The sequence below is a fragment of the Apus apus genome, chromosome 4 (genome assembly GCF_020740795.1).
Source record: "Apus apus isolate bApuApu2 chromosome 4, bApuApu2.pri.cur, whole genome shotgun sequence".
NCBI lineage: Eukaryota > Metazoa > Chordata > Aves > Apodiformes > Apodidae > Apus > Apus apus.
In genome coordinates this window covers 7,078,963-7,186,873 of record NC_067285.1, presented here as the reverse complement: position 1 = coordinate 7,186,873, position 107,911 = coordinate 7,078,963, and the positions used below count along the sequence as shown (strand labels likewise).

Sequence of the window (107,911 nt, the reverse complement as noted above, 5' to 3'; positions counted from 1 at the left end):
TCAGGTCCAGGCTGTAAGCCCCACCAAGTACCTGAAAATGCCATGGGTTTCAGAGAACCTTCAGGGAAACCAAGAGCTCTGCCTATAAAAGATGTACTGGCTGTAGACAAGAGTCTTATTTTCTGCTGTCCCCATCACTTACCATTTCTCCTTTTCCCCCTTTCACCTCCTCTCCTGCCCTGCTTGCCATGGCCATCGTTTCCTTCTGCTACCTCAGAGGTGACCAGCCCTTATGGGGACACCCTCTGCCAGCTGCAGCCCAGATGTGCTGTCTCAGGAGTGAGTCTCATACCCATGTATGCAACTCAGATTCTCGCACTGGTTTTCTTAGCAGACTGACAACATGTTTTCCCTTTGGCTGGGCAGTACCAGCAAGCAGCTGCAATAAAATTACAGACTGGGAAATCTCTGTATTGTTCCCTCTGCTAGTGGTAAGGTTCTTTTAGAGCTGTTTCCCTTCTGGATGTGTAAACTGTGATCCCCAGGAATACTCCAGCTAACTCTACTCTAACCAGTCACTGTTAGATTATTTCTAGGCTTTAAAAGATTTGCTTCAAACAAACACATTTAGGATTTTCTAATAGCAGTTTAAACCTAATCTGAGAATGTCTGGAAGTGGAAAATGACTTCTACATGCTGAGGATAGTGTTCCATTACCAGTAATTTATTGTCTTTAAGAGCATCACTGGAACATTTATTGACACAACAAAACACAGACATTTCTGATTTATTGTGAAATCTCATTGCACTCAGCCATTTGTGACTAAGCACAGCAGTGCAGTTTATATTTCTGGGCTGGGCTTCCTATTTTTCCATGTGTGTTCAGACTCATAAGAAAATTTTATAGTCCAAAGGACAAAAAAACCCTCCTGTTGAAAACAAATGCAAACCCGAAAGCACTCTTGGTAGAAGAAAACTGAGTAAGATTTTTAGAAAGGAATTTGGCTGAAGAAATTTACTACAGCATTTCCAGTAGTGTATGCAGGTATCTGAGAGATTATGACACACTTGATGAGGCAAAATGTTTCAGTAATTCTAGGTCATGAATCATGTTTCTGTGTGCTAAGAATTAGAATTCAACAAGCTCAGCTAAAATATAAACGTAGTGTCTTATATTTTAGAACAGATATTCCAGAGAAATGGAACTACTATTCAAATAACATTGCTTAGCAAGAAACATTTCAAACAAATACTTAAACATTTATTATTAGTAGTAGCACATTTTAGGATCCAGTCCTGCAAAATCATATGTGAAATCAGGGAATATCTGTGTGAGTAACTGTTAGGGCTGTCAAAGTCCTAGAGTAGAAATCTTGCTTGAGTTTCATCTGTTAGCAACAGGGGAGGGAATAATCCATGGGTGGTTTTAAGTGACTTTAGATCCCCTACAACCACCAAGTTTTTGTTCCAGGTGTCTAAGGAGATCCTGTGTGAGTCACGTGTGGAGCTGAGAGGCAGACCTCCTGCACCCCACATTTCACTGGTGTCTTACTGCAACATTCAGAACAAACTCAGAACAAAATTTTGCAGGAATTAAGAGCTGGCCAATGTCAATTGTTAACCTTCACGTCTTTCAGAGACAGTAATGGGGATACATTTTGAATGTAGGAGGGTTTTTGGTACCTTTGAACAATCTGCCCTTCAACCTGATGTCCTTTTCAAAGGAAAACCCACTGACTTCCTAGGTTTGCCTGGGAGAGCCACATTGCTCCTACATGCAGAGCTGCACCTCCCTTGTTTGTTTGTTTTTTTGTTGTTCATTATCAATCTTTCTTTTTGTTTGTGGCCAGAGAGTTTTAAATAAAAGAAAACAAGCTGGTTATTCAATGACATTCATGGGAGACTTGGAAACATAACTTATATATATAAATTAGAAAGGCTGTGTGAGGCTATGGGAGATTGGGTAAAGACTGTCACACGTGGTGCTGAGGCAGCAAGTGATTATATTGTGATTTTGTGATTTGTCCCAAATCTTGAGGGTTAGTGTGGAGAGAGGTAGCTGCAGAGAGCAGTTCAGGTGGCATCAAGGGCAGCTCTGAAAATGCCTCTCACCCTTTTCCGAGTGCTCTTTTCTTCTGCCATCTCACCTTTCCCATCTGGCCAGGATATTTTATTTAAGGCCTTGTCATTATTTTCAAACCGATAGTGATTCCCTCCAGACCAGGCAGTTAACATTCCTCATTGACTGCATTTTTTACGTAACATATTCCATACAGGTCTGAAGAGATTTTATTGATGCCTGCAATATAAATAAGGCCACACAAAAGCTTTTCATCTCCTGGCTAATCGAGTACCTTTGTTCCTGCGCTACTGTTGTTTGTTTTCTCACAAGCTCTGAATGTTTCTTTGTGCTCTTATCCCATAATTATTTCATTAGGTTCCATAAGGCTATTGCATCAATGCAGCACGTTCAGCCCAGGTACTGCTAAAATTATAATCTATGGGAAGCAATCACAGTATGCAGCAGCCTGCAGGTCACGCCTGCTCTGTGCTGTTGCCTTGTTTTTCACTATGAATTTTCCACAGGGTTTCATCCAGGATAATATATTTAGATGCAGGTCTGGCAGGCAATTCATGGATTTTAGAGTGGATTCACTTTCTGCAATGGGTGGGATTTGCTCTTCAACATTCATGAGGTAGGTCAAGTTTTTGGAGCCGCTTCCACTAATGATAATCGCACGTTTAGTGGGTTCTACTGTAATGTCGTCCTTGCTGAACATGGCAAGCAAAACCTTGGTTTATTTTGTTGACACTCAACTCATCCTTTAGAAAGACAAGGTTACAGTTTGGTTTAACTTTTTTTTTCAGAAGCAGAAGCCAGCTGTACTCACACTGTGTTAAAAAATAAGGGGCGACTCCACAAGAAGTCCCAGGCATCCCACCACCCGGTGCAGCAGCCCTGATGTGCCTGTTGTGCCCCTGTGATGTGCTGTGCCACCAGGTGCCACCAAACCCACCCACCACATGGGAACTGGAGATCCCTTCACAACAGCCTCTGGATACAACAGAGCAGCCAGCAGGTCCTGAGACAGTTCATCTGAGTCACGCTAAAGGATTTTCTAGTGAGGAGTCTGTCAGGGAAAAACCACAAGAGTGAAAATCCTAAACAGAAGAATCCCAACAACCAGCTGGCCAAGAACTCTACTAATCTAAGACCCCTGCCATGTGTTCAGGGCCTTGCAGCACACCGTGGTTTATCTGACAGCCCAGCAACCTAACTGAGATGCAGTCAAGAGGTAGAAGTGCTTCTTCATATGTTTAACCCATCTTCCTCTCTTTGTGAAAGAAGAGGTTGAATCCACTTTCTGAGGTAGAACTATCTTGTGGCAAAGGCCTTACAATGTGCATGAAAGCTGGCTGGTCTTTTAACCCCTTGACAAATGTTAGAGGTGAACAACTACTTAAAACAAATTGACCTTAAATCTTCCTGTACACTTGGAGTTGCTGCACAGGCTGAATCCTGGGCTAAAAAGGCAGGAAAGAATTTGCCTCTGAAGCTCGGACGCTGAAGGAAAAGCTGTTGCTTCCTTTCTCCACAATCTGCTCACCCTCTGCTTTGCCTTCACAAGTCCCAGACCTGAGTCACTGGTGCGTGGTGGCATCTTACACCCACCCACCTCCATAAGGGGGCACACACATCTACACACACATAACTATTTATATGCATATATTTGTGTGTGTATAAGTAGAAACACACACCACATTCTTATTACTAACCATATTTCTTAATATATGGCGTTCACAGATTGTGCCTGGAGGGGACTGTTTTCTTGCAAAGCCACCTAAAAGGCACCAGCTTCAAAAGACATGTAAGAGGTCAATATAAACACAATTTGCATGCAGTGACTGAATTCCTCTGAGCTCCAGGGATAGGAAAGACTTTTTTGCCTCTCAGATACCTTTTAGTTTCAGACAGACTTCTGAAGAAAATAATTAGGTTTGGAAAACTGAGGCCAGCATGTCTTCCAATTGATCATGGAGTTAACAGTGGGTTGCCCTCAGGGTTGTGTTCACTGCAAAGAATACCAGCTTGGAAAGAACAGACAAAACAAGGTGTTTTTTAGCCTAATTATTTTCCAGCTTCTAATGTGCTTGGCAGACCTTCTTTTCTTGCAAGAGCAGTGAAATGTGTCAGTGAGACCTCACCATCACTAACCTGTGGTCAGTTACTCCAGAGTGGTTAGACAAAGCCTGTCACAGAAAACCCTAAAATTAGCTTCCCTGGCCACCTTGCAGTATGATGGCTCTCCTGACAGATCCCAAGGACAGTCACTATAAATCTTCACCATCGTGTGGATCTTGTTAGTGTTCACTCTCAGGAAGGAAAAATATTCTGGGTGCAAAAGGCCATCAGAGAAACAATGATGATCTGGGGTGTGGGACTAGAGGGGACAACCTTTCCCTCCTCTCATGTCACAGACAGGCAATAGCAACCTTGCACTGGAAGACAGGAGGAGAAACCAGGGTCAGTGCTGATATCTGACCTCTCCTTCATCAGTTTTGGGATTCTTTGGGTTAAATTTTCAAGCAAGTCTAAAAGGCAAGGATGCACACCTGAGGCTTAGCAGGAAGCCTTGGCACTGATTAAACGTTACTAGCATTACTTTTGCTATTACTTGAACTACTGTACCTGCATGTAGCTAAATATTTTCCCATCTATAGCTAAATATTGTTTTCATGTCAGATGCTAGCCAAAGTATTACAGGCTTTGTTTCCTTCAGGGGTGTAGCCAGGGAGAAGGGTAAGCTGTGATTAGTTACTCAGCCATTTCCCCCACTCCAGAATAGCTGAGTGCTTTTTCTAATCTGAATAGCAATATGGTTTAAAAAGTGAATTAAAGAGGGGCAATGTTGTGCTGTGGAAAAAAATTTCCTAGTTCTAAAACACTGAAATTTTCAAGCCCTTGCTGAAACTCTTATAACACTCTTTCCCAACCATCTCTGCTTTTGGATGTTTTTTCTTCAGTATGAAAGGCATGGAGAAAATCCAAAGGGCTTGCATGTCAGACTGCTGCTGCTACTTTGGGTCAGGCCTGTGTGTGAACAATATTTCAGAATAAGTGCTCTGACTTGAAAAACTTTACTTTTGAACAGGTTAAATGATTAACTGCATAGAGATAGACTGTATTATATTGTCAGCACCTCTGTGTCTCCTGATGTCTATCACTTCCCATAAATATCAAAAGAAAGCATCACCTAGTTATCTTCATCTCCCTTTCAACTCCTCTACCAATACAGGCTTCATACATCTCTAAAAAATATCTGTACCTCCTGCCACAGTTTCTTGGTGCATGGGGAAACAGTTGCCCTACAGAAAAAATAAAATGGGTGCAAAGAGGAGCAAGTGATGTTTTACTTCTTTTGCATTTCTCTTCTTCCCACACATACCCTTTCTCCAGCCTGAGCCTTTCTAGATCTAAAGATGAACCCCTCAGTATCAGACCTAGCTGTCACACACACAGTTGTCCAGCTAAATAAATATTTAGATGTATAGATTAGTTGACAAAAGAACCTCTTAGAAGCAAAATTTCTGCTTTTTTTTCTTTTTCTTCTCTCTCCTCTGAACGTTACCTGTCACAGTGATCATATATATAAATACATACATTCACACATGCACTTACTGTAGGTCATATTGCAGAAGATTAAAATACAATGTATATCCTCAATGGCTGGAGAAGAGGAGATGCATTATTCAGTGAAACTAACTACCACACAGCCCCACTACAGAGTAATTAGTAGCATGACTGTTGGGCATGAAGAAAAAAAAGTCTTGAAAGAGCTACAAAGGTTGAAAAAGCTGACTAAGTGTATGACTTGTTATTACTAAAACATGAGCTGCCAGGTACGTCTTCCAACTTAAATTGTAAGAATTATTTATAGCACAAGCTTTCCCCAGTAGCGATAACTGCAAATGATTAATTCATGCAGAAAGCTAAGATCATTATGAGTTACTGCAAATTAATCTCCAAGCACTAAAAATAAATGTAAATCTTAAAAAGAGACAGCTTTAAAAAGGATCATGTTTCCCAGAGAATCCAGCAAGGTAGCACATTTCTCAGCCTGGATGGTGAGAACCAAAAGTGTTTTTTCCTAAACTTCAGCATTTAAGGAACTTGCTGGCAAACCAGCCAAATGTCCCTTGTCCTCAGTGTTTGTAATGACATTGTTCCACATCCCATGGCAGCATCCAAGTGATCTTGTGGCAAAGGAACTTTCAGACGAGGTCAGAATTTTGACTGCTACTAAGTTCATTTCCAGACTGATGATCATTTGCAGTCTCATTGCCTGTGTGTTCTTGCTGGTTTATTTCTCTGCTTAGCTCACTTGGCTACGCAGGCTCCGTGGCACCACAGGGGTGACCCAGGAGAGTCTGCCAAAGCCTACGACGAGTCAGATACCACATTAAAACTTGTTTCTGATCACCAGCTTTATGATGCTCCATGTCTTTAAGCATGTGCCCTAAAGGCTTAGGGGTGTTTCACTCAGAGGGCAGTATTTATAGGGCCTCAACATTTTCATTCCTAAATAAATATATGCTTTTGGAACTAATTTGAGAATTCATAGTTATTTCTTATTTAAAAAGGAAAATATTGGGTAGAATAAGCACATGTACTTTAAAGAGTAACTACAGCAAATATAAGGTGGAGACTTAACATTAAAGTTTGCTTAGCTGTTCTATTGAAAGCTCAAATGACATCTTGAAGGAGTCCCACAGCTTTTCTTCCCTCCTTCTTGATGATCCTTAATTAACAATTATATAAGTAGTAAAAAGTTCAATAGGAAAACCAAATCATCAACAGCTTCCCAAAAGTAATTGCTGATTTGGTTGTAGTCCTATTCCTTTTCTGCGTGTTCTTCAGCAGACAGAAAGACGGTTGGTTAAAGATAAATTAATATTAGTGAATAAATTGTTACTTGTCTGAGTACAGTTTACATCTGCAGAGCAGCAATCCTGGCAGGTTCCTGACCTGCTCACTTCCTAGAGGTAACTACAATCTTATTGGCTAGGTTAGTAAAGCAATAGTATCTGTGCAGGAGCAGGCATCTTCATATGCAGATAATTCAAATGCTCTCAGGCTTATCCATGCTAACAGTGCAGCCTTGGTTTTGCATATTATAATTACCTATCAATCAATTGGCTGAAGGCAAGAGAAGCTAGGAGTGTAGAAAAGAGGAGTGATGTGAAGTCCAGCAAGGCAAAGTGGCCAGCTGCTCTCAGTGTGAGTGCCAGCACCTCTGCAACAGACAGATGGAGAGGAGAAATATTCTAGAAGAAATGACTGGGAGGGGGGAAGGAAGGAGGGACCTCATTACACAGATGACATCTAGAGAGGAGCAGGTTGCTTCTGCAATTATGTCCCTCATCAGAAAGGACTGGAAAAGCATTTTATTTCTCTCCACATCTGCTTTCTGACAGGTGACAGAAACAGTAGCACCTCTGTCAGGGAATGCTCCTGTGCACTGCCAGGAATACAAAATACCCACACCCTTGTTACCCTGGTAGCATATTGCTATTGACATTTCATTGACATGTGCCCCACATTAATGCTGCTTCTGCTGCTAGCAGCCCATGTTCTCCTTCTCCTACTGCATTCCACACAAGTTCCCAGCTGAGCAATGTCATTTGCTGTCTAAGTGCCTCCAGGATTTGATCCTTTGAAGATCAAATGTTTCTCCCCAGTCCAGTCCAGGAGATCATATTTTTCTATTTCTTCTAATTACAGAGAGAGAAGTTCTGTTTTGGAAATCCAACTTCAAACATGAACGTTCCTAACTCCTGAAGTTGCTGGTTGAAAAAGTTTGGAAAAGATGAACCATTTATGAGCCATCATTCAAGAACCAGTAGTTTATTATTAGCCTTGGGTGATATTTTTCAAGTACCAGCATAACAGATCTCATATAAAAATAATACGTGGTGGACATATAAAATCAAAGCTACCTGCATGTTAACAAAAGAGAGATGTGGTATCAGCATATCTTCTTCCATTTTTTAGTAGTATATAGCCACAACACACTGTCCTGAAAATTTATTCCCATTCCCAAGGCCTGTTAAACTTCACTCAGAGATGGATTCAAACCTAAGAGAGCAATTTAGACCAGAAACACGTGTCTTCGACTGTTACTCATATTGGCAACATTCCACAGTGTAAATGTCTTTTGTTATTCCTGAAACTGGGTGATTACAGCATAAAGTTAAGCACAGCTTCCTAGGAAACCTGCAAAAATCACACTGCTCTGAAAATGACCAACACGAGGCTGCTTAACATACACAGCAGGCAATCTAGTTAAAGTAATCAACAATTTGCATAATGATGATGTCATCAGCTGCAGTCTGAGGGTTGGTTCTGGGACCATTAAGCTCAGTAAGAGATCTCCCTCACATCCAGAGAGGAAAGTCACTACCAAAAGTGAAGCCCAGCGAAGACAATGAAGCAAAGAGGAATTCACAAAGTTCAGTGTTGGGTGGCTGCAAGAAAGCAGTGTATTATGGGATATGAAAGTCAACCTTTTTTAAAAAAAGAATCAAATCTCTTCTAAAGCATGTTCCTTGATCAGTTCAACACAGTTAATCTCTTTTCTAACATAGATGGAGAAGAAATGATGACGAACAAATGCCACAGGCTGGGTACAACGCTTGGAATTCCGTGCAAAGCAGAGAGATGAGCCATTTAAATGCCAAATGGCGTAAATTACGAATTTTAGGGGAAAAAAAATAATCAGTGGTAGGATTTCGATGTGGCTGGTGGAAGGGGCGCAGCGCTCGCCTATTTCAGCCTGGGAGCAGTGACTTTTTTTTCCCCTTTGTACCTGTTTCTGCACATCCCAGTGGGCACCCCGAAGTTTTGGCGTGGCCCGGAGCCCGCAGCCCTCCCCGCATCCCGGCCCGCCCGGAGCATCCCTGCCTGCCCGGGGGGCGGGAGCAGAGGGGAGTTCCCCCCTGCACCGCCTCCAGCGCTGCCGGGCTCACACGGTGGGGGGGGGGGGGACCAGAGGTGCCGCCTCCTCCTCCTCTTCTTCCTCCTCCTCCTCCCGGCTTGCAGCGTGAGGCTGGACGGGCAGCGGGAGCTGGGACCGGGTCGGGCTGTCGGTGGCTGGGTGCGGGGCTGGGGAGGTGCGAGGAGCGGGGCTGGGGGGCTGAGATTGCGGGGCTGGGGGGGGTGCGAGGAGCGGGGCTGGGGGGCTGAAAGTGCGGGGCTGGGGCTGAGAGTGCGGGGCTGGGGCTGAGAGTGTGGGGCTGGGGGCTGAGAGAGCGGGGCTGGGGGCTGAGGGTGCGGGGCTGGGGGGCTGAGAGAGTGGGGCTGGGGCTGAGGGTGCGGGGCTGGGGGGCTGAGAGAGCGGGGCTGGGGGGCTGAGGGTGCGAGGCTGGGGGGCTGAGGGTGCGGGGCTGGGGGGCTGAGAGAGCGGGGCTGGGGGCCTGCAGAGGATGGGAGGCTGCAGCGCCCCGGCTGGGAGGGATGCGGGTGCGGGGTTGCGGGTCTCCCGCGCCCGTGGCGGAGCTGCTCCCCCCCCCAGTCCCCGCAGCCCCTGATGGCCTTTGTCTCTGTGCAGCGTTGCGGGGACAGGGACCATGGCTTGGGGCGAGTTCAACCTCCTGCGGTGGCTCCGGGAGGGCCGGCAGTCCAGGAAACTCATCCTGCTGATCGTGTTCATCGCCTTGCTGCTGGACAACATGCTGCTCACGGTCGTCGGTAGGTAGAACGGGGCTTGGTTTGGCTTTTTTTTTTTCCCCTCCCGGCTTGTGCCAGAACTAATCTCCAGTGACAGATGTGCTCCCTGAATGCCTGATTAATGCTCGCAAACCAGACATTTTCAAGCACTGATTTATTTTTTGTTTCAAACAGGGATGATACTCTAGGTATTACAAACACGCTGCCGTGCACATGGAGGTCTCGCTTGGTTTCTGTGTTAACTGCAGGATAAGGGACTGTATAGAAAAGGTCTTCATAAGTCTCTTCTCCTACTAAACACCACGAATACTTCACAGAGGGGCAGATAACAGTATTTTTAGCTCATCGTTGCTTTTTCTCCTGTGGTCAAGCAACTGAAACAACAGGCTAGATAACACTGGAGATGCCTGTTTCCTTGAGATAGCTCCTCTTTCCTCCACATTGGTCTGAAAATGATAGATTAATAAGAAAACTATCTAGCTGGGTTTTAAGAAAAGCCCTTCCATTAGTTCAGTAAATTAATACCAGTTTTGATCAAAGTCGCAGGTGCAACTTTTACTGACTTCAGTGGCATAATGTTTAGATTTAGGAATTATGGGGCAAAGATTTATGAATCTACTCAAACAAAACACTGAAATATTTCACAGTGGTAGTTTTAGAAGTCCTCATGTTCAATTGTTTATATTTTTAAAATGTTTTTTAAAGGGCTCAGAGAAGCTAGTGGTTCATGAATGTGCATATACACAGATGAATGCACATGCTTCTGTGTGCAGAGCTGGCTCTTGGGTGATGCTGCAGTGTCAGCTTCTGAATCAGACTCCTGAATTTCTTGGGGGACTTGACCTTAAGAGTTGGTGCCACAATCCAGACCTTAGCTAAAGACATGTAGCTTTTTTAGCGAGTTGATTTTGGATTTTTTTCTACATGAATATTCTTTTTTATAAAGTTATTAACATTTAACTACTTATTTGGTAATAAGCATGCTAGAAGCATTAGAAATTGAAGATTGGAGGCCTGTTGAAAGAATGGGCATTTTCAGGAAGAGATGGAGGACAAGGAGGGCTGATTCTGTCACTAGTGTTAAATGGAATGAACCAGACATTTATTTTTACAAATTCTGAAATGTTTTTTTCTGAGATACATATTAATGCAATTAAATTGCAGCTAAGATCCTAAAGCATATAAAGAAGGTTTTTTCTGAATGATCCTTTCTTTGTACTTTAAAACAACAACAAAAAAAATGAGATGCAAGCATCAACACATCAGTTCTGATTACTTGATATAGGAGATGGATGGTTTTTTCCTTCTTATGGCTGTTGCTTACTGATATTTTTGTGGTTTATTTTAGAAATGTGTTTTATTACTTTTTAATATTTTGGTTTATTAATAGTTTTGATGCTTTTTTCACCTTTCATGTTTTCACAATCTAGTAAATGGGTTTGTGCAGTCATGTGCAACAAAGAGGCTGTTCAGACATGGGTTTTAATGCTTCTTATATTTTGCTTTCTGAATGATGCCTGTATAGAAAACCTTTCATTTATGAAAACTGGCAAAAAGAAAGACCAACGTAAAAGAACTTTTTGTTTTAAACTCCACTGCTGAGTTACGGGTGTGTGGTTTTTTTTCCCATGAGCAAACTACTATTTCAGTTCTTATTAATGTGCTCTGTAGGAAAACTTTCCATTTCCTTATCAATGGCAAAGGGTACAAGAAAATGTGGTGATTCCAGTTACAAATAACCTGAAAGTAAGATGCCAATATATTCTATTTGTTTTTCCAGTGCCAATAATTCCCAGTTACCTTTACAGCATCAGACATGAGAAAAATGCCACAGAAATCCAGACTCCTAAGCCTAACGTAGTCTCAACCATGACGGACAATTTTCAGAGCATCTTCTCCTACTATGACAACTCAACAATAGTTACTGGAAATGAATCTGATAAGGCACAACCCGGAGACTTGCATCATACTCAGACAGAACAAATGATAGTAAATGTGACTCCTTCCCCATCCGACTGCCCTAAGGAAGATAAGGACCTGCTGAATGAAAATGTTCAAGTCGGTCTCTTGTTTGCTTCCAAAGCAACAGTGCAGCTGATCACTAACCCCTTCATAGGGCCACTGACAAACAGGTATGTTGTTTCTGCTACCTCACTCAGTCAGGATTTTATATTGATGTTTCAATTCAGACTAGTGTTTCAAACAAAGTATTTTTAATTCTGTTGTGGCCCTGGCTTACTGGCCTTCTCGCTTTAGCTGGAGGAATAGTTTAGTGAAGCACATCTGGTGAACGCTTCTAAACACCTACATCCTTTCCCAAATGAATTGGTAAGCTGCAGGGGAGCCATCTTCCCCATTCAGCATCCTACACTTTTCCTCCAGCTCCTGAGACCTCAGGTTTTTACAGCAACCTTTGCTGAAATGGTGTTGATACACCTTCAGTACAGTTGTATGGGGCCAAAAGACACTATCATGTTGTATTTATGAAGCACTGTGAATTGATGATTTATCTGTTACACCTATATTAGGCAAATGTGACACTGAAACTGTAGGCAGGGTTTAGATCCCATCCCTTGGTCCCACAGAGATGTGCAGCTCTTGGTGTGATTTAGTATTCAATGGTTTGGAGTCATCTAAGGGAAGAATCAGTGAGAAATTTGTGGACTTCAGTGAAAAATGAGCAAGTGTTAAACTTTGCTGATGCCATGTTCATCACCAAGTTCAGTGGATCACAGGTTTCCATCAGTACATGATCTAGCCCAACCTTCACATTGTTCTCTCAAAATTCTTGTATATATATGACATCTTGAACAAAATATGAATAAATAGTACTTCAAAGAAAACTATTTGAGCCAGGATGAAGGGTACAAGCACTGATATCAATGACTTACAAAAAAAATCTGAGCATTGAGGATGTTTACATTGAGTTTTAAAGGTATTTATAATGTGATTTAATTTTTTTTAAGAATTAATTTGATTTGATGGTTAGTATTTTGTGTAACTGTTCCCCACAGGAGCAGCTGCAGTCCCCCTAAACGGAATATGAGATCGATCTCAGCAGGAAGTAAACTCCAAATTGTATTTAGTCAGGTCACTAATTTTCATATATTTTATTTAAGCTGGTTTTATGAAGAAGAATTTATCTTTTCAGAAAATAATATGGAGCAGAAATCTGTCCTTGTAAACCACTTTTGTTTAAGCAGACAATGCCTATCATACGTGGCAATACCCAAAGCAACCCACACACTTTAATGCTAGATATTCAGGCTTTAAGCCAAAAGTACATTTCATAGGTTTTACAGCTTACATACATATGTTGTTGGAGTGTTTAATTTCCATCTGCTAGAAGAATAGCCAGCTGAAGACTAAGGAGCAGTTTCACTCACAGTGTTAGGAACTCAAAACCTGTATTCAATCTGTGGGACTGATTTAAACTCCAAAGTTTTAAGTGAGGTAGACAGTTTCTTTTCTTTCTCATCTCACCTTCTCTCTGACTGCATGCCACCTATGCAGATATAAGTGTGCCACTGCAAAATTGCTTTTCCAGAAAGATTGCTGCAAGTTGAGGAGGAAAATGGATTTTTGTTACCTGGATTTTCTGTATTGCTTTGTGAGGATATTACAGCTCATCCATAGGCAAAGTAACATAACATCAAATAGTCTTTTCATAAAAGCTCTTTAGGCGTTTTTTCTAGTTTTTTCCTTAATACCTAAAAGATTGCCTTGTGGATATTTACATTTCTTTGCAAGTATCATCATTTCCACAACCTGCTAAACCTGGAGAAAGACCGTAGTAATAGGCTTCACATTGCCAATAGATTTTTCAACAGTGCAGTTCAGTCATACTGTAGATACCATCCCCACTCTTGTTTTGGTGGACATCTGTCTAAGTCAGAGGGTGCATGTTCATGCCAATTCCTCTCCATGTGCCCACACATCTCAAGATTGGAGCCTGGTGCTACCTGTGCCAAGGCAGGGGAAAGACCTGGAGCTGGTGGCTGGGACAGCTGTGATACATCCTTAGGTTTAGTGACAGGGCAGCAGATGTTCCTGTAGCATCTCCCTTTGTTAGGAGCAGGGTTGGCAACCCACCAGTGTGAACACTAGTACTGTGAGCTGAGATTTCCCCCCCAGAAACATCCTACAGGCTTTTGCACGTGGCTGAGTGTGTGATTGTAATGGCAGGGGCAGATCCCCAACAAGCGTGAGGAGAAACATCAAGGAGCACCTCATCCCAGTGTCCTGTGAGAGAAGCTCTCCTCTCCTCCAGCAGAAATGAGTGCCTTACTGGAAAAGTGGCCCTAAATTAGATTTAAGGATTACTGGTTTTCTTTCATATGTTATTTGTATCTTGGTATATTTGAATCTTGGTGCCTTTCTTCTGAGAAATGTTAAGTGGGAAATACCAGTTATCACATTAATCATTTTTACCATAGAAGTCACTGGCAAAAAAACCCAACACCCTGAATCTGACATTTCCTGAGAACGATGTATATAATCTGAGAAATCTGAGTTATCATTACAAAGACTCTTCCTTACCATTGATTAGCTGTTTAGTGATAATTGTTATTGTCCTTATTCTGCACAATTTCAGCAAAATGTCACAGCTGAAGCAGAACAGGTTGCTTAGTTCAAGATTAGTGCACACAGTTTAAGATGCTCTGTGAGTTTCTTTCTTTTTTTTTTTAGTAGGTAGCACATTGTGTTCCTGGTGTTTATTTTTCAATCAAATAAAGTCATTGAAGAGTGGTTTAGATTTTTTTATGGAGCACGGAATTCCTGACCTTCAGTAGGCTCTGGGTTTGAGTGCTTGAGTTTTTACAGAATGCAACAAGATGTTCTGTTCCTAGCAGTCTGTGCCAATAATTACTTTATTAAAGATTTTTTGGAAGTTTTATAGGGTTTTTTTCTACCTTTTTCTCTAACTACTGGAGGTGTAGATTTAAAAAAAAAAAAAAATTCAAAATTGGTTTAATTCAAGACGTAAGTTCTGCTAAAAATATTTCTTATTTAATGCCTCTTTCTGTGATAGGATGAGGGTAATGGTTTTAAAGTGAAAGAGGGTAGATTTAGATAAGATATTAGGAAGAAAGTTTTTACAGTGAGGAAATTTTTTACAATGAGGAAAGAACATGAATGGTCCAGGAACAAGGGACAGAATCATTGAATTGTTGGCTGCTACAGGTGCTGCCTCTCCTTTCTGTGGTGATCTATGTTAGGTAGTGTAATTGTTCAGGAAAAACTTCATTTCTGTGCTCTCAAATGTGTGTTGGACAGATCAGGGAATGCAGCTGCAAAGTCATTTGTGGTAGCAGAACCACCAGCTAATTAGTGATGCTATTTCAGGAAGAGGCAGGACTTGCTCAGAAGCAGGGGTTGCTAAGATTGTGCAGGAAAAGACAATCTCTATCTGATGACATGTCAGCTGGATGTGGGTAAGAGCAAGAGCAACCACAGCTTCTAGAAGTTCAGCAGTCTCATGTAGGGGCAGACCAACAGAATCATGAGTCTCCGAGTCGTGGGTGAAATTCCAGGTGATTTTTAGCTTTTTAGAGGTTTAAAATGACTTGTTTAATTCAACACAAATTCCTGTCCTGTGCTGACCTGTGTGCCTTGGCATCATGCTGCATGATGGATCCCTGGCAATGCAGACCTTGGCTGAAAGATCTAGCTGTGCCCACATAGACTCTGGTTCTGAAGTTATGAATATCCATGTGGAGGAAAAGGTATGTGTTAGACCTCAGAATGTGTGATAAAAGTCTCATGGTCTACTGGGCAGCAACAGTGGAACTGAGTTCTGCTCCAGTTCTACCCTCATCACCCTCTTCTATTTATTGCTTCACACCTTGTGGTGACTCTAAGACAAAGGAGGAATATCTGCAGCTGCAAAAATTATGAATGATTGTTGAGCAGTATTTCACTGAGCATTAAAAGTGACTTCCAAAATACTTGTTCTCTTACAGTTTTCAACCACCAGAAGCTTTTCAGGTGTAGGAAGCTAGTTGGAAGAAGTGAAACCTGTTTTAATTTGGTAGAGGTTGATCCTTCATTTAAGTTTACAGAACTAGTATGGTAGCCCTTCTCTTTGTTCAACACACTGATGGTTATGGAAGATCTCACAGCTCATGTCTTTGGATGATGGAAACATGAAGGTGGGACCTGCTTTGGGTGGCATTTGTCTTCATGCAAATAATTGAATTTTATTGCAGTGTGCTTGTAGCAGAAGCAAATTGCTGCTTTGTGTCCAGTCTAAGAGTTGCTTGATATCTCTACTAAAATTAGACTTCTCCTCCCACAGTGACTATCCTAGACAGCTCTGGGATGGCCTTGACAGACATAACTCTTCTTTATTCTGCAGTGGAAGAAGGCATAAGGACATTCAACTTCTGCTTTCATAGTCCCACAGATAAAGATGATTTCACTCACCACTAGCAGTAGTCATAGCTAAAAGGTGGTTTTTTAATCTGTATTTACATACATCTTGTATAAAAATTATATAACAAGAAAATAAATCTCAGAATAATTATTTTGGTTTACCTGTGTCACAACTGCTAATAATACAAATTAAAAGGGCCATTATAGACTCTTCCATTATTTGATTGACCTACATCAGCCAATGCTGCCAATATAAATGCCTGATGCTGTCAAAGCCTTGGAACTTGAAGTCAATCAATGCTCCTTTGAAAAGCATCATTCACTGTTGAAAAATTTGGCTGTTAAACAATGTCTTTGCAAATAGATTAGAAGCTCTGAATAAATTGTCCTGAATAGAGTGTACATAGGATATATATAGAATGTACACAGGATATGTAGACTGTACATAGAATATACAGACTGTCTTCAGATTGCCCTGGGTAGTGGTTTTGATTCTAGGGTAAATTTTTAATGGCATGCAAAATAGGATCTTGTGACTTTTTGGTCAAAAAATCAGTTTTAGCAGCTCAAAAAATGTATTTTCTTTCCAGACAAAAAAAAATTCTTTGTTTCCTGGAAACTTGAAAATACTTAGAGCACCAAACACTTCTCCAGGCTGTTTAAAGTCCTAATGAAGAATCTTTGATCCACCTCATTTTTAGTCCTAAATGCATGCAAGACAAAAACATGTTACCCTCAGGCTCTCTGGGACTCTTCCAGTGCTCCTGGCTGAGGCAGAACTCCCCACAAAGCTGATAACATTTTTTTTCCAGTAAAAAAGCCATTGGTTTGACCATGTCTCATTACAGTAATTGTCTCATGAGGATGGAAACAGATGAGCACTGAAACACTCCTGGGCTGTTTCAAAGCTCAGCATGCTCAGACAGATCTTCCCTTCTCATGTTCTTGGCAACCCCATGGAAGCCCAGTGATGTTTTATTGGGAACAATTATCGTGGAAAGAGAACAGGACAATCAGATTCTAATGAGAGAAGGATTTCTTCCAGGGATTTCAGCTACAAAGTCTGCTGTGCAAGATGAAAAGGCATTTGTAACATGGACAGATTTGACCATGTGGTTCACAATGAATAGTTCAAAGCCTACCAAGAAGCTGCAGGTTGGGTTTTTGTGGTGTGTGCACTCATGTGAGTAAGTCTAACTCAAAATATCAGTCAGACAATCCCAGAAATGTGAATGTTCATTTTGTTTTCCAGAATAGGCTACCAGATTCCACTGTTTGCTGGCTTCTGCATCATGTTTGTGTCAACAATCAGTAAGTGTCCACATCTTATTTGGTCTGGCCCAAGTGCAACTTTTAAATAAATGTTCTATAATAATTACCACTAGGAATTATTCTTGTTGACATAGAGGGACTGATCCCCAAGGAGAATTTATGGGTGGCTGCTCCATGTGGATGGTGGTGCTGATGAGATTTGACAAGTACCCTCTTGTGAACATGCTCTAAGGAATTCACCACTTTCCATCCCATCATGGCAGGTCTCTTCCTTAGCTGAATCTTCCTCTCAGTTTCTTGTAATCTGAAGCAGTGCTCAGAGAGTTTTAAACAGAGATTATCAGCCATGAGAGCTCTATCTTGCAGGGTCCTTGACAGCTAGCTACTGTTAGGGCTTATCAGAAAGATTGTGAGGCTGCAGTGGCTCGTGAGTGGAGTGTGAGTCAACAGGACCATCGCATTGCTAAACATTGCTGTGGGGTGTGCAAACAGGAGCAGAGCCTGCAAGGCAGCTGAGATAATTTCTCTGTTCTAAAGGCATGGATAAGGCTTTGGCTGCTGTTTTATGTCCAGTTTTGGCATGGCACTTAAAGTTGTGGTGCACATGGAAAGAGTACAGAGGAGAACATCAAGGATCATGAGAAGCCTGTGAGGAACGGTGAAAGAACCAGGTTTGCTTCACAAGGCAGATGTAGGACATATCAGAGTCTATGATGAAAAGGAAGGGAATAAACAGTTTTCCATGTCCACTACACATAAGAGAAGTTATAAAGACCTGAAAATTGTATCATCAGGGGGTCTGAAGTGCTGGAGAAGATTACCAGGTCTTAGAGTCCCTGACAACTCTGCATTTTAGGATCATGTTAGGCAAATTTTTGTTGGGATGGAGATAGGAGTAATGAGTCTAAATCATGGCAAAGAGGGGAACTCCTGATCTGCTGACATCCTTCCTTCAGTTTTCTTGATTTTTCTCTGTCCAGGTGGGTAGGGATTTTTGTAAGACCTGATGAAAATCCCAAGAGTCACAATGCCACAGAGCAGGTGGGAGAAGTGCACATGAAACTTGCATTTAGTTGGCATATCACAGCTTCCCCCAGGTATTTAACCTGTCTGGAAGAATTCCTTAGTTGGCCAACAGATAGGAGCTGAAAAGAGTTTTAAAAAACTCACTGTAGATTTAAAGATACTGATGCTACAGGCAGAGATGTGCTTGGATTTGTGGGACACTCCATTTTTCCAGTGTTGCAGATGGAGAATTTAGCCAGACTGGTGAGTGCAGCATCCAGGGGCTCTGTCCCAAAAGGCAGATAGTGGAGCCTAGGGTTAAATCTCTTGGGGAGAGATAGGGAGGCACCTCCTCTGGTGCAATTTCTCTGGTGCTTTGCTGTTGGGAGGATCAGGAACTTGTTTCAGCCCTTGAATGGGTGAAATTGGTCTCCCTGCATCTTCGGAGGTCTGTGCTAGACAGCATCTGTTACAGAACTGGCCACACCAGGGTAAACCTCTCTCCACTCATTCACTTATTGGAGGAAACATCAGTGTGTGCAAGTGCTTGTGTGTTAAATCTTTCTTTCCCTGGATGCCTGGAGCTTCAGGCTGGGCAGCTTTAAATGAAGCAGCATGAGGAGGCGAGGCTGGGAAGAAAGGTCTTGTTACTCCTGTGTGCAGCTGAATCAGAGCAGGATGTAATTAAATCTCAAGTAATTAGTTAAAACTGCTTATGTGCTTGCATTCTGTGTTACCAGGAGGCTTAGACACCTGAGAGCAATTCAACACTGACACATCTAAATGCAATAAGAGGAGGTAATGCAGTTAGCATTGAAAGTGGCACAAGTCACTGTAAACACTTGACTAAATTGTATGAAGTTTTTGTGATAGTTTCAAGAAATCTAATTTTTTAACCTAGTTAGAGTTAACCTAATTTTAAAAATTTACCTCTGTTTTCTCTGTAGTGTTTGCTTTCTCTGGAAGCTATGCATTGCTGTTTATTGCCAGGTCCCTTCAAGGAGTGGGTTCCTCTTGTTCTTCAGTGGCAGGTAAGAAAAGAGATGATAGAGTAAAATGCAGATCAGTGATTCTGTCACTTTAGTAATTTTCTGGATTGTATTTTGTCTGCAGTTTTTATAATGCAATAGAAATTATGCACTGTGTTATATATAATAATTAATAAAAATACTCAAATCAATATTTTTTTCTGTGCCTTTCATATAAAGTAGCTCAAAAGCAAATGTCTTTTCAGAACTCCTTGGTATTTGGGTTGCAGCAAGATAGAGCACTAAATGAACCACATTCTCCCTGGGACTTCTGCATGGATTTCTTCAACATTCTAAATTCATTTTTAGCCATTTTAAAGGTCATCGGGAACTTATGTTGTTACTTATTACAGTAGGGATAGCAGCTCTGTCTGGTACTGAAATTTCTGTTATAAAATGTTGTTTTCAAGGATTTACCAAGCTGTCTGCCAGTTTGAACTCATGTTACCTGCACCAGATTTCCAATAAGAAGTTGTAATTTCTAATTAAGTGAGTGAAATAGAACATGGGTTTTCAGCCCAAATTATTCAACCATTTCTGAGGCTGACACTGGAGAAAATATGTTGGTGTTTTTTTTCTCATGTTAGAACATTTTGCTGCCTTTTCATGGAAAAATTTCCCATGATGGCAGCAGAAATATAAGTCTGGCTTGGGAATGCAGAGTTTTGTCTAGAATGTGTCTTTGGGCTTCCTCAGCAAAATTCCCCCTTCCAAACTGGATGGTTCCGTAAACAGGGTTCGCATGAACTCCACAGAAACTTAACAAGGCTTTGGAGATTAATTCCTCCTAGGTTCCTTTTGCAGGGATTTTTCTCCAGCCTTTGTTTGGGCAGCTGGGGAGATGGGACACCCCAGCCTGAGCATTCAAACTGAGAGCAAGAAGCATTTTTTGCTTAAAACAGGCTTGAAGTTGCACCAGCAGCAGTAATTAAGCAGATGGATTTAAAACTGGATGAGTAGTGGGAAGAATGATGATATGGCTGAGGGAGCAGGCATGGATGGGAAGAGTAGCCAGGGATGGGGAAGGCAAAGAGAAGCAGGAGGGGTAGGGATAAGAAAATCCATCTTTTCTCCTTGAACCAGTGAATGTTATGAGTAAAACTTTCTATAAGATGAATGTCAGAATCAAAATAATGATCCAGCTTTAACTCAGTGCCTGTGCCAAGGTGCACCTGGAGGTACAGCTCTTGGGGGAGCACATGACTTTTTGCACAGACACCCTACAAAATAGAGCAGAAAAGGCCAAGAGATTATCTAGTCCACCCCCTTCCTGAAGGCAGGATTGGCTTTGCATCTGTCATTCCTCGTGCATTCTTGACAGGCATATTCTCAGAAGCCTCCAGAAATGCCCTCAGCATCTTTTGTGCTGAAGCACCTTTACTGTCAGGAAGCTTTTTCTGACCTCTCATCTCAAATCTCCCTACTGTCATGTAAACACATTTCTGCTTCCTGTACTTAAGCAAGCATGAAGAACAGTTTCATTTCTTTATCTTTGTAGCTCTTTTTCACATTGCAAGCTGACTACCACATCTCACATCGGTTTTCTCCCCTGGTTTTAAATTTGAAGTCCTGCAGTTGTGCCTCATAGATATTTTTCTAAGCCCTCGGACCCTCATTGCTTTTCCCTGGATAGTGTCCAGTCACCTCCTCTCTGTGCTGCACCTGCATTTGTGCATGTAACCATTCCTACCTAAGCAGAAAACTTCCTGTCACCTTTTTTGTATTGCCTCCTATATTTTTTTTCCCCAGAATATTTCTCCAGGTTGCACAAGTGCATTGTCAATGTTGATACCATCCTCTAACTTGTTCTTCAATTGCTCTTGCAAACTATTTGATGTCTTCTACAGTTTTGTTCTCATGTTCATTCACACAGGACCTCTGCTCTTTTGCTGCTTAGGATGTATTTGGTGCACATCAAGTATTCACTTAATGATCAGTCATGAAATATTTTGTGTTCTTTTTGTCTGGCTCACTGTTTAGCTGTGGACCCTATTTCCTGAGTCCTACTTAAGCCTTGGTTTGAAAACAGAATTATTAATTTCTGTGAGGACTCTTTTGCAGCACTTACCTCTACAGTGTCTGAATGCTTCTCAGAAAACAAAGACATTTGGCTTCATGTTTTTTTTTGTCAGTTGAAGGCTCATCATCAAAGTGAGAAGTGAGGCATGAGAATACAACAGCCAAAAGAATCCTTTAATTTTGAATTATGAACTCAAAGTACTAATTTTCAAAGTACTCAGCTCTGCATGATACCTCCTGGCCAGAGCACAGCCTGCACTGGCCATGGTTAGAGCTGGCAGTGGTCACCAGAGCTTTGTGCCACGTTCCCAGAGTACAAATAACAGGTAGTGAATACCTGGCAATGCTTTGTTTCACCTAGTTGAAAGGCATCTCTAAAAGCTCTGTGAGAAAGGCAGGGGAAAAAGAATCCAGCAAATGAGGGCATCATTAAGTTACCTGAGTAATCCTGTATAATAGAGACCATTTACATTTGCCAAACCTCCTTTTTGCTTCAAGGTGATTTCCATGTGCAGGGGATAGATATCTGTATTAATCTCTATCTATGTATTTGCATGTATATAGAGAGAAATACCTGCTGTCATATCTGTGGAATGTTTAGTAGGGCTCTCAAATGATGACCATAAATTACAGTACACAGCTGCCTGATGTTGTGTTGTGCTTTTTGTAAGTTTTCTTTTTCTTCTTATTTTAGGGATGGGCATGCTAGCCAGTGTGTACACAGATGATGAAGAGAGAGGCAACGCAATGGGAATTGCACTAGGAGGCCTTGCTATGGGAGTATTAGGTCAGTGAAATGGAGACAAGAGAAACCAGCCTCCAGCCTTCCCCAGAGCATCTACTTGTGATCTATGAAAGCAGCAGTAGAGGCTCATGGAGTGCAGTGTTATCGTGCCATCTCCAGATTAGATCCCTGGTGCATGTTAGGAACAGTTTTTCCCACAGCAGCACGTTTCTCGTGCAGATACAAATGTCAGGCCATAATCTCTGACATGTTTGGTTTCATTTACATGGAAGGCTATTTTAGCAAGTGAATAATATGATTATTATAATGATTAATGAGTTTTGTGGTTAGTTTGGTTTTGTTTCTAAGCTGAGCTTTTTGGTGGCCGAGTGCCAGGGGCAGGATGCCCAAAGGCTTGCAGAGAATGCTCATGCAGAGGCCGAGATGTGGCTTCACCACTGTGTCCTTTGTCTCTCCCTGGCAGTGGGGCCACCTTTTGGGAGTGTCATGTACGAGTTTGTGGGGAAGAGCTCTCCTTTCCTGGTGCTGGCAGCACTGGCTCTGCTGGATGGAGGTTGGTAGATACGAGGAGTCAATGTCCCCGTGTTACTTTCCCTTTCACGGTACTACCATCCAGCCCCTTCTTGAAGCAATGTAACAGTATTGATTTCTTTCCACAGCTGTTCAATTATTTATTCTGCAGCCATCCAGAGCACAAGCAGAAGTAAGTATGAAGGTAGAACACTCTGGGCAATGGATGACACTTTGCCTTTCCTAATCCCAAGCTTTTATTTCGTAGTGTCAGAAGGGGACACCGTTGCTGACCCTGCTGAAGGACCCATATATCATTATTGCAGCAGGTACCAGATCTCTTTTTCTTTTTTTTTTTCCTTAAACCACCCACTGGTGTTACACCTGGCATCCTGGAATGCCTGAGCCTGATTTGGTTTAACAATATTGTCATTGGCTGTTTGACTCACATAAAGCTCAAAGAAAAGAAGTATTATTTGGTAGTTCAAGTTGGATGCGCTGGTAGAAACATACCAGGCAGAAAGTCTGAAGTGTAGGTGTCTTTCCAGCTGAGAGGACACTAGTGGCTTGCAATTGCTGGCTGAGGCAATGAATTGCTGCACTGCACTGAGGTGTGGCCACAAAACTGTCCATGAGGCAAGTGAATAGGGCCAAGGCTTCCAGAGAGAGGGGCTGCCAGCACGGACAGGAGAACTGTCACTGAACTTTGTTTCCATTTGAAGAGGAAGTGAGTTTGTTCTCTGCCACCTGGATTATATTTCAGAAGAGGTGAATGGTGTTTGGTATTGCATATATTGTTTGGCTAACGAGTCTTTCTGTCTGGAGAGAAGTTTGTCTTTTTGCATTGCATTTGGTTGAGTGTTTATTCTGAAGTCTGTAATTAAGCCTGGCCCTTTTTAATGTTGATAAAACAGCTGGAAACACACAATTATTTTCACATTTTTGTTTCTTAGCCCTAGTCTTCTTGTCCAACAAAGCAATTCTTCCAGGCATTTTTTGGGTTCTTTGTTTCTTGGTGGCCTTAAAGAATTAGCACAACCTTAACTCTGTGACTAGACACTTGGTCATTCTGTGACTTTTGTTTGAGAAATTCTTGAAGCATTAAAAGGCCTTTCCAAAGAATAATGTTTGAAGGCAAAGCGTGGCAAAGTCAGTACCTGTCGTAAGAGATCAGCTCTATCATTCATCTAATTTGGTACCTTGTGTTTTGCAGTGGTTATAGCAGGGGCTTCGAGGTGAGACTCATCTAACATTACTTATTCTCCAGCTATCTGCTTCATGTGCAATCCCTGCCCAGGTCTAATCTGTGACAGAGCTTGGTTTACACCACCAAGTATGACAAGGGGGCTGATTTTAAGGGGCTGCTTTGCTGGACTAAGAGTTAGCTACTCCTGCCGAGCGTAGTCTTAGCCGAGGAACAGAAAAGGTACCAAGGACCATGGATCCCACTATTTTGACCATGTCTAATGTCTGCTAAGAACAAGCTTGGACTTTGTTCTGATTTTCTACTACATTGGCACGGCATTCAATTTTTGCAGCTATCCTTTCCAGCTGATGTTTGGGGGCTTCACTTCTGAAGCTGTTGCTTTTTTACAGTGAAAAGGTTCTGAAAGTTTCATTTGCTCTCCCCTGCCCCAAGGAGTTCAGTATTTTTCTTACTTTGTTTTCTAAGATGGGAACTCCTGATCCTGATGGTGAGAGGGAAGGGTGGGTAGGGGTTTGGTTGGAATGGCAGTTAGCTCTGTGCCCTCACACCTTGGGGCAATCAGCCAAAGGTCCCCTGCCACATTGCTCCATATCTAAGCCAGGATAATATGTCTTCTGCTTCACAAGGATGCTGTGAATGTCAGTGTCCCACACTGTGTATGATGTTCAGATACAATGATTAGAGAGGAGAAGGTAAAAAGTCCAATTGGATTTGTGCTGGTCAGGGAGATTAGAGGTTTTGAATGGCTTTTAAGGCAGTTACCTAGCTTATTAACAAATCGTCTGCATCTCTAGTGGGATGACTTGTTAATTACAAATAAAAGCCAGGGACATTTTAGGCATGCTGCAGAAGGGCTAACAATCTGAGTGCTTCTTGTACTCTTGATTTAGGTACACTAATTTCATGGTATAAATTCAGATTCAATCTCCTGAGCTTGTGTCATGCACTTGAGTCATAATTGTTTGTATTCTCCAAAGTGCAAGCACTTTCTGACCAATTTGGCTTGTCTGTAACTCAATATTGCTCTTTAACACAAGGTGTCTTGAACTGCAGCATGGAGTTCCAATCTCTCCTTTCAGAAAGCATAACTTTTCCCATGACAAACCCATGCTGCCTGTGAGTTAATAAGATTGGCTGTCACAACAGACAGGAGGCCAGTGCGCTCATCACTCACTGTGTATCACTGTCCCTGTGCCCAGTGCTGCTGCCTGGTGGCCTTCAGTGCCAGCAAGAGCTCTTGCAGGATGTCCTGTGACCATTCCTGTTCAACATACACTCACCAGCTCAGGTGGGGAAGTAACAAAGCTGTCAGAGGGACAGGATCAGGTGAAGCTGCTCACATGAAAACCTCTGCTGGAGAAAGGAAACGTGAGCAAATACTGAGTCTACCTCCTATGTACATTCAGTCAGAGGTGATGCTTCAAAGTCAGTGCCATCAGTGCTCACTGGCTCAGGCAAAAGAAACATTGCTGCTGCATTTTGTCACTGTTGGTAGGAGCTCAGAGGGTGAAGTCAATGGCATTCTTGCAGTCAGGCATGGCTGACAGGGATTAAAGATTCATTAGGTGCTACTGGCTGAGAAAGTTGCACAGACAGACAAGTTAGTTTATCAGATACAAAAAACAGAGTTGAGACAGTTATCACCATGAGCACATGGGTTCTTCAGAAGCTGTGCATCCTAAAGACCTGAAGCACCTTTCTTACCATATACCTGAGTACTTTGGTAGGCTGACCCAACGAGCAGCAGATGCCACACGTGTGCACCTTGTTTCTCCATCCTTTGTGAAGTGTGTTAAGAGTAGAATAAGACCTTGGCTATTTAAACCACCTCTGTTAGAATGGTCCTGCTTCCTCTGCCTGCACTTTATGTGGCCTGGAATGTTTTTTTTCCAGCATTGAGGAATATGCTTGAGCGTGGCTGGGAAGAGGGCAGCCCTGAGGTGTTTAGCTGGGGCTCTTTGCAGATGCTGTGCTCCTGGGAGTGGAAAGGTTAGCTTCAGATCTAACCTTCTGTCTTTAGGGTAAAGCAGAGCTGAACTGTTGCTCCTTGCTCCAGGAAGGGAGTGAGCCAATGAGCCAGCAAGTTCATTTTAGGAATCATGGCTACACAGTCTAATATATTCTGACAGGCTTGAGCAGAGAATGACATTGGTGCTCATTTTGCTTTGAACTCTGTGATGAGGAACTTTTTCCTGGGAAAGAACATTTCTCTGACCTCAGAAAAATTGAGCTATTTAATAAAAATTAAGTAAAATTTGGATGGGAAATGACTGTAAGAGTCTAGAATATTTTCCTAAATTTCAGAGTTTGTAAATATTAGGAAGAAACATGGAGATACAAATGCAAAGTTGTCACTTCTAGCAGTGACTTCCAAATTCCTGTGAAAGGCATTTTGGAAGGGAGTAACAGAGAGGATGTGTCCCCTAGCCCTGCATTAGGCTTTGACTGCCTTAGGATCTTTTGAGTAGGTGGGAAAGGCATCTGGAATACAAAAAATACCACGGGGGTTACAGATCCCTGCACTAAAGCTGAATTGCACTACTGAGGAGAGACAGACTTGAGAAACCCACTGGAGTCTGGATTTCAGACTAGTGGGAGAGGGCAGAGCTGAGCTGGGGGGCAAGAGTGAATCAGCACTTCCCCACTTGTTATCCTTTGTGTCAGGGTGACTAAAGGTCCAGAATTCAAAAGAGATTTGGAAGCATTTGATATTCATAGGGCTGGGCAAGCTCAGCCAAACCAAGCTCAGCTGCATGGACTTCCTGGCTGCTGGCTATAGGATCCTGACACGAAATTCCCTTTTGTAGGGGATAGATATATCTGTGGTTGTCTCTTGGTATTTTTAGGATAGATATATCTGTGGTTGTCTCTTGGTATTTTTAGGATCAAGACCTCCATGTCTCATCACAGTCATTCTCAGATGATGGAGGCAGAGGGTCACAGCCTGTGCCTCTTACACAACAGGGCTCCAGTTTTGCCCCAGGAGACTAGATGAAGACCAAAAGATTGTAGTTTAAGCTAATCACTTGTACAACAGTCAGACCTCATGAACTTTCTAAATGTCATCAAGCCCACTGAAAACTTTCACATTATGAAAACAGCTTAACCTTTATTGTAGAATTTCTAGGAGAATAGAAATATATAGAAAGTCAGTCTTCAGTGTTTTTACATTCTGTTCTAGTTAATATTAATCAACAACTGATGCATAACAAATAGGACTGTAAAAAGCACAATGTTTTATGTAAAATCGTCCAGTCTTTGGGTGGCTTTTTGTTTATATCCAAAAGAAATAATTACTATTATTCCTTCTCCCCCTCTTCCCCTTCTGTCTCTCAGGATCTATCTGCTTTGCAAACATGGCTATTGCTATGCTTGAGCCAGCTCTGCCCATCTGGATGATGGAGACAATGTGTTCACAAAAATGGCAGCTTGGTAAAGTACAGTATATTATTTACATCTCTATATTTTGTCTAATGACTATTTCAGTTCTGGTCCTGTTAAAGATGGCTGCCTTATATTCTTGAGGGTGGTAATTTCTTCTGCTGTCTTTAAGCTGTCACTGTTATACCTGCACAACTGCAAACATTGGTCTGTAAGAAAAGTAGGTAGTGGATTGATGTTATGGCAATAGAGGCTCCAGTAAGGGACAACACTGGCTTTGCAAGGAGGAATAAGTGTGGGCAGCCCCAGCACTGTGCTCATCCTAGCTCCTTTGGAAATCCATTTGGCAGTGAGTGTTGGCTGGGGCAGCTGTAAGATGCCCTGTGAGCTGCAGAGTCAGCCCAGCAGGGCAAACCAATTTGTTGTGTGTTTTTCCTCCAGGAAATCCTTCCTCAGGTCCTAGTTTGAGTTGCCAGGAGAAGAGATCCACAGAAACCTGCAGCAGGTGCAGGATGTTTGGTGCTGAGCATGCCCATGCCAATGTGTTCCTTCTAGGACTTCTCCTGGCAATGTGTTGAAGAAGGATGGGCTTCTCTTAAAATGTGGCCACCAAGGGCATGTGCAGCATTTTCCCTGGAATCTGACAGATCCAACACCCTTTCAGTGGTTACTTAGTCATCCCGCTCAACAGAAAGCAACAGGAGAACCCTAATTCCGACCACCTTATAAGCAGGAACAGGGACACAGTCTGGGGAAACCAGTGTCCACAGGCAAACTGGGAATTTGTCCCATCTACCAAGTTAGTCTAGAGAGTAAAACTGGGGCCGTTACTTTATCTTTCAGGTTAACAAGGAGGGGGAGGAGATGTAGAAAAATGGACTAACTTCCCCTGAGCATCAAACTGAGTGTAGAAGTTTAAGGTGAATGATCTTGGGTGTAGGAAAGAGTTACTGTTAAAAACACAATATATATTTGATATTGTTAGCTAAGGTTCTGTGCTGTGGCTTTTCATTGGGGTATTTTTAGATAGAATATATTTCCTCACTAGAGTTTTGTGTTACTGGTGCAATGGAAATTAAATTTACAAATCTCTTAGTTGTACAGAAATTCCTAGAAGGAAAATATCCAGTTTAAATTAAGAATTATTTTACCCCTTAATGATATAAGTAATTGATTCCATTACGCTTTGTCTGATTTGACAGCATTAATTAAAGTTTTTAAGCCTCTTAAATGGTATCTTGAACTGCAGGGTTTTAAGCAAATCATTATCCCATGCAATTTGGAGATCCAGCTGTTTGAAGCATGAGCTGAAGAAGGTATTACAAACCCTTTGGTCTGATCATTTAATGTTATTGTGCATAAAGCTTATTTAAAACAAACAAAGAAAAAAATCACTGTTCTGCTTCAATATACCACAGCTTACACACCAACATGCAAGTCTTATTTAACAAGCCTCTGCAGCATTCTTTAGCTTCTTGAGCTGTCCAGGTCTGCTATATGTTGGGGATAAACAGCTCCAGGCAGCACCCATGGAGCTGCAGCTACACAGGTGAAAATGTTTCCCCAGCGTCACCATTGCTTTTAATCCCAGGATATTGCTGGGCTAAAAATTACCTCTTGAGTAATTTTTTTTTTCTTCTTTCTTATGAATATCAGAGAGATAGGAAGGAGGATGGATGGGCAGGAAATGAGAAAATCTGTGCTGCCCAGGTGAAAGATGAGGAGCCCCTACACTTAAAAGAAACAGTCCGTGTACCGCAATGTCTCGCTGCACTCTGCATCCGAACCACCCGGTTTCACAGTGACCAACTGTGCTGTGCACTATTTTGTCAGACTTTCCCAGTTGTTTTGTCAGTTTTTCCAGTTTTATTTTTCTTAAGGAGCTGCAAAATTTAACAGGCTCAACAGCAAAACACTGTGCATTATTTCTTCTGAGGCGCATGAACCTCTCAACACAAGGATCCAGCCTCGGGCACAGCCACGCCGTTCTGCTGCCTCTCAGATATTTTTCACACTGAATCTTTTCCTGAAGGGCAGTCCCTGCTCTCACAAGTGCCTGTATTGTTCTCCCTGGTGCTCTCCAGGCAGCCAAGGCACTGGCACACCATGCTCTTTGGTAGCATTTCTTCCTTTGACAGTTTCCCTCCAGCTGGGTCCTGCCCTGTGACCTCCATGTGGGGAGAGGAGAAAACCTCAAGCACAGGCTGTCACTGGCTTCAAACCAGAGATGTTTCTGGCTGCTGCACAGGCCAGTACAGCCCCTGCTGTGGAAGCCTTGAGAGCAGAAAATAGTGCTGGTCCCAACTGTGTGCTTTTCCAAGTGGATGTGGGGGGTATGCAGGAGTCTGGGTACCCCTCATCAGGGTCAGCAGAAATTTACTTTGGTGCTCTCATTGGCAAGTTCTTAAAGATAAGGTTTTTAAAAATTTAAACCAACAACTGATTACTTTTTTAAATTAGTTTTTACTGTAAGTATGTTGGCTAAATAATTTCAAAAGCCTTTTTTCAAGGCTTTATTTGACTTTTAGATTATTGATACAGGCTTAACTTCAGTCACTGCTTGACAAGGGCTGTACAACCTCACCTGGAACATGAGGCCTCAGAATGGGAAGGTGACTTGCAAAGCCACAGCAGCTGTCCTGCTGTCCCCTCCTCCAGGGAGGGATTCACCCACCTCTGACTGCTCTGGGCTTGCTGCATGTGCTGAACACATGCTCCACAAGCCATGCAACTGCCCAAGAGCTGCTCTCCTTGACCTACCCCAAAGCTTATTGTAGCTGGATATAAACATTTGCTCTTTGTTGTTCTGTCCCACCTCACATACCAGTCCTTGTAGCTGATGCTGAAAAACTCTTATCAAAAAGTTAACTCCCATCACTCCTGCATTTCATAGATGATGTCCTTAGATTTCATGAGAAGGCTGCAACAAACCGGATATTTGATTCTCTCAGCTATGCACAAAGACTGTTTTAGATGCGTTCAAATCAAAATTGCAGTGTCTGGAATTTATTAGTTTCTTCTAACACTTCACTAAAATCTCTGCTGATAAAACATCTCATTCATATTTTTCAGGCATCGCTTTTATTCCAGCTAGTATCTCTTATCTCATTGGGACTAATCTTTTTGGGATACTTGCACACAAAATAGGAAGGTATGCTTCATTTAAAAATACTAATAATCTTCCAGTTTGTTCATGTACCATTTCCAGAGTTTTCCAGGGCAGTTTATTGATAGAGGAAATTATTAAAGTTTGTTCTCTGGTAGGAAAATAACATTTTGGAACATGTTGCTACTTTAGTGGTGTAACTGTGCACTTCAGACATAACTTTGAAATACTGAAGATCAGCTTTAACATCTCAATATCACCAGTCTCAGTGATGTTTCTTCTTTAATAGGTGGCTTTGTGCTTTACTTGGGATGCTCATCGTGGGAATAAGTATTTTATGCGTAAGTAGAAGATCGTGTATCTTCCAAACCATCTAAACGTGTTCATCTTCAAATGTGTGCTTGCCCCATGAGTTTTTGCTGAAGTTTCTGCTTTATGATACATTATTAAACAATGTGTAGTTAATAGGTTCCAGATCAGAGTTTTGAGTGCTTTCAGAGTTCAGTGCTTCAGTTATTTTAAGCAAGAATGGCTCTGAAAGGAGGAGGAAGGTCCTTCTCTTGAGCTGTCACTCAGCAGTTTATTCTTGCTCATAATAGTAAGTGTGTCAGTAGTTTAATGGCACAGTTGTCTGAAAGGGTAGCCCAGAACAAGGACTGAAGTCTCACATCTGTACAAAGTCTGCCATAACTACTTGGAGAATCTATCTTCGAAAATGAACCTCATTAGCACGTGCAGTGTGATGTAATTAATTGCCTGACATTTCCTTTATAGGTACCATTTGCTAAAAACATTTATGGGCTCATCGCACCAAATTTTGGAGTTGGATTTGCCATTGGTAAGAAAAATTACAATGACTTCTTACAGTCTGTTGTTTATGTAAGAATGATTTTATATATGCAGTTAGAGGGAAAATTAGTTTTGTTGTCACTCTGATCTGAGAGTAGTGAAGCCTGGGCTGTGGCTCAGACTTGAGGATGGTGCTCAGGCAGTTTGAACCAGTCTGCCCAGAATTGCTCTGTCAACCTAAATGGGTCTTTTATGGGTTGTTTTTTTTTTTTCAATGTCCATGAATGTATACGTTGTTCTCAGAAATAAAGCCAGGCACTGCCCAAACCCCACAGTCTTCCCTGTTGTGGAAAATAATTTATATAAACATTTTCATACAAAAAATAAACAGGTTTAAATTTTTGTTCATCCAGTAGGAATTCCCAAGCCCATGGGCATGTACTGTTCCTCCATGAATGTGTGTGAACTTTGCTTATGCTGGGCCATGCAGCTCAGGATGGAGTGGGGACCATGGCTTTGTCTTTAGCATGTGGCTGGTCAGCAAATGTTCTGGGGCACCTTCAGGCACAAGAGTTGTGTAGTTAAGGAAGGAGTTACAGGCACAACCACAAATCCCCAGCCCCTCAGCAGTTTTGTCAGCTGTCTTGTGCTATTCCTTGATAGTGATGAAACTGGCTCAAAAGACATGTTTAAATCCCTGTAATGATCTTGATTGACTGGAGGCTAATGCAAACTTTTAGGCCTACAGTAAGTTCATACAAAATAACCTTCCCCTAAATGAAGGCTACCCGGCCACTGATGTGAGATGGGAGCCTTTGCATGGGCAGCTGCTGAGAAGTTGATATGCTCTAAGCTTGTATCTCTTGTCCTCTGGCAAGTGTCACATGTATGTGTCTATATGTGACCTCAGACACAGTAAAGACCATATAAAACAAGCTTATACAGTCTCTTTTTACACAAACCTTTTGCATATCTAAGAATAATCATACTTCTATTTGCTTTTACATCCCTTTTTAGGACATAGTTGGCCAAGACATTAAAATAATTTTTTAAAAAAGCCATTCTTTTCCTGAAATATGTTTCTCTCCCTCACGACCAGGAATGGTGGACTCCTCCATGATGCCAATTATGGGCTACCTGGTAGATCTGCGCCACGTGTCAGTCTATGGCAGCGTGTACGCAATAGCTGATGTTGCCTTCTGCATGGGCTTTGCCATAGGTAAGTCCAGCCTTTTCCTGCCTATAATGCACAGTTAAGAAAAGAGAACACGCTACACTGCCAGGTGTGAATCCCAGAGGTGTTTGCAGGCTTTATGAGCAGGCGTTCTTATTTCCAATCAAAGCAGAGGGAATTGCGTTAGGCATCTGCTGCCCTTCTCTGCTGCGATGCCGTGCTCAGCTTCATTAGTTGGAAGAGGCTTGAAGGTGTCAGGCACTGCACACAAATAGGATATCCCTGGGAAAGGGGCCTTGGAAGATTTCAAACTAACACCACAGCTGTGCTCCTAATAGTCTGCAAGGGGGAATAGCTCCCTGCTGGCTCCCCTGCCTCCTTGAGTGCCTGATAGAGATGACCCTTGGAGCATCTCTAATTTCTTCAATGAATGTGGAGTGTGGAGCCAGGGAAGGTCTGTGCTGTAATTACAAACATGTTGTTGCATTCCTCAAATCAGTTTCTAAAGCGAGAGTTTTGCGGATAAAATTCCTGTTCTTTAAAAGTGACTGCTGCATATTTTGTGCCTGAGTGATCTTCAGAAAAGGGTTTTTGTCTATACAAGGTCCTTCTGCTGGTGGTGCCATTGCAAAGGCCATTGGATTCCCATGGCTCATGACAATTATAGGGATTGTGGATATCCTCTTCGCTCCCCTCTGCTTCTTCCTTCGAAGCCCACCTGCCAAAGAGGAGAAGATGGTAAGTGTAACATGGTTTCTTTCTTGTGTTTTAAGTTCAGATTGTTTGGTTTGAAGTGAAACAAATGCCAACTTATTGCTGCATCTTTTCCTCCAGCATCCCCAAAATGACACCAGCATGGTTTAATCACACTCATGTATAATCTTTGGTATGAACTCCCCCTTCTTTTGATGCCCAAGATGTATAAAGAAAAGCTTTTTATTAGTTAGGTGTTACACAGTCACAAATTTTATTATCATGGCCCAGCAGACATTCATCTGCAACAGCACACACTGCAGAGTCAGTAGAAAAGGCATTTTTGTTTTCCTTGCAGTGCCAGAGCTGTACTAACCAATTCAGTTTTATTCCTTTGTGTGCTTCAGCCTGGTTTTTTTCCATGGTCCTCTCCAGTTGCTGTTCCTACAGATTTACAGTAGATGAGGTCCAAAAGCCCTTTAGCTGCAGGAGGGGATCCATCACTTTGCTCTCTAGGTTTCCTCTGCTCTGCCAGAAAATAGGAAGCTCCCAAAGGAATCATAAAGCAGTATAGTCAGTAGTCAAAATTATCCCAGTTGTGATTCCAGGGCTGGGAAAATCCTGGAAAACAGGCAGCAATCCTTGCTGCAACGTTTGTCACCCTCTACAGGTGTAGCCCACCCAGCGCTCCAGCCTCCCTCACCCTGGGTGAGGTTGGTTTGGGCCCAAAATGTAGTTTCTAGTTGTTTATTTGGGTGAACAGAAAATGTAACTTTTCATGGTCGTGGTCTTGCTGTGGCAGCACCACAGGATGAAGGCAGAGCCTCAGTGTGTGCTGCTCACACTCTGCACAGGCACGGGCAGAACTGAAGGTGAAAAAACAAATCTTGCTGAAAGAGTGGTGCACGTGAGGCCAGACCTTTTGTCTTGCACATATTTGGACTGCAGAGTCTGAGAGATCCCAGTTAATCCCTAGAACCTTTGCAGACTGCACTAGGTTATGTTTTCTGTGATGTTTTCTGTTTGTTTTCTGTGATGTTTTCTGTTTGTTTTCTGTGATGTTTTCTGTTTGTTTTCTGTGATGTTTTCTGTTTGTTTTCTGTTTGTTTTCTGTGATGTTTTCTGTTTGTTTTCTGTGATGTTTTCTGTTTGTTTTCTGTGATGTTTTCTGTTTGTTTTCTGTGATGTTTTCTGTTTGTTTTCTGTGATGTTTTCTGTTTGTTTTCTGTGATGTTTTCTATGTCATATTCCCTAAGGCTGAGGAACAGAAAGAGAAAAAAAGCTGCTTGTTGTTTGCTAGAAATACCAAGTTTATCATGTGACTCCCTGGTTGGGGCAGGGTTTCACTTGTAACATGGCAATCACTGAAGGGACAGGATCTCTCCCCATAGCTATAACACCTCCCAATGCTGCCCTACGCCCCCAGCTTCCCCATGCCTTTAAATGCAAAGTGACTCCTATTCCCAAAGCAGTTTTTATCAGTGGACTGATGTGCTGGTCCACCTGGATTGGAAAAGAGTCAAAAGAAGGGTCACAAACTTCATCATATGCAACACAAAATACGCTGCACAACTGCTCTGGATACAGGCTCAATTTTTCCTAGGAAAAATTCTTCCCAAAGAAGGTAATCTTGTAGCTGGCCCTTAACTACAACAGTCACTTTTACCCTGCCCTGGGTGTTGGGTGGCAGTATTTGGGTCACCACTCTCAGCAGAGCCCAGCTGTGCTGTTCTGGAGCTCCAGAGAAAGGGGTGGGAAATGAAAAGCTGGAATGGAAGATGCAGGCTGGGGCAGCAGGACTCTGCTCACCCATCCAGCTTTTAATAGATGATTAAATGTAGAAGAGGTAAATTGCTGTAACTGGAGAGCAGGTAGATTTTCAATTTAATACCTGGGCTGATATTCTGGTTCCAGTAAGGTAACAGAAGTTTGCTGGTGATGTCTTTAGGGCCAAGATCCCACATGGCACTGAGCTATGGGCTTGACTGACTCTTAACTGAGATCAGTTTGGGATCTACGTTCAGGCAGGAAAGGTGAATCCCTGAACACAGCTGGATGGCTGTGTGCTGGAGTCAACCACAGCCAGATGCTGAGCAGAAATCTTATTATTCCCCCTTTGTTCTCTCCTAGGCAATACTCATGGATCACAACTGTCCTGTGAAAACCAAAATGTACACCCAGAACAACATCCAGTCCTACCCCATAGGTGATGAAGAAGAGTATGAAAGTGAATAACATGAAAAGCCATAGGATATATTCTGGTGTACAAAACACAGTGTTTCATGTGAAACATCTCATCCAGAAATAGGTTTTAGTTGTACTGTACATTTAATAGTGAAATGGTCAAAAAAACCAAAGGTATATTATTCATTGCCCATGGTTCTAAAGCAGACTGCTAACTGCCTTATAAAGAGGTGAAAAGCTTTTTATAGAGGATTTGTATAGTGTTTATCTTTATTTTGTGTATTTAATTTTATTGAATATTACACTATTTTTTCTTAAATGTGTAGCATAAATCTGTCTAGATGTGAATTCTAGCTGTTTGGTTTTTGAAGTTAACTCATTGATGTAAAACATTTAATATTTTGTTTGGAGTCATGTTAGTGCCAAGAGCTTGGGTCTTTCTTACCTAATTGGAAGGAAAAAACCCAAACCCAAAGCTCAAAGACGACTTTTCCAATTTGCATATTATTAAATTATATCATTGTAAGTAGAATTGAGAGTCTAGATATCACTGTCACTTTTTTGATCAACTTTAGGTCAAAAATTACAAAAGGCACAACTTAATTAAAAAAAAATGCACCTGGAATGCTGGGGAAAACAGTATTTATTTCAAACAAACAAGTGTATTGCTATTAGCCAGTATTAGTTAATGAAGTTTTAATTAGTCAACGAGTTGTGTGATATGAAGTCCCCAAAAAAAACACACCACCAGGTAAACAAGAAGGTATGAATGTGCTCAGTTCCTTTCCCTTAAAGGGAGTAAGAACAGCATGAAGATACTGTTTATATTTCTATCTTTTGAATCCTTTATTTTTAATATCTCAACTTCATTTTAGGTGCATCTCAAGGGACTGGTTAAGAAAAGCTGCAGTATCACAGTATTTAGTCTTAGCATGTGCTGAAGGTAAGGTGGTAACTTAAGCAGGTCAAACAAAAAACAATTTTTCATGCATTCTCATGCACATCTAGAAAATCAACACCTGTTTATTTTTTAAAAATGAGTTAAAATACCGACTTTGCTAAAAAATAATGAGAAAATAGACTAGTTTGTTGCCAAGATCTCTAAACATTTGAGGATGCAGTCTAACACGGGTGAAGCACTATATCAGGCATCTGCACTGAGAGCAATCATAGAATGGTTTGGGTTGGAAGGGATTTAGAAGAGCATCTTGCTCCAAACCCCCTTGAAGGACAGTGAAACCTTCCACTAGAACAATCAGACCTAGAAAGGAAGCATTTTAAAGCAATCCCAATGTCCTTATCAACTGTGGTGTATCTTTTTTAATTTGTAAAATTAAAATCTTCATGTGCCTTCTTTTGTGTAATTGCAGATGTTTGATGTACTACAGCATAGATACTATGTTTACATATAGTTTTGTAAAGTGTATATACTATGGTGAAGATACCAAAAAAAAAGATATAGTGGATCAAACTTCAAGTATTGCTTTGTCAATAATGATGCAGTTAGACAGCATTAAAATAAAGTTATCTGAAAGAAGTTAATGATCTATTGTAATAAAGACAATTCAAAAAGAAAGAATCCCCCTCATCATTTGCCTTATGCATTGTGTTTTACTCTATAGCAGGGGGGAAAAAGCTGATAAATATTTTGTGTTGTGTCCTTTTGAAACTCAGGACAAACATGTTCAGTTCAGACTGAGCATAAATACATGCAATTTATGTAACTGCAATGGCTTCCAAAATCAGTCTGTCATGTGGCTGCTGTTCCAAGATTTAACTTTTGGGAAATAGATAAGGTCAAAACCTGCAGTATGAGGGGACACCCCTGCACGTTCTTTAAATTAGATTCTGAGCAAATACCTTAAGCAGCTTCAATGGTGTGAAAGGCCAAGCAAAACATCCATGGGTTGATCTGAAAAAAATCCCCTTGCAGCTTTTGTAGTGGTGTATTTTCAATGGCATTCATTTCAGCATGTAACAGATGGAAAGTCTTCCTTCAAAGCTGAGAGGTGTTTGGAGACAGACGTGAGTACAGCACAAACCCAGACCATCTTATGTTGCCTACTTCACTGCTACTGAGTAAGTAACATGTGCAGATGGATGATTGTTTACATTAGGTTTGGATTTTAATGTTGTAGAACATTTGGACACTTGAACTTATGCCCCAAGGTAAGTCATTTAATGCACTGAACTCTTATTGGATTAACACTTTGGTGTGTGTTTGTTTGAAACTAACGTGCCATTGTTAAAAATCTAAATGATCACATAATATGCTCATTTATTAGCCAGCTAATTAAGCAAGGTATTGCTTAAATTCACAAGTTTAAAAGTAGTGCAAACATAGGCACTTTTATGTATTTTTTTAAAAGAGCACAGAATGGCTTACTTCACGGCTTGGTTTTGTGCTCAAAAGAACATCAAAATTGAGGATGAGTTCAGATTCATCTGCAACACAAAACAAGTATGAGAAGGAGACCCATGGACAGATCAACTGATCCCATTCCTGTCCTGCAGACAGAGCCAGGTTTCTCCTGGGGCCTCACAGAGCAGCACCTTCCCTCCATTTGCTCAGCAGACCCACACAGCTCAGCCTGCCTCCCCTCTGGTCTTGCTCTGCGCCTGGTCCAGCAGAAGCTGAAGGAAGACAGAATTAAGAGCCACACAGACACCCATATTTGGGCTCTCTACACTACCCTTTCCCCCCAGAATAGAAATTTAGCAGTTTTTCTACATTTTGTTCTACCACTTTTTGCTGAGAGTTGGGAAGTAACTTCAGTCACAGGAAATATACACACAAAAAAATCCCATTCTGTCCTGGAGTCACTTGGGTTCTTTCATATTTTGTGTATTTTGATCTGTATCAATTTAAGTGTGATAAAGTAACTTAATTCATTTTCTCCCACTATTTAGTCCTTCCCTGTAGCCATAAATTTCCATACATGTTTTATCTCAATTTGAAGGAAAAAAACCCAAGGACAGTGAATTACATGAAAAAACTGATCAGATAAAAACTAGTAAGTAGTAAGGATTTGTTCAGTTATTATGCAATAACATACTCCAGAGGACAGGGCAGAAGAAGAGTCAGAAGAATTTTCCTTGACAACCTTTCCCCCTGAAGTAACTCTGGTGGTAGCCACCAACACTGCCATTCAATTACTGGTTGTAAAGTGCTTGGAGCTCTTAAAAAAGCCCACAAATACCCTTAACATTTTATAACATTCTCTAGCTACACAGAGAATTAACATTTTGAAATAAATCTATGTCTACTATTAAACTGTGCAGAAGAAAAAGAACTGCACATGCAAATAGAAAGAATGCATAAAAGCCCAATTAATCCAATAATCAGTTGTTTTATTTAAAGCAAAATGTGTTGGGTTTTTTTTCCTCCCAAAAATCTTTCCTTTAAGCTGTGGCTTTAGATGATAAAACTTCCACAATACAAATGTCTAAAAAAAATATTAACAAAATGCCAAGAAGTTGATAATTTAGCAAAACTATTTTATTAAAGCTTATTCTCATGATAAAATAATAGCCAACAAAATCATATTAGGCAGGTCTTCGGCAAATGTGTGTAGCTGCCAACTATTCAGATATCATTAAGCCAAGGTATTCTTGTTTTCTGTGGTATTCTTTATTTTCAGCTATTTACAATCAAGCATGAAGCAAAGATTACATCAGGAATGTAGTATTACAATTTTCTTCTCAAGATTCACCACTTATTGTAATTGATGCCAGACAGGAATTTCCGTTTTCCTTCTTAACACTAAAATACAACTAATTTTGCCCTTATCCCATTGGCTGCATTTAAAAATATTGCACTACCTTTAATTTATCTCTTACAATCATCATGAGCAATACTATATGAGGAAAACTATATCCAGCTTTTCTCACCCACTGCATTACACAAGTCAATTAAAACCCACGGATGTGTATTTTTGAAATCAGTATTTGCATTGTTTTCACAGCTCCTTCATGTGTACCAGGGTTTGAATGAAGTAGTTGGATATATTTGAAAAGCTCTATAGTAGTCCATAAGAGCAAACACTGATGGAGATTGAATGCAGGATCACCACCAATGGTAAGCCACTGAGAAAAATGGAGTGGGGAAGTCTTAATATATGCATCTCAAGCAAGTAGAGGTTAAATAACTTTTAGTCAATAAGGGAAGCTAATTTTGTGCGATTATTTGCTGAAGCTTAATTTCAGAAGTGTGTTACATGCCTGTTTTAGCATGGATAGTGTTTTCCTTACATCAACGAAGCAAGTATCAACTGCCCAGAACTCACAAAAAAGTGCAAGTAGTTGTTTAGAAGTACCATCTGTGAAAACCATTGCTTCTTAATTTTGCCCATCACACAATCAACTGAGAAGCAAATTGAATGGAGAGGTACATTACAGACTGCTGGAAAATTTAAACTAGTTATTTCACCATCTTAGATGCAACTCCATTTCCACATAGGCATTTTCTTTCTACTACCAGTGATACCAATACCAGTACCTAACACAGTACCTAAAGTAAAGATGACATTTTATATGGCATTTCTATACACAGAAGATGAAACAAAGACATGTTTACAGGAAATAAGTAAGAACAACAGCCTTAGTTAGGTGATGCTAAGATCCACAGTTTATACACAGCACAAGACCAGATAGTTCTTTTCAAAAGCTGCTGGCTGAAATTCTTCCTCATCTCTACTAGACTCACTCATTTTGACTCAAATAAAACGTTATATACACTATAGGACATTATTCTGACAAAGGCAATCCTTCTGCTCAGACTGTCTCTTCTGTCTGAGAAGTTGAATGCAACTTACCACTACATGATTACTCTGAAGTTTTGAGATAACATGTTTAGCTATTCTGTAAAGTATTTTGTGCCTTAAGCTTTCTGAAATGATATAAGTCTGCAGCAAAATACTATATAATTTTTTTAAATTATTTAAACCATCATTATCTGCTTTTTCATAGAATGCCATGAAACCTCTAGCACTTGTGAAGAACAATTTTCCTTTATCAGGTTATCAGATTATACAACAACACTTAAACATGTAATTTTGTTCTGGAAGGCAACCAGCCTCTTATCTCAAAAACATTCCCAATTCAATTATTAAGAGCTACTGGTATGTGCTTTCATATCTAGTATTATTCCATCAGGATACAACAGCCCCAAGTTCTAAGGAGGACTTTCTTTAGCATAGCATTACTACAATTCATCTTAATTACAAACTATGAAGAGTTCTTGTACTAAACAAAAATACAGCAAACAAATGATATGCAATGTTGACTTCATAAACAACAACAGACCAAATGAAAAGACCTTTTGTTTGCTTTCATGATACGTTTGGCAAAAAACACACAACTACCCACAAGACGTACAATTAACTTTGATCACAACATTTTAAAGCCTGGTCCCTCCGTGACTTCTGTGTCAGTCATCAGCTTAGGCATGCAACAAGCTTATAAGTTTTTCATCATACACTGGAAACTAAACATCTTGAAAATCCTGCCAGTTTCCTGTTGAAAACACTAGCTCAAAAAAAAAAAAAAAAAAAAAAAAAAGGGGGGGGGGGTGTGAAGGTTGGGGGGAAAGGGAAAGTAATGCATGAAGGACACCACACACATTAATGTGAAATGGTAAGGTTACGTACTTAGAAAAAATAAAAATAAGTTATTAAAAATAAATTTGCAATAGAAACCCCAAAATGTAGTTTTAACCAGCCAGTTTAACAAAACGATGGTGCTGTAGCTGGCGAAGAACCATTATCAGCTGTACTCTTACACAGGCAAATAATCGTGGAGAAGCCGGACATGTACAGTATACCAGTGTTTTAATTTAATGTGTGTGTGTCTGTCATTAAGTGCAAAGTATTCTTTTAGTTCATTCCTTCAAAGACTAAACATGTCCATATCCGTCTTCCGATTGAGGTGGATCAACTGGTTCCTCTGATATGATGTTGAATGTTGGAGCCTCTGTCAGACTGACATCTTCGTTATCCATTTCTTCTGCTATACTGGGCTCCTCTGAATCTCTAGTCCCTCTTCTGGACTGTCGCTCTAATGACATGCTCTCCAAGGACTCTATATCCTCGATGCCTGCTTTGTAGTGGATCATCAGCAGTGTCAGGGCCTGCAGTCTTTCACCCGACTTCACCAGCGCAGCAGAAATCAAGGCTTTTCTCCTTGCATCAGTTGTCTCTCTCTCTTCTTTCACGAGTGAATTATTATTTTCCAGCTCCTGGTCTATTTCATTCTGCAGCTTATCCAACATAAATTCTAATTTCTGAAAACGTTCCTCTGTGGGTAAACTTCTGTAGAGGTCACGCCCAATTTCTTTCACAGCAATGAAGACACTGTCATCTAGACCAGACTCCTTTCGGACCAACTTTATCCCAGTACCTGATGCACGTTTGGAAGGACTGCTGGGCCCACTGATTTCAGTATCACTACTTTCGTTATCAGAAGTGTTTGGTGTGTGCTTTGGTGAAGGTTCCACCACCTCTGTTCCTGGCTCAGAGAGGCGAGCTTTGGGGACTGGACGAAGGTTTAAGAAACGGGTGCCTGTATTGATGAAATGCCTGGTCAAGCCAGTAGTTCTGTGAACAGATTTAGACTCTGAATCAACACGAGGGGTTGCAGCTTGGGGAAGCTTTTCGGCTCCTACACAAAAGGGCATCTCCGCTAGACATTTTTCTTGACATTTTTTATGGCAAACATAAGCACAGAGCAAGCACTGGGAAGCTGCTTTAGTCCATACTTTCTTTTTGCAGTAATCACACCAAGTTGGATTCTGGAACTGCGTATCTTGAAAGTTATGCCTGTTCTCCATTAAAACCGCCTGTCCCAAGGAAGGCTCCTCTTTTGGAAGTGGCTGAGCTTCTTCTTCCAACTGACTTTCCCTGTCTACTTCCACAAGAGAGACTGAATCTTCTGTGTCACATTCTTTCAAATACTTGAAGTGTAAAGTTATATCACCATAACAAAATTTTTCATTGAATCCCTTATGGGCTGTCAAATTCCTCAATGCTGCTCTAGTGACTGCTGCTTTAGGAGCAGGAGCACTCAGTCTGTGTGTTCTACAGTATTCCATTGAGGATGTAGCTAGACAATCTAAAGCAATTTCTTCAAGTCTTATGTTTACATATCCTAAGCAGATAAACCCACCTGCTTTGAAAGGGTCTCTGCACCACAGTGCAATGTTAAGGTACTTATGCTGTCCTTCTACTTCAAATAGACAGGAAGCTGTCCTTCCCCTTGGCCATCGGCCCTGCCGGACTTTATAAGGAATTTCTGGTGATTCCCATGTTTGATGATCATCTCCACTGTCTTTGGAACTACGTGTATGTTCTGAAACTCCATCTTTTAATGTATCCTGTTTTGGTGCTGTTAATACTTTTGATACCATTGGGTCTTCTATTTGATCATTATTCTTTACTACTTTCTCTGTACATTTATCCCCATTACTGGTAGGTGGAGCTAGCCTTTCTGATTTTTCAGAAAATAAACTCGCAGTTTCCCACAGATTCTGAGTTTCGATACTACACAAACTAGTCTTACTTGGTGGCCTAGATGGCACAGGAGACTTAGTACTGGTTCCTTGTGATTGTTTACCTGATTGCTGCGGTGCATCTGAACTCTCAACAGTTTTGGGTGTTGCCACTTTAGCTCCATCTTTTTGTTGCACTTTTGATGTTGTCTGCTGACTGCCTACATTCCGTTTTCGATTCAGAATCGGAGATATAGGTACAAGTGGTTTACTAGAAAGTATTGCTACTGACCGTCTGGGGCTGGGAGCTGCTGGCAGGTCTTCTTTTTGGTCAGCTGATTCACAACCTAACTCCTCAAATTCGGAATCGAAATCTCTGTTGTCAACCTCAGCTGGTAAACTAGCTTGATCATCTTCTGGCTGTGTCACGAAAGCAGTGTCTTCCAACTGTCCAAATCCATCCTGCAGGGCTGAACTCTGCTGATTTTGTCCAACGGGCCTTTCATAAAAGACTAAAACTCTGTCCCCAGCCTGTCTGATAAGCTTCAACACTTGGACAGTCGATGTGATTTTAACATCTATTAAAAAAAAAAAAAAAAGACAGAAATTGTTAAATGTTAATGACTATAACAATCTAGCTGGCTAAAAATAGTCTACAAGCATGTTCAGATCTTTAATAGTGGTAATAATACCATTGCTCATTAACAGGAAGTCAATTAAGACAGAAGAGCTTAACTGAAATGTAACAGATGGATCCTTTCCATTTTACTAATATAAATATATCATTGATTTCAGGAGCTGGAAAAGACTTCAGTTTGCTGCTTGCTATTATTGCTGTAATCTTACAGAGTAATGTTGATTTTAAATGCTAAGATATTTAACCTTGGTCTTATTTGAAGTTCAGACTTTTCAGAAGCAGGCATTTAACAATGGTTTCAAAAGAGAGGGGTATCATAAAATAGTTATAATTAATCCATAAGCAGTCTAACAAAGAAAATGGATCCAGTTTGTTAACAAAATATAGGGATGATGCTGCATTCTCAGTGTGGCTGAACAGTGAACTGGATCATCCTCATCATCACAGCTCTCAGAGACATCTGAAAGTATCTCCAGCCTATGGTAAGATTCAACAAATGACAGGCAAGCTAAACTACCTTATTGAGCACACAGTCCAAACAAAGTAATGCAAGGAGTTATGCAAAACTGACTTATCTCTTGTTCCAGAGTAATCATCAACTGCCTGTTCAAAGCAACCCAAAACGCTTTTAAACCACTGGAGCAATGCAATGGAGACTTAGGCAGCACCTAATCACAGTCACTCAGTGTGGTGCTTAAGTGGGGTCTATAAAACAGTGCCCTCCCCCATCAAAGTCAAGGGCAACTTTTTGCCTCAATGCAGCACTTATCTGCCAGTTACAATTTGGCCAAACTTCAAATTGAGAAGTTCAGAGCAGATTTCTAAATAATACTCAGGCTCCTACATGTCAGAGCTGACAAAAGTTGATACTAGAAGAACACTATTGAATACCCAGCAGATCTGCTTGGGTCATCATGACATTTCAGACAATTACTCTGTTAGTCCAAAATAAGTTTATACCACTTGTTCCATCCTCTATTTAGTATCTTTAGGTTCAAAGCTGAGTATGCAGGCCTAGGATATAAAATGTTATGGTTTTCTTCGTAAACTAAGCACATTTTATAACATCACTGGAAGAAACTAACTAGAGAACCTCACAGCATCACTATTAGAGGAGTTAAAACATATTTATATTCAAATGTTTATTCAGCTTTTTTGGCAAAGAGTAAATAAATATCCCAGAAAACAAATCAAGTGAGTGATAACCTTAAGTGATCATAAATAAATAAATGTCAGTTTTTAGTCTGAGTGCCAGGCATAACTAATTGCTGAGAAAGGGAGTCTAGTTGAACTGCAGGCAGACATGTCCTCCCAGTTTGCAAGATGACACTTATTTTGAAAGCTGACATGTTACTCACTGCCAATTGCAAGAAGTCTGTCTCCCCTCTGTAGATCAGCAGCTGCAGCAGGTGAGTTTGGAGCCACAGTTTCAATGACAACATGTCCTGCATCATCTTCCTTGGACTGCACGAGGCGGAGCGTGAGCCCGACACTTTGCAGATTCCCTTTCACTAGTTCTGCCTAGAGAGAAAGGAGTCAAGAGTGTGTCAGTTAAGCTGACTGCAAGGTTACTAGTGACCATTTAAATAAAATTAAACACCTGATATTATTAAAAAATTGTATTAGGACATCCATTGACTTAATCAGGCAGATTATCACGTAACAGAGTAACTGTCCACCAAGCCAGTTTACATCTCTGGAGAAAGATGGAACTAAATGTCACCAGTTCTGAAGAGCCACATATGCCAAAACTACAGAGCAGTGCAAGGAATTGTCAGCAAAATAAATATATAAATAAGTATGTGTGTGTACACATCTGTTAAATAATTTATATACAATTAATAACAATACTGAGCTAACCTGTGCAAACAGAAATCAGCAGGAAAGGCAACATGTAGGTCATCTTCACAAAAAGCCCCAGTCCCAACAAAGCTACAACTAAACACAACCTCATAATTTATCGGGAAGAAGTTTTAATAAAAGAGGCACTGTACCATCAAGCCAGGTATCACTTTCAATATACTACATTTGTGCTATAAAACCTCTTACTATGAGTAGCCCTTCAGCAATCTACACAAAACAGCATTTGGGGTGAGAAAACTATTACGTACTTATACACTGCTACAGCATATTTGGAACAAATATGAACTAACAACAGCCAGAGAAGTTTCTTCAAAGACTCAGAACTCTCACCTCTTATTTATCTTGCAAGACAAAAGAAAAAAAATAACTCGGTCATCTCAAGCATCTTAAAGAAAAAAAATGACTGAGATGCAATCTCTGTAATAGTTTCATACCACAGTCCTGCACGGACCTGTTACCATCTGGAAGAACTGAAGAATGTATCTAGATAGTGGTCAATTGTTTACAGACAACAGTGTCTGAGATACCTGGCAACTTTTTTTTCATAAAAATTGAATATCCGTAATCAATTTTAAAATGCACTTTTTTTTCCCCAAAAGCACATTCCTGTTTCAAATTACTGTCTAATATAATTCCACACCAAAGAATTTTCTGTCTATTTGTAAGGGGAACTCATAGTCTATATTTCAGCTCCAAGGACAGACATTTAATTTGCTTTTTTGATTCCTAAGAACAGAGAGACAGACACTGTTTGCAGAAAACCTCCACAGGAGATTTTATATTTGGCTTCAATTTACTGAGTTTAGGTAGACACTCTTCTCCATTTACTTTGTTGCTATTCAATTGTCCATGTTTGAATTGTCTGGAGTTGATCTTCCTCTTCTGAGGCTCTGTCTGTCTGCTTAGTTCTATCCACAGCTGAAGTGTATCACTTGACTCTCTCCTTGGCTGCCTGGCTTTCACTCCTCTCCTACAATCTCAACAGCACCCTATCTTGTTTTTTTGTTAACTGTTGCTCAGTTCTTTATAGAAATAAAATGCTTAAGACAGCATTGAGTTTGAAGAAGGAAACTTGCATTAACTTTCTAAGCTTTGTCACTCATTTTCTGCATTTCCCACAGTCAATTAAAGATAATATTTTCTCTGGAACTTTATGAACATCTATTGTGAATACCCAGTAATGTATATAAGAACAACAAAACCAAATACAAGCAAATAATAAATGCAATTCCAAGATTCAAGGTTCTTCTATACAGCAAAGAAGTAAATAGTTGCTTACAGAAACCATGGTGGTAGGGTTTTTTTAGTTTTTTGTTTGCTTTTAACGAAGGCTGTTCCCATATATTTCAAAGAAAATCTGATGCATAATTAGATTTTTAAAAAATTAAATACCAAATTCTTAAGTGTTAAAAAACCAGGAAAAAGTATTAGAAATACCTGTGTAAGAAAAAACCCAAAAGTTTTTTAAAGAAGAGTTACTCTTCTGCTTTAGTCCTTTATATACAATATGGCTTTTGGCTAGTAACTCACATGTTGCATGTGCTGAATGAAAACAACATGAAAATTACCAGTTCAAACAACACTAGTTGAATATTTTATCTGGAGAAGAATTTGCTGTGGCAACATACAAACCTGCAACAAAAACTCCCTCCAACAATCACTCGCCAGTGCTATGTAGCTCTGTTTGTTATTATCAAACAACAAGGAGACCATTCTTTCTGAGCTTTGCCACAGCACCTAATTACTCAAATCTCAGTTTTCCTGTGAAGGTTCCTTTGTAAGTTTTGCTGTAAAGGTTGGAAAAAGATTTCCAAATCGTTGTGTTTTAATAAGTAATGAAACTATCATAATGAAGATCAGAGAGTAAAATCCCACTTAAGGAATGCTGACAAATGTGAATATTACAAAGAACAGCAAACTATGACAATTTTTTTACACTCATTTTTCTTAGCCCACTGAAGTATAAAGCTCTTCAGTGAAAGAATTTCAGGAAAATGGATGCTTAGATTGAATAGCAGAGAAAAAAACAAAAACAGGACGATTTTCCTCTTATAACTAAGTTAACTCTGGCTGTTTAATTACACTCCTTTAGATATACATCTATTTTGATGATCTATAGTTTCTTCTGAAATCTTACATCACTTCTGGATCTCACTGCACAGAACTGGAACTAATTAATAAGACAGGATTTTTTTAAATCACGGCTCACCCAAGACACAGTCTCTTAGTTTTGCATCACTGCAACAGAAACATTGCTCTAAGTTTGTTTGCAACACGAGTTACTCTTGTGAACTCAGTATTTGAGCAGATCAGAAAAACATCCCACTACTGAAGGAAGTTGGCCATCGAAACACTTTTCCAGGAGTTACTTTGTGCAAATCTACTTCCTTTTAAAGGCAGGTATTTTTTCATCCATTCAAAGAGTGGCAGAAAGAATTGGTAAGATTTCTAAAGACCCGTTCTTCAGAAAGCAACAAGCTCTTTTTGGCAGTGTCAGGAGGCAAACAGGAGCTGGCACTGCAACATCTGGAGTCCTGAAGCCATGCCCCCTGACCACTGTTAAGAGTTGTAGTCATGGAAAACTGCACCATGAGCAGAGATGGAGAAAGGAGTAGCTAGACAGTAACAAGGAAAAAAAAAAGTTACCCAAAGCTTTCTTACAGTTTGTCAGTAGAGACCCGCATCCTCTTGAGCTTCCTTTGAATCCAAGGACTATTTTGAACAGATCCCAATAGTGGATGACTTAACAATGAAAATATTCTCCACTGTAAAAGACTTGAAACCTCTGGGGTGATTCCCAGCACTTCACTCTTCCCTCCTCCCCCAAGGCTAGACCACATGAAAGAAATGAGGGACAGCTGGGAACAAAGACCCTTAGGTGTCTCTGAACATTTGGCTCCCATGCAGGGACAGGACTGTGGATTACAGAGCAGATGACTCACTGATGGCAAGGAGACTTCCAATTTTCTAGCAGTATCTGATGGAAAGCTGTTTTTGGAAGGAGAGTGCCTTTGAACATAACAAGCAAAGTTCATCTCAGCTTTTTATTAACTGGCACAGTCACAAGCTTTCTCTCAAAATAAACTGGTTTTATTTATCAACCCAAATCAGACAAATAGTTTCCTTGATTTTTCTCTCTGGCAACTCCAATGTTTCACCAAATGATAATATCACCAGTGTCTCAAGATAGCTGCAGTGCAGGTAAAACACCGTTTCAAGCTCTCAACCACCTCCCACCCCTACAAGTACACTTGCAAACCCAAGCACCTTTGTAAACCCACCACAGCCAATTCATGCCTTTCTGCCTCTCCCTCTAATTAAAACTTGAAGAGCCAAAGACTTACTGGAACATGAAACATCAGAAGGGCAAAAATTAGATAAATGACACAGAGGCTAGAAGACGACTGCTGATAATGAAAGGATATTTATTATCAAGAAAACTTGCTGCAAAGCAGAAAAATCAACAGCCGTGTTTAAGAGAAAGGGAAATTTTAACCAACTAGCTATGCCATATTCAAGTAAGTTTATTTTAATTCGATCTAATTAATAGCTCTGTTTTACTAGTTCCTGCAAAGCTTAGTAGTTACTGAAATATGGAGCAAGGCAAAGCAGACAATACCACACCCTTGTTAGTAAAAGGCAGACACACATTCAGAGTGATTTATATTGAAAGGGTTAGAGCTAAATTGTGCCATGGAACTTCAAAAATATACCTTTTTTTAAGAAAGGTAAGCAATGTCCCTGCTATTTATCAAATAGTATTGAGAATAAAATGCAAGAGAACAGAAATTACTATCTTGGGAAAAAAGAAATTAAAAGAAGTAATTTCCTAAGTGTGTTATTATACAGGGGAAAAATCCTAAGAACAGGACAAGATGTCCATTAACTCTAAAACTAATAAAACATTTTGATGTGGGGCTGGCTTTTACAGAACAAAGTCAATAAGCATTGATTTCACAGTACAGCCTTTAGTTCATTTATATGCAACAGTGTATTAGCCACTGCAAAGCATATCCCTACCACTACCTTATGGTTTGAAATACCATGCAGCAGAAAATTATGTTGTATTTCTTAGCCTTTCCTTACCTCAGCCTTATCACTCTGAAAGCCAAAGAGATGGTGGATGTCAGCGAAAATCAATTTTTCCAACCTTTTTTAACGTACTGATACTGAACTCCATAGCTATATAGTGATCATTCTGAATTTATAACTTGCTAATACCATTTAAATGGCCAATATTTAGACCAGTGTCAATACAGGATGCAGTTTTAATCTTCAAATGCTTCATGCATTTATCAGTCTGCAAGAATTTGCAAATACGAAGGGATTATAAACAAACATTCCTCTTACAGGTAACAGACACGAATGTGACAACCTTCTCATTTACTATTTGCTTCCAAAACTTCACCTATGAAGTGAGGTTATTTTTTAAAATAGTCATCAATAATACTGTAGTCTCATAAGTTAACTTACTCAGAAGGTAAGTTAACACTAGATATAAGAGATTTCTGAGAAAAGACATAATAAATAATATCTTTCAATAAATACAGGGATTACAACATCTAGAAAAGATATGACAACTTCTTACTAGTAGTGCAACATCGTTCAGCCAAAGTTTAAAAACTATGAGATGCATATAAAAACAAATCACAGAATAAAGCCACAGCATGATAATCAGAACATAAGATGTTTATTTTTAAACCAAATTACTTATTTTCAGGAATTAAAAAGAAAATGGGTTTCTGAAAGCTGAATTCTACTATGTAACTAATAATCCATATTTGCTTAACTATTTGTAAGCATATCACATAATAAGGACTGTTGAGAGTTCAATAATCATGTCACACTCTTTGAATAAATCCTAAGAAAAGATCACTGAAGCACATATAAAAAAACTTATTGCACTGACTTTACTCCAACTAAATAATAATATTTTACAAATATTTCTTATTCCATGTCAGTGGTATGTAACATGCTGTAGAGACCACAAACTGGCACTGATAAAAAGCTTGTATTTTTCTAACTTGTCAGTTATTACAGTGGATCTTAGATATTCTTGCAAGGTAAGGTCTAATGTGCTTTTGGGGAAAAAAGGAAGACATAACGTCTATAAAACTGCCTGTAAATTATTATATAATTATTATATGCTCCCAGACAAGCCTGCATGCCAAAAGGAAAGGAAGGAATATTTCATGGAAGAAAAAAACCCCATAGTTTTAAAGTGCAAAACCAGGAAGCGACGAGACTCAGATCACAGAATGTTTGGAGTTGGAAGGGATCTTGAAGATCATCGAGTTCCAGCTCCCCTCTTTTAAAAAGTTTTGGCATTTATCTTTAAAATACAGACGTTAACTTTATTGCTTTTTTCCAACCCTATTATTGAATGCAGTCACTATATATGACCTACACAGTGATTGCTGCACTATTTATACTGGCTAGAGGAGACAGGGAAAGGGAACAGGTATCACCGGTCTTGTGGTACACTCCTTAGTAACACTGGAATCAAAGGGAAAAAAAGGAAGTTTTTTTAATATTCTGGGAGGATTTCCATCTATGCTTTAGAGAAGGAATAGAAGGCTTTCTTCCCTGTGTGCTACAGCTCCAAAGCCACTGTTCTCCCACATGACCTACACACCACTTTCCCATTTTTCGCTAAGAGCAATAAAAACCAAAACCAACCAACCAAAAATCCCTACTAACACACATGAAACACCTTTGGCTTCAAAAGACTTGTTACATTTATAGGCATCTGGAAATGGACAGTAAGTAATCAGTTGTTATGGTCTCCTGTGACTAAAGCATAGAGAAGTATCCATTGACTTTAAACCCCTTAGTATCTATTGTCATGTCGAAGAAGTTGGCACAAGATGAATTTGCCCACTCTGAGCTTGTTGTTGAGACAGCACTAAATCTTAGTACAGCTAAGTGGGTGCTGCTGAGTTATTCCAGGTATATCAACATTATAGTGCTGTACTGCAGTGTGAACTCATCTTCAGCTGCTTTGATTTTTGTCTAAGATTTTTACTTTTCTCCACTGGTTTTAGCCTGTTCTTGTCCATTTCAAGTATCGTTAAGCATAACTTAGAATCCTCTCCAAGCTATACTGGAAGCAGTTTTTAAGGGAGAGACTTTCCCATTAATGGGTACACCACATTTCAGTCACCCCAATCAATAAAATAAAACAGAAATTAGGTATGGCACACACTTTCTATTTACACAACCAAATAGCATTACTAATAAAAAAGTCCATATAGCAAATGTGTCACAGAAAGTTAAATCAGGCTCTAAGCAAAGGACTCGCTACCTCTGATTTCTTAGCAAGGTCTGGAATAGTCACCAGCTTTGTTTTCTGTGAAATATTATGAACAACAGATTTTTTATGACAATAAACCAGTGAAAAAATGGAAATGGGATAGTAAACCTTTTGCTGTTCATTTTTCCAGCTATGTAAATTGTGGGCAGTGCACGGGGAGACAACTACCTCAGATGGAGGCTGCAGTTTTCATGTTTGGGATTGTATTTGGGTGGTTGGTTTGTTTGTTTTAATTTTTTGTGTGTTTGTTTGGGGTTTTTTGTGGGTTTTGTTTGGGGCTTTTTTTTTTTTTTTTTTTTTTTTACTTTTAGGAAGAAGCACATTTATGGGAAATTTTCTGGAGATTTTTGTACTAGTCATCTTACATAGCAAGCTACTGGGCCTCATTATTTTCTGTTCTATATGTTACCTTAAAAAATGCCCAAAATGTAAGTTACCAAGTATGACAGTAACTTCATTCTGAAGTCAACTGTATATTGGACCAAGCTCATCTTTAAGGCCACAACACTGTAAATGTTACATGCCTTAAGTTCACCACCATGTGCTATTTGTCTGAAATAAATGGGACAATAGTTGGTAGAAAAGTTAAAACATCTGCATGACTGCCTGGTGAGCACTAAAATCATTTGACATCAACAAAATCCAGAATAAGCTAGTCACAGAACAAAATAAAGAGCTACATCTTATTTTCCTCATACTTTTACTCTTTAACTGAGATACCACTATAAAAAGTATCACACATTGCAGGGTGAAATAGGCTATGTCACATGCAAAAGGGAAACTGTTTAGCAATTATCTATCAGAAACAGGTAAAATGCAGACCTTCAGTTTTATGTGGAGCTTTTCTTTGGAGAGCAATTTAGTACAAACAACAATGTAGCTCTTTAAGTGCTCTAACCCACTGACATCCTTTTAGTTTTTATTAAACTCAACTGTGATGATTTCCCTCGGCCGTGAAAAAATGGAAAATATTGGGGGGGTTTTAATTATATATATATTTTTTTTAATCTCATATCACCATTTCTGTGTTTCATAGGAAAAAGCCTTCCTCCAGTGCTGCTTAAGCAGGACTCCATCATATAAATATTTCATTAAAAAGTTAGGTAGTCTAAGAAGCAAATACTGAAATAAAGTTACTGAAACTGGGTGTTTAAAAGAACAGAGAAGTTTCATAGAATCTTTAAGGTTGGGAAGGACCTTAAAGATCATCCAGTTCCGACCCCCCTGCTGTAAGCAGGGAACCCCACCACTAGATCAGGTTGCAAAAAACCTCATCCAACCTGGCCTTAGACCTCCAGGGATGGGGCATCAACAACTCTCCCTGGGCAACCCATTCCATTCCCTCACCACCTTTACAGTAAAGAATTGCTTCCGAATATCTAACCTAAATCTCCCCTCTCTCAGTTTAAAACCACTACCCCTTGTCCTATCCCTACCTTATCTGATGAAAAGCCCCTCCCCAGCTTTTCTGTAGCCCCCCCTTCAAGTACTGGAAGGCTGCTATAAGGTCTCCCCGTTCATTAATAATACCATGTGTGACATCAAGCCAATAAGAAGTTTACCTAGTTAATGGTTTTCTTTGCATAAATTTGTAACAAAGAGCTGCAAAGCAAATTACATAAAATGAGACTGTAAGAATTTATCACTGTGAATATGTGCACACAGGAGAGGTCCACCCAGGGTTTTATTCACCTCTGAGATGGAAGTAACAATAATTAAAAACTTTCAAGTGCATACATCAAAAGCAAACCCTCTAAAACTGCTAGTAATTCATAGTATTTATCTTGGAAGTACCCAATTAATAGTGATAAAATATTTACTCTTAATATTCATGTAATCAATTCAAAATATTAGACTATAGAAGTCCTTTATTTATGGTGAAGTTTTCTGCTCCACACAGAAACTGCTTGAAGATTCTGACTGTCACACCCAGCAGCATTAACCACCACATTACTGACATGGCTATTGCCATCAAAACTAAAAATGTGAAACATTATTACCCACTGTAGTTACAGCAACATGCACCACAAACACCACGAAACCAAGATACAATACTACTTTTGTAACTCCTAGATCTCACTAATGCACTTTAAAGTCACATTTGAAAGTGCTTTTATTGTGTTTCTGAAAGAAAAATGTTGATGGAAAGATTAAGTGCATTATTTATAGGTTGCTTTCATTCTGGAACAGAAGTGTTTTCAAAGCAACAGCAATGCTAATTGCAGAGTTACATCTGGAGTACCATGCACCTTCTGAAATGAGCAGGAGCTTCATAAACGTTCCTTGTCTGTGAATCTTCAAGAGTGTCACCTGACTCACTAAGTTGCAATGTATTTGAAGAATTACTTACACAAGAGTATGCAAAAATAAGTAAAAGACTATACTCTTAGAAACAAACCATTACAATTTTGGGTAATACAAAGTACACGCTTATCAATAACACTGTCTACGCAGCAGGGACCTCACGTGTGCCTAGAGCCAACATAATTATACAGTTTGAAATATCATAGGACTTAAAAATAATACAGTTTGCTATTTCTGTGCTGCATAAACATACTATCTTCTTGACAACTGTTAACATTTCTCACCAATATTAATGGCTAGATGGCTATTAAAGAAAAGCACAAGCCTGGACAATATCCCGTATGACCCGATTGTTTTTCAGACTCCTGCATTCCCTCAGAACTAGCTAAACCCGAAGGAACTAAAGCAGATGCAGTAAAATAATTTGTCATTATAACAGCTCTTCAGAGATTAATAGAAGATCCATCTGTCTCAAAGTTAAGCTCCTGTTATGTGCAACCCCCCCCCACACCCCACCCTGTGCCTGGTAAAACCAGAAGATCAGTTTTCTTCTGAAATTCTACATTGCCAAGACCAGACAAGATGGGGATTTGTATCTAGCTTATTTCAAATAATTATTGTAAGAAGTCCAAGGTTTTGTATATAATAATCTTTCTCCACACCGAAAGGCAGCCAAACAACACTTTGTTTTCCATTAAGTTCTGGACAAAACACTGCAGTATAAACGCACAACAATATAACCCGTCAAGATTTCCACAATCAAACATCTATTTCTGGTTATTTTGTTGAACACATCACAACAAATCAATTTGTTTATGGTTACAGGGCACAAGTCGCTGCCAGGCAGTGAAACAGCAGCTCAATGTCCCATCTAATTAGCAGCACCAAGACAACAGCACACCTAGAAGCCAGATTTTCATACCGTTACCATTCACCACGTACAAAAATTGCCACAACTATTAAACTGAAAACGATCTTCATACCAACAAAATCAAATCCTGACAATTCACTTTGCAGAATAAATCAATACCTAGCGACATCTGCTTTGCACTCGAAAAATATTCTAGATTTCCCCCCCACCCCGCAAAGCAACACAAAAAGATCACTTCCCATTGTATCCAAAGAATGATTTAGAAATTGAACATTAGCTGTAATTTGGAATCAACACGCTGTCCAGCTTTGCAGCCTGGGTTCTGTGAGCGCTTCATGAAGACCCAAAAGTCTGAATTTTTCACAGAATCATGGAATGGCTTGGCATGGAAAGGACTTTTGTATTTCAGTTTGCTCTCTATGCAATCAATGTGATCATATAATTGGCAAACAAGAACATGCAGTTTTTAATTAAAGTTAAATATCTGAGTGACAAGAAAACAGAATTGGTATTGCTACTTACACAAAGAGCTGAACGACCTCCATTTCTAGGCTATGAAAATGCTTTAATACAATGGATGTCCAAAAAAGCCCAAACACAAAACACCTAGCTATGCCACAAAGATTCCTGTTAAACAAGACTGGGATTGTGCATCTTCACAAGGCTTAGTCACAATTCTGGCAGAAGTCTCTCCAATAGGTTACTTCCCCTCATCTTTTTCTGGAGGTAGCAGAACGTACAAGCTCTCCAGAAATCTATTTGAGAGCCCAAACTACTAACACTGAAGGACGCAAAAGTGCTAAAAGAAAAATACTCTTTCAGAGACACCTTACTAGGAATCAAAGGAAAAAAAGTTTACAAGAGGAGCAGGACATTACCCATAAGAGAAGTAAAAGTTTATTAATTTTTTCTGGCTATATTGAAGTATTTTCTGTCTCAGGGAAGCAATATAAGCTGTTCCTCATGACCCTATCATAAGGTAAGTGAAGAATGAATAGGAAATTATGTCAAGTTTAAAAACCTATTTCATTTCAGCACTAACTATAACTTAATATATTCTGGTTTTATGCTCTATTATTTTTAAATTAGCAACAGACTTTCTAGATAGCTAGTGAAATATATAAGAAATATCCAGCAGATTTCATAATGCAACACCTTTGTATTTACCCTTCCCTCTGCCACCAGAAACAGAGCTTGCTTAGGACCCCAACCAGGTACCTTAAACAAAGAATTTACAACTCACCCCTCATTTAATTAAAAAAAATATCAAAGAATTAGTCAATGCCATAGAACGTCTGAGAAATAAATATAATTTTTAAAATATCATACTGAACAAGGTGTGTGAGGCAGGAGACTGTCAGATCACATGCACAACAGAAGCTGTCCTTCAGTAGATCTTCCTTATTTACTTTAAGGTGGTAAACATTTATCTTCCCTTATTACAGGGATGGAATCTGTATCAGTTCTGAAACCATGAGCTATTTGCTTCTTCAATTTCTTGACTTAAGTTTGAATAAGTCAGTTTAGTTAACAATTGGAATGAGCTGTATAAAAAAAAAAAATACTGAAAATTGCATACTTGGTATCCATCCACAGAACTGTACTTACTTGACCATTGCTGTAAGGCTGTTGAAGCAGCCCAAAAAAGTCACTGTTCATAAATGATACATTCAATACTCAGCACTCAAAACTCAAAGTCTGAGTTTTTTCATTTAAATCGATGCTTTTAAAAATATTTGACTGGAAAACCTAAAGAGATTAGAGCCCTATAGAAAAAAACACAAACCTGCAACGTGATGAATGATGAAACACCTTACAGTAAAATAAAAGTCAAAAAGACCTTATAACAAAGATTCAGGATACAAAATTACAAACTGAATCATTAACTTGCTCCAAATTTGTTATAGTCACTGAACTCCCACCATAATTCATGCGAATGAGAGATGCATTAACTGAAAAAAACAGTTTGCTTTACAGCCTCTGCAACACGCTAAAAAGCCCAATTAAAAAGTACCTGAGAAACTACATTTAGTCAGAATTTAGGGGAGAGAAAAGGGGTAAAAAACCTGCACATGTAGAGATTGGGGGGGGAAAGAGGATGACCTCTGATTATTACAACTTAATTTAAATTAACTGCCAAAATCCCGTAGCTTAAATTCAGATTTTCAACTATCTATATGTGGACCATTTTAAGCTTAAGTAGAGACTGCCATGAGCATATTGGCATCTATTCAGGAAAAGGTAAAAAGATTTGTCTTTTTTGCAAGAGAAAAAAACCACAACAATCTTCTCTCTTCAATAATGGTAAATTAGCCATTGCTCTCCTACTTTGGGTTTACGCTGTTGCCTCAATAGAAATTCCACCTTTAGAAAAAATATAACATCAATCTATTCAATTGACAATAGATTTTATACTCCTGCATTTGGCATTTAACAATATATAAAGCACTTGAAGCTTACCTAGTAATCTGTAGGACTGTCAGAAGCCAGCCACCAGAAAGCACATAGCAATTAAAAAAAATAAATCTAGCTTTCAAAAGGATGAAGAGGAGAATTCCTTTCAGCTGATAAAGTTACTAAGTAAAGTTACTCCCCAATAAAACATAAAAATATAAGAAAGATTACCAAATTTCAATGCCAAAGATTTATTTTCTGATTTAGGCAGAAGAAGAGCAAGAGGAAGGAATTACTTGCACTTCTCCTGATCTTCTTCTGCTTTGCTGAAAAGGAGGCCCAGGAAACAGTCAGTCAAGACCCGTTCAGCATCTTCTCCTACACTGCAGCCACAGCAATATTCCTTGCTTCTCATCTACTGTAGCTTTAAAATATTTATTTTGGCATTTGAAGAGTTATACAGTGGGTTGGGGGTTCAGCAAGATCAAAACAGATCTCTTTGCTCCACTAAATTGCTTTTTGAATGTGCAGAAAAGTGTATTCTGTCCAGGACACGTTTCCAATGCCTTTATAGGTTTCTACTTCCAGCTGTCAAAACAAATCCAGAAACGAAACTAATCTCTGTAAAAGTAAATCGTGTGTTCTTAGCTAGAAATTAGATTCTTTACTTGCTGCTAAATCTCATTTACTTTCATTCCAATTATTAGATATGAGAAAATACTGCTTTAATGACCTTTCATAAAATTACTTCCTTCTAGCAGCTATTTTTAAAGCTCAGGAGTTAATTACAATTCTTGGGTTACCTCAGTCATATGTAACCAAGACTGTGGTTCCTAATGCACTTCTACACATCAGTCGGCAAGACTCCGAATGCCTTCGCTCACAACAGTAGCCCAAAATTTGCTCCTAGTTATTACACACATATTTTTAGAATATATGTTATTTCAGATTCTCTTCCAATAGCTGAAGCTTCAAGAACTGCATTGGAAACAGAAACATTTCTCAAACCTGGAAAAAAACTTTGTTTCAAAAAATTATTCTTCGCTCAAATAGTGTTTGCAAGGAATAAAAATCCATCGTAGATGTTCCCGTGTTTTGGCCAAACACCCATCGTAGCCAGACTGCAGAAGTTTAATAAATGAAACAAAAATATTTTGCATTTACTACTTTTCTCTCCAGCAGGTCTGTAAGCTCAGGCATAGCTTTGATGCAATCTTGCTAAGAGTTTTGTTGTAAGGCCTCCTGCCTGGACTTCCTGCGACGCAACATTATTTTACTCCATCCGAAGCTGTCTCTGCAGAAACTGTCCTAGACTGGTCTCAACACCAAATAATTCCTTTTATGAATTATTTTTAACTAGTCCAAATGAGTTCAGATGGCTCTGCTGCACTTCTTCCTTGTGTAAAATATAGTCTGTCACGTACTTTAGTAGAGAAAGAAAACATTTCTTTAACAACTAGCATTGCCTGGCTGTCAAGGCCCCCCTGACAGGGTCCTCAGCAGTCTGAGCTGAGCCAGTTTAGCCCCGACCTGGGTGGAATTGGGACCAGATTACCTCCAGAGACCCCTTCCATTCTCAATTACTGAATCTAGTGTAATAACCAAACAGACACCTTGTTCAGATATCAGTTAAATTTTATTTGGAATTATACATCTTTAAATATAAGAAGAAACCTTGAAATGGAGCCAATTTTTCTGCTGAAGCCAGCTGTTCAATGTTTCTGATAGTACAACCACACATTTCCTGGGAGTTTCTACGACCTATAAATAACATACATTTATCAGGTACTTTTAAAGATTCCACACTACCCAAATATTTACAGCTACTCTACTCCCATGACCTTACTCCTCTGACGTCGTTGGTAGTATTATTCTTGTCATCCATCCTCTGCTCTCTGTTTATGCAGCTGAACTGATGCAGTTCTTCACCACAGCACCTGGTCTCCTGCACCAAGCTAACAGTCATTATTTACTCTCCCTTACTACTGTGCCTGCTTTCTCCTTTAATAATTAATGGATATTACATCTCTAAATGCTGCTTAGAGCACTGGTTTGGTTAAGTAATACAATCCCTATCACCTAGGGTATCTTCCTTACTGGAAGCTTTCAAGGAAATCCTGGCTAACTGAACTCTTTTCTGTGAGCACCCTATTTTCCCTTGCTGACACAGTTGCTTACCTAGCCAGGCTCTGGCCATGGCATTCCCAAGCTCCCCTGCTGGGCACACAGTGTGGCATTTCGTTCCCAAAACATTTTACCCCACTTCAGTGGAGAGGTCAAAACTGCATGCCTTCAATTTCAGGCACTTTCGTATCAGCCATGAAACAACCAAACCCACCCTGTAAATCCACCCCCCACCCCTCCCTTACTGCCCTGTACTTCAAGCAGCATCACAACTAAGGACACTCAGGAGCATCCTCAAAATTCTCATCCATACTCAGCACTAGACTTCATTCCTCCAAAATAGAGCAGCAGTTCAAAGACACAACAAATGACTACCAAAGCAAGCAAAGCTGCTTCATTTTAGGTCTCACAAGGAATCAAGTTACCTAGAAGAATATATTCACCTGCACATCATCAGTACCTCTTTCTTTTCCATTTATACCTATTTTATGGGATTTGAGTTTTATATATCATGTCTATCCTGTCTTGCCCAGTTTCCCCCTCACAGATACTTAACATACAAGCAGTAGAAGCCCTCCAAATCTTTTTCTCCTATGCTGATATGTGAAATGCTTTCTAACCACAATCTTCTCTAGCCCTTTATACAAAATGACTTCTGCATCAGCCTCACGGCATAAACTAAACCTATCCACAAGCAACCAACCTCCCTGCCACTCCACAGGAGGTAAAGTTTAACCCAGGCTTCAACAGCCCCCGAGTTACTTCTTTACTCCCCCGTGAACAAGAGAAAAAAAAAATAGCTTGATGACCTTTTGCAGATAGACCTCTGTGCCACATGCAAGACAGTGACAAAACAAATTTCATAGCTTTTTAGCTCATTTGAGACAAAAAAGAGGTTCAGAGCTGCAAGCCAGCCAAAACCAAAGATGGAATTTGCAAGTCACGTCCTTAGCCCTCAGGCTGCACCACTTACTAATGCAGGGGCACTGTAATACAAGCATCCATTTTCCAGACTGTCTTTCATTTATTTATATATACATGTCCATAGACAGGACAACTTTAGCTACAATCTATACACAGGTCCCCTACAAAAAGACTTAGGAGTAGTGCATGTTTTACATGAGTATGTACAACATTTATCAACACCTTTGTCCTATGTTGTTTTTCATATTTCAGATGAACAGGCTGTATAACTCAAATCTATTTTGACTCCAGATTTTACAGAAATACCATGTGACTGATCAACATTTTAAAATTTCAGTAAGTTAGTTGTTACATGCTTAACTAGTTCAAAGAAATCATGCACACTGTGTATTGTTGTCTCTACTTATCACTACTGTGCATATGATTTGAGACCAGTGGAAATCACTGGCTTGAAAGGGGGAGAGATGAGAGATGGCAATGGAGACAGACCATGTGTCTGTGTTACAAAGTTAAGAACACTGGAAACCTCTGCTCACTTCACTTATAGTTCACATAGTTAAGGAAAGTGATTGTATTTTAGTTTGCAAGCTGTACAGACTATTCTCAATATATTTCCACAGATATGTGATTTAACTACCTAGAAATAGACTTCTGCAATTGCTCTCATAAACATCATCTTTGTATCTCTTGACTCCTCTGTGTATCTTCAGAGCTGTAAGCACTTGTGAACTTCAGATAAGCCAAGCCAAATTTGTCAGGGATCATTTACTGTATCTACAAGTATCTACCTTTTTTAATGCATGGTTAACTTGTTATCTATGAGACTTCCATTTACATTTAACTGAAGAAAAATTACTGATGTTTTTTCATTTTATATACACATATACACAAATCTATATTTATTAAATGCATGTATTAATATATATGAAAAACTTATAAAAAGTGTGTGTATATATATACACACGTGTACTTGTTTAAATGTGAAAAACTTTAGGGTTGTTTTTATAATAAATAAAGAAAACCCTTTCTGCCTATCTGGCCTCAGATTTCTAAGGGCTTTTTTCTGTTTTGCTTTCTTCCTTCAGCATGGGAAAATATATAGCTTCAATTAACATCAAATGGATCTGAGGGTGCACAGCCATTATATTTGTTCCAAAGCACCTAAAAATGGAAACAGATGACGTAAGTATAGATCGGAAGACACTGACTTTTGGTTAAAATACTTGTAAAGACATTAATAGTTCAAAGACTATTTATCTTACCAAAACTTTAATGCAGGCAGCCTTTTAGGAGACTGCATTAAGGGAAATGCTCCATTTTCTAATGATGATTCACTACCAATTACTTCTGATATGTAGGTGTCCTCTGCAGAGCATCTCTGCTATATCTAACCTTAATACACTAGAATGACCTTTTAGGCATTTCATTTGTATGACAGGAATCAGCAATTCTGGTTTTGATCCCTAAGGCTTTTCCAGGGCAATTGCTGCACTGCCCATTCATATTACTTTCTCATTTCTATTTTCCATCATTACAGAGCATTTGGAGAACACACACCATGTTTGCTATACAAAATGCCTGCTTATTCATTTTTTGAATTGCAGAAAGTCTTTACAATGCTTGGTCACCCTTAAGAAAGAGCAAGAGCAATCGCTTATCCTGCACTAATAATTAACTTAATGTGCATTTTTTCCCCACAAAACAAGATTTTGCTCCTGCTGCTCCACAGACACAGAACAGCCACAGTATATTGTAACTAGTGAAAATTATGACAACAAATAAATACTCCAAACGCCATTCTCATTCACTGTGTGCTGCCTGCAGGTGCTGACCTCTACCCCACCAGACCTAGAACAGAGTTGTGACACTGAGAAAAACATTTAATTTCCATTTCAGCTTGTGATTGAAGAAGGGGAAAAGCAAGGAAAAAGAAAAGGAAGTCATTTTGAAATAATGTTCAGTTAAATAGGAAGGTAAGACATGACACACGTAACAAGACGGAATTACCTCGAGTTCAAGAATCTGAACTACTTAACACATTTGACTTCATAAAAATAGCTACATTACATAAAGGTGTACTCAGAACAAGGAACTCCTCCCACAGTATTAAAGGCATTCTTTGCACTCACTCAGTTTTTATGCCTATATTTTGACACTTGAACTACAGAATTCAGGGCCACTAGATATTAATTATTTGTGGTGTATGAAAATTCATTTCCATCCCACTGAAGGGCATAAAATTTCTATATTAAAGAACAGCGGGTTCATTAGTTAAATCATTAATAGTAATAGTTATCATACCATATGTTAATTAAGGGTATTTTAAGACATTTCTTCCTGGTATTTAACCTGATCATGTTTTTGTTTAAGCTAATGTAGTTGTTAATTTAGCTGGTGTAAATATAAAAATGAGAAGTTAAACCAGCTTTCTGCCACTGGTTGCCTCGGAGATGCCATTTTCGTATCTTCCTAGATCTAGCTCTTTGTTTTCAAGAAAATCAGTATTTTTTGAAACTTAAACCAAGTTCAACCATGCTTGAAAGAGGGCTAAACTACCTAAAATATTACTGGGTACAAAGTCACTTCCAAACAGGCAGGCAGAGCAACTGCATAAATCAAATGGAACCAAGAGAAAATATATTACTGTCATCAGCTTCCCTCTAAATTGCAAGGGACCACTATGCCTATTTAATTAACATATAGTTAATGTTCAAGAAGACTTGAATACACTCTCTTCTGAAAACTCATCAGAACAAAAGGTTAACTGATGAAATCCAGGCAGGAGCACAGATGCATGGGGTCACCACTAGGTACAAAGCTTGAATCCTATAGAGAGCCAGAGAGAAACTCACACTTCTGATTATTTTTTTAAAAATAAATTCATGCAGATTGCTGCACTTATGCAACTCTAAGTGTAAATCACACTTCTAAGTGCATAGCATGTAGCTGGCCAAAGCAGATGTGTAAAATGAATACTATCTTATGCCAGGTGAATGCAGATGGGGTCCGCCCTGGCTGACTAGGAGCTCAGGGCGATGGGGACAGAGGCCCTGCAGGTATCAGCAGGTAAGCAAAAGACATGCTTGTCCAAAACATGACATGGTCACGTGTTTCACAGTGCACTCCTGCTGGCTGCCCAAGCTACTGGCAATCCTCTTCAGGATCCCTTCATTTCATCCATCCCTCTAAAGCCCACTCTTAGTGCTGATGAACCCCAGTTAGTAAATACCAATCCCTCTGCCTCTCTCTGTCTCCATCTGCTTCCTGAATTACAGTTTGTGTCACCTCAAACATCTCAGTTTTGGGTGGCACAGCTCAGCAACCAAACATAAGCCATTATGTTTCACCCTGGCTCTTTCATTTTGCCAAAATGAGTTGCTATACAGTTGATATTACTCCTAGTCTAGTTAGGCCTTTTTCAGACTACCAAATGAAAAACTTTCCAGGAGGTCAATCTGCAACAGGCTTACTTTAGTTGCACATTGTTTTTATTAATTTTGCAGGAGTTGAAGACTCTGTCAAGTCTCCAAACTCAATTTGCCAACTTGGGTTTTAAAAAAAAAAACAACAACAAGAAAACACACCAAACTAAAACAAAACCACAAACAAAAAATCCTACTAAAAATAAGTTAATTCCTCCTGGACATTAATTCGCACCAACTCTCCCTACTCCTCCCATCCATAGCAGCAATAAGCAGTGTAGAGAAGCAAAGGTAGATAAAACTCAGCAGCAGCATTATGCAGTAGGATGTAAGAAAATAGTTTGGAAAGTCATTCCAGAAATATACTGAATTACCCAGAAACAACTTTGTTTACTCTGGTCAATAAAACACTGTTATCTCTCTTACAATAGGCCATACTGTTTATACACACAAAGTTAGGGTTCATGCATCAACCATCTATTTATTTAGCAAGATCAGCTATCACTGTAAACCAATTGCTTTGCAAATGAGAAACACAGCTGCTGTAAAACCTACTTAAAACTCTTTCCAACATCCAATATTTGGACATGTAGCAGAACAGATGACAAGAATTAAAAAAAAAAAGTCATCAGCACCACATCTAGTAATATGCTAAAACAGTGTGCCCATCTTAGCTTTTACAAGTGTTTCAAGGAAAAGATATAATTTAGTGTTTACTTAATAGTTTTCTATTTTAAAACTGAAGTTGCAAGTTAAAAATTATGACAAGAAAAGCTTGCAACTGCTATTGAAACTGGATACCATCAGGAGGATATAGAAGAGCAACTAAAAGGTAACTCAAAGAAACTGTGCTATGGGTTGGTTATTACATGAGTAATCTTCAAAGAAAAAAAAACAACACAGTGAAAATATATGTTGTTTATCAGCTCTGTAAAATGCATGAAAAGAAAAGAACTAAACCCTGATCAAGCTTTAAGCTTTATATATTTTTTTTGTCCTAGAACAGTCACAGAGAGGGGTCTTACAAAGGTGAATTCACCCAATGCATCCACGTCAAAGGATTGTGCCTCTTTCAATCAGGAGGTCAATACTACACTTTCAGAGAGTACAACACCCTGCAAAATACCAACCTGGGAGACCCCAACTGAAGAGACAGTACTACCAATGGCACCTGCAGTACTACTTGGTTCCAAAAACTATTGGAGATTTAGGCTGGAATTAAGTGGCTTCAAAAGAGATTTATTTCACTATACGAGACAAGTATCTGGCTGCAGAACGTAGCTTCCTATGTCCAAGTACCATGGATGAGCTCTGTTGGCAGCTCTTAAACTAGGAAATGGGGAAGAGGAAGCACACACAGAACATTAAGCACTGCTCATGACAGATTCTCCTCATTCAAGTTATTTTATCCATTCATCTTTTCATCTGGTATTTTAAATGTGAAGCTCAGCAAATCAGATTCACTGCAAGCAGTCAATCTCTGCATCACTCCAGGAGAGGCTGAGAAGAATCACAACTTCAGGCTTGGATGTTAGGAGAAACAAGGTGCATGTAAGGGAAGGTACAGACTTGGTTGCACATGATGCATTTAGTACTGACTGCTGCCAGATTCAAAAGTGCAGGAATCTCTGCAGGTGAGGCTATGCCCAGGATGCAGCACATGATGGTTTCTGAATGATTTATAGGCAGGCAAGAAGCATCAGACCAGTCTCTGACTAGAGCCATGACACCTGCTTCTAAACAACTATCTGAATATACATGCACTAAAAAAAACCCCACAAACTGTTAATGTTTTGGGGTTGTTTTGTTGTTTTGGGGTTTTTTTAAATGTTCATATTCAATAGTCTCTGAGCAGTAAAGAGCTACAGTGGATTTTCACTGAAGGTCTCTCATTAAATCACAGAAAAGCTTTCTGAAGCCCCAAGTCAAAAAGCTTAAATGTTTAGGATGATTCAAAAAAAATCCTGATGGCCTTCAAGTTTATTTGAAAGAAGGATTACAGAATATTATGTAATGCACAAATATCAGAACTATTCCCTGTTGTATTTACAAATATTACAAAATTTTACAAGATGATGAATTTTCATAAAAAGTGACATTTTCAAAAAGCTTCTCTTGCTTTAATCCTCCTCTTTACTTTTGACAGGATTAAATGCTGAAATGGCAGGCAGTTAAATAAGCACACTGAAATGCCAACTGTGAGGCATTTAACTCCATGAATTTACCAATTAATGTTTCACAGTTGCTTTAAGTTTTGACATTATAGTTTAGTATCTTCAGGCAAATAATTTCAGAAGGTGCTGGATTTGATCTACATTATTTCTCATTTTATATTCATATGTTATGGCCCTGGAATACCTTTAAATTACCCTTAAGCCCTCACAGAGAAAACTTAGGTTTATGAAAGGCCAAGAAATATTGCTTTGTTTTCATAAACAGGTACCAACCAAACTTCCTACAACAACTTCAAAGCTACCATTAAATTTACTAATAAAAAGCCATATCCATCTAGATAACCTCACCACAAGAAGTGGAGATCACGGCCTGTGCATGTGTTTGCATACTCATGCACAAATTCAGAATGCAATATTGAAAGACAGTGTCACTGGTTTTCCCCTTCAGTTACTCCAGTGCTGACCACAATGTTCAGAATGAACTAGAGAAAGCATCAAGCAGAATTCCTAAAAAGAGACGTGGTGGGATGCTTGTCTTAATTCTGTAATTCTTTAATTCTTTCCATTATTAGATTACTTCACAGGATATTTGTGTGCTCCTGAGACAACTGATGCAAAAGTAAATCCTACAGGGCTACTAGATGTGGTGTTTCAGGTGGACATTTTTACTTTGCAGGATAGGAAATGCAGTTTCTGTATGGCTAAAGTTAGCAATTACAGAAGGGGTTTCCAAAAAAAAAAAAAAAAATTTAGAAAGAAAAAAATACACCACCACCAAAAAAAGCCCCAACACTTACTACCTTTGGGAATATGAAACTGGCTATTACTACAGGTACCACCTGTAGTAAACTTAATACTTACTAATTTTTATGTCCAATATACTACAACTTTCAAGGAAGGCAGACTTTTTTTTTCCTTTTATTCATACAGCAACTTCATTTTCTGCTGAAAAATTGCATTATTGTTTCACAACACTGTACATAAAGCCTCAGCACAGGTAAACTCAGCAGCAAGATTCTCACCAAATTAAATCAGGTGAGTGGTCCACTCGTAACAGATGAGCTCCAAAGAAAAACAGAACAATTCTTTTTTTTTTTGTAGAAACTGCTAACTGGCAGTTCAGTGGTCATAAACACTCACATTTATAACACAGCCTCCATTTAATATCTACAAACATGTATCTAATTATTCAGCCATAATTATTTAGCCATAGAACCTGTCTAGTAATCCAATGCTGCTAATGCTAATTACTACATCCTATCCATACATAATTAAGTTTTACATAGCAAGGCAGTGATTAATGGTAATTCCAACAGCATGTACTACTAATTAAGATGTTTGTGTTTGATTGTGTCAAATAGGAATGTGCTAGACTACCTCTCTGAAGTCTTAATGGTATTTCACATTGATTTGATAAACAGAAGTCTGAGACACTTTTGTATTGTAACAGACACTTCAATAATCCTCAATATGTTCAATAACACAGCACCTTTCTTCAAAACCAATTTTGACACTTACTAATATTCTGTAAGTAATGGGATCAGATTAAAGTTTCATCAAAATTCATTATGAAGTATTAAACCTGTCTAATCTTTTATCACTGCTACTAACATAATAGAAGAAATGAAAACACTGGGAAGTGTAGAAAGCTATGAAAAGTTTCCTCAGGAGCACTGTGGAACACAGTCTGAATCAGAGGATTTACCATCATGCTTACGTAGGACTCTTACAGATTAGACTATTTCAAACCAGAACATATCTTTCTACTTTTCAACTTAAGTGTGCAATTTCTTCTCCCTAGTTTCTGAAGTTGTTATTCATTCTAACATCACCTTCTCAAATAATTATTGCACATGCGAGCATTAAAAGAAGGATTTAATATTAGAAAGATAAAAAGTACTGCAATCAGCTGTCTTGTGGTTAACATTGCATTAGAGCTAAAAGTCACAATTAATGATATAAGTAAACTTTTTCTTGGAAAATAACACAGGTTTTTTTCTTTATAACTTCCTATTTAACTAGTCACACAGTTACATTTTCTGAGGAAAACAACTTAAGTCCCTGTGTTAAGTGTGTTAGTAACAATTCTCATTTTGTTGAGGATCTCTGGCAATACTCTTGCCACACAGTGGGGTGTCCTAACATTTTGCAGCTTATTTAATCTGATTTCCTAAGGAAAACAGACTTCCCCAATTTCATTCCACCTGTTGAGAAGCAATAAAGTAGTTCTGCAAGTTGATAACATTCAATTTCCATATTCTACTGTGACAAGATTTTCAAAAGCAGGATTCTTAAAAAATTAGGCTGACTATGTCGTGGCCTAAAGTTCAAGGTGGGTGAGCACAGCAAACTCTTCATATTGACAGCAGAGCTAGAGATGCAGCAACTCAGATCAAAGAGTCCCTGCTCGTTGGCAGACAGTGTTTGAATGATGCTTAATGAAGGAATGCAACATGGATGCATAGAAAACCTTCCTGTTCATTGCGGGTCAGATTTCAAAAAGCTTAAGAAATTTTGAAGAGCTGTCATTTCATTTTAGACGCTGAAACAGAGGATAAGTTCTTGGGAGTCTCATTCTGAGTACTTTTCCGTAATTTCAAAAAAGAAACCATTCAAATAAAGAGCCATTCCAGCCTCCATCAGCTTTCCCCTACTGCCATCTGCTGTCACAACCACCTCGGTGCCACGCAGTCTGCAGATGTTTCTTCACTCTTTCTTCTGTGCTGAAGTGTAAAAGAATATATTCCAATATTGCTACTCAAAATTGTCTAAAAATAAGCAACTTTTTTTGTGGGTTTTGTTTCTTCGTTTGTTGTTTGTTTGGGTTTTTTTTGTTTTGTTTTAGTTTGGTTTGGTTATTAACTCTGGCAGTATTGCTTGTTTATTGCAAATTTTGAAATCTTTATTATCATTAGGAAAGTGGCAAGGCTGGCCAGACTACTAAGGCTGAATTGCTCCTACCTTATCCTTATGTGATCATGCAAAGAGGCTTAAACCTTCGGATTAAAATAAACTACAAAAAATTACAGAAAATTAAAAACTGCTGCATAAAGCAGATTGAACAAAAAAGTCTGAAAATGAATTATTCAAATCTACCTCCTGCCTAGTGCTTCAATGAAGTCTAGCAACATCTAGAGTTAAGCAAACTCAGTAATTACTCTCAGGACCACCAGACTGCTTTATGTCCCCAACTCTGGTGGTGCCTCAGGAGCTTGAAGTAGCTGAAGGGGCTGCTATTCCCACCCTTCTTTCTCTTTTCCCCCAGCACTGGAGCCACCATGCAGCAGGCCACCTCAGGGGGCTGACACAGCTAGCTCACACTCACAAAAACACCACTTGCTTCCCTGCCACACTCAGAGAGCTAATTGCACCCAGTGTTACGGGTTCCTAAAAGAGCCATAGGTGAACCTCTACCCTTCTTTAAGTCTTACATTTAATTAAGAATAAGCTAAGATGACCAAAAAAAGGCTTTCTGTCTGTTGCTGAGCCATACATTCCTTTTGGCAAAACATGGTGAGATGAAACAAGTATCACAGTGTTTGTCACAAGGAATTTCAAAACATGCAAAATGGAATTTAATTGCAGAAACTGAACGAGGTGCTGAAATTCTGGGCCATTGCTGCTCCTGTGGAAAAAGGATGCTACAACCCCAGTCAGAGGCTTAAATTAGTTGCAGTCAGACCACAGAGGGTAAAATGCAGGACATTGATTTTTGTTCCAATTATTTCTTTGTATGAAACCAACTGTTAACATAGTCTTTTTAAAGCTTCTGGGTCTGTTTGTGTTGTTTTACAAAAAGCACGTGACGTATTGCTCAGCATAAGCCCAGTTTAATTTGGTGACTACCACAATATCACTCCAATGTAAACCAGAAAGTCTCTCTCATACATGCCACCTTGTTTGAAGAAAGGAAAGGAAGGTAACTCTCATCCTCAAACACATACAAAAAGGCAATTTATAGGATGTATGCTGCTAAACTCATGTTATCAAATATTATAATTACTAAAAGATGAAGGTACAATACCACCAACACTACTACTCTCAGCATTTGCAGACACTTGTAAAAGTATTTTTCTTTAGCACAAAGGGCAAGATTCATATGCATTTAAAAAGCTGGAGATCTATGGCAATTTTCACAAAATGCAGGAGAAGGGAAGAAGGCAGTCACAAGGGCTGCCCTCTGATGACACTTGTCTTCACCACTCCCATCAGAAGGGAACACAGTACCAGCCAGTGAAAGACCTGGGAATCTTACTCATGGTTTTCTAAACACTGCCCCACCCAAATATAACAACTATGATAACATGTATTTTAAACTATTTAGTTTTATGTAGATGGATAGTTGACTATATATTCAAACCAGGAACATTTTCAAGCTCAGCTGTGATAACTGAACATGTTACCCATACATGTCAATTTGGCAGCGAAATACTTTGGATTAAAAAATAACTTGTCTGTTATTTTTTGGGTTGTATTTTCTCCTGTTATAGTAGCCATTTGATTTTCCAAAGATACAATCTTTCTAGAAAATGTATTAAGAGCACAAGACATACTACAATATGCAAAGATTATATCCTTTTTTACCGTTTTAATAGCACTTCTTGATTTTTCTTCCCAAACATCAGTGCTCAGCTCCATCGTGCAATGAACACTTGCTTCTGTATCATAGGATCCAAAAATTAATAACCTGAAATAGAAAAGCCTATAGTAAGCATTGTAGTACTATTACACAAATCCCAGATATCATATTAAATTCATCACTCTTCATTTATACACTCTATTATTATCAAGTGTACAGCAAAAAAGATTCCACACGTACAGCCTTGCATTAAAGGAAAGACATTGCCACCCTCTAGTGGAAGAACTGCATAAATATAAAATATCAGTTAAAATTTTTAGCTAGGTTTTATTTTGTCCGTTATTTTATTTATTTTGCTATTGCAATTCCCTTTTTCTTTTTTTTTAATTTTTAATAAAGTGTTCAATCAGTAGACTAGTAATTTTCCACATCAGGATTACTTCTGGTGATTTTTCTTTTAAAGCAACAATAGCCACAAGGGTCTTTCATTCTAACCTTAAGCTTCACAATACAGTGGAACACTTCTTGCTTCAAGAGAGTTACTGTTGATTAAAGTCTCAGTTTACTACTACTACTTATGTTTCCATTTCTCTAAGCTAAGATCCTCTCATATCTGTCACTTTTTGTAACATTCACACCAAACAAAAGAGTAGCTGTTCATGCATGATACCTTATTCCAGAAGAAAACAAAACTATTCAGGTAGATACCAGTACTCTAAAAGGAAAAAAAAAAACCAACAACCCACAACATTAACCTTTAGGCTACAGAACAGCAATAAAGTTGAACACAGCTTATCTCACAGTAGCTGGAGGCAGATAAATATTTTGGAATAAGAACTTGAAAGGACAAATATTTCTCTTCAAAAGAGCTACTAAATTTTAATTTCCCTCCCCAAAACTTTCCATACACATTTGACAAGGACACTTTCTAAGCTTTCATCCAAATATCTTGCTTGTGATTTTGATGTGTTACACAACTCTTCATAAAACAGACAACAGCTGTCAGAAAAACATGTCAATTTTCCGTTTATCCTTCAATAATGTCTCTAGGTTAAATATTTACAAACAAAAACTGCCTAGTTTTCCACTTGTGGAAATATGTAGTAAACGTACTTTGAAAATTAAGTAAAGCTATTGAAAACAACTTTCACCCACAATTAGAATTGGTAAAATTAAGCCAATCCCACGGGAAAACACCTCTCTGGCTATGACAGCTCTCTAGCTTGCATTGCAGCAGAGATACTTCTTTTCTATGCTGCTCCATGAAAAGTTCGTTTAACTGGTTTTTAAGCGAGTACATGAATGCATGGGGGTGATGACAGGGGAAGGTCACATTTGGGTTGGTCCCCAGCACATTTGCTTCATAAAGTGTAACCGTCTTTGGTTCCGAGTTAGTGGCTGTATCCTGTAACCTCACTTTCAGCAGGGAAGTTTCCATGCTCCAGTGACACACTCCAAACAGCAGCTGTCAACCTCATTTCCAGCCTGACCTTCAGCACTCATTTGTCTAGACACTATTGATTACTGTAAGCAGAAATCCAGCCTCTGAACCAACTGATTAGGTACTTTGTCTGGACAAGACTAAGTTTGTTCAAGGTTACTTGAACTGATGAACTTGCACCTCCTTGCTTATTTTTAAGTCATCCCCAGCAACCAGCAAGTCAATCCCCAGCAACTGTGGCTTTTCTGGTCTGCTTTTTAATAGCTTCTATTGAGCAAAGGTTTTCCTCAGTGTCTCACTGATACCAGACAGTTCATTAAAGCTTTTCCAACTGCTGATCATTGGGTGCAAGTGTTTCATCTTCCCGTCACCTAGACACACTCTCCAGAGAATTTTCCAGGGGTACTTATCATACCTCCAAGATACCAGCACAGAGGTCATTTAGCTATCTTACACTGGTGGCCACTAAGATAGAGAACATGGACAGGAGGTAGCTCAAAAGAGGAATAAAACATAATTTTCAACCAGCACCATAACATAAAAGTCACAAGGAATATAATGACACATAATGAGATTTCACCTGAAAGTCGGTTACCAACACCCAACCTGAAGAAACGTATCACAAGACAACAAAACTATGTATTTAAATTTTAACTGCTAACCACACTAAGAAAATTTTTGTTTGAATAGTACTTCCATTAGCATGCAAACAGAGGTACCATCTTGTATAAAACAGCTGCAGATAAACCCTGACATTAAGATTGTGTCACAACACAACCAGAACAACTGGATATTAAGGAGATATCTATATCCTGCAGATTGGAAGTTTGTAAACCAGTATGAAAGGATTCATGAAAACACACTTTACAACCCCAGCTATAATTATAACAGAGAAATGTGATAAAATTACCACTTCAGTAATTAAAATAAATACAGAAAGTTTATATTTGTTCCCTCCCCAACTGTAAATTGCATGCTTCCCTGCATAGAAGAGTGAGATAGAAGAGAGTGACTCAACAGAGTAGCTACGGATATGAAAACAGTTATTTGTAGCTGGTTTGCTTCCTAGTCTGAGAGCTATGAGGACTCCAAGACATGAAGTGTTTGTCCTCTGATGAAGAACAAGAAGCACTTGGTGGCTGTGGTCACCTCAACTCTTCAGCAGAGCCAAACCAAGAATTTCAGCAAGTCTTTATCCGTCTTCCTTTCCAGAGACTTTAACAAAGCTATCACACTTCCTGCTTTTTGTAGGATGATGCTAAAGTACTGATGTACAAATCTAACAAGACGCTGATATGGGCAAGCAAAGCACACAACAACCTTCAGTAACACATCATTTATTACCAGGTACATCAAAGCAAGCTGAAGATTTTATTCCTTTTACAACCCTTTCCTAATTTATTTATTTTTTTCCAACAGTGGCCTTTCTATTTGCAAGTATTTTAGGAGCTGAAATAAGCTGAATCTTTCCCAAATTTTAAGAATGTCCAAAGCAGATTTAATATTCACATACTTAAAGGCACCACTGCTGCACACTTAAGTTCACTTGAAGACAAAAAATATAAAAAAACAAAGATAAAATTCCAAATTTGTCAAGTCTGTTTCATGTACACTCTGTGGGATTTAACTAAATTATCTCTGAAGAATTTCCTCGTGAACAAAGGTTATTTAGTGAAACAAATGCTAATTTAGAAAAGCCACTTTATGGCATAGCTTTGGAAAAATATTCACTCCTAATTTCATCAGAGTTTATAGGCTTTAAGACTTTCTTCACAGTGTACCTTTTAAAAAAATTAATATAGCAAAATGGAACGGCATGCTGCTTTGGTTTTCCCTTTCCTTAAAAATTTAAGGTAGTGACAGATAACAGTATTTTTTCAACAACTGAGTTCTATGAGGGCATTGCCCTTCTACAACAGGACAGATAAAAAGTTGCAAAACATATTCCTTGTTATTTACCACAGATTCCCTATCCCTTCATTAATTTAATTTTTTTAAGGTGCCAAATTTAGTTTTTCTTTCAAGAGCATGACAGCAAGGAAAGTAATATGGTCAAGCCTGCAATTAGAAAAGAAACAAGTGCAAGAAGTGGAAGTATTTGGTCATGTGAAGAATATAAAGAAATTAAACTAGATATTTATAACATACACAAAGGCTGCTACATGTTTTATCACTATACTTTCACCACTGTATTTCAGATTTAAGCAGAAAAAGTAGAACCCTGTTACCAGATTAGATGGAACACAATGTCAGCAGTCAAGAATCCTACTCCAAATTTTGTACAGAAGTAAAATAATAGCTGCTGTACTGAGAAAGAATATAAAAAGCTTCTGAGATACTGAACAAAACTGAAAAACACACAGAAATTTAAGTTATCTTTCATTTCTGGAATGAGAATGATCACCAAGGATAATTTTCAGGTCCCTATGGCAGACCTGAGTGACAAAGCTCTGTATTTCAGCCTCAAGTGTTGCTTTTTTTGTGCAGTGCAGTGATGAAAAACTGTAATTTCTGCCTTTGCTACCAGAATCCTCTTTCAGCTTTTACCTCATCAGTATCTTTAGGTGCAAAGTAAGCAAGGATATTTACTTACAAGGGAACTTTATGGATGGAATTTTTAGTTGTTTCATTAAAAGAAAAAAAAGGATGGGACACATGAAAGATCTGAGGAATTACTATGGGACCAAGAGTTAGACACTTAGATTCAGAGGTGTCTGCTGGATATAATTTTCCAGTGTGTGTCAAGGAATTCCAAGCTGCAAAAAACAGTGAGATTAAGTCAGACTTGCAGCTTAAAAGACCTGACAAACCAGCAATTGCATCTTCTCCCAGCCATCTGATAAGCATCTGGGACAATCCTGAGAGGTCAGATGGTGATGTCAAACTGAGTAATCTGGCTTCTAAATATAAGGGAAAGAAACACAACACTGGCTCTGCTACACAGTGTTTCAGATTCAGGAAAGACATAGTATTTAAAGTATTACTTTCCAAAGCAAGAACAACTGCAGATAACTTCAGGGAGCTGGTTTGGGCTCTCTTACAACACAAATTAAGGCACTATTGGATGGAAACTGGTGACTGCCTATAAGAAGAGATCATGAGTTCCCTTATCCAGAACAGGTAAAGAGGAAACACTCCTAGCAACCAAGGAGTGAAGAGTCCTTCAGTATTTTTGGATCACTCACAGAAAACATATCACAAAATTAGGGATGTGGGTAAGCAGCAATTTTATTACAAAAATAATCACTGCTGTGGCCCACACAATCCCTAGAAACAAGAGTATCTTCTGGAAATCCATGGCACTGATAAACCACGTTAGTACAGCAAACAGTTCAAACAGTTGTACAAGGCTACAGAAAAAAGAGGAGCTCAGATGGTAAAACAAGCAACGAAAAGAAGACTTAAAAAAAAGTCTTGCTGAAACCAGAGATCAGTTCATAAAGAGCAGAACAACACATGACTAGATCAAAGCCTAAGCATTACTTGGATAAGATCTAACATAAACCAAGAACTAAGATATCTGATAGAAAAAGTCCAAACAAGTCAAAAGCCCACACACCTTTTCTCCAGCTATAAAGAAAATTATTTTCTCTTCAATGAAAGAAGTAGATTTTATTTCATTGAATTATTTTGTTCAAGACAAAGTCAATAAATAATGCCTTATAAAAGTTATTTGGATTAATCTAAGCAAGACTGAAACAATTATTTCCCTTTTCTTACAACATAACACAATAGGATAATTACAACATTTATACTGTCCTGGAAAGAGATTCATAATCTGGTGTGCCAAACAAAAAAACAAACAAACCAAATAAAACAACACAAATAACAGGAGACAGATTAGCTTGTAACCATGCAAAATTCAGAAGAAAGGCAAATCCACACGCCCACACAAAACACTGAAGTGCCTCAGAAACTTCCAGCAACTTTCATTTGTTCAGTTTTATTTTAAAAAATACAGTTCTTTATTACAGTGCATTCACAACACCAAAGCTGCTACATCATGAATCAGAACAGGCCTGAAGCCATAATTACTATAAACGTAAGAAACATGCACACTTGCTTAGTCGAGAATGAGCAAAAGACCACAAAACATACCTGGAACATTCCAGTAAGGTGACTTTTAGTCGACCTTCTGTCAACAGAATATCCTGGATACAAAAGTCTCGATCTTCATACTCATCACGGCAAAACATTTCAAATGGAAAAAATGGCTTGAACCTGAAAAAATATAAAAGAGACTTAATTCAAATGACGTAAAGAAAACACAGTCAAATAAAAAAAAAGTAACAGGACTGCAATGAATCTTTAACACACCTGAAGAGATATACTTCCATTCCTACTTATGCCTTTGTTAAAAGGAACAAGTAGAAGCTACTGAAGCTTTCTGAATGCAGAAGACTGGAGAATATATAAATAAGGATTGCTTGACAGGAATAGATTATTTGGGTTGTATTTACTAATGCAGATAATTCTGAGAAAGTGGGAAGCTGACCAAATCACCAAATATTTTTATGACTGCAAATGTGATTTAAGACAGGAGTCCTCTTGCATTAAATATCTTAACAGGTCTTTAAGTTCATCTGCATAAAACATGACACCATTGAAAGGAAAAAATATAATATGACCCTAAAGTGTAAATGTTTATGACACTACTGTACTTAGAGGACTGGTCCATCCCAATAAATAGTACACCTCTCTTACACAGATTGATACTTCTCTCATTTTGTGAAATACACTGGGTTGCTGTTTTCAGCCAGTCGTCTTGAATTAAACTAAAGATACAGGTATTCTAAATATTTGCCCTTGAGCTTTATTTCCCTCATCACAGAATGTGTTTCACAGGAAAAGCAGTTCATGTTCAAGATAGTAAGTGTTTTACACACATTATTTCACCACATAATTCTCCCTCTTTGATTAGAATAGGCCGAGTCATAAATACCAATTTCATTTTTAAGTGATAGTGCTTCAGTGTCAGACACAGCCACGATCTGAGGGAAGGAAGGAGGGGGAATGCACAACTGCAGCCCCATCACGTGGCAGACACACATGCAATCCTAACAGCAAGGGCCACAACCCTGCAAATAGAAAAATATCATGGAATCTGCACTAGTATTTATACGAAGTGTGTGGAAAAGCATTTGCACACTATTCCTTCCTTCTGTTTTTATTTATTGCTCTCTTTTCCCAGCACTGCCCTGTGCCTTGGTTTCCATCCTGTCACTGACGGAGCCTCCCAGTGATTATTTCTGTTGAGGAGACTTGCAAATAGCAGGACAGGAGCACCACTGCCTGCAGGATGTATCTGCCATTGCATGAGAAAGAAGTCTTTCATAAGTGCTGTTTGCTCAACCATTAGAGGCATCTGCTTGTCACATTCGGAGATCACAATATGTTCAGGAAATGGTCACATGGAGTTGAACTGAAAGAGTTTCAGAATCTCAAATAAATAATTAAACGCCCTTTAACTGTCGGCACACTCTTCGGGAGGGAGCTCAGCACTCTGATTTGAGACACCCTTCATTTTTGTACAAGCATCAGCCTCATACAGAGCCATGAGAAAGACATTTCTTTTGTTCTCCTCGTGAATAAATGCAACTCAACACTCCAGCTATTTTCCTGAAATCCAATTCAACTTGTAACTTTAATTTGGTTCCAAGTTTCTCGCTCATTAACTCCTTCAAAAAGAAAACCACTTTAGAATCAGTCAAGTACAAGAATTCAATTTTAAATACTTTATTCCATTATTTTTTAAGTCTGTGTAGGAAAAATATGAAGCTATTAAATCACACTGGCCACAGTTTAGGCTTATGAGTATACCATAATCAGCCACCTCAAAATATGCCCTGTGCATGTACAATCTAGTCGGATATTTGACTCATAATCTTCTGTTACGGTTCTTGAATTACTGAAGAAACAGCAAGCATCACAAGGGTATGGAAAATACCACCAAGAGAACCCTACTATTTTCACTCTACAAGACTTGCTACCACTCCAGGGCCTGGCCACCTCCCCGCACCATCACCACACACACCACCCCACACCTTTCTTGCCTCAAAGCAAGAGTACTCGGCTCCTCTTAAGGATGATTTTTACGCCCTCAAAATATAGATTTAGCTCAGATATTGTTAGGCAACAAAAGAAAGAGCTAGGCAAGCACACTGGAAAATAATGTCAAGTTTTGAGTGAATAAATACTTGTAGGCTTGGGGGGGTTTCAGCACAAATAAACAACTTCTGAATTAGTACCAGTGACCGTACATACAACTTCTCCCAGAATCTATGGAAAAAAGTTTTCCATAGGAACCTCAAACTAATGACCACCATCAGAAGCCTCAGTGAGCTACTGAAACAAGATTTCTGGGAGGGAGAACCAGATAAAGAAAGACGATCTAATAGGTTACCATCACCTGTCTGAATTTCTGCAAACACCAGGCTTGCAAGTGTTAGTATTGATAAAGTCTTTCCTTTATTTACACAACATAGAACAGTCTGCAGGCTATTTAACAAAAACACAAACCTGGACAAATCTATTTTTAATACTAAAAATAAGGACAAAACAAAAAAGCAAATTAACAGACTAAAATATTTCAATAAGGATGCAGACATATCTAACTATATATTCAAACCAAAAACGTCATCTCTCAAGTAACTTCAGATCCACGTATTAAGTGCAGCACACACTCCCTTCTTTTGCTGAGGCACAGAATGTTTAAATCATCCTCAGAACAAGGCATTTTTCTTGGTATATTAGGACATAATGTTTACTATAACTTTGATTTCTATTTTCAAAACAGACCTTTTTTTTTTTTTAATTTATACAACCATGAACTCAAGAGGAAAAAATTCTGAAATACCAATGCCATGATATACCATAATCTGCAAAACGTTTAACAGAGTATGCTGGACTTCCTGCTGCTCTAGGTAAATTTTCTACAAACGTGGGTTTAAAAAGCAGTTTCAACGTCAGTTTTGATTTACAACAAGCACTTACATTCACATCCTTACCACTGCAACTAAATTACAACATCCCTGGCAAATCACCTAACACACTGCTTATTTCCATTGGCATCAGCAACATAAAAAGAGCTAAACATCCCACATTGAAAGCATTTTTAAGTGCTGCTCTGAAGCCTTCCAATTTTATAACATGGCAGTTACTTATTTGAGGTAATTTACTGAGTGTTTGTACACTTCCAAAAATCAAACATGGGACAAATTACGATTTCAAGTAGATTTCAATTACATGTTAGGTAAGTGAACTGTTGACCAACTATTTAAGTACAAGATACAAATTCATTTGGAACATTTTCCTTTTGGGAACTGGTGAATTAATACAGATTCAGATGGTAACAGGCTGGGCTGTAATAGCGCACGCACAGGCAACCGGCAATCCACACATTTAACAGTCAGGCATCACAGGTTCTCCCATCTTTTTCCAGGTGGTAAGGAAAGCCTATGAGCTACCCGACTCTTTAAAAACAGTCACCAATAATGAAGGGCACACTGAGGAGCATGTTCTTACAGAGCCATCACCACTGCATTTTGTTCAGTCTGCAGGGGTGCAGCAGAACAGCAACCAACGTTTTCCTCTCTACAGAGAAATCAGATTCCCCATCTCTGCAATGTCTAATGTTCCTGCTTGAGAACAGTCATGTGGCTAGACAAAATTTGAGGGTTTTTTCATAGAGCATTTACATTATGGACAATAAAACACACTATTAATATGAAAGCAAAGCTGTATTTCATTGTATTAACATATCAAAAGTAGGCTTTTAGCTAACAGTGCCACCAAGAATACAATTCAGAGAATGAAACAAGCAACCCAAACTCTATTTCCAAACTCTGCAGACTGCAGTACCCTTGGTGATTCAGTATCTTCCCATCCCAAACTTTCCTGTTCAAAGGAGACACAAGTTTCCTATCATCCTGTGTTCTCTATTATAGTGTAGAACTTACTTTATTAAATGCCTTGTGTAAATAACCTTGCTGTAACTTCAGTACTAGCTATAAGAGTGTATTTTCCTACACTAATTTTTAGTCCATCTTTGAAGAGTAAAAGTCCACCAATAAATGCCTTGGGGAAATTCATCACACTGATCAAGAAAAAAAGACTGCACAGCCTACCAGTAAGCCTCTATTAAAAAAGTCTATAAAGAAACCTTGACAGCAAACTAAATGCTTCAGTTAATGTCAGCTAGTCTCTGATCTCATCACAGAAGCCATCCCAGAATCTGGCCAATTCTGGTATGCTGCTCTTGGGAATTCAAGGCTCTCACTTTGCAAACTCTGAAAAAGAAAAAAAACACAGCTTCTTTTTGGCTGTGTAAATCCTTAAACACTCATCCAGTATTCTCAGTTCTCTTTCTTAACTTGAAATCGGTAATCAAATGAAGTAGTGGGCCTCCATCAGTGGAGAATGAGCCCATGACAAGTGGTCTGCAACAGGTCCACTCACTGCTGAAGCCCCAGAACAAGGTTTTAAGCAGTGACAGTGGTGCAGGGAAGGAAATCCACAAGCTGCTCCTGATCATTAAACAAGTTGAGAAAATGTTACCAAAAGGTACTTAGAAGAAACACAGCACTTTTCTAAACACTGCTGAGCTGTTACCAGGTTCTCCAAGGTGGATTTTCATTGCATCTGTATTAGACCCCTTTCAAGTGGGGTCCAGCGCTGACATCTCCTTATTCAGCAAGGCCAAAAGGCAAAATTCGTGCTCATGTCACAAATCCTTGACCTACAAAGCAGAGTTACACCAACTCAATCCAAATATCCAAGCACGTCCTTTTCAATTCCAAACCTGTGAAATGATACTAAACAACTATCAGAAGTATGGCAGATTTTGTGGGGGAGAAATTTTACTGTCTTTAAACCATATTTGTTAAGCCTTTGTAAACTCTTCAGCTTCTCCAGAGGAACAAAACAGGCAGACTGTATCTATACTAGAATAAAAGCCAAACAAAACTTCTTAGGCCCAACAAAACATCTTATGCCCCTGCCCCAAAACTCTGCTTTGATATGGCATGCTGTTTTTAAAAAATAAGACTAAATAGACTCCATCTTATATTAGGTGGAATGAGTTTTCAATTTGTTTTTAAATTATCAGTCTCCCTCCCTAAACTGATCAACTTACTTGTCCAGAAGTCTAAAATTCAAATAGCAAATATAAGAAAATGTTAAAGAGCAACATTTTAACTTAATGATATGATTTGACACCAATCAAACTTAATGCAAAATTTTAGCAAGTGAAAAAAACCCTGTAAGAATAGTATCTAAAATAAGTTGTCCAGTAAAAAAAAGTGTTTCTTGACAAGTAATACAAGACAAAAACAGAAAAAAAAAAAGAGAGACATTTCACATGAGGAATTAGCTGTGATGATTATACTGAAAGATAATTCAGATAAAGCTACTCAATTAACACACAGGATTAAAGTTATGCTCTAAAATAGCATTATACTGAGCCCTTCCACATACAAAGCACAAAAAAAAATAATGTTCCCAGACACTGCACATGGTCAGTACGTCTCTCCTTCACAGGAAACATTTCTACACTCCTTCATGCCGTATTTCAGAGCTACTTTAGTGGCTCATTTGCTCTCATGTCATCACCACCTGACTCAGAAAACCTAGATCAAAAAACAAACAAGCAAACAAAAAAAGAAACCAGAACAATAACACCTCTACAACCCCAAACAAATCAAGTTTGTTTCCTTCATTTTGGGTGTTTTCAGGCCCTGAGTAACACAATACTTCTTTCCAGTTGCCAGTTCTGTGGAGGAGGAACTCACCTACTTGGAACAAGACTGTAATTCAGTGGTTTAGTTTCAGAAATGTCTGACAAATATTCCCATGAATTTGCATTCACTGTTCTGGACCGTTCCTCACAGTGATATTATTTAATGGTCCTTAAGCCAGCTTTTCACAGAGGACAGGAGTCTTTTATACCTTAGCTCAGTAAAACTAACCTATTACTTAAATTAATTACTTCTACTAGTACCTGCTTAGCTTGCATGAAAAAAATTTATTAAGGAGAAAAAAAAATATAATTTTTTCTGGCAAAAGATAACGAAGCACTTGAGTGTTTCTATTTGTTGCATTTGTTAAGAATAATCAGAATTACAGTACAAAACCAATTGTTAAGGGCTAAATGCAGACAGAACAAACTGCAAAAGCTCTCAAATACTCCACTTCCTAACTGGAGAAGCAGAAAGGTCTAAAAGATTTACAGCTTAATTTGCAAATGCTGGAGGAGACTAGGATTTTGTACAGCCTTTGTTAAGAATAAGAGCCAGGAAAAGCTTTAAATTATACTCTAATTTTATAAAGGAAGTTGGATATCTAAAGCAGTGGTCTAAAAATTACTGAATATCTATATGACCATACTTGTCACTTTCATCATAAGAATTCCAATACTATTCTACTGCCATGAGACTAAACATAACCAAGCTTATTAATGTAACTCATTTAAAAATTAATATTTAAACATTAATAAACAAGGCAAAAAGAGACCTTAAACCTCAGAAAGGCCCACCAGATAAAAACAGAAGTAGCTTTAGCATACAGCTACTTTGTACACGTTGCAAGTCTTAGAATTTTGTTTAGCACTCTAAGTAAAAATTAAATCAAAATCTAAAGTCAGATTGTGTTTAGTAAAGCATCTACTTACTTTTGTAAATGCTACCCTATTTGGAGTTTCCAGTAAATAAAATATTTTAAAATAATAACTGCTGAATTTACTTTCAGTTTTTGGAGTACTCAAAAGGTTCAAGAACAGAACTCAGTTTTAGATTGCCTTTTTTATCTGAGTCACAAAAGCACAAGGCATGCACTTGTAAAATGTAGCAATTTAAAAAAGAATTATTGACACCAGATGTTTTAAGTTATACAAAAGTCCTCTATTCCTACATTGTGTGCAATTTCAGATGTTTCCTTCTACAAAAATTCTAAAATATTGCAGCCCACTAATAAAAGGTCTGATCACATTAATCAGATTTAAAAAGTACCTATCAGCTAATATTTAATCTTGTTAGGTATTATAATGCAAAAAGCTTACATCATTCTTCACACTGAAGATATAGAAATGGAACTCACCCTTACTTTGAAAATAACTACTGAATAGTAATTCAATATGAACACAATTTTAAAAGAAAAGTATGACCACTTGAGACTTTGCAAGAGCAACTCTCCAGCTCCCACTGATTTCTCAAGGAACAAGCTGAAGAAGTGTGTTAGTATTCAAATTTAAGGGAACTTCAGTAAGTCAAACTATACTCCCATTCAGTATAAAAATTTATTAATTTCAACTTTACCCACATGCATGAAAATCTGGCTTATAAAAAACCTGAAAAACATTGCAGTAAGAGAGTAGTTTTATAAGAACTTATGGGGGGGAAAAAAAAAAAGCAGGGATTTTATTTGTTGTTTTGTTTTTTTTTCTGCAAAGCTGTTTCACACATTTCCAGATTATTTAAATTACAGTCATCTTTCTGACTGTGGTATAGTACCTCTGAGGCCTATTTCCAATCAGACACTCAAAACAAGCACTTTTAAAACTTCAAGACTCACTGTACAAGAACAAATAAAAACCCAAATGTAAATAGTTAAGTAGTTCTTTCCACAAAGGACAGTAGATTCTTCTCCTGCTTAAATGACAGGAGTCTTGCCATTACAAAGACTTGCAATTGCTGTCTATACTGAAATAGCTACATGTGAAAACAAAAAAGAAATATTTAATCAGGCTTATCAAAAACGCTTTCTCATCAGCACAAACAAAACCAATGCACAGACTTTTTTGCATGTCAAGAATCCTAGTTTCCCAAATTCAAAATTCCATAAATATTGAAATAACTTAGTTAACTCAATGCAGTCAATATGTGCTTGATCTCATGTGTTTGCTTTTTTAAATTGTATGTGACCTAGCTGAAGCCAACTGAGGTTCAAATTGAGAAAGATCAAAATCCTGCTACATTTCACTCTCAGACAGGATGAAAACAAAATTTCCCAGAAAGCCAGAACCATTGTTGCTCTGCTCCAAATGGGACAGAAGACAGAATACTCTCTTGTTCACGTAACAGCTGGAAGAGAAGCAGGTGTAGCTCATCAAACATACCAGTGAGCTGCTTCTAGACATTCAAGAAGAACAACAGCAGGAAAAAAATAAAATGCACAAATCTAAGCCCTCTCAAAACTCTACCTCCAGACAGTTGGATTAGAAAGTAGTTCTAGTAACTGATGCTAGGAAATTGCTAGCTTCTTCTCCCTTCAGAAACACATTACCTCATAAGGAGGTCTCAAGTCTCTACAAATATCTCTCTGCAATTCTGGTGAGAGGAAATAAATGTTGATGGTCTAACAGAAATCTAAGGTCTGTTCATGGCTTCTCCATGGAGCTAACGAGTTTCAGTCCCCTGCTGTAAATATTAGCCTACAATATTATTAGCCTACTAGCCTAATATTAGCCTATTATTATGCAAAAACTAATGACACCCTCTTAGATCGCTCAGAGAGAGAATGACTGTCTCACTGCTGAAAACAAATCTCTGACAGCTGTAAACCAAAAGTGAGAAAATATTTGTATCTGTTCTGAATTCTAGACACAACAGCTTTCCAAGGTTTATCCTCACTCCTCCGGTTAAGTTTTTAAGGATTCTCAGCTCAGCTATCCCTGGTGAGGAATGCACTGATAGGGACTGGGAGCACACCAGGTCACATACTTGCCAACTGTGCCCCCAAGCAAAGGTGTCACCTTTTTTGAGTCACTGCATTTTATTAATGAGCCCATACTGTAAACAAACAGGATCAAATAATGCAAAAACTCAGTCTGGTGTGACCTGTGGCACCACTGTTGACAAACACATACAGGAGGGGCTTGTGAGATCAATTAACAGGAAGGATTCTTGCACTTTGCAAATCCTGCATCACTGATTGCAGGTTACAGTTGGGACTTGTGATTACATTTGAAAGCAGCATCTGCTCAAATTACCATAATCTTCCCCCACCAACCCCATAATCAATGTGGGTATTTTCTCTAATTCACTCTTCCTTCATAGGAACAAGAAAAAAAATCATGTGGGTTTTGTAGCATTTTTTTTAAACAATGCCACTAGCTAGCATCGTTGTTCCCACCCCACCACCCCTCGTAATCCACTGGGATCTCTGCTTGGCAACATTAGAATTTGTTTTGTTTATTCCACCCTCTTGCATTAAGTTTTGCTAGCAAGTATGTGGAGCTATTCTTAAAAAAAAATACAAACTGTTGAAGTTTTCAGAGTTGCACTGCATCATTTCCACTGTTCAATTACTTAGGCATTATTCACCAAGCCAGATCATTCACAGCAGTGATTCAAACACCACCCTGAAGTTTTCTGCCATGTCACTGCAAGACTTTGATCTTCAATTTCTGCTCTTCCTATTTTAGCTCAAGCAAACAGAAATAATTGTTTAACTAATTTACTACACAAGTGACATTCATGTAAAAGTCCATTTTAGTTCTTACTCTACAATGACTCATATTTAAAGTATTCTATAAAGTATATTTGACAGGATATTTTTCAAAGGTTCTAACATAATTTAAAGTATTGGTGTCTTCATTCCAGTGACACAGACAAACAACACAGTCCTGTATTTAATGCCATTACAAAAGCAGATTGTAGTATTTGTACACATTTCCTTATGGGCATTTTCCATAACTGTGTTGCCATTAAAACTGATGCAGGAAAATATATTGAAGCTTAGCATTAAGGCTAAGTTAAGGAAGTCAGGAATGAAGTATATAAATGCTAGAGTTCTCATTAGATATCCACAGATAATTTCTGTCTAATATTTTAAAATTAAGAAGTAATTTTGTAAATTTGTATCTCAAATTGTCCCTGTAATCTTTACAGTTAAAACAACACAATTTATTTTTTAAAAAAAAAACCCAGTCTATTCCCTAATGATTATCCCAATTTAATTTTATGCTAGTCATATCTGGCAATTCATTACTGTGGAACAGCCTCATTAACTCTATCATCAACTGATCTCTGTAATACTCTTTATTGCAGACAAATTTTTATGACATCTGGTAGGTCTTCCAAAATGTGAAAACTGTTTTGCTGTAGTCGAGTCCCTATATTTTCCATTACTTGAAAGAGTTTTAATGGAGAGGGCTGAGTGGACTGCTCCTCACAAACCATTCTGCTGAACTGTAACACGGCTGCAAGCTCAACAGGGCAATTAAGAAATTACAAAAGTCGTTCCCGTGAAATTTTAAGGCTAAAATGAATTACAACAGCTAATGGGGGAAATAAAATAAAGTAGCTCTTCGGAGCTCAACCCAGAGTTGAAAACCATTTCTGCCTTTATCTCAGCTCAGTTTTCATAGCTATATATGGCCACAGAGGTGTAAAGCATTGCTGGGCTCCCCTTGGGTCCTGCAGCACTTTCAAGTCCTCAGAAGGCTTATTAACCTGGGCAGGTCTCCACAAGAGTAAGAGTCCTGGGAAGGGTGCTGATGGGTGGAGATGCACCCAAACGGCTTTGGGCAGGTGTGATGGAGTCTGAGCTACCAAACCAAACACAGCAGAAACCCAACTGGAGAGGTCAAGCAATTTAGGAGCACCTGTATCCATAACAACACATACACAACCATTTCAGTGTTGGTTCAGCACTTTAATTGTACTGTTGAAGCCTTCTTTGCAACACAAATGCACCTGTCATCTGAAGTCTTCATTGCAGATTTTTTTCACTAATTTACTAGATATGCTGGTTGGAATTACTGAACATCTTGAAGGTCTGAATTCTAGCCTAGATTCAACTGGCTTGTGAAAAAAATGCATTTTGTTAAAGTGAAGGTAAATAACCAGAAAAGCTTCCCAAACTTGTGTGGATCTTACACCTGTCTCTCAACCAAGGTGAACACCATTTCAGCAGCGACTGCAGCAGAAACTACTTAAAGAAACTATTTGTAATCAGCATGTCACAATTAACCTGACAAACGTTTCTAAAATAATTACTCCCAAACTGCCCTCACATAAACTGGCATCCACGCTCATTTCCAAAATGAGAAACGTATCCACTGTTACCAACAAGCCCTCCCTAAGCCTCAAAAATCAAAACAAACACTTAAAGAGTAGAGCATTTTTTAATTATATAAAATATTGATATTAATGTATCACACAGAACGGAATTCGCTCATAAAGTTGATTGTTCCCAGCTAAGATTTTTAACACTGGATCGTTGTTTTCTTTTGGACAAAAGCACAGGCTGAGATCATGCAAAGGTTTTTGTAGTTCTGCAATTAATGTCTTTTGACAGACTGAGATGGCACCACTTATTTATTAAATTAATAAACCACAGAGGTGTATAACACTCTCTCCACACTCATTTTAGATAATGAAGCTTATCAATACTAGAAGTTTTACATTAGATTTCTTTACTATTCTCTAAAGAGCAATAATATCAAGAATTACCAAATGTTGAAATAGTTTCAAATCAAACAAGTGTGAACCTGAACTCTAAACACGGGTGCATATCAGGTGACTTCAGGGAATTTCTGCAGGAATGCAGAACAAGCAGTTCCCCATAGAAACCCAGTAACATGAAGGGACTAGCTCCAAGAGTGTAATCAGCTGCCTGAGACTAAGCTTCAACGTCACTGGAGCACCACTAAAACCTACTGTCCTTCTCCAGGCTGCTTATTTAACAGCTTTCTGACCAAGAATCATTTGCTAATGAAAATATTAACTATTTCACATGCTTAACATATATAAAATAGGTTTTACAAGAGACTCATACATTTTGACAGCAAATGTGCTACTGAGAACTGAATTAGCTACCCATTTTTACAGGTAAATTCTGCACCTCCTTGAAACTCTTTCTTTCAAGGAAAATGCAGTGTTCATTCTGTGGGACAGGTAGGGAACATTAGTCACACTCTCCACAGAAACTAAAAATCATAATACAGCCTGTAGAAGGTGATTCAGAATAGCCCAACTCTAGTGCTTGAACACACCTACCTGCTCCAACAGACAGGCTCAGAGACAATCTTGAACATTTGTTTGATGCCTACAGTTCAGTAACGTCTTTAACAGCTATATGCCCTATATTTACTTTGAAATAAGCTACATTTGACAACATAAGTACTATTATTTCAGATTTTATTTAAAAGAACTGAAAGCTATACAAATTATGACAACTGAATAAAAAGTATGTGAACAGCAAAGATCAGCTTAAATGTCCAAGATCAGAGTTGAGATGAACAGAAATATGAAGTCTCCATACTAGTGCATGCAAAACACCACGAAGTACCAAATTAATTTTATCAGATTTTTCAGAACCTTCATTCACCATGCACATGAATGAAGTTCACTGCAGGACTAGGCTCAAGGAATTTTTCAATACAAAACAGCAAAGGTGTTAAATGAGACAATTTTATTTTCATTATTACTATACAAAGAATCTTTTATATACTGTTTCAAGCAGGAGAAGTTGAAAGAGGTTTTATTTTTTCCTGTCACACCAATTAACCTTAATGCTTACTGGATTGCTCTCTGCAGCAAATGCAAACAGCAGTCAACAAAATTTACTCTTTCAGGTCTTCATCCATCTCTCTCTCTCCAACACATTTTTTGGCTTTGTCCCTCTATATACCTCTGGTATACAGACTGTACCTCTGATCTTGCAGTTCTTTCACTAATCCATCTCAAGTCAGTGCCTTATTAGTCCCTCACCCTTGCAGGTAGAGAAAAGAAAGTCAGCATTTGTTGACTAATCACAGGAAAAGGCTCACCCTTAACCTGAAGAGAATGCCACCCATACACTGGGAAATGCTCAATGTGTAGCTGGTCATTCATTACACCTGACTTTATAATGAACAAGTTTCAAACTGGTATTCTTTCTGAATTGGATCTTTTCAGTGTGAAAGCCCATGAAGTGCTGGAGCTGGGGAAGAAAACTAGAAGGTTTCAAGACCCCTAGAAGCAACAGGTTTTGTACTTGGTATCTACAGATCCATCTATCTACATCCTGTATGAATAAGAAAAACTACTTGTCCAGGCACTACAAAGATAATCTTCCAACACGAAACTACTCTCTACAGGCAGATCTACTGATTCCACTTTGCCATTAGCAGAACAAATCTTTGTGCTGGCATCATGCAGAGCATTATCTGTATACAGCAGTGCTGCTTTACCATCACTTTTTGCAGAGTAGAACAGGACTCAGATCCTGTGGGTTTTTTTAATGCTTCTGTATACTAGAATATTGAACCTAGAAGAGACATGGCATTAAAGAAATAAAAAGCCTTCTCTTTCCTTTCAGCAGCAACAGGAATGAGAACTTCCAAAAAGAGTGCCTTACAGATTTCACTACTTGGAGGGATTTGTATCAAAACTACAGTAGAAAACCACTCTGGAAAATAATCTCCAGATCCTCTCCCTCTGCAAAAGCTGTAGAGAAAGTAGGGGTCTTACTGGATCATGATTTCTGAAGTAAAGACATGGTCACAATCCCAATGTCTAAGATTACTCCTGGTATTTCTGAATATAACCTCATCATATGAATAATATATATACTTTAAAAATTGTTATACTTTTTCCAATACCTCTATTACCATATTATGAAGTAATTTCAATTATAAAACTCACTTCAAATCAATACCTACTTACATTACTTAAGTTTTGCCCAAAGTAAGAAACTGCTGTGTAACTCAAATTACATTCTCTAATGGCAAATGAAAATAAGATTTCTAATGGTTCTTCCCTGTGAAATTTAATAGAGCCCCAGCTTTCAAATAAGGTGTAAAACTACTTAACATGACTAAATATATTGCAAGTGATCACTTCCAAGGATAATTCATGTTGGAAGGGACCTCAGGAGGTCACCTAATACATGATATAGAAATGTTAGAAGTAATCCTTCGTGAGATTACTTCTAAAGAAAGTTATTCCACTCTGTGGTAGCACACATTAAAATTAAGCAAAGTGGTTTCTCAAATGGGCTAATACCAATACATAATATTAGCTTTTTAAAATGTAACAAACTGAGAAAACAAGTGTTCTTAAAACATACAGAACTGACTCACTGCTTAGACAATACGTGATATACTTAGAATCTAAATAGTTGACCTTGCAAGACCTTAAATTTATAAAAGCAAAAATAAAAGACATTAGCTGTCAGATTTTTTTACACCATTAATTAAGAAACACGAGGAAATTAAATTCTGGAAGGAGACTAGACTATAAGTACTTCCTCCTCACCCCCTGTTGTTTTTTTTTTCTTTTTACACAAAGGGCACTGTATCTTCATTATGGCAAAGTGTATTTTTATTGCCTAGAAAGAGCACAAAACCCAAAGCTCTCCAAAACCTATGCAAAGTGAGATCACAACATGCTCAAGACAACAAAACTACAGCTGACTGTTAAGAATAATCTGGAGAATACATAATTAGTGTACCTATATACCTGACATGAGGGGGATGGAAATATCAAGGTTGCCAGCAATAAGCAGCTTAATAATAGCTTAATAAGCAAGGTACAGTTCATTAGAGAACTAACAGAGGTGAGCCCTTCACCACTGCAACAGCACAAGCAAGGAGACAGACACCTGAAATAGCCCTTATTATGTCTGTCTAAACACACTGTGGCAATGCTACTAACTTCAGCTTAGTGTCAACCACTTTTTCCTACTATTAGAAGGACATGATATAGAAAGTTAAAACCAATATGAAAAATCTGTTAGTACTACTTTAAAATACCTGTTTGAGTATATACAATGAAAATCCAAAGGTTGGATTCAGGCCTTTAGATAAACTCCCACTTTGTGCTGGTAATTAGAATCTACTGTACTGCTCTAGTAAAATAAAACTACATGAAAATATAGCACCACATCAAGCTATGCTATTGGACAAGACTGACTGAACATGGCTTCTGAGAGCACCAACATTTGAGATCTTGGAACAACAAGACACAGCTGGCAGGTCAGTGGCCACCCTGCAGAACACCAACAGTTACATTGCAACCAATAAACAGGGAAGACAAGGCATTCCATGCTCATTCTCAAGCTCCACCCACTGGCCAACTTGTCTTAGAACTAAAAATAGGTAAAATTTAAACAGTTAAATAAGTCAAAAAAGAACTATGGAGTATCTAGAGTTTAATTAATTATAGCTACAATTCTTCATTACTTTACTGAGGTTAGGCTAATTGCAAAAATAATCTTGGCTCACATTTATCTAGTTTCTCAAGAGTGCACCAGAACTCATTTATATTGGAGAGGAAAAAAAATTGCTGTTTTAAATCTTCCTAACATCTGAAAAAGAAACTTCTCTGATAGATGTCAACTGTTTTCAGAAAAGCTGTCTGCATTCCTATTACAAAGCAAAACCAAATATATTAGGATCAAGTTACCCATAAAACAGTAGTAACTCTTGCTATTAACGTTTGAATTGACAAATCCTTGATCAACGATGACTTTAAAAATAAAAACCTACCACTTGTTGAATTCTACCAGCAGCCTTGTTTTCAGAGATTTAACCAAATTCTACCATATGACCTAGCAACACCCCATGGCAGAGCAGCTTCAAAATAGGGTGTTTTGCCAGACACAAACACATTTCTTAAAGAGCCAAAGAAAAGTCATTACACTAATTAGTACTTATTTGTTTAGACAAAGTGCACACCTCCTTTTTCAATTAGTAAACAACTGCTTTCATGGAGAAAATTGTACATAAAATGCTAGGCAAACCTTAAAATGCACTTACTAGTAGTCTACATTGCCTGCCCTCACAGACACTTAAGAGTGCATCAGGGATGCAAGATGCCTTCATCCACTTTCAGGCTACTCACAGCACACAATGTCACTCCTAACAAGGGACGATACAAAAGAAGATTATCTTACTAATCACTGCTTTGCTACATAACATTTTGTAAATAACTGGAAAGAACACACAGGTATCTGTGTAGTAGTTTGGCTGCAGCAACTGACAGTACCTGCATGAAGAGACAATACATTTTTCCAACACGTTATTTTACAATTAAGTAAGAGAGAGGGATCTGCTTCACACAGATTCAGTTATAGGGCGTTCAAAATAAACTGTTGGCAAAAGTTCTCTTCTTATACCACTCACCACCAAGTAATAACAAAATTGCCCAATACAAAAGAAAACGGCCTATTTTCATTTTTAATGCTACCTAGCATCTTGAAACAAGATAAAACTCCTTTATAGACTTCAACCTGGCAGACAACAACAGGGTAACAAAGTGTCCCTTTCAACCAGCTGAAAAGAGAATTCCTCACATTCCAAGAGCTGTTGTTTACAAGGCAGTAATTACTGCTATTCAAAGATTCGTTTACAAACTTACTCCAGCAAGACTAGGGAGATATCAACAAGGTTTTGAACTACGCATGGAAGCAAATACTGGCCATGTACTTAAACAAAAGGCATGTAGGCCATAGGAAAAAAATGGGGAGAGGATAAGCACATTCCCCATAAATGAGAAATGATTCAGCTTTAAGTAAGGTAAAAGGTTATGAAGCAGTTGTGGAACTCTCCTGACTTCTTCCTATACATTCTTTGCTAAGGAATATACAAACATGCTGTAATCTGAAGCCAACATATCCTTACAAATTCTATTAAAAAAAACCCCACAGCTGTACATCTTAACAAAAGGGGCTTGATTTTCACATCAGTTCTCCATACTGTCTAGTCCAGAACGTTCTCATTCCCAACTATGCCACCAAGTAGGAGTGTATTGTTACTAATGAGCTGCTACCAAGTTTTACTGTCTAGGGATCCACCTTCACAAACTCATCTGAGACGCGTTGGTGTGGGCAGCCTGTGTTCCACAAAACCTTGAGCCATTGTGGAGAGTACAGGCTCCCATGCAGGGGTCTGTGCTCCCACTTGAAGCTCTAGAGTTAAGACACCCAGTGACCCAATCTTCCTTCCTTAAGACAATTTCATTAATGCCCATTCAGCTTAGTGTCCTGCCTTCCCCCTTCACAACACAGTGGGTCAGAATGACATGTTTAGTACACAGCATAAAATTTAAAGGCCAGAAGCACTATAAACAGAGTTGGACACTATTTCATTGAACATCTGCCATCCTGTGCTACCAGCCAACTATCTAGTGTGAAAACCAGCTATGACACTGTATTTCCTCTCATTCAAATGCCCAACTCCTTATAAATTAAAGAGAACATTTTAAAATTGAGAAATATGCGAGAAATTCATTACCTCTAAGAAAATGATAAGAGTGCCCTACTGCCCAGGTGCATCTCCCAGAGGAAAAATGAAGATATCCTTCTTCCTCTGCAGAAGAGGAGGAGCACATCACCACTGATTGAACAGGCACCCTAAAAACGTGTCCAAAAAGTGTACAGATCATTTGCTCTAAGTGCTCTCTCTAGGTGTGCTGAGAGTGCTCACTGATCCACAACCCACTGTTCCAGCCTCTCCTTTGGGCTCTTTTCTACAGTTGACAGTTCCAGTCTCCTTCCAACACAGTAAGAGAATGGAAGCAAACTTGCTTTTGATAGCTGCCCAGGAACTGGTCTCTTCTGGAGAGCAATGCAGTACCTCAACACTGGAAAGGATCACCAGGTCACTCAAAGGAGCTACTTGTTGCCCTACCAGAGCTACTTGTTGCTTGTCAGCGCTATTCAAACCTGGGGTATTTTACACATCCACTTTATGAGAACTTTTATAAACTCAACTGCAGAAGAACTGGCTGAGAAGGCTCTAAAAATTACACCACCGCAAAGCTAATTACACTTCAAAGTTCAAATTGGCATTTTCAGTTACTCATCCCTGAAAAGGCTTATTGCAGAAGAACGCGGTAAACAAAACAAAGATCTTTATTTAACACATCATACAAGCTACAAAGAACAAACTTAGGATAAACAAAACACAGTATCCAAAGAGTGGTCAGACGCATGACAGAAAGGGATATAATGGCTCTGTCACTGGACACCTGCCAGGATCCCCAAAAATAATGACACCTAGTAATCCTGCCACTTATTTATCCGTAGTTTGGAGCACATCACCTCACTGTGCAATGGCTTCTTCGCAATGGAAAACAATGCTCACCTTCATGGAAACCCTCTTGGTATCAGATAAGCAAAGTACAAGCAAAAAAAAAAACCAATAACACCTTTTTTTTACCCATTAAGAGCAAAGTAACAGCGAGGAGGCAGAACATCTTACCTGATTTTGTAATTGGGCAAGGTGTGCTTGCGCTTAATAACTTTCTTGAACTGGTTGACAATGATGGAAGTGAGCTGAGGCATGGGCCTCCCTTCAAACTGAGACTGCACTTCAAAGACTATCACAGGGTCTTCCATGAAAGAGAAGGACCAGTGGGTGAAGGGCAGGCGTGTGAAAACCAGCCTCAGCCTCCCCGTCACGCTGGAGATCTTGACAAAGAGGTAGGCCGACTTGCCAAAGACCAGGTCAGCATCAATGGCCAAGTGGAAGCCACCGTTGTACTCCATGTCTACCTCAAAGATCAGCTCCTCGGGGCAGCCCTCCTCGTTGCAGACCACCGGCCGAATGAGCTTGACAGCTTTGAAGACGGGCAGGACGCTGCCCAGAGACACGTCCCTGAGACTGAGCCCCTCCAGCACCTTCCCCGTCATCTTGGCCTGCAGTAGCTCCTCAAACTCCACCTTGATCTTCTTGGTGACCCAGTTCCTGACCAGGGACGTGTCCCTGAGCTCTCTGAAGAGGAAGAGAAAGATGGCATTGAGGAAATGGCACGTCTCCTCGCAGAAGGGCTCCGGAGAGGGCTCTGGTTGCTGCTGCTGCTGCTCTGGCTGCTGCTCTGACTGCTGCGGCGGCTGCTGCGGTGGTGGCTGCGGTGGCTGCTGCTGCGGTGTTTGCTGCGGTGTTTGCTGCTGTTGCGGTGGCTGCTGCGGTGTTTGCTGCGGTGGCTGCTGCTGCGGTGTTTGCTGCGGTGGCTGCTGTTGCGGTGGCGGCTGTTGTGGTGGCGGCTGTTGTGGTGGCGGCTGTTGCGGTGTTTGCTGCGGTGGCTGCTGCTGCGGTGGCTGCTGCTGCGGTGGCGGCGGCTGCGGCTGCTTGGCACCAGGCTCCGGGGCGGCGGCAGGAGCCGCGGCAGGAGCCGGCGCTGCAGCCGGGGCCGGGCCGGGGGCCGGCTCCGGAGCCGCCTTGTTGCCGCCCGGCTGCGAGAACTGGAGATAGTCTCGGAGGCTGCGGCTGGGCGCGACGCGGGAGTAGAAGAGGCTCCCGAAAGCTCCAACCGCCATGGGGAGCCGCGGTCTCTTCCTGTAGAGGAGCAAGAGCTGGAGCAGGAGCGTGAGGACGCAGCCGGCCAGCGCCGAGAGCAGGATCACGTAGAGCTGCAGCATCCCGGCCCCGCACCGCGCCCCGAGCGGCGCTGCCCTCACCGCGCCGCCGCCATGGCGGGGGCCGCGCCCGCAGGCCGCCGCTTCCCGGCCGCCCCAGCCCGGCTCATCCGGGTCCCGTGTGCGCGGCGGCGGCGGCAGGGGCGGGCAGGGGCGGGCAGGGGCGGGCAGGGGCGGGCCCGGCCCAGCCCAGCCCCCCCGGCCCCGGGAGGCTCGGCCGGCCCGTCACGGCGCCGCTCCGAGTGGCGTCACAGCGCGCTGCGCGCAGGCGCGGGTTCCGCGGCCGCGCAGCTCGGGGCGGGGCGGGCGCGGCGCTTCCCGGAGCCCGCGGGAGGGTCCGGCTGGGGCGGGTCGGCTGCCGTGGGGCCGGGACAGCGTCCCCCGCGGCCGCCACGGCGGGGCACGGAGCGGGGGGGGTCCTCGCCGGCGGGAATGTGCCCGGGGAACGCGGCGGGGGGAAAGGACGTTGGGTCTCGTCAGAAACAGGAGGGGCGGTTCCGGTTGCCTTCACGAAGTTGCTCTGGAGGCGGGCACGCACGCACACAAACAACAACAAAACAAATCTTGTAACAGGGTTCTGAGACTTCCTAAAGCCTCCGTTTCCTGCTGCTGGGACGCACGCTTGGCAGGTTTAAAAAAAAAATACTTCTTAGATGGCGTTTTATCCAGCTCTGCTGTTAGCGGTGCTGAGAGAGAAAGCCGCTTCCCTCTTGTTCAGCTGTTCGCTAACGCCGGGAAGCTGCCGCTGGGTGAACGCCGGAGCCCAGAAGGCAGCCCAGCCTCTGGGGGAGAGAATGTGAAGAAGGAGAGAGGAGGAATATGGGATGAGGGAAGGCTCCAGGGAGAGAGAGGAGCGTGTGGGCTCTCTTCGGGAAGAGCAGCTTTGCTCATGTCGAGGGGCTAAGCCAGAAGACCCCCTTATCTTCAAATTTGGTGTCATATAAAATAACCGTATTTTTACTGGAAAATACTTCTTAAAAAAAAAAACAAAACACAAAAAAAAAGCAAAACGAACCCCCGCAACCCTGTTGTTCTAATCCAAACTCATTGCAAAGCCACATCAAAGTTGCTGGCGAACATACTAGGACAGCTGGATGTTGCTTTTCCAGGTGCTCCCCTCTTGTCAGAGACGGTATTTTCTTTCAATACAGAAATGGAATTATTTTTTTTTCTCAAAGACGGCCACAATTAAGAAAAAAGTTAAATTAGAAAGCTCAGGTTTTATACCTGTTGTCATTTTTAGTTAAATAACTAATACTTCTTAGATAATATCTTTTAATAAAAAGAAAATTCAGGCTCATGTTGTTTTGGGTTGGGTTGTTTTTTTTTTTTTTTGCCAACCTCCAGAACTACTTCAAAATGCAAAGAAGAGGAGAAGAAAATGCGGAATTGAAGTGGCACGCAGATAAAAGCTCTCTCCCCACCCCCCTTGGTGAAGTGTGTGGGGTGGGAGGATTGAAAAGCTCTTAATGATGCAGCACTGTGGTTTGAAACCAGAGATTCAGATTATGAATTTTTTATAGGTCTTGTGACTGGAAGTTGAAAAGCCTGGGTGTTTTAACAGAGCACTTCTATAGAAATACCAGAGAGGTCATTCAACATTTGAACTCCTCTGTCACGGTCCTTTTCCACGGCTAATTCAGGCGTATGCACGAAGAAGGGAAAGGGTTTGGATTTGCAACTAAATGGCTTCTCAGATAAGGAGTAAAATATTCAGAGAGGCAATAGCAGCCTTGGTGTTGGGTCAGGAGGAACAGCAGGAGAAAGAAAAATAGTATGAAATAATGTTGCAGATGTCTCAATTGAGTATTTTCTTCTGAAGAATAGGAAATTTGGCACGTTTTGTGCACTTGATGGCTGCTTAAGGGCCTCTGAAATGTTCAGCTCAGTAATCGCTTTTCTCCTCTCCCAGGGACGTTTTCAGCAGGAGCTGTGTTATCTTAAAGGCACGTTAGGAAGCAAGAATCGGGCGTGGTTGAGCATTTTCCATGAGAATGAAAGCATCGAGGGGAATAGCAGCAAATGCCTTAACAGGAATACAAAGCAGGTATGCAAAGATGTTATATAACGTCAAACAGGATTGAAAGAAGAAAGAAAATTATTTAAATTTGTCAGGTAGAGGAGAAAAAAAAAAAAGACATCTTAATAACATCTAAAAGGAGCCTTTAAGAGCATAATTTGCTTTGCTATTTGCATTTTCTGGAAGTCTGGATAAATAGAAAGGTGTATGCAATCTCACCAGTTCCCACTCCAGTTACACAGAGTTTCATAAATGTATGTAGAATATACTCAACTATTTGCACTCTGAACAGCTGGAACTATGAAATAGGATGCAAGGCATGCAAAAAAAAAAAACAACCCTAGAGCCTATATGTCTATTGATTAGGGGAGAGTGTATTAAAAGGGATATTTCACCTATATTTATACAAGGAAAATTCTCTTTACTTTTGCAAATCAATTTAGGACATGATGGCAACAAACCTGTAAGTGTAGAACTTCAAAACGTTGCAGGAGATTGCAACAGTGATAGTGTGCAAAGGTTGCAAAATATATAGAGCCCAGTAATTTAATAGAGCACATGTAGCATACATTCACAGAAGGGATGTGTGTTAGAGCCAATTCTCTTGTTCTAAGCAGAGTAGCGAGACCCTGGGAACATTTGTCTTGATTCATCTCATTCGTGACTGATCCAAAGGATCTTTGGGTTTAGGAGCATTTTTAGTTAACCACAGACAGTAGGACCAGGCGAAGGGACACACCTTAAAGTTCACATCATGGCAGTGAGGAAAGAAACATCCATATTACAAGCTTAAAAAAGTGACTATAGGTGTGTTCTGTTTTGTTTGTTTGTTGTTTTTTTTTATAAACTGCAAAAATACCTTAAATACATTATTTTTCAAAGCAGGAACTGTTGGATTGTGTTGTAATGAGTGGCTTTGGTTATTTTCTTCATCACTGGACTGGAGTAATTGCCTGCTTTTGTAATATCTGTTGGCAAAAAATGTTCAATTCTTTCCTGGGCCTCCTATTGTTTTTCTATTACATGTCACAGAGACCAAAATTAGATTATCTTTCTCATGGTACTGCATGAAACAGGATTTATAAAGTGATTAGGTAAATTCATGAGGAAAAAAAAATCCATCGGAGGCTATTCAGTACAGAGATTGCTGGAAGTTATGCTGGTGACAGACTGAGGACATTTTAAATATCCTCAGTCATCTGCAATTTCAGACAGGATAAACTACACAGAGAGCAGCTGGTCTGGTCCAATTCTGAAGGTATGTTTTCAACAATAAAAATAAAAAATAATTTAAAAAATACTCTGATCAGGACTGCTTCACAGAATCAGGTAATGGTTTGGGTTGGAAGGGACCTTAAAGATCTTCTACTTCCAACCCCTCTGCTATGGGCAGGGACACCTCCCACTAGACCAGTATTCATTGCCTAATCTCTCAAGTACGTTTCACAGTCATGAGCTAAGTTCCTCTTCTCAGAACTGAAGGGGAAAAAAAATAGTTTGTGTGACTCAATCATATTTAGGTTTTATTAGTGCTATAGAGAACTGCCAGCAGATCATTACCCTGATTGAATTGCTGGATCCATGGGGTTGAATGCAGCCATTTATCCAACTGAAAAATCTTGACTCTCCAACTTTTAGGATGGCAACTAAGAATTTTAGAGGGATTTTATTCCTATCCTAGAAATGACTCACCATATGAATTCAGAAAAGGAAGCCAGACCCGTGTTTTCCAGAGAGGATTGCATTTTAAATGCTGCTTTTCAGTTGGATCATACATGGGACTCCTAAACCTCATTTTTCAGAGCTAATGGGGAAGCTGCAGAGCTTACTTTGGAGCTGCAAAGACAGTGCAGCAACAGGAAGAAAATTGTCTGTTGGCTGCCCAAAGAAGTAGATGCCTCAAGCTGACATTCAGTTCTGAAAAAAAGGGCTTTTAGCTTTGTGTCTCAGTTTACCAGTCTAATATGATCTGTCAACAGGGATTCTCTGGCTGGTTATGAACAGTTTTGCAGTCTTACATGCAACAAGTAAAGCAACTTGAGTTGGTTAGTAACGATGGCTTAGAGCCCAAACAGTTTGGATCAGAACGTGTCAAAACAAAAAGAGAGTGAGAGTTTTCATCCAAGGTTTAGTTTGGCCCAAATACAAATCCAATATTTTGGCTGAAGATCATCTTTAATTATCATCAAAAGTACGTTCTGCTTGTTTAATCAAGAGCTTAATATTTTAGATGTAAAGGTATTTTGGATAATTACTTCAAGAGGCTCATGTTTAAGTTTAATGTATCCTGTCTCTTAAGAAGGGATTCTGCCACTCTCACCCAGACCCTGGCTTTTATTCTATAATGAAATGAGAACCTCCATGTAGGAACTGTAACACTGAGATAACTTTTCCAAGATTAAAAGATTAAATATAAATATAACAAATTCAGGCCTTTTGAATTACAAGTATCCAAACTGAGGATTTCCTTTATTCCCTGCCTGCTGTTGTATCTTAAGTCCAAAAACTGTTCTTTAAATCACAGATGCAAGTGAGGTTTGTCACACATCCGTTCCCTCTCACTGCATTTGCTTTGCTGACTTCTGATATTGATGGCAATGCAAGCTTGCTTCACCTTTAGAAAGTGATATGTTTTGGGATAGTTATTATCACATTGGTCCAAATACTCAGTAATCCAGTTCCACAGTCCTGGGATCAGTGACATGCCATGGAGGGTCCTGGGTTTCTGTAGCTGCTCACAGCTCCTGTGTATCCTGACACTGGCTTAGCTGGAAAGAAAAACAAAAGAAGGGAACAGCAGAGGACTTGAGGAATGCTGCCCCAGTTCTCCAAACCAGAGGGAGTATTTCTGAAATTTTAGTCCAGATCCATGAGGTTTCTTGGAAAAGGAAGACTCTGAAATTTCTCCATTATTCACCTTTGCCTCTCTGATTGCCTCTGAGTTTCTCACATGTCATCAAGCCAATAAAAAGAGAAGAAAGAAAAAAAAAAAAAGGTCTTTACTCATCAGCTTATCTCCTTCATGGAGGTGTGGTCTGTGTGAGTGCTGTGGGCAGGCATACCTGGGACCGATCAGTCTGGGACTCTCAGTGCTTACAGACATCCTCATGGGGCTGTACATAAAACCTGTCCCTCTAAGTATATATAAATGTGTGTGCAGAGCTGGACCTTTCACAGATGCCTGAAGAGATCCTTTCATTTCCCTTCTCGTTCGGTCAGCCCCCCCTTCCTCCAAACCTAACAGTTTAAACCGAAGTGAAAATAACTTGTTCCAGGCAGTGGAAGCTTGACCAGGCGTTTTGACGTGAATATATCTGGGAGGTTAAAAAAAAAAGAAAGAGAAAGAAAAAGGTTGTTTTAGAGACGAGTCTGACAAGGACTAAGTAAAGAAGCAGTTTCCTCAGTTCCCACAGCAAAGCTGGAAGATGGCCATTTCAGCTCTGTTCCTTGTCTGAACTCAAGGCCATTTGAGCACAGAAAAGGAGATTGGGTTTTTGTTGCTTAATCTTTTGTATTGGCAGGAAGCTCGGGAAAGGTAAACAGAAGCACTTATTTACATAGTCTGGTTTCTGTACCTTCCTACTAATGGGTTTTCACAGCAGTCTTCCCATGCCTGTATTGATGCTTCTGTAGTCAGAGAATGAAAAGATGCACACAGACTTCCGTGGCTCATCTCTAAACATACAGTTTTATTCCCTTCACAATATACTTTTGCACAAACTCAAATAGCTTTTCTCCAGGAGATGGCCAAACGCTCTGTTTAATGATAAATAATAATCATTTCACACATGTCTGGACTACATATTGTAGAATGTATACATATGTTTGCATATGTAATGCATGCATAGAAACCTGGACTATATCTTTGTAGTAACACAAGTTAGTCTGTTCAGCTATTGAAGAGAAATAGATGTCTTGCTGAAATATCTGTAAATAGCATTGGTAACACATTTCAGCTGAGAAAGCATAACATTACAATTCCTCTCCTCCTCTTAGAGTTTATTTAATAGTCTGGTTTCACACTGCGCTGGCTGCGCTGCTTCTGTTTGGAGTCTCTTCAGAGCAAGGCAAACACCAGCCAAATTTGAAGCCACCCAGAAACACGACCTCACATTTCTCACTCAAAAAGTGGCCTTTGAGAGGACAGAAGTGACACTCAAAACATCTTGCAGGTTGGAAAACTGTATTATCTCTGTAGTAACAGGGACATCTGGCCTTATCCTTCAAGGCCGTAGCTTTTTCACGTTTTTACCTTGTTTGTGCGTAATACACTGCAGAGGAATGGCCTAAGTGAGCTGCCTACACTCAGAAAGTATGAAAAACACTTAGAAAAAATATTAGAGGTGAGGGGGTTGTGCTAATGTTTGGATTTTCCATAAAAATGGATAAAAACCTCTGGCAGAAATATGATTTAAATCCGCGTTCTCATGTTTACTTCCAAACTACTAACAGGGAAACAATTCAAATCCCTCTTAACTGAAGAATAAATCTTCTAATTTTGGACTAATTCTACTCATGTAGCTTCATCAAGCCAGAAGGCAAAACTTATGGAGATTCATACAGTTTAGTTCTGTTCCCTTTCCATTTTTTTTTTTCCCAGGCACTTAGTGATGCTGAGGATACTGGACTGACTGAGAAGGTGAAATTCTAATCTGCAGGTTAGAAGAAGTGAGGAACTTGTCAGTTGTCCTCAGTATTGCAGCAAAGTAGGGATTCCTCCCATTACCAGCCTACTTTTCAGTTATTCCTATAATTTTAGAAGTGTGTCTCTAAAACCACAGCTGCCTGGAATGCAGCCTATACACTTCTATTTGAATTTACTTATTGAGCTCTCTGTCTGACAAATGGAAAAACTGAAGTAAATATTTTCAGTATGAAATTTTAAACTTCTCTGAAATAAGACCTAGAGATGCTCGGCTTCCTGAATAATTTCTGTTACAATTTGTCATCCCTACAAGGTTATTTAATCTGAGTCAATATTTAAGAAAAAAAAAAAAAGAGCAGGGAGATGAAAACTGTCATATGAAAAGTGAAACTGAAGTTCTGTGAGGGCTGTGTTTCCAAATACTGTTATTTTTATTGGAAAGGCTAAAGCTTAGAATATGGTAATGAAAACTTGGAAGGGTTTTTGCCAAGATTTTGACTTAACCACTTTTGATCAGCAATGTTTTCTCAAAAGCATTTTAAAAAAGCAGCCCATGAGCACCAGCAATGCATTTTCTGCCTTCAGTACTGTGTCCTAATCAGCTAGGCTTAAAGACAAAGAAAATCTTTAATGCAGTCAATACAGTTTTTGTTTGAATGCCTTATATTGAAACTACTCAAATTTAACAGGGGGAGCTCCAGATGCATGCACTGCCAGCCACATGAATGATAGCCCTTGTTTTGGTAATAGGATTGCTGCCTTTATCACCCCAATTACCATGATCCTAAGCACTTCAGCTTTAGAAAAGGCAGAATGTATTAAACCAGGAATATCTGCAAGGGCAAAAAACTGCCAGTGGAGTACTAAAACTGCACACCCACAGATTTTTAAGAGTTGAAAAACCAAGCAAACCTCCTCCCTAGTGTTTTTTGGTTCCACAACCTGTGTGCTCCTACCTACCACCTCATACAGGTGGGAGTATTGTCAGTGTCTATTAGCCTGAGAGAGAAATGTTACCTACATGGAACATAATCAATGCACATCACGTACAATGGCTATAATAAAAGTCTCCGTAGCAACATTAAGAAGAGTTATTTGTAAGTGTTCTACCTTTGTCTCATGCTCATGTTTTTTTTAAATACAACTGTTAACTGTTTCCACTGCAGTTGCTGCTGTGAGCTAGTCATCCAACAAAACTCCTTTGTTGAGGCTTGAAAAGATGATCCCTGCCTTGTCTTTTCACAGATCACTTCTGGCTTGCTTTCCTTTGCAGTCAGTAAATGTCCTCTAAATATTGAATAATTATTTATCAACAGACAGCTGGCCTGGAAAATGAACCTGCATGAGCTCCCTCTCCTTTTCAAAAGAGGAGGAAGGGGTGCAGGAGTAGAAAGGATCTAATGAGGAAAACCAGAGCAGGTTGTGGCCAAAGATCCCCCCAAATTAGAAAATCACAGACTGGCTTGGGTTGGAAGGGCCCTCTTCTGGACTTGTTCCAAGAGGTAGCACACAAGCAATGGAAAAAGGGTAGAAAACAAAGAGACACATGATGCTCTGGAGCAGGGCTGGGGGAGACAGAGTTAGCAGGTAAGATGGTGAGGAGGAGGAGCAGAAGGTGGAGGAGGAAGCTGGAAGCACCTCCCAGGGCCCCTGAGAACCCTGTGGCAGGCTCTGCAACAGAGGAGCTGCTGTGGGAGCAAAGCTTGGTCAAGAGAGGAAGAGCAACAGAAAACAGTTGGGTTTATCTCGGGGATCAGAAGTGGCTGCTTCTGGAGGAGCAGCAGGAAGCACGATCATGTTTTTCTCAGAAATTAAGCAGCATGTGGGTTTTTCTTGCATAGTGCTCCTTCAGACCTGCTTTCCCAGAGCTTCATCCCTTGCTGATTCCAGTATAAAGACCAAGCTAAGGCTGTCATGGACTATCTCAGGGTAATTCCCTTGCTTTCCTCTGATTCCTTCCCTCTTCAGAAGTCAAATCAGGGGGGATGCAGATTTCGGGGAGGTAAAACAGGTGGAGAGCAGGCTAAGCTCAGCCCTGTGCTTGGCATAGCAGTGGGGCTTCATTTCTGTTTCTGGAAGGAACAGAAAGCTCTTTATCAGTGTTAACTTCTTAAGAGACAACTAGTAAAGGCCAGTAATAGGAGTAATTTATACACTGATGTACACAGGAGTGATACCAGAATAACAGAGGCATGTATAGAGACATATACTGCAAAACTCTTTGATTTCAGTAATAACATATAATGCACACACTGGATTAAACAAAACAAAACAAAACAAAAAGTAACCCTCCTGAGTTTGTTAATATGCTTGTGAAATGCTGATCTTTGTTTCATTGGCTTAAATGTTTAAATATAGTCTGGCAGTACTGTTTGTACCATGCAGAAATTATCTGCTTTGGAGGGAGCACAATACAGGGAGCAGGAGAGTGTTCTCATCTGTTACCCACTCTATTAATATGCACACACCTCTGCTCCATTGCTGGAGCAGCTTAGGCACAAAGCATGTCAGAAGCAGGGGAGGGGAATTGCAGGTAAACAGGTATAAATTACATGGTAAGAAGAATGGCAGGACAAAAATGAGTGGGGTTTTGACAGCAGACCTTGTCAAGAGCAGGTTGTCCATGGAAAAGGAGCGAGCTCTGTACCATATACCTCTGTACCTCTTCAAGGGAGACCAGGGGTCTTTAACAGAGATGCAAAGAGATGCATTTGTACAACAGAATTGCCTGAGGTTGAGGGAGCTGGTATATTTGGTTGTTTCTTTCTTTCCCTTCTATTAGGAAGGGACCACATATTTCTTCAGCTAATTACATCTCTTCTGGATGGTGACTGTCTAGGAGGTTCTCCTTCTTCAGGACTATATCCTCCTTTCACTAATACCCTGTGCTGCTACTGGGAAAGCCCAGGAGGGAGCCTGTTGATAGCAATTTGGCCGAGCTGCCCATATCTCCAGGAAAAGGGCAGCCATCAGCAGCTCTGGGAATGCTTCATGTAGTGCTACTGGCCAAGCAGCTGGGGGAGGAGAGGAAGTATCTGAAGATTTAGGAGCGAGGGCAAGGTCTGATTAAGATCCATGCCAAAGAGAGGCTGGACAGGCTGCTGGCTGAAGCCTGTTACACCACCATGCTTCAGAACCAAGGTAATTGTCCGTGTTTGATTTTACACAGGAGATTTGTGGGCATTAATACTTCCTCTGCACCGGCTGCTCAGTATATCTGATGCTGTAACATGAGCTTGCCTGCTTTCTCCTTGGTTAAAAGGGCACCCTCAAGGACATTTTCAAAGTATATGCCAAGTTACTTATGAAACCCTCTCAGAACAGTGAAAGTTCTGCTTTTCCACAAAATCGGGTTGTTCTTTGCTTCCTAGTTACTCTCATCAGACCCACTAGAGACTCTTCCCACAGTAACTTTCTTTTTAGTGCATTTACCTTGGGGAGACAGTTCATTTGATACAAGATAAATGCCATTTAGAGCAACTGCAGGTTCAAATTCAGGTGAGGGAGGAGATCACAGATACAACGAAGATCTAAAAACAAGTTATTGCTGCTGTACTACACACCAACTTTTCCCTTCTACTTCGCCCACTGTTAACTTTTAGTAGCATTATCAGTAATATCATGCCCTGTCTTTATTTTGCATTTTGCATTTTGGTTTGGTGGGTTTTGGTGTTGTTTGTTTTTGTGGGGTATTTTTGTTGTTTGTTTTGTTTTTGTTGGGTTTTTTGTGGGTTTTTTTACAGAAATGTTATCTACAGAAATAGGTTTCAGTCAGAATTCAGCAGCACAGCCCTGTCTTCCCTCCCTGCTTATTGTTCTGGCTCAACATATTTCTTCTGTATTATTCTTTGTCTGGACCCAACTTCCAGGGTGGGTTTGCTTTCCATCTGCCCCATTCCCACTCTCTTAAGGAGGGTTTTGTAACGATTTGGATACCAAGCATGGAGAGAAGGACAGCCCTGCCAGGATTCCTGCCCTAACCCTCACCACAGACACCAGCCAAGCCACTTAGTATCTTCAGAAGGAATGTTGTCACCTGAATCTTGTGAGCTCTTCACACCTCAAAGTCACACCTGTAAGATCAGGGTAAGCGTACTTCATAAAATTACAAACGGTTTAGATAACTTGGCATCTGGGGCAGCTGAAATAAATATCCTTAACCTTCATCTGCACTAGGAGCTCAACAAAGCTCCGCTGGAAACGGTGTTCTGCTCTATTGAGGGACCCCAGGGTGAGTGAGGGTGCTGCGGTTGCTCACACTGCATTTTCTCTCCCTGTGGCTTGGTGACTCATCTTTCACACTTCCTGATTATCCCATTTACCAACAGTACAAAGTACACTTTTCTCATAGAGATGCATTTAGTGACACTGGGGTTTGGTAAACAGTAAAAAAATGATTCTTGGTAGCCATTAATATCTGGGTTCACAGCTTTTCTGAGGAATGCTTATCTTCATGCAAGCACGCATGGGACCCAACTGTTAATAGTTTCAGCAGTAGCACTGATGTACTTAGTGCTTCTCTAGTTCAGAATTCATAATGGATGGTGAGAAGGCACAATATCTGGACCTTAGCATCTGAAGATTTCATGCTCAGTAAATTCCATACATTTCTTATGAGAACAAAACTTCCACTGACTTTTTTTGAGATTGCCTTGGTTCGTTCTGCTTTAGCTGGCATCTCTGTGCTGATTAGCTCATCTAAGGGAATGATGTCTTGAGTTGATCTGTCAGGCAGTGACTGTGTTCTTGTGCCTGTGATGAAGTAGCAGGTGGACAACTTGATAATCATAACCTGTTATTTGTAAATGCAATAGAGACACCAGGGAGTAACTTGCAAAATTTTGCTGGACAAGTAGATCCAAACAGGCTACTGATAAACACACCATAGACTAACACAGGTGAGTGGATGAAATATTATCTTCCAGGGTATTAGGTGCCTCAGTAGTTAACCACATAGAGGCTCATAGCTGCATTGCTCAGGTTTCCTGTGGCATTAAAAGCCTCACTGACTAATGAGCAAATAAAAATACATGATCCTTTTTACAGCTTCTTCTGGAGATTAAGGAGTATTCTTGACTTGAAAAGATAAAATACAGTCTAAAGGTTTCTCCTCACACTTATTCCAGGACATGGGCCTCTAAAACTTAGTTCTTTTTAAACATCAAAAAGATGGAAAGCCAGCCCATACTTTCTCCCAAACAGATCAGCATCTGCACATCAGCCTGTACAACAGAACAGTGAAGAACATGAGATCATTAGATCTTGCCAAGGTTTGTCCGGTCAGGCTTCCTGTAATGTGATACCAAATCTAGCAACAGAGGAATACTGGAAAACCTAAGTGCAGTTTCTTCACAGGCAATAATACACCATTATGTCTTGTCTAAATGGTTGGCTTCACTACTCCATATTGATGTTAACAGGAAAGCTTTGTAGTGATGTAGGCAAACTCAAGCCATCATTACAATGAAGACTTTTAGCTTCCATCTTTTTTGCCCCCAGATTGAGCCCCCATTGAGCTAGAATCAGCACAAGGAGACTGGAGCTCATACATAAAAAAAGGCAGCACTGAGTGTTTTATGGTTGGACTCAGTGATCTCAGAGGTCCTTTCCAACTATGACTATTCTGTGATTCTGTTATTTCCTGCTACAGAAATGAAAAAAAAATAAATAAAAAATGGAGATTCAGTCAATGGTTGCTGGGTGTCCAAACGAAACAGTTCCACATGAGCAAGGACTAAATCTGTATCTCCAGCAGCAGGTAGGTGTTGGGGATCATTCTCCATAGTGGCAGCTATTTCAAGTCTTGGAGAAAGACCAAGGCACCCAAGCAGGAGCATCTGCACTTCAAGACAATGCAGCACTACATGGCCAGTTCACTGCCTTTTTTCTTTTCAGCCATCTCCATACATGTTACCTCTGCTGCAGGTGGGTCACCTAAAGACTGTATCCCTGATAGGGATTTGAAAGATAAATAACAATAAATACTCTACCCGCCCAGAGATTAGAGAGGTGCTAATTTTACTGCTGCAGTAAGTTCCTTAGAAAATGTTTTGGAATGTCATCCCAATTTTTTCTGTAAGGAGCAGAATCTGGATTCTCTGAAGATAGCCATGTCTGTTAGAAATTACTATGAATGATCTATCATATGACTATAAATACTATCTAAGTATAGATAGCTGTGTTTGGTGCTTTACAATTAAATAATAGGAGCTTGCTGCCATC

The 107,911-nt window shown here is 39.6% G+C and overlaps 2 protein-coding genes across 4 annotated transcripts; one reads left to right on the top strand and one right to left on the bottom strand.

Annotated features, from left to right (window-relative positions):
- The first annotated feature begins 9,017 nt into the window (after positions 1-9,017).
- SLC18A2 (solute carrier family 18 member A2) lies at positions 9,018-36,731 on the top strand. Of its 3 annotated transcripts, none has more exons than XM_051619393.1 (16): positions 9,018-9,041; positions 9,549-9,688; positions 11,448-11,799; positions 17,295-17,353; positions 19,267-19,350; positions 22,061-22,153; positions 22,575-22,664; positions 22,771-22,814; positions 22,890-22,950; positions 27,165-27,260; positions 30,282-30,360; positions 30,605-30,656; positions 31,090-31,153; positions 32,204-32,323; positions 32,883-33,016; positions 35,102-36,731. In XM_051619393.1, exons 2-16 carry the CDS (start codon positions 9,568-9,570, stop codon positions 35,204-35,206), a joined length of 1,554 nt encoding a protein of 517 aa, XP_051475353.1. In that variant the 5' UTR covers positions 9,018-9,041; positions 9,549-9,567; the 3' UTR covers positions 35,207-36,731. The 3 variants fall into 3 exon arrangements, with proteins under 3 accessions (XP_051475353.1, XP_051475351.1, XP_051475352.1); XM_051619391.1 differs by lacking the exon at positions 9,018-9,041 and adding an exon at positions 9,067-9,095; XM_051619392.1 differs by lacking the exon at positions 9,018-9,041 and adding an exon at positions 9,086-9,111.
- Positions 36,732-38,636: 1,905 nt separating this feature from the next.
- On the bottom strand, positions 38,637-95,138 carry PDZD8 (PDZ domain containing 8). Its single transcript, XM_051619390.1, has 5 exons — positions 93,868-95,138; positions 75,783-75,905; positions 70,249-70,351; positions 44,634-44,796; positions 38,637-43,216 (listed from the first exon to the last, which is right to left on the bottom strand). Exons 1-5 carry the CDS (start codon positions 95,025-95,027, stop codon positions 41,049-41,051), a joined length of 3,717 nt encoding a protein of 1,238 aa, XP_051475350.1. The 5' UTR covers positions 95,028-95,138; the 3' UTR covers positions 38,637-41,048.
- Between the last annotated feature and the right edge of the window lie 12,773 nt (positions 95,139-107,911).

Coding starts and splice junctions, on each gene's coding strand:
- SLC18A2 (XM_051619393.1), top strand. CDS start 9,568: ATGGCTTGGGGCGAGTTCAACCTCCTGCGGTGGCTCCGGGAGGGCCGG. Junction 22,154..22,574: donor CCTTGCTATGGGAGTATTAG/GTCAGTGAAATG, acceptor TCTCCCTGGCAG/TGGGGCCACCTTTTGGGAGT. Junction 33,017..35,101: donor CTGCCAAAGAGGAGAAGATG/GTAAGTGTAACA, acceptor GTTCTCTCCTAG/GCAATACTCATGGATCACAA.
- PDZD8 (XM_051619390.1), bottom strand. CDS start 95,027: ATGCTGCAGCTCTACGTGATCCTGCTCTCGGCGCTGGCCGGCTGCGTC. Junction 70,352..75,782: donor ACCTTACTGGAATGTTCCAG/GTATGTTTTGTG, acceptor TTTCTATTTCAG/GTTATTAATTTTTGGATCCT. Junction 44,797..70,248: donor CAAGAAGTGCTATTAAAACG/GTAAAAAAGGAT, acceptor CTTTCTCTCTAG/GCAGAACTAGTGAAAGGGAA.